Source organism: Oryzias latipes, chromosome 13, assembly GCF_002234675.1.
Source record: "Oryzias latipes chromosome 13, ASM223467v1".
In the NCBI taxonomy this organism is placed as follows: Eukaryota; Metazoa; Chordata; class Actinopteri; order Beloniformes; family Adrianichthyidae; genus Oryzias; species Oryzias latipes.
The window spans coordinates 22,375,928-22,520,106 of record NC_019871.2 but is presented as its reverse complement, the minus strand read 5'-3'; the positions used below and the strand labels follow the sequence as shown (position 1 = coordinate 22,520,106).

Below are 144,179 nucleotides of genomic sequence, written 5' to 3'. Positions count from 1 at the left end.
TGAATTTAATTGTTCTGCCCTGCTGTTTTGTTGATAATGATTTGATAACATGACACTACACACACTTACATGCACAGGAATGCATCCGGGGAATGTAGCGTGTGGAATATCAGCAACTGCTCCCTCTTGCCAAATGCATAATCAGGTTGTTTTGGTATTTCCAGCTATCTAAAGCAGCCATCTTTCAGCTATCTTAAGCAGCTATCTTATGTCTCTGTCCTGTCCGCCATCAGTCGGAAAGAGAAGAGTGAAAGGCAGACAACACTGGATGCAGTGATAGTGGCGGGGTCTTGTTTTCCCATGTGCACTGCCGGGATGCGGTGTATAAATAGGCTCTCCGAGCTGTTTGTGTGTGAGGAGGCCTGAGTTATGTGACTATAGCTCGATAGGGGCCGTATGTGGCTGCAAGGCGGTGGCCAGTAAAGTTATGGTGGGTCAGGCCTGTCGGTGTCTTCTCATGTCCTGAGATCTGAGAAGCCTCACCCAGGAGGTGGTGACGGGTGGCAGAAGGGCATGGATTCAGAGTATTTTGGTGTTAATTGAGCTTATTGGTCTGCTATTCACAGGCTTGACATGTGATTGATTTACAGACCAGTGTGGGCGCATGACTGAACTGACCTCTATGGCGGTGGCTCCTTAGATACAACCCCATGATCACACAGCTGTAACCAATGATCTTCTCCCTTTTTATAACTGAGCACTCTGTTTACCGTGTTTTTACTCTTTCTGTGTTTTTGTTTCCCTGAAGATAAGGAAAATATGAGGTCCTGTCAGGGGCGACAGGGGACTCAAACATGAGCATTTCAATAAGTATTCAAAAAATCTTTATTTACAAGCTAAAGATTTGGACTCCACAGTTAAATAAAATGATTGGACCGGGTTTACCTCTGCATAACAAACTGCGAAGCAGCGAAACATTTCTGTGCCCTCAGCTCTGCAGTTTTGTCATGTTCACACAGTAACTTTGAAGCTACAACCTGGATCTTGTTATCACAAAGATGTGAAATGAGGATAGGGGGGTAGGACATGTTTTGCTCTGCCTGGAAGCTGTAGTTCGCCCAACAAATAATCCTTCCATGAAAGTACGACGTTTATTTATCTGTGTTTTAACCCCAGAGGTAGGAGGATCAGGGAAAAGCCAGAGGGCTGTGCCACAAAACAAGATTAGAGGCTTAGCAAGCCAACTTTCATGCTAAACTGGATTTTTAGTGTTTAAAAGCTGCTTTACCGTTTTACAAAGATGGTGAGTGCATGAAAAAAATTGTTCTTTTTTATTTTATTTTATTTTTTTGAAGGAACATTTCACACAGTGTTGTGTGTGACGAAATACAACTGTGTAATTTTATTGACCTCATTAGACTGAACAGAAACATAGTCACTCGCGATCACTTGTCTGTTTTTGCTGTAGAAGTGTTGACAGTGATGTTGACAAACCCAGTGATTGACACAGTAGTTTAAGTCTATTTGAGTTAAGGAAAATGGAGTGACTCTTAACTGTTGATCCAGCACATCAGAAAGATTAGCTTTGTTGAAGTCGGACTGCCGATTTAGTTACATCTACAAAGTGTGAAGACGGTGGGATCATTGGCCCACTTACAGACTCTCAGCAGACCCTTTCATAGGTGCACCTTGCTAGAACCGCGTTCGACCTCATTTTGCCTTCAGAACTGCTTCAACCCTTGGTTGTATAGATTCAACAAGGTACTGGAAACATTCCTCAGAGAGTTTGGAACATGTTGACATGATAGCATCACACAGTTGCTGCAGATTTTTCGGATGCACATCCATGATGCCAATCTCCCGTTCCACATCCCAAAGGTGATCTATTGGGGTGAGATCTGGTGACTGTGGAGGCAATTTGAGTCCAGTGAACTCATAGTCATGTTCAAGGAACCAGTCTGACATGATTCCAGCTTTATGACACGGCGCCTTATCCTGCTGGAAGTAGCCATCAGTAGATGGGGATACTATGGTCATAAAGGGATGGACATGGTCAGCAACACACTTAGTTAGGCTGTGGCAGTGTAACCATGCTCAGCTAAGTGGGCAAAGAAAATATCCCATAAGAAGTATCTGTCCAGTGTCTAAATATCTATGTGTTTCAAAGATACCAAAGCTCTTTTAGTTCCTTTAAAGCCCTTTGCATTGGCTCTGTGGAGTCTTGCCTAAAGCCAGCATTATTGAGCCTCAGGCCCAACAGGTTCTGACCAACAAAGATATTCAATTAAACCCAAAAATTCATTTAGGGTTCAAAAAATCTCAAAATCACATTTAAAAACATTTAAAGTCCAATGTACAGTAAGTCTATAAAACATTCAGAATCAGTCCTACTACTACTGATTCTGAATGTTTTCAATCTTCTCTATCTGCTGCAGATAGAGAAGATCATAAACAGCAGAGCTACTACGTTGCTCTGCTGTTTATGATCTTCTCTATCTGCAGCAGAATGTTGGGCACCCCGGTGACCCCCATTAGCTTTCTCAGAAGACTTTTAAAAGCTTCGTCACCGGCCTTAACAGAATAAACAGCAACTGCAAGTGTTATTTCCAGTCAGATATGCTGCTTGTTCCTTTAACCTTGCTTGGTCCAACACCCCTCAGTCCATTTTTAGTTTTTCCATGTGGGTCTGGCCTACAGCCTGAAGTTGGTCACTTGCTTCAACCCACAGTGAAACTCAATCGATTCCAACTTTTATTGGTGCAGGAGGATTTCTTTTCATCAGCGAAGAAGGATTTCAACATCTCCAGCATACAACCTTAGCTAATGATAATCGGCCCTTATTTTGACCTCTGACAGAAACAACAGAAAAAAGTAAAATTTTATCTTTAAACTTATCATCCTGCAAACGTATCCTGAACTTACATCTAAATCCTTTGACCTCCCCTTTTCCCCTCATGCAAAGTCTTGATAATTCAAAACAGCCCCCACCCCTCCTGACTAAGACTGTATGACTAAACACTTCTGCTGCTTCAGAAATGCCGTTCTGAGGACATTTGATCATGGAGGTGTGTGTGTGTGCAGAGACTTTAGTCTTTAAAAACAAAGGGGAGATGCTTAGCTGTTAGCAAAAGGAGCTATTCAGCGTGAGCTTCCATGAGCAAAAATACACAAACCCAAGGATTGCATGCAGCTCTGCGTAAACACACAAGCACCACTGTTTGCTGTCTGGAGCCCATAATCTACCTTTGCTGAAATAACCACATTCTGGACTTTATTTTTACAGCTAACACAAACTTTTGGACCCTTAACATCTGCAAAAATTCCTCCTTGTGAACACAATTTATATTAGAATGTCTCTGAAAAATATTATTCTCTTGTGGGCATTTTTTCTTCAGATTGGAATAAAAGATGAATGTGCAAAATCGGGAAGTCTTAATAATCTCAAAAATATGAACAAACATTCTGGAGCACCTAATGCCAAAGAAATATTGAACCTAAATTTATATTTTCATTCCAAAGACTTTCGTTTTTGCAGATAAGTCACAGTAAACTGGACATGGTGTTTAGGATTGGTTTGTTCTGGATGCCCCGCCTTCTCTTTCAGAAAACCCTTACAGAAGAACTTGAAGGTTTGAGATGGCAAAGGTCAAACTGCAAGAGGTAATTGTCAATGGAAATGCTTCCCACATTTTTTCCAATTGAGTCTTTCAATTACCACATTGTTTGCAAAGATAAGATTAGACCATTGCAGAGGGCTTTCTCTGCACTAAATAGGAAGTATGCTGTGTGTGTTTTTTTGAACAAATAAAAGCACATTGTTTGAAGGCAAAATCCAAAATAAATCCACATTTTCTGGATTTCTATAACCCTCCAATTCAACACGATGGAGATGTTTTGGGACTCCTTCAGCTCAAATCTAATTTCAAGCTTTTTGTGCTGCAACTATAAAAAGAAATGCAGTTTAGATCCTTGAGTGCATCATTTACACAGACTAGGAGTTTCTTTTTTTGTTTTTACATTTTTGTTTTCTGGTGTGCCCCTTGATTTTTGTTTTTGGGAAAAGTTTATCTTGGCTTAAAAAAGGTGGAAAAACAATGCCTTAAACAACCAAACCAAGGCTCTAATTAATGTAATTTCCATTAAACAGAACAAACTTTGCAGTTGCTTGCAGGAAAAAACGACAGATTTTCCACCAGCTGTTTAAATGCAGGTTCCTAACAAATTTGTACTGTTCAAAGGTGAAATAAAACAGCTTCTGCACAGTGGTGTAGTGGTTAGCACTCTCTTCTCACAGCAAGAAGGCCCCAGTTTGAATCCTGGCAGGTTCCTTTCTGTGTTCTCCTCTTACATGTGTGGGTTTTCTCCTGGCACTCAAGTTTCCCCTTAAAGTCCACAATTTTCCTTAAAATTAATTGGACATCAATAACGTGAGTTAACCATTAGAAATGAAGATGGATGAGCAGCAAAATGTCAGCTTTTAAAGTCCACTTGCCCTGAAGAAATCCTGCAATCCACATCACAGAGAATCTCCAGACATATTTTAAAATTGGTATTAAGAGCATTTGTTTTGGAAGAAAGTACCCACGTCAACTTTTTAAAAACTTCACTCAGGTAGTGATAATTGTCTCCATAGTTCTGAGTGCACTACATCTCCCAGCAACCCTAGCACATAGTTTCTGGATCACACTCAACTGACTTTTATTAGCAACCACTCACAGCATACTTAAGCACTGAGCCACACTCAGTGCAAAGTATTGTTTGTGCTACTCTGCCTGCATTACTGAGCGTTATATCCAGACCTGCTCTGATTGAAATTGCATTTCTGAGTATTTCTTTATTCAAATAGTGGTGAATCAGGAGCAGAACAAAAAATGCTGTTTGAAAAAGCTCTTAGTTGTATCATAGAAATTGTGATGGGAGGGGCAAAGTTCCACTACTCCACTCCATTCCAATGCATCCACTTATAGACAAATAGACTCATGTACATCTTCATTTTCCTCATCCTCGTTGGTATCTGACCCAGTACTGTTGGTGTAAGAAACTGATCTGGTGGATCCAAGTAGCAGATAGAAGGCAGACAAAAGTTCAGACATTTTATAATGACTAGAAGACAAAAACAGGAGAAGAGGCTGAACTGAGCTGGGGCTGGCTGCCTGGTTTTTCAGGAGCTGGAGATGAGACCTAGAGCTGGAGATCAGGCCTGGAACTGAGAGCGTGAGCAGCAAGACAGGCAGGCAGGCAGGCAGGCAGGAACAATGAATGCTCATTTGATGATCTGGCATTGGGTAAGGGAAGGAGCTTGGTATTTATCCTGCAAGAGTATGGGCGTCAGGTGAGTGGGAGGCGGTATCAGGGGAGGAGGCAACCCCAGCAACTCTCTGCCAAGCTCCTGCAGCGAGAAAGTGGGAGACAGATGGAAACGGCCAGTTTGCACGGCTGGATCGCTCGCCATTTTTGTTGCGATGCCAATGTTAGCTTGAATTTGTGAGGGGTTTTGAGCTGTAAACAAAGGGATCATGGGAAATAAGCAGAGGCTTACTTCCCCACCAACAGTCCCGCCCACAACTCAGAGGCAGGTTTCTAATGAACTGTTGTTGATCTGCAGAGACTATGGCCAAGCAAACGCTTTAAAAAATGGGGGGGGGGGGGGCTAAAAACAGCGTATTCATAATGATAAGACCACTGGGAATGCTTTAAGAATAGATGAAAAGATGATTGGAGTGGGACTTTATCAGAGATGTCATCATCCGCGGGATCAACATGAATCTGCTCATTTTGACGAGGACAAAAGTGGCTTTGGCTTCCAGCTTTACACTGACATGCAACACATTACTAGCACCGCAAAGCATCTTTTCTCCGCAACAGAATGAGCAGATTTTCACTGACTGCATAAACACTTCACTACTGTGAAGTATTGTATAGCTACTTTTCTCGCTTCAGAATCCGCTGGAATTACGTTAATTGCGTGAACGGTTGAAGAGTTACGGTAGTCGAAAGATGGAGCTAGTGCTTCTGTGTTGAAGGGTTAAACTAGAATAAAGCCGAAAAACTATCCTTCCTCCTCACAATCAGTACGATTAATGCTGCTTTGCAAATTCATTTTACAAGATCTTCTGGAAAACTTGCGTCTGAGAAAAGGCTGAACTGTCTATGGATTCATTTGCAGTAATGTAGACATTTTCACAAAGAGGCAGCAGGGATTTCTTACCTGCTCCAGACTGCAAAGAACATTATCTCATTTCATGACTGCAGGATGAGGAACACAGATGAACTGTTGTGATGAATCGATCCCATTCACTCAGCCACCTAATAGCACTACATAAAACTGCAGAGCAGGGAAACTGAGATATTTTGTGCACATTGTCCTGTCATTAAAGCTAATAACTTTTTCAAGCTGCAGACTTGGACCGAGAGAAGCACAGTTTCTTAAATGAACATCATTGCACAAAATGAAAAATGATAGTTAATTTCACCATTGGTCCGGGTCGGCGGCAGATTTCAATTCAAAGGACAATAAAGGAACTAATGATGTGATTCGAGCTTCAATAATTTCCTGTTATAGATCCCGTTAAAAGGCATGTTCTGGTCCAGATGCCCTGCTTTGTGAGTGATGTGTCTCCTGTTACACTCATAATAACCTGAAAAAACCTGTGCCTGTGGGATAGGAGAGCCATGCCAGCTTGTGGCGAGGTTCTCCCATTGTTCCACATGAAGTTTATGGCTGCGTTCCTGATATATGATAACCAGTAAGTAAGAGGCGGTCAGTGTACGACCCACACTCGAACCAACCGCCTGATAAATGTGTGAAATAAAAGATGGGGGGTTATTTGTAAAGGCTACTTATTACAGAGATGGAGACTTGACATGCAGCGGTACAACATACAGTGAGTGAGTTGTACCGAGTGAGTGGGAGAAATAAATAACACATATCCATTTTCTCCACAAATGTTAAAGTGAATAGCACTGACCTTCTAAAAAACACATCTGCTCCAAGCCAGAAACAATTGAACCTTCTCTATTTGCCCATATTCCTGCACCCGTGCGTGTTTCAGGTCAGGAAGAAATAACACGATTAGGTGAAATAAAAACACACCAAAAAAGTATAATGGTATCCTATTGTGGGGCCCAGGAATCACAGCAATACTGTGGTCAGACCTTGTGGCTCCTGGACCAATCAGGGACACAATGTTATTTGTTCTCCGTGGATGTTTTTCAGTGAAAAGGGGGAGAGTTATTGGTAGGATTTGTTTGTGTTTTTGTCCTTGATAGTTTTGCCAAAAGTAGATGAGAAGCAAAAGTTAAACTTTGTTTGGCGTCAGGTTTGCAAAGCATGTTGGCACAGAAATGTAAGACACTGAGCTTGAACATGCAGCTTTGTTGCCCCCGCATTCACACAGGGGAAAGTCTCACTGTGAAAACGTGGAATGATTTTTTTTCTTTATTTCTCTTCCGCAATCAGTGCAGGTGTTTACTTGGACTCTTTTTACATATTGTGTAAAAGGACAGTCCAACAGAGAAAGTCACAGAAAAGTTGATTAAATAGCACTTTTATTTTAAAAAACTATCAACTACCCAAAGTGCTGTACTGTAAGACAAAAAAATCAGTTGAATAAAAATAATAAAACAACATAAAAACAATTGAATGAGAAAAACTTATTTAAGCAACAATGGAAACAGACACAAAAATAAAACCATTCTTAATCCAAATAGAAGTAAAGCTCATCTGTGTATAAAGACCCACTCTGATCATCTTTTGATCTATTTTTAAAGTGTTCCCATTGTTCTTTTAATTAAGATTTGCTGTTTTTAGCCACAGTTATGACACAGTTTCTGCAGAGCAGTAGTTCATTAGTAAAATGTCTCTGTGTTGCGGAAAAGCTCGTTTTCTTCCTTTCCCTGTTGCTGAGAGCTCGTGGCCCGCCCAGCATGTTTTTTGTGTCACAAAAATGTTCTTTCTTCGTCTGCTCTTGATTCACAATGATTTAGATGAAGAAATACTCAGAAATGCTAAATTAAGCTTAATTTTCTTTATATACGTCTTCCATCATGAGAAAAATGCCACAAGAACATGTGAAAAACACCATTTTCACTGGAGCAGGTCTATAAAAACCAGTGAAAAGATTTTAAGGGAAGGTTTGAAACCTGAAACAGGTGTAGAAGTTCTGATGTAGAGATGAAAATAGTTCCTTACATTAGGTGCAACTCCTGCAAATGCTCTGTCACCCCAGGAAGGTCTGCAAGACAATCCATTAGTTACTCATCAAAGGGTGACAAGACCCACTTTTCTTTGTCTGACCAGATAATTTGGGTATGTAGGGAGGTGATTCCAGGCTAATTAAGACCTCTCCAGTGGTTTCTGAATCTCCCATTGACCATGTTTGGATGATAAAAATGATGTTCAAGCCAAATGTCAAAACCAACTCAGGCAGCTGCTCTAGATGAAGAGACATACTGTAGCAGCTCTATGAAGTTGTCATACTCCTCTCTTTTCTAACTCATGAACACATTTCCCAGATACTTACACTCCTTCAATTGTGACGTACTTGTAACCTGAAGGGGGTATTCCACCTTTTTGTGGAGGGTGCAGGCATGATTCTCTTCCCAGCTGGTTCACAGTTCTCAGCGATGACTCTAAGACAAAGCTTAAAGGTTGCAGAATATTTTCATGGCAGTATTGAAGACTTACCGGTAATGTGAGCTGGCCTGGAAATGAAATGCTATGTAAACACACAACGGACACATATCTGCCCACAGACCTAAAAAACAACAACAAAACTGTAGTTTTTAATAAAACACAGAGGACTGACATATTTTTCCTGTTTTAAAGAATGTTTTTAAAGGTTCCTACACCCAAAAAGTAAATGTAATGAGATAAATGTTGACTTTTCATCGCTGAACATTATTAATGACTTTAAATTTAAATTAATTTAATTTAAATGGATTTTTTTCATCTTATTTATTTTAAATGTATCCCACATTAAACAAACAAGTCTGGGCATATTTGTTTAGATGGATGAATTAAAAAGTAAAAGTAAAAGAAAACACTAACAGTTATGTATAGTTGCACAAAAAAGAAATGTGTTTTAGCGTTTTATTTGATCAAAGGTATCTTGTCATTGATACATCCATGTTTTCATTTAGTTCAGGTCCCAATAGAAGTAATCCTCTTTGACATTTTTCCCTAAATGATTGTAAAGGATATCTCTGCACCTAAGAACAGATCAAAAGGTCTCAATCTTTACTCCAGCTTTGATTCTTACATATAACTCCTGATAAAGATTGTGTTCCACTCATATCTTTAAAGACCCACACATGAAAATTGTGTTTTTAACACGTTCTTGTGGCATTTTTCTGATGATGGAGACCATATGTAAAGAAAATGAAGCTTAATGTTGCATTCAAAAGCAAACAAAAAACTCCTTTTTGAAAAAGAGCGTATTAATAGAAAATACACTGGGTGGGCCACAATCTCCCTTTACTCCCCACCTACAGCAGTCCCACCCTCAACTCAGAGGTGAATTTCTAATGAATTCCTGCCGCTCTGCAGAAACTATGCTCTTGAAAATGACACAAGTTTGTAGATTTTTGGCTAAAAATAGCATAATAATAATTAAAAGACCACTGTGAATGCTTTTTAGATGATTAAAGTAGGGCTTTAATAACAGTTGCAAGAAGGGTTGCCTACCTTCTTCAATGAGCCCCTTTATTTTAAAACCTAAAAGTTAGGGGCAACCGGACCACGATCAACTTCCCATCAAAGCACTTGTGTTTAATTCACTAATAGCTTCAGTGCTGTCACTTAGTAAGATATCATCTGAAAGCCTGGAATGTACTCCTTTCTTTGCTCGGGCTAAATTGAAGTTGGGGGCCTGACGCCAGAACTGATAAGGTTCCGGCACACAGCCCCCATCCAACTCAATTTATCATCTAGGGAGAGAATGAGAGTAAACTTCCTTTCAGAAAGCGGAAGTGAATTGGTCTGATCATGTAAAGTAGAAAATTTAAGATGTCGCAGAACAAGATTTTTAAAAAAAAAGTCTTCTGTTTCTGCAAAAAAAAATTGATTTATTTTCGGAAGCGTTTTCACAAAGTAAAGAGCTCGTCTCACAGTGTCATTGTGATGTGGTCTTGTACTTGAAAACGCTGCCAAAAATGGATCAAAGTGTTTCAAACAAGTAGCCATTCTCAGGCGAGACAGGTGCAAAGCTACCTTTAACAGACAGCCTAATAGAGACAGCATGCAGTTGACAAGCAATTCAGTCCTGCAGGGCAAGAGGCCAAAATCCTTGAGTTCCACCCCCATTTGAGGAAAGATCAAATGCTCGGCGTAACAGCTGTGGAGCTACAGGCTCTTCCCATTCAGCCACTAGATGGAAACAATAGCCTGCTCCCCGCTATCGCTCCGGCCCTCCTCTTTTGGATTTAGGACCCCTTTTTTCTACCGCACCGTTCTGTTTGTTCCACGTGTGTCTGAGTGTTTTTAAAGCGACCCCGTGAAGCACTTTGCACTGAAAGTCCCACCAGCTGCAAGACGGTTTTGTCTTCAGGGAAACCGACCTGCAGCGCTCAATAAAGTTTCACATTATACTGCGTGAAAACGTTAGCAGAAGCGGTGACTGGGTAATTTGGAGTCAGCAACAGTAAAACACCAGTGGGACTATCACTTTACCAGAGGAGTGGGTTATTTTCTAGAAACACAGTGGAGAAAAATAAACCTCACAGAGCATGAGTCAGAGCAGCAGTGGCAACGTTTTTATTGGGGATATGGAGTGGATAGGTATTGCCTAACAAGATTTTCTCTAAAGGCCTTTTAAAACTCTGCAACGATTGGTCAAAATGAGGGGAAACGGCCTGCTTTACGCCAACACAAAGATACCCTTTTCCATCATATGCCATTTTACATTTACCTTTTTTACTAAATTAACTGTAAGCACTTGTGTTGATCGATTAGTTTTACCCACCATAAAAAATATATGGTTAATCTATTGTCTGTTATAAAACCCATACACGCAAAGGGGTAGCCATGGTGTCAGAGGTAAGTTGGTCAACCTCTAAAGATTGCAGAGGGCTCTTCACTCACGTGTCGAAGTGTCTGGAATAATATGACACCAAGTCAGTAATATACCAGAATAGAGCTGAGAAAGAAAAAGCCTGGAGCAGAGCAAGAGAGTCGCGAGATTTTATACAAAGCATCCACCAACTCTGAGCACATGCGTGAGCATCGGGTAGCAACAGTCCAGTTTGAACACTGCATGCATTCAAGAACCCGCATTCAGCACGTTCTTAAATGTGCATCACATGCCCGGTGTGTATATAGTGTAATAGTTTGGTGCGCCTTATACATGACAAAAGTTCAAAAATAGACCATTCATTTACCGTGTGTGCCTTATGATAGGGTGCGCCCTGTAGCAGGGAAAATATGGTACTCAATAAATGTGATTTGGATTTTTTTTATAGCCCAAATTTGAGGTATTTTCCTTCTCTCTGATTGATGTAACAAGGCAAATGACCTCATCTCAAATTCCTAGTTAATTTCAAAGGCGTTATTTACCTGTTCAGCTCATTCTCAGCCAGAGTTCTTTTTGCCACGACCATAAGCAAACTCAGCCTTTGAACTGTCTGACAATTGGTAAAAGAGAAAAAGCTCCATCGAGTCACAAAACTTGTTTCCGCTGTTTGATGTGTGAATGAAAATCCTCTACTAACTAGAAGGCCTTTACCATCTAAACTCCCCAGAAGGATGTTTGATGAACTAGCCATATCTTCTTTGACCTAAAGTTGGTCTTCCAGTTGTTCTATTATGAATTAATTGAAACAAATTTGGACCAAAACTAAGAATTTTCCTGAAAGTCGCTGTAATAAAGCTGTGCTGTTGCAGCTAACCTAAGGGGGACAGTGGGGGCCCACCCTGATTATCAACCCAGAGGCCCTCTAATGTTTTGATGTGGCTCTGTCTTGATGGAGCATTGGAATAAATGCCTTAAAAATCTTTATTTCGTTTAGAAAAGAAAAAGGGTAGATTTTGAGATATGCTGATTTTTGTGTTGTTGTTTTTTTAAATAGTAATTTACTCAAAAATCAAAAGGTTAAGTAAGGTCAGGGGTTTAGCGTCTGAAACGGGTTTATCATGGCTGCTGTTTCCACATGACTGCTCAATTCCTCGGAGCAGAAATGTTGGAGGTTTTCGACCATTCTCCAACATCTGTCTGATCATTTTCCTTTGCGCGGTCCCCGCTTGAAACGCGAGCGTCACGGAGCGCCGTGCTCCTCCTCCTCCTTCTCCTCCTCCTGTCTGCCTGACTGAAGTCCCGCTGAGCTCCTCTCAAACTTTATTGTCGAGCCTGGAAGCGGAGCGCGAAGGTCTAGAGTTGACCGGCAGCCTCTCCCCGCCTTGCAGCCTCCTGACGCCGCAGGAGTCGACCGTATCGGTCGGAGGACGGATTCTCGGGTTATTTTTACGCGTTTTTCTGACCTTTTTAATCGAGCTTTCCGCGTATTTTCGGAGCTTCTGTGCGGATTTTATCTGCAGAATCCGGGAGCTGTCAGCCTAAAACAGAGACACGCTTTGTGTTTTCGGGGGTTCCTCTGCGGAGCGGAGCGTCCGGAGCTCCCGCGGACATGTGGCAGTAGCGGAGCTCCGTCTGCGCTCGGACCCTTTCATGGTGACTTCCAGAGGACAGCAGCGCGTTCGTTTCCGTGTGAAGCCATGAGCACGCAGCGCGGCTGTCCGGTGCAGGTGTGGACCTTCCTCTGGGCGCTGCTGCCCGTCTCCGCCTCCAGCCTGGAGATGAGCTTCTACGACCTGGAGCGGGACCGGCCGGCTAAGTGCGAGCCCATCGTGATCCCTATGTGCGTGGGGATCGGCTACAACCTGACCCGCATGCCCAACTTCATGGACCACGACGACCAGGCTGAGGCGGCCATCAAGCTGCAGGAGTTCGCCCCTCTGGTGGACTATGGCTGCGATGTGCACCTCCGCTTCTTCCTCTGCTCCCTCTACGCCCCCATGTGCACGGACAAGGTGTCCACCTCCATCCCCGCCTGCAGACCCATGTGCGAGCAGGCCAGGGACAAGTGTGCCCCCATCATGAAGAAGTTCAGCTATACTTGGCCCGACTCGCTGGACTGCTCCAAGCTGCCCACCAGGAATGACCCCAACGCCCTGTGCATGGAGGCCCCCGAGAATGAAACCCGGACGGAGGGGAAGAAAGACAAAAAGAAGGGGGAAGGCATGCTTCCGGTGCCCCCTCGTCCCAGGCAGCCGGACACCCCCAGCAGCCGCCTGCCAGGCAGTGGCAACTCCTGTGAGAACCCCGACAAGTTCCAGTTTGTAGAGAAGAGCCAGTCCTGCGCCCCGCGCTGCTCCCCAGCCGTGGACGTCTACTGGTCCAGGCAGGACAAGGACTTTGCCTTCATCTGGATGACGGTGTGGTCCATCCTGTGCTTCGTCTCCACCGCTTTCACCGTCCTGACCTTCCTCCTGGAGCCCCACCGCTTCCAGTACCCTGAGCGCCCCATCATCTTCCTCTCCATGTGCTACATGGTCTACTCTTTGGCCTTCATCATCCGCTCTGTCGCGGGCGCCGAGAACATCGCCTGCGACCGTGAGCACGGGGAGCTCTACATCATCCAGGAGGGGCTGGAGTCCACCGGCTGCACCATAGTCTTTCTGATCCTGTACTACTTTGGAATGGCGTCTTCCATCTGGTGGGTCATCCTGACCCTCACGTGGTTCCTGGCAGCGGGGAAGAAGTGGGGTCACGAGGCCATCGAAGCCCACAGCAACTACTTCCACATGGCTGCTTGGGGCATCCCTGCTCTAAAGACCATCGTCATCCTCACTATGAGGAAGGTGGCCGGAGATGAGCTGACGGGGCTGTGTTACGTGGGGAGCATGGACTCGGGGGCGCTGACGGGCTTCGTCCTCATCCCGCTGTCATGCTACCTGATCATCGGCACGTCCTTCATCCTCACCGGCTTTGTGGCCCTCTTTCACATTCGCAAAGTGATGAAGACGGAGGGCACCAACACGGAGAAGCTGGAGAAGCTGATGGTGAAGATTGGCATCTATTCCATCCTCTACACGGTGCCGGCCACCTGCGTCATCGTCTGCTACTTCTACGAGAGGCTCAACATGGACTACTGGAAGCTAAGGGGCCTGCAGGAGGAGTGCGACTCCTTCAGCAGCCACAACAGCAAGTGCTCCCTGGAGACGTCCGTGCCCACGGTCGCCGTGTTCATGCTGAAGATCTTCATGTCGCTGGTGGTCGGCATCACGAGTGGCGTGTGGGTGTGGAGCTCCAAAACCCTGCAGACCTGGCAGGGTCTGTGCAGCAGGAAGCTGAGCGACAGGACTAGCAGCAGGAAGCCCTGCAGCGGAGTGAGCTGCAGCAGCACCCACTGCCACTACAAATCCCCCACCGCAGTTCTGCACATGGCCAAGACGGACCTGCACTCAGAAAACCCCACGCACGTCTGAGAGGAAGCACGGGGGGACTCCGGGGGCCCCGCTGGAGGAGCGGCTCCCCTGAACTGACACATGGTTTCTCTGCTGCCCTGAGGGACACACAGGTACCGCTGAGACGAAACAGTATTGAGTTCAGAAAGGGAAGAGTTCAGTATTCACACTCATATGTTCCTGTTCAAAGTGTTCTGTAAAGTGTTGCCAGACAAAAGAAGTTAAGCTGTAAAAATCTGTATAAATGGTTTATTTATTGTAAATATATTTAATTTAAAGCCCTCCCTGGCTCTTACTTATTTTGATGTAAAGATGCGTTCATGAGAAGTGCCTTTTAGAGGAGCTGTGGTCTTTTGGAGGTGAATAAACTTGTGGAAGAACTGTGTGCCGCCTCCATGCTTTTTTTTTTTTCCCTGGCTTCCTTCTTTGGCGCGTCTCTTTCGGCGCCGGATACTGAGCGGTTGCGTCGTCTTCCCGGCTCATCATCCCAGAGGCGTCCTCGACAATAATCCTCAAAGAGAATCCTTGATGAATGGAGCGACAAACCGTGGCTGGCGTGAACGTTTGCATCAGGGGGCTTAAAAAATGCAGCAGTGCTTTGCCGGGGGGGGGTATATTTAAATAATGGCTGTTTTTAATCCCCCCCACATTCGGCGTTGTTGCCCTCTCACACAAACACTCAGCACTTTGATCTACGTATGCAAAGATCAAGTGGATTTTAGACTTATTGCATGGTTTCACTGACAGATTGAAGTTCGGTTCATCCACTTAAAACTGGAGGAGCTCCGGATTATCAGGGATTATTCCTGTAATGTTTAGGTGTTTGCTCCTGGAATATCTGATGTGAATTTAGGGACTTTTCCTACCCTAACGCATGTTCTTCCACTCAAACAATGTATCTTTAAGAGCTTGGAAGGTATAAATAATCACAGGCTGAGTCATGGCACAACTATGTCAGACATTATTTTCCTTAAATAAGAGCCTCAAATTGGTTCTCGCAATTAACTTCTGTCTAATAAAGGCTGTTTAACAATGAGCCCGAGCCTCCGCGTCCTCCGATGGTTCGTAAAAAGTGAAAGTAAATAGCTTTTACATGACGAGGCTGCAGCGGCGTGCCGGTGCCAACACAAATTGCAGCCTCACACAGCAGAGTGTTTGACAGCTGTGGAGCTGATTGTTTATTATGTCTGTGCGTAATTGTGCGCTGTGTCACCACCCCCAGCAGCAGAGTTGGGGAATGGGTGTTGGAAAAACAGCGGCGGGTAGGAGGAAGCAGGCGCTGGCTTCTGTGCAGGTCAGAGGTCGTTTTCTCTGCGTTTTTTTCCTCCCAGTCCAGCGTGAGATACTGCTGGTTCTGTGCAACTTGATTCTTAGATTCACTTTAAAACCCACTCAGATGAAAATGGTGTGACATTTTTTGCATGATAGATGACATATAATTAATCTTAAAATTACACTTCTTTTTGTTGGGAATCAGGAAAAAGCCTGTAGCTGCGACGTAGGTGCTAAAATCGGTGGGCCACAACCTCTCTGCTCCACTCTATTCTGATGCATCCAATTGTAGATGACCAGATCCATTTATGTCTCTGTTTTCCTCGCCTGATCTGGAATCTGGCTCCAAACTGTGCGGCTGAATAGCTCTGATATTTGGTTTACCATTTGTGTTGCAGCAAGAATTTGTGGTTGGAGTTGTAAGGGGCTGACAGCTAGCAGGATAGAGTTTAAATAGATGGATGATGGGAAGGAAGGTGTTCACATGATAAGTATGTGCTCCTTGCATGCTCCGTAAGAGGTTATCCAAATTTTGCTAGCAGATCGTCCGTATCTAGTCATAAGTCAGTGGTCAGTAATGCTTTACTAGGGACAGAGTGTAGTTTGTGGACATATTACAGGCCTCCTACCTGGACTTCGGCATCACCTGCACTCTGTGTGCATGCAGCATTTGAATGCAGTCTGTGAGGAGCCAATACCTGCACCTTACTAACGACTAAAGTAAGAACACCATACGACAGCATCACCTGTACGCCATAAGTGTGTGCAACTTAGCCTAACAAGTACTTCACAATACAGTTATCACCCGTGCGACAATGCTACGTTTCATTTTTAGGACGTCCCCAAGGCACAGCTGCGCTCCCCTTAAGATGCCGTCGATCCTCTCTATGACCTGGACAACCTGCAACTCCTGTACAGGTGCATGTGACCAAACAGCAACTGCAATTATACACAAGAACCATAAATGTACTAACTACTTTCCACCACTGATTGATTTCATGATTAATTAACTAACTTCCTGTAATGTACAAGTTAACCTAAAGGACACGTTTCTCCCTTCTTCAGGTTGAAATGCGGGCTAACTACCATCCTCCTCCTCTGTGTTTTCATTACATTGTAGTCCATGGCTTGGCAGGCGAGCGTTGCGAGTCCTGGACTCTGACACTGCGGATCACATTTTACCACCAAAAAAAAGGAAAAAGAGGGGGGCTGGGGGGGTGTTTTGCTTGGAGCGCGCTCGCAGCCAGAGCCTCGGCTGGTGGTGTTTCAGCCATATGTTCCAGTTCGTGGGCGCCTGAACGGGGGCGCGTGCTTCCTCCCCCGTTTACACGTCAGTGACATGACCCAGAGAGGCCAAACACTTGCTGTGTGAGACAGGGCAGCCTGTCCCACCTGAGCTGATTAGATAAGAAGGAGGTAGCTGCAGAGGGTGGTGGTGAGGGTGAGGGTGGTGGGAGAAAGTGCCAGGATTTGGAGATTTCTATTGAAACGCTTTCAGTCTGCATCACTGAATCCGACGAAAGAAAGCCTTTTGGAGTCACCGCAGAAATGAGAAGCAGCAACAGGATGTCTTTTCTCCGTATTTTCCTTTTCTGCAGAAATGCATTTCCAGGTCACTGACAGCTATTTTTAGCTGCGCTCTTTCCCGACAGCACAGCGCCTCCGATAGAGGCACCAAACAAAAGCAAGAGATTGTTTGAACTGTTGTTCTTTTGGCGCCAGAGATGTGGCTGCCGGGGGCGGGAGCACCTTCCTGTCACACACAAACACCTGATGTCTGCTGCGCCATAGCATCTCCAGCCAATCAGCATCAAGCTTTTTTTCTAAAAAAAAAAAAAAGAAAAGAAAAACCTCCACCCCATCTCCAGTAAAGTCCAATTTCAGGAGCACTAGAGCTGAGCCTCTCTTGGATGGTTTTGCTTGGCCGAGTCTCAGAGCTGTTTTTCTTCTGCTTTGGCTCAGGAGGTTAAATAGTGTCAGAGCCACTGAAGCAACTTTGTCTGGGTCGAGAAGAGGGAGGCTCCTCCCAGAAAAGGGACAGCTTTTCCTAAAGGTTTTCCCAGAAATACTGAAACTGTGAACTGGACCCTCTGTGTATTTATCAATTCTCCTTTACAGAACAGTCCTGTTTAGACAGGATTTGTGAAATTTGTTTTTGGTGAAAAGGCGTGAAAACACCTCTGCGATCATCCCGCCTCAGCCGCTGACACCGCGTTTTTGTCTGCAGAGGAGAAATCCCTCCATCTGGTCATGGGTCTGATTAAAGGCGATCATTATGGCATGAGTGCGCCTCCCTCCTGGACTTAAACCCCTGCCCACCCCTGAGGGTGAAAAAAGGAGAAAATAAAGCATCCTTCATTACACTGCCTTCCCTCCCCCCCCTCTTTCAGCACTATCCCTTTCCTGGGCTGTTTTGATGTGCAAATGAACGCATTGAAAACCCTGCAGGCCCCCAAAGAGATGCTTTCCATGAAAATGCTCCAGTCAGAGAGCAGCAGAGTTCACGCAGCTCACCCGCCTCACAATCAGACGCCTCAATACGCCACCGATGTCTCGCCTGTCAGGGCAAGACACGCTCTCCTGCACACAAAATACAAGCGACACACAACTCTGACTCATGTGATCGCTTACACAGTGATAGAGGCAGTGAGGCCCACCCTCAAGGTGAAGATGAGTCGGGAGAATTCAGGTTTCACCAAATACAAAATACCACTGAAATAATCCAACAGTGGGCTGCACAGTTAGCACCTTGGCCTCACAGCGAAAAGGCCCTGGTTGAAATCCTGGCTGGGTCCTGTCTGTGTGGAGTTTGCATGTACTCTGGCATGTGGGGGTTTTCTCCAGGCACTCCAGCTTCCTTCCACGGTTCAAAAACACGCTTCATAGCTCCCTGGCCCTGCAACATACTGGCAACATGGTCACACCTTCAACCAACAGTATCTGAGTTGGCTCCAGCAGCCCCATGACCCCAAAAGCAATACCTACAGTTTATGAAGATGGATAAAAAGATGGATAATCCTGCAGCAAAGCAGAACTTCCATCTATAACATGCTCACTACTGTGGTTATGATGACATGAAACAAACATGGGAAGAAATGAAAACACAAGAAGAACTGCTGTTCACGACGGCTGTGGGTCATAATTTAAGTCATGAGCAGCGCTGGATGACCGAAAGCAATGTCCACCCCCACTCTCACCGTCCCACCTTGATCCAACGCCATTGGCTGCGCGGCCGCTGCACGCCCCACACTGTACCTCTCTGCCAGCCTGGTCAAAGCTGCATGGGACAAATTCAATAAAGAGAATCACTTTTTTCAAATGCTGGCTTTGTCTGTTGTGTTTATCTTCAGCCTTTTGCTGTGGTCATAGACTTAAACTCGTGGTGTGTGTGTGTGTGTGTGAAAATGAACAAATGCAGGTTTGTTTGTTTGGTTATTTTCCATATTACAAAAAAGTACAAAACTCACCAAATTTTCCACTTTGCTACAAAATGACCTGTGGCCATCCCATTATAATTATAAAACTTTACGGTTTTATGAGTGGATCTTGGACTATTTTTTGAGATACATAAATGGTTTTTCCTGCTGTGATGTCATCACTTTTTGGGGCAGGTGGGTCCTTATGTCAAAAGTTCATTTTTACCAGGTACTACATGTGTGCCAATCTTTGTGGCGGGGGCAAAAGTTTTGATCAAGAAAGAAGAATTGTTAGCAGAATCTGGTCCTAGCAGTGCAGGACTCCTATGATGCGGGGCATAATGAAATACTGTATTTTCTAAACTGTAGGGGCTTCGGATTATAAGGCGTACGGTCAATGAGTGGCCAATGTTCAAACATATGTCATATATAAGGCACACCAAGCTGAAAGACACATTAAGAGAGACAAAAGAGTCAGAAATAAGTCTGTCAGTCAGTCGGACTTTAGCTGCATTTGCAGTAATTTTAGGACTTGTTTGCAACACCTTACACATTACCCACTTTAAAGGTGTTGGCATATTTATAATAACACCTGATCTAGTTTGCAAATCGTAACGAAAAGAGATCGACATTTTGACAGAGTACCATGGACCTCTCAAAATCACTTCAACATCAGAATTAACAACCAGAATCCATATATAAACCCGGATTAGAAGCCATACGGTCATTTCTTATAAAGATTAAGGCCTTTAATTGTGCCTTAGAGTGTGAAAAACATGATGTTTGGCTTCAAAGAGCAGTGGGGCTTACTTATTTAATGCAAAAATATATATTTATATAAAAAACCTCTTCTGGCCGACGATCAGTTTTTTTTTTTAAAGGCTACATTGCTTTTAAAATGACATCTATTGTCATTCGATTTACAGGAATGAAGCCAAAGAGAGCACAGATTGACAAAAAGTATGTCAGGTGCATTAAAGAGTATTGTTCAGGAAGGGGGAAGCTGAAACAAGAAAGTTTGCAGCTTCTCGCTGATTCTTTTTTGTCTCTTTCTTCATGCGGGCTTTGATCAACAAGCGGATGACAGAGGAGCAAAGCTTCCTCGTCTCACTGCACTCATTCCTGAGCTCCGTCTGCCTGTGGCTGAAGGGGAGATGAATCGTCGAACAGAGGGAGGTTCTGCCGCTCACTGGCGCTCTCTGAAGCCAACAGCGCCGCTGTGATCACTGCTAATCTCCTTTGCCACTCTGCTGCCATCTCCTCAAATGCATTCATCTCATTTCCAAAACCATTCACAGCCTCTTCCTCCTTTCTAATTAGGCAAGATTTCCCCCCCATGTGGAGTTTCTGCAGCAGGAGAAATGATTCTTCCAGCTAAGGGGTCAGCAATGGCAAGTATTTGTTTAAGGGTTAAATCACAGTGGGGCCTTTCATCTTGCTGTTATGTTGCACGATCAGAGGCTTGGGATTATATAGGTCAGACGTTGGGTATTGAGAGCGTCTCTTTTGTAGCTGCCATTTTTATTCAGTTGCTAGGCAGCGCCTGCTCTAATCTCTTGTACCAAAGAGTCTTTCCCTGGAGAAAAGGAGTTACAATGGACGAAAAAAAAGTGAAAACAGCATCAACAAAGAGCACAAACCCATGCAAGGGCTGCTTTTAGAGACACTCTAAGAGGGAGAGAACTGGGAAGGATGGCGAGTGGGGGTCTAAGCCACTTAGGCCTGCTAGAGCCCCCCCTGAACATCCTAAAACCCTGGTAGTCTGATTATGCCAATGACAGGTAAATCAAAGGGCGGCTCCAAGTCAGCATCTGGACCTGCTAATGCTGGCGAACAAGAATCCAACTTTCCTGGGGCGTTGAGCTTAACTTGAAAAGAGGTGGAGCCGCCATCCTGATGGTGTCCGGCATCCGGGTTGCAGAGAAGGGGGTATCAGAACCGCTCAGATCTGCGGGTCGCTTAGTCTGGCAAAATGTGCTTGCTATCACAGAGCTGCTGCAACCCGTCCTAAATGTGCTCATGTCACGCTCCGCCATCAAAGGCTCCCCCCTTGGATCCGTGCTCGGAGAAAGGAGGCCCCCTCCACGCACTGCTCCTCCCCTCCCACCTCAGCCCCAAGCTAAGTAAGGATCGGTAGCTCTCCGTTGCGTTCACTCTTTGATTTGGAGTTTTGAAGTCTTGTCTACCCCCCTCCATCATTTTCTGTTTGTGTTTCCCATTGACTGTCTTGATCCGTCAAGTTCTTAGGAAAATGCCCCTCCCACTGAAAAGCAGTGCTGATGCTCTGATGCCGCCCTTCCCGTGTGCCTGCAAAGACTCAGCAAAGTAGCAGAAGACTTTTACTTTGAAAAACACAGATTATTCTGTGTTATCCCATAATCCCATTATCCCACAATCTCCTAAAAGACAAAACGTGTTTTATTATGTGATTCAAAGGAATAGAGCTCACTTCCAACTCAAAATTTAGATCTGTTCAATCACTTTTTCAATCAGATTCAATAAATATCTCACATTTTCAGAGTTCAGAAATTAATTTACAGTTTTTTTTGTTTTGTTAAATACACTGTGAAGAATGTCCTTCTTAAAACAACTAAAAAATAAAAAATACAAGATGTTTTCTTATGTTATAAGTGAAACAAATCTGCCGATAGGACAAGTAATACTTTTCTTAATGAGATTTTTTAGAATAATATACAATGTTCTGCCCTTTTAAATCAAAATATAACCTTTAAACTGCCAATAAAAACTCATATTTAGGTATATTGCTCTGGTGATTCATCTTAAAATCAGCATGCTTTGATCAAACATTTTTCTTACTTTAAAGCAAATATATAATATCTTAAATTTTACAATTTCTTACTCTTATAAATGAATTAAGACTAGACTTTTGACATTGGAGGGCATATATGAAGAAAGTTTATCCTAAAATGTTTCTCTGAGCATTTCTTTATTCAAAAATTTGTGAAAGATTTGAAAAGATTGAATTTATTTTGTACATAAGCTCTATGCTCTGCTCCATATGCTGATATCTGCTGATATCTGGCTCAAAATTCTACAAAATGGATACATTAGTACTGTTAACTGTAAAAAAAAACTATCAAGTTTCCCTAAATCCACCAAATCAATTTTCTTAAAACTGTTCACAAATAAATTCACATCAAATCTTTTGTAAAGTAAGAAAAAACGCATTTGTGTCAGCATATTTATAACTTCTTTCTTGTTTACAGATCCTAGCTCTTTATGAAACAATACATGTTGTCATCTGTGCTGATCTTGAGAAAAGTTTGGAAAGGTGTAGAGCAAAGAGAAGTTAGAACAACTAAAAACCTGGTAAAATATCTTGAATGTGTTAATCCTTGTGCCATCCTTGGCACTTTAACATTGGGAGTTGGGTCATCTAGACCCCACAAGACAATGCGCTGAACCTTTGTTGGTAGGGATAACACGTCAATGTGAGGGTGGGGTCATAGGATAGCACAAGGGGTTAAAATAAGATGTTTTCAAGATCAAACGGCCTAACAAAATGTATTGACTTTTCATCCCACTAAAAAGTTACTAGTGGCTTAGTTTTGTCTCATATCAAGTGATAGAAGATACTTAAACAAGAAACTAGACACAAATAATTGCTGAGATGATGTGTTTGCAGAGCAAACACTGCAAAAAGAGGTGGCTAGAAAAACAACACCAAACTGTAGAGAAAAATCCCTAAAACAAAATAAAGGACATGTCCATGCAGCAAGTATTTTTTACTGAACAATAAATCTTATAATAAGAAATTAGTATCTAGAAATAAAGAATTCCACACACGCATTCAAAAAAAGGAAAAACAAGATTAAAAAAAGCTAACTGTTTGATAGAATTACTTCATATTCATTGTTATGCATCCCAATTAAAAGGAATTTCTGCTAGTTTTAAGAAAATTGTTTGTATTTTTTTAGTTTTTATTAACCTGATTGTAGTTCACTTTGATTACAGTGACAAAAACTAGTGTAATAAGTGGAAATGACTCCTTTTAGAACAAAATGGGAACAAAATGCAAAAACAATGTCAGTAAAAGTTGGCCCATCTTGATATATTTTTCTCATCAAATATGAAACTAGCTTTTATTAGAAAACAAGTGTAAATTTTTGTTTCCAAAATAATGACAATGACTTGTTTTTTTTTGTTTGTTTGTTTTTTAGGCTTAAATCGAGTTTTTTTTATTGTCAAGAGTATGGAGCAAATGGATTTTGACTGATTTTAATAATAATTTTCTTATTTATAGATCCTAGCTCTTAATGAAACAATACATGTTCTCATCTGTGCTGATTTTGAGAACAGTTTGGAAAGGTGTAGAGCAAAGAGAAGTTAGAACAACTAAAAACCTGGTAAAATATCTTGAATGTGTTAATCCTTGTGCCATCCTTGGCACTTTAACATTGGGAGTTGGGTCATCTAGACCCCACAAGACAATGCGCTGAACCTTTTTTCTTCAATGATTTGTGAACCTCACTGGTGTCCATGGATTACATGAAATCTTTCCACCTTTATCCACCTTTGTCATGGTAGGAATAACACGTCAATGTAAGGGTGGGGTCATCTAAGATAGCACAAGGGTTAAATTTTTGTAAATATCACATAGCTTGCAGTGTTTTTCTGTTGTCCTCTGTAGATGGGACAGAAACTCAACTGGACCTCAGGCACATTTTGCCAGAAAAGTTTGCCTTCATCAATTAAGCCTCTTTTTCAGCCAGCACTGTTGACTCAGGCTGATCACTGTGCATAAGTCAGTCTGTGTAGTAAAGGAAACCAGCTGGGACCACACTCTCTTCAACACTGGACCTTTTGTAAAAGTCTCAGCCCCTTACAACTTTAAATTTAAAAAAATCTTGTTGCATGACAAAAACTCTTTGTGTGGAAGCAGACGCTGTTCCTATTGTGGCGTGTCAGAGCCGCAATGCCAGGTCCAACACGGTGCTGAATAAACGGCGGTTTGTGTACCTACTGTAACTGTAGGCTGTGGAACTGGAGTGAGGCAACGGTCTGTGATGATCTTGGCGGCCGGTGAGAATTTGGCATGCTGAGCGAGCGCTAGAGCAGCAATACCACATGCAGCACTTTCCCTCCGGGTAATAAGTGCCTGCGGAGCTTAGTGGGAGCAAACCTGCACAGATCAGCCTTCCCCTTCGCACCCATGGTGCTTAAGCTGGCTGGATCTGTGTGTTGTTGTGGTCCTCAGACATTTCCTGTGTGTGTTTTTGGGTTTGCATCTGGGCTTGTTTACAGCCCAGGGTGGGGCTTCATTAAGTGGAACATGGTGCTAAGCGGATGTGGGGGAGGCTCAAGTGCCTATTAGTGGGGCCGCTATATAGCCCCAAACCAGAACCCAACTGGGCCAGGTGCTCCGTCCTGCGGCCTGTTTCCAAAGCCCAGCATTAAACAAGCCTGACTCAGTGCATAAGCTCGAAACAGAAACCCCGCAGCAGAACAATGTGCTATTAAATATATCATATTGTCAAGTACAGATTTCAATTTTCTACTTTAATTTTAGAATTACAGTAGGGTACAGATTTCTATTCCAGCACAAAGTTGGTTGCAAATTGCAACTATTCTACTAGGTGTCGCACGTTTTTGAAAGCTTCAACTTCGGTTATTAACTTTGTCAGTTTTCTTTGTTTTCTTACCAGATTCTGCAAGCTTAAAAGGAATCCGTAATGTAATAAAAAATAATATTTTACAAGAGCGTGCCCCAAATCTTGATCCGGATCCAAATGACATTTTACTGAACTGTGCAAATTCCACAGAAAGGCCAAAAGCAGCAAAGCTTCGGTCTATTTCTCACTAAATCAGCGTTAAGCTCACATATTTTTTTTTCCAATATCTTAGTAGGATTAACAGTCAATATAACATAGACACCATTTTAGAAACCATTCAACCACTGTCTGCTTCTTTCTTAAAGACCCTGATGAAACAGTTGTTTTGGGGGTTTTAACATGCTCTTTTTGCATTTTACTCATGATGGAGGACATTTTGTAAAGAAAATTAAGCCCAAATTGCAATTTTAAGTATTTCTTTTTTAACTTGTTGTGAATCAGGAGCAGACAAAAAAATGCAGTTTTTAAAAAGAGCTTATTTGTGACTTAGAAAAATACGTTTGGTGGGCCCCAAGCTCCTTGCTCCGCTCCATTCTGATGCATTCACTTGTAGATGAATAGATTAATGTATTTCTTTGTTTTTTTTCGTCTGATCTGACATCTGGCTCATCTGGCTGGATGGCTCTGATATTGCTCACCATTTTTGTTACACTGCTAATGTTAGGTTTGGGGTGTAAGGAGCTGTAAGCTAGCAGGAGCGCATGTGAACCAGGCATGTGCAAACTCCGGCCAAATTTCCACTGGCATGTAAAATCAATAACATGCGGCCCCCAGCATGTTCTATAAACTATGTACATTTTCTTGATTGTGATTGGCTAAATTACGTTTGAAGTCGTTCTAAAGCTGTGGCAACACTGTTGTGCAATCCTTCTGTGACACTTTCTAGCTCATTTCTAAAATGAGGGCCACCACTTCCAGGAAAAGTGGAAATTTGCAGATTCTTTTAGTGAAATATGAAACAACTGTGTTTGTCTAATATGCCAAGAGACTGTGTCTGACTTTATAGAGTTCAATGTAAAAAGGGACAATCACACAAGGGAATCTAAAGGGGAGTTAACGGTGCATAAAACTTAGAAGAAAATAAGTATGTCACTGCCATGACATGTTCATTAAACAGTTAATTTGCATGTAATGTTATTAAAATATTTCAACGAATGTCATGCTGAATGGTTGGCCCTCAAAAATGTTCCCCTCAACAAATCTGGCCTTCTTTGCAAAAAGCTTGGACACCCCTGGTGTAAAAAGATGGTTCTTTAGAAAACTATACAGATTTTTAGATTTTAAATTATGGCAAGAAACCGCATCATACCATCTTGTATAAAAAGAACACTTTGAAAATACATCATAAGATGATCAGAGTGGGACTTTAAAGGTGACGAACTAAAAAGAAACTAAAACTCATAAATAGACTAAGAGGTCATTAACGAACAGAAAACAGATGAGCTGATTGAAAACTGAAACCAGATGTGAAGATGAATCAGAGAACATGAGTGAACACAACATGAAAGAAAGTAGAAACATGAATAAAAAAGTCCTGGTCAATAAAACTAATCAAACAAATCTGTTTTGTAAAATCCTTTAAATTTTAAGTGTAAATTTTTTAGGGTAATTTGTTTATGAATTGTGAACATAAATCATTTTGGTCCCTTTGGTTAATTTGATTCCTGTCATCCGTTTTACTGGGCTTTTTGTGGATTCTCTGACAGAGGAGAAGGAATGATTTATGTGTTCATCATCATCAGGTTATTCCTGCTTTTACAAATGAAAAACACACCAACATCCCCCCTCCTCGGGTCAGCACTGCTACCACAACCAAGAAACACACAAACACCATCTGGTAAATGTCGTATACGTACATAGCCGTTTTCTACCTTCCTCGAAGGCCCAAGTTGCTTTAAAGTCACAGTCCTATTCAAACACACATTCACACACTGATGGAACACTGGCACTAACCTATAACCACCACAGGCAAGGTGGGGTTCAGGGCTAGCCTAAGGACACATTGACACATCGGCGGGTGAGGCAGGAATCGAACCTGCAATATTCTGATTATAGGCTGGCCGCCCTACCACTGCACCACAGCCGGTAATATCACTTAGACATTAAAAAGCAAAAGGTTTTCTTTTGAATTTTTTTTTCAAAATTTGTACAAATTTATGACATTTATGACTTTAAAGTCTACATGATTTAAAAAGTATTTGCACAGTTTGTATCAGAAAAGCACATTATTTCCCCGAATGCAGTTCAGTTTCCAGTTCAAATCGGCTCTTTTTCACGATTGCTCCAGGCTTTTTCTTTCACAGATCTATTCCGACATATGAAAGACTTGGTGTCATAGAATTCCGAATGGGCACAATCCGCAATTATTCATTTCTCTTCCATGGTCAAGTTTTATAGGATTGGTATTTCTGTGAATTCAAGGGGACGCAACCAAACGTCACCACCAAATCTGAGTCCCTGATTGGTCAAAGTTTAACCTTGTTTAATGTGCATTTAATTGTGCATTCAAGGGCTGGACATTTTGTCGTAGAGCCTAAAAGCAGTCATAGATTCGAGTGTGGCTATGCGTGAATGTGAGAGTTTTGAACACAAAAGTCCAAAACGCGCATTTACACAAGCATATATATAGACTTGTCATTGAAAATGGATGCTTGAATGTTGCAGAGGGCGGTGTGAACGTAGCTTTAACCCTTGTGGTATCTTAGATGACCCCACCCTTACATTGACGTGTTCTCCCTACCATGACAAAGGTGGATAAAGGTGGAAAGATTTCATGTAATCCATGGACACCAGTGAAGATCACAAATCATTGAAGAAAAAAGGTTCAGAGCACTGTCTAGTGGGTCTAGATGACCCAACTCTAAATGTTAAAGTGCCTAGAATAGCACAAGGGTTACAAGCAGGTCTGATCATTGAAAAGCCTGAAATAGTTTTTTCTGGTGACGGTTTGATCTTGTGTTGGGAATCCCTCTGACTGCCTCATCTTCAGGGAGTTTATGAATTCTTGCAGAGCTTTGCTGTGAAGGGTCCTGCAAACATCAAGCTCCTCTGCAGAGGAGGACAAAGCAGAGAGGGATTAGCATCCCCAGGCTCTCTGCTGGTGCTCGCTCACACGGCGTGTAACCCTCAGCATAATTAAACACTCTCGCAGCGTGACACCCAACACAACCAAACACTCTTTTGGGGCTGCGCTACTAAAAACAAACCAAAAACCTGGGACCCCAAGGACAGAGGAAGGTGGTGGAGGAGCTGGAATGACGGCTGCGAGGGACGCCATATAAACTTGTGATGTTTATGTAGAACAGTTAGCGAGAGGGAAACACAGGAAACATGATCCCCGTGTTTTTCTTACCCCAGCTAATCTGACAAAGCGACAGCAGGAGCAGATTCCCTTACAGAGAAAGCTGCCACTTAGATGTGTATCCTCACTGAGGCAAACATGTGGTCCTAGCAGGCTCTTTTCATTGGGAGACATGAGTGGGTGTGATGCTCAGCTACATTGATTTAAGGTGTGAATTCTTGATTGGAAATAAAAGAAAAGCCTGCAGGCCACCCCAGCTGTTCTATCCCACAAAGTTCACCACAGAATGAAGGAAATAACAAGTGGATTTGAGGAAAACAAGTGCAGTTGACTTTAAAAAGAGAGTGACTAAACTATGTGTGCTACGGTGGACGACAGGGTGTTGCATTTCTCCTCGTGCTGTTTGCTTTCAGCTTCAGTCAGATGGAACAGTCTCAAGCTACATTCAGGAACACACATTTGGCTCATGGTGTTCACACTGGACAAGCAGGGAGGGGCTTCTTCTTCTTTCTCTACTGTTTATTAGCACATGTTCAGCACCTACAGTTGGAGTAGGCTTGGTGTGAAACGTTGAGGCAGTGCAAATCTTCCATTTTGGGCACAGAAAGGGAAACAGATATGGATATAGATTATGATTATGTCAGTAGAAGGGCCTTGGTTTATCTTTATTTGAAATACAAACAAAGACATCAGGCTCGTCACTGTGTGTGGGTTCACCAGGTGAACCAAATCCATACGTCACTACTAAATTCGAGTCTCTGATTGGTCAAAGTTCAACCAGATTTAACTGGCAACGTACGTTTGATGGCCACTCGTAAGGCTGAAAACGGCCATTAAAACTTGCAAAGCTACGAGTGAACGCAAGAGTTTTGAACGTGGAAGCCAGAAACACGCATTTACATAAACCTTTTATCAGAAGTGAGCGAGTGTTGCTGAGGGTGGTGTGTATGTAGCTGCTCTGACATGCACAGAAGGTGTCATGCTAACAGAGAAATCTGTTTTGGCTCTGGAGTCCAGTTTTTCAAAAGCGCCTCTGTATGCAAGAACATAACACCTCCCCCTTCGTTACCAAAGACCTCGCCATTTCAGAATCCTTGACTGATATGAATACTGGACTGAGTGACCCCTACTCCCTGGCATTCCAAACAGGAAGTACCTGCTGGCTCCAAAAATGCCAAAATCCCATAGACTCATATAGAGAAATAAACAGTCATTCTATTTGTCAGAATAACCATTCTTGTTCTGATACCTTTTTTTTAACCATGTTCTAGATAATCCTCTTTTTTTCATTATATTTTTAATGTAGTTCAAATTATTCAAGTTCAAATCTGACCAGTCTGCCTCAATGAAAGTAGGTGGAGCCATGTCCAAAGAAGGAGGGATCCTCCCCCAGGACAGACAGGGGATGTACCGAAACTCTTAGAGAAGAATTAGCTTATCTAACTCCACAACTACATGTTTGAATAGTGATACTTTTTTTCTGTAGTGCAAGTTATAAATTAACCAATCAGATGACTAAATAAAAGTAAGTTAGGCCAGCATTTGTTTGACAAATTTTGTGTAGCCTGCCTTCAAGTGGTAGAGGTGAGGACTTCCAAGTTCACTCCTAATTGGCAAGACTGGTTGCTATAGAAACTTTAACTCAGACCAACTCAGACGAATCCCTGTTATCTGACGTCGTCTGGCTCTGATGTTGCTCATCGCAAACAAATGGTGACCAAATTGACTTCCTTTGGCTGGAGCTTTAGGTGAGCCATCAGTTGGTCCACTTCTCACATCTATTCAATGTCCAGGCTGGAGGCAAATGCCTGCGAAACCCCAAAGTGACTCTATGTTGTAGTCGTTCCTGAGTGAGTTCACACTGGAAGCAACAGCCTGAGATGCGGCTCTCGCTGTGTTTACCAGTCCCCTCTGGATGCCAGAAACCCGGGGCCTCATTTATGAGCTGGCTCACAGACTTCCTTGTCACGTTAAACTGAAAAAAAAAACGTGTTTGTTGTGCTTACACCTTGTTTATAGCAACACAGGGAAAAAATCCAAACCTGCTTTACAAGCCTGCAGACAGGAGACACTGTGGGAAGGAGCTTCAAGAGCTTCAGTAGATAAATGCTCCAGAAAACTCCTAACAAGAGGTTGAGCTGGTTCTGCTTATGCAGCACAAAACATCCTGCACCCCCCAAAATGATTTAGTTATTAAAAAAAAACCTGCAGCTTAAATATTCACCGTAGATTTTACTGCGAAATGTCGGTAAAGGTTCTCATTCATCCAGGTGATGCTTTGAGGCAAAATGTTTTAAGGAAGAAGATTTTAAATCCAGTTCCAATGACCAGTGATAATTTCTTTTTTACACTTATATTCCATTTATGAAAGGATTGCTCACCTTTAAGCGCTTTTAACATGACTTATGGTCATTTATTTCCCATTCATAAATATGTTTGCTATGTTACCATAAAATTACATAAATGATTTAATTCATAGCCATGAATTGAGGTGAATGAGTGGGAGCCCCCACCTGATTCCATGTGGAGCCCCCTGCTGAACAGGTTCAGACCCGTCGTGTGTGACCTGGCTGTGCGTTCAGCGTGAGCGCATGTTAATTGGTGGTGAGGCGCCAGTCTCCTCTCAGCCCTCCTCCGGCGTCGGAGGGAGCCAGGAAAGGTGGCATGGAGCCTGGCCTCGGAGCGCTCCAGCCCCTGTGAGTCCAGGGGGAATCGCAGGGCTCCGTTCAACAACTGCAGAAAACTGCTAATACACAAAAACAAACAAAAAAAACAATAAACACGAGACAGAGAACCCTGGAAAGGAAAAAAACGTTTTTGGGTTCAAAAGCCGAGCAGTTGAAAGAATATCCTTGCTTCCAGCTTGAAGCCTTTCACACTTCACGATTGGCTGATTGGTGTGTGTTAGTGTGTGTTTGTGTGTGTCCTCTGGCTCCCGTCTGCCATCCGTCTGCCTCCCCTGGATTGGACTCCTGTCGCCTTCACAGAGCAGGGCCACTCAACCTGGGTGGATATTCTTTCCTTCACATCTGCTACAAATTTACCCGAGTGAAGCCATTCAAAGGCTCCTTTATGGAGCCGTCAGCAGCCCTCTGCCCGCTTCCTATGAGCCGCACTTGGCACACATGCACGGCCTTGATGAACACATAAACATGCGCATTGACACTGCACTCATGCCTTACTGTACATTTGAAAACTCCAGTTTAGCAAGAGTTATTTTGCCTTCTTTCTTTCCACCGTAAATATGCGGATGAAGACCAAACTGTACGTGCCGAATCCACCACCACAAAACGTAAACACAAGTCAGACCCAGTCATTTCTATAACAGATTTAAGGCTGAAATCTTTCTGGACGTTTGCACACTCCAGAAGCATACCATGTGACAGCAGCCAGACCATCATGCAACGGGAGACGGCTCCAATCTGAGAGCAGGAGAAGAAAACTGCTTATAAACAGAATTCAGTCATTCAGAGGAAACTGTGGGAGCAGAGCTTTCCTGGTAATTCTCAATGATATTGTTCACATAGAGTTAGTTCTTTAAACAATGATTTACTTTCTACCAGAAGAATCCACTGAGTGAGTGCTCAAACACAAAACACCCAAAATGATCCTACCTGAACAATGTACTATAACATTCTTTTCCTTACTTCCAAAACTCTAAATATCACAAGTATGTGGTCTAGTTTCTAACTTAAATATCTTCTTACACTTGATATAAGACAAAACAACCTTACTAGAAAAATTCCAGCAAGGCTCATTTTAAGACAGTAAATCTTGACTACCAGTGTCGTGTGCAGTCATTAGATCTTGAAAACCTCTTATTATATGTAAAACCTTTAATAAAACTAGTTTTGACTTAACTTTTATCTAATTTTGACAACTTTATCTTATAATGTGTAATTCTAATCTTATTTTAAGTAATTCCAGAAATTCCAGAAATTAAGATAGTTTGAGTGTTGTAGTGCTTAAAAGAGGATATTTTCAAGGGAAAAGTATATAAATGTATATACTTTAAAGATGTGCTTTCTTTTTACAATGTACTCTTTATATTAAGGCATAAGATTTATAAATATCTGAGCGATATGAGAATGTTTATTCTAATGTCAAGATTTCATTTTGTCTTAAAAGGACAGAACGTCACTTATTTGATTTAAATCTCACCAAGACAAATTCAGCTAGTTGCCTGGTGGATTTTTTCACCCATAGAAAGAGAATAACAACGATATTTTTAACTTGTTTTGAGAAGTACATTCTTTTCAGTGCACTCTAAGAAATGCATCAGAAACATAAAATCTATTTTAACATTTAAAATTTCTGGTCAAATTACAAATTTCAAAAACAAAAAAGTGTCTAAACTCCTGAGACAACTATGCAAAGTTACAAAAAATCTCTGCAGTGGAAAAGATATTCAATAAAAACGTATAATCACTAGGCTGTATTCAATTTTATGTATTTCCCTGGTTTTTCTTCTTCTTCTTAAGCTGTTTTGATACGTTTTGACACACTTTTGCTAAGAAAGTTTGTTCCAAATAAATATGCCAAAGCGCTAAATTTTACATACAGTAGTCTCCATTACCTTTTTTCTCCAAAGTTCATTTCTGTTGAAGCTGCAAAGGTCAACAGTAAGAGCTGGTGAGGAGGAATAAAACAAAGATTGGATTAAAACCTTTATTAACACCAAAAGAATCATGGAAATCACATCTCCTCCTCCATTTATTAAAGTAAAAGAGGAGAAAACGGCAACAAGTCGGTCTTGGACCACAAGCTCAGAGTGCACAAAGTAAGTCTTAGAATGAAGGTATTGTGCTTTGTGAGGAGGGTAGTATTATTTAACATCTGCCAACACTTTATGCAGATGTTGTACGACTGGGTGTTGAAAAGGCTCTGCTTAGTGTCGTAATCGTCCGCGGGAGGGACATACCAAGAAAATAGACTCATTGCCTGGAGAGGGATTTCAGGATGCCTACCCGCTGCTTGGTCTTGAGATGATGGTGGAGAACGCCAGCATCAGCACCCATCCTCTTGTCTTCAGCCGGCACACCGGCGCTTTTGGAGGCAGACTGCTGTTGCTGATTTTATCGACAGGAAGTCCACCGCTCTTCAGGCCATCAGGCAGCTTCTAAAACCTGAGGAGGTGAACAGGTGGAAGGGGAGTGTAACATTAAAGCTAAAAGTAGATTCCACATACTTTGAATTAGGGATTTAACCCCCTCTAATACAGCCCCTCAATGCTGAGTGTCAAGGGAGGCAATAAATCCCATTTTAGAGTCTTTGTGGATTTGAACCCTCAGTCTAACAGGTCAGACACTCCACCACAAGGCCACTGAGTTGGCTTAGAAAACATCTAATGTTTTTGACAGTTCGATCATTTGTGTTTCAGTGAGGATATTAAAGAAATTCTAATGCTAGCCTTTTACTTCTGGATTGAAGCTCATTAAAAATGAAAGTTAGTCAGAAACCAGATGGGTGTAACTTCAGAGAGATTTTTATGCAAACAAGTGAGTTCTTTTCCCTGTAATGTAAAATGACCCAACTATAAAATAAAAGCCAACATTCTTCCAAAAATGTTTATATTAGTTTTGGTAGATTGTGGTCATTTTTGCATCATTTTATTTATTTTTTTTAGCGATAATGCCCGATGAAGTGTCTATTTTCAGAGATTAATGGAGGACATGAAGGCCTTGTCCATCATATCTCATTTTGAGACTTTGAAGGGCATCATCCTGATTATACCATGGTAACTTACAATAACAATAAATATTAAATGAATTATTGGCACTTTAGTTTTGTTATTTTTAATGTTTAAATCACTTAATGTTGAAACTGAATATTCACTCCAACTATAGAATAATAAGGAATTATCCTGTTAATTTTTTATCACAGTGTTGTAGCTCACATCCTCCATCTTCAGGCTTCTCCTGCAGTGAGCTCATCCAGTTGCTGCTGCCGCCATGTTTGGATTTCTGAGTGGAATGATTCTGATGTTATTCTCTTTGAATGGCCTCAGACAGCTTCAAACCTTTCTCCGTGTTTGTGTGTAAAGTGAAACACTCGCAGGAATGTGCGAGATCTTACCTGTTTGATGAGCGTTCACCTAGAGGATTTAGCCGAGCATCTTGGCACTGGGATGTTTGTGGTTGCGTTTATCACAGAAGAGGCAGCGTGAGTGATATGTAAATCCCGCTGCCGTTTGGAGCCGGGTCTACAGGAAGATTCAAACTGTTTCAGAAAAGATCCCCTTTGGGATGAGAGCTCAGCGTTCCCAGGAGAGAAGCAGTCCTCTGAACTCCTCCGATATGACCCCCCCTCGCTTTTCTCCCCTCCACTTTGGTTTTATCATCAAAGGGTTAGAACACACATCAGTGGAGAAAATTGAGGCAGAAGGCTCTGTTTTGTGAATAATGCATTAATAATCATTTGTACTTGCACTTAAAGCAGAAGGCAGAGAGAAATTTGGGGCATGTCGCTCCTAAGATGGCAGGAATTTGCTTTTGCAGGTTTCATGTTGGAAACACCTTTACATTTCCTTATGATTTTCCCTTCTCTCACTTCTGTCAGAGCTTTTTTTCTGCCTGTCTTCTCCACTTCCATTCCTGCTGCTCCCTGCATGATAGATTATTGACCGCGTTCATTTTGAAGTTTGCTGTGACACAACACCAATCAGGTTTAGCAGCAGACACCACCCCAACAAGGGAGCTGGAATCACCGTGACATTTTGTCTGACGGCACTGGTGGGAAAATGTCAAACCTGCAGAAAGGAGGCCTGGATATCGCCTTAACCTTAAGATCTAGAAAGGCAAGCAGAAAGATCTTTTTTGGCATTCCTTAAGAAGGAGATGACAACTTTTTCCCACTCCAGGAATTCTCTTTGGACCCAGAGGAGGAAGAACGACGCAGAAATCCCAGTTGGTCAATACAAATACTGAACCTTCACGCAAGCGGGTGTCACTTACTTTCTGGAGACGCGTTGTCAGCATCCCAGAATAATGTTTCATCCCAACAAATGACAGAGATTTTAAAGAATCCTGAGATAAACTCCATTGAGCTCATGAACAGTTCATTCAGATGTTCCCTCAACTGTTTCTGATTTCTGAACAGAAATCCAAAATCAGGAAAAGATCTTTGTTTCAAACCTTCACCCCTGGTTCCCAAATGTCACAGTTTCTCAAGATACCACTGGAGGGGGGGGGGGGTCTCAGAAGAGAGTCTGCATCAAAAAGTCTGATTTTACACCCAAAATAAACATGCTTGTACGTGTTTGATTGAATCTGACTGCTTCACAATAATCAAAAAAGCAACAATGAGATGAAGCAAATAACTGGACATTGTTTATTATTCATTATCGAAGACCATTCACCTCTTCTCAAAGATGCTCTCAGTGCTGTGGTGAAGTAGCTGGTTTATTTCTCCTACTAGGAAGGAATTTATGGCCCCTCATTGTATTGGCTTGGAGATTACTGTCATTTATTTTATTTTTTTTACCATAAAGGGTCATACCATTGAAAAAATATACATGAGTGGCGCTGGATTATAGGGTGAATTAAAAGAGGAAGTCAGGAAATGAAAAATGAGCACATTACCCAGAATGCCTATAGGGGGCAAAAGGCAGCAGGGGGTTGGTCAGAGGCTACTGTGGAAAGTTTTCTAGTGAACTGTGTTGTTTGCCTCTTTTATCTGCAATGATAATCAGCCTTTGCGGAGAGAGTAACACAACAGATAAGCCCAACTGTATTCACATTAACAACTAAAAAACACAAAACAATACTTTTTCATTTTATTAATGTACCAGCACAGTGACTACATTACCCATATTGCTCCAATCCATTCAGCAGAGCAGCTACGTAAATTACCACTTTAATCCTTACAAATGAGGAACAAAACCAGAAAAAGTGCAGCTCCGGGTAACACATAAAGCCACTTTTATAAGGTTTCATGTTGGTCTACCACCGTTGATTGGTTTTACCAGCATCTTAACTGTTTCAGGCTTCACTGCACTGGATGGAAAACACTTCATGACTCTGACTGCAGGTCAGGATTTCGTCTTTGTCATGATCCTTGGGCTCATTCTTTGTCTATGTCAACAATGAGCTTGAATTAAAAAATGAAAGAATCAGCACAACGGCCAAAACCCGTCAATGGTCAGAAAATAAGAGCTAAAAAAGTCTGAAAAAACATCGAAGCTATTGGATTTAAAAAAACTCCAGACATAAAAAAGTCTCATGCCAGTTTTTGTTTTAATTTTTCCTACCTTGCCTTTGATTCATACTAACTTTGTTGTTGCTTTTAAGCTACGACACACCAGACATGCGACAAGCGTTCAAGAACTCGCTACACATTTAGCCATTTAGTCCATTGAGTTCACACTCCAAACAGGGAGAGGCTTCTTCTTAGTATTCTTTTTCCACTGTTTATAAGCCGCTGTTTGCCACAGTTGGAAGAGAGTTGGTGTGAAATGCCGACACGGACTAAATCTTGTGAATCTTGCTCCAGGCTGTTTCTTTCACAGCTCTTTTCTGAAATATGAAAGACTTGGTGTGATAAAATTCCAGCCAGGCATAAACTGCAATTATCAATTTCTCCTACATGATCAATTTTCAAAGGGTTGGTACTTCCATGAATTTAAAGTGACACATGCCATCCATACATCACTACCAAATCCGAGGCGCTGATTGGACAAAGTTTGACCTGGTTTAACTTTCAGCCCCACATTTTGTGCGCAGAGCCTGAAAAATGTCTTAAAAATGTGTGTAGCGATGCACGAGCGTGAGTTTTGAACGCAGAAGTGCAAAATGCTCATTAACAGGCGTTTACATAGAACCTTCATGGAAAGTGGCCTTTGAACAATGTAGCTTTGAAGTTTCTCACTAGTCCCCTCCTGTATTGATCTGACAACACTAGATACTGAATCGATAAAAAATGGGATATAAAGGTTTATCAGTCATAAAAGTCACCATTATTCATAAATACTTTATTTCTTGTACTGAAGGTATTTCATCACTGTCATTTATTGCCTGACAGGGTCAGTGAAGAGTTAAAGAAGTGCCAAAGCTCAAAGATCTGTTGGTCATTATATGACTTCTAGGAAGAGTTTCTCTGAATCTTTGAAGATCTGTTACCTTGTGGTATTTTGGATGGTGTGTGAAGGACAAGAACAGCCTGAACAGCAGTCTGCCCTTATGGCATTAGAGTTCAGCAGACTTAAGCTCCCTTTGGGAGAAACAGGTGGCTGAGAAGGGAAAAAAACACCAGCCGCCCGGATCATATTCTCGCCTTCAGGCAGACGTTTTAAAGTTCCCCCTTAAGGATGGTTACATACAAACACCTTCATTCTGATGGTTAACTGAAAGAAAAATCTGCTTTTATTTTGAAATTTCAGTCATCGTGACATGGATTTTTACATCATATTTACATCTCTATCAGCTCCCTGAATCCTTTACGGATCACTTGTCCTGATGTTTTCTGCATATGACGTTTCTATGTGTGGATGTGAATTAAAACACTAGGTTGTGTGTTCACAGGGGTCTCCGGGTGGATCTATTAAATATTTGAGAATGGCACACACCTTTATTCAAAATGTAGTTCAGGCTATGACTGTGTTTTGCAAATTCAGTTGACAAGTTGGATTAACACAAACATTTCAGATGTGAGCTTCACTTTTTGTTGCTCCGTCAATACTTTGGCTGAAATACCATGAAAAGAAACTTTACAGTGTAACAAATATTCCATAATTAAACAAATGCCGGTCGGTCATTCTTGTGTGTTCACGTTGTTGCAAGCCCAAACCAAAAATGTTCTAGTTTATTTATTAGCTTTGTATTAATTTATTTTTATTTTTAGATTTCTGTGTCTTGATTGGTGTTTCTCAAGTTAGTTTTGACTGAACTGAAAAATATCCAACATCTATTGAATAGTTGAAATTCTGCAAATGCTGCCACGTAGGAGGGTCTAAGGGCAGGGATGTCCGGTTTAGTTTATCCCTTGTGCCATCCTATGGGGTCAAGATGACCATTGACGTGTTCTCCCTACCATGACAAAGGTGGATAAAGGTGAAAAGATTTCATGTGATCCATGGACACCAGTGAAGATCACAAATTATTGAAGAAAAAGGTTCAGCACACTGTCTAGTGGGTCTAGATGACCCAACTCCCAATGTCAAAGTGCCTAGGATAGCACAAGGGTTAATTAGTTCAGTTTAGAATTTTTATCCGCACAAAGCCCAACTGTTGTTGTGATTTTGGGCTAGACAAATAAAATTGAAGTGAATTGAATTGAATTGAATTGCAAAGTTTCCCACCATTCTTTTGTACGTTTCACTTTGACAATGCACTTTCAAGAGTGGATCAAAGGTTAAGGAGGACCAGGTGTCCAGAAAAAGTCATGCAGTTTCTACCATTCCACCCCGAATTTTTCTAGGACAACCACTGACCTAAACAAATAAACTGCCGTTGCTGCTTGTATTGTTGATTAATCAGTATTTTCACATCCTTACTGCTGACAAGATAATTCTTACTTTTTTTAACTTCTTCATGGCATCTTTTCTATAGAATGGTGCTTACAGGTAGTTTTTTTCCTGTTATAAAACAAAAAAAAATTCTTCTCTTTAGCTTTATAGTCTGCTTCGTCGTTCTTGTGGAGGAGCCGCTCCGTTGTGGCTATCTAATAAAAAAAGAAAGAACGTCTTTTACTTTCAAAAATAACTTCTTAGTAAATAGTAAGAACTAAAGTAAAAATAAGTAAAGTAAACTAACTCAAACTTTATTCAACTAATTCACAAGAACAGTACGTGTTACTCCGCGATGCTCCTGACCACAGTACCCATAATCCTCCAACAATCCGTCAAGTGATGCGGCTCCATAGGTCAACAAAATCAAACAAATGGACAGATTTTTGAGCGCCGTGTACTACTAAAATCCCTTTGAGGTCAGTAAGCACAACCAGAATTCACACTTAATGCGCACCGATACATGGTAGATTTTCTATTTTTAAATACATTTAAGGATGTTGAGTGCACCTTGTGGTCACTGAACTAGTTCTGATTTAATTTTAGTTGGTAAGATTTTTCACATTTCTTAAAGATTTGCACCACAAACCGTAAAATAATTTTTTTTTAAATGACTGCTGATATTAGACCAGCTACTACTACATTTATTGCATTAACAGGATCCTTTGTGACACAGGGTGTCTTTTATTTTGAAGGGAAGTCATGTCAACCTCTGTCAAAAGTTTTAAATTATTTTATATTTTGAATAAGACTCTTTTCTCTTGATACTTTAATCATGCCAAATAAATAGTTCATTTACATTTATCATAATTGTAACAATACCATAAATGCTAATCAGTAGCTGTGGTTACATGGACAAAAGTAATCGGAATAAACGCCTGATCCGAATAAAAATGGGTCATGTAAATACACCGTTCAGAATACCCCGATCAGACTCATTCGGATTAAAATTTCTTTCCGATCGAGATAGGTGGGTTATGCCGATTATGGATCCGATCATGGTACATATTAACAGTTCATTCCGATCGTGGGTCACTACTACGCTGGGTTTTACGTCATGCATAGACGGTGTGGCGCTCCAGAGAAGGCTTTGGAGCGCGAACAGGACCAGCCGCCAGCTCCACCAATGCAAAGCATGTCTCTGAGCAGAGCAGCCGGACTCAACATTTCTTCTTCTACGGTCGTTTCTGGTATTTTAGAGAGTTCTGCACATGTCCAACCGAAATTGTGGCGTATGTAAACATTTGTTACAATAGGATAAAGTTTTTCTGGGCCCATGTACACAGTTCAATTCTAATCCGATCTTTGATCCGATCAAAGATATTTTTCTTATTTTTCTAAAGGGTGAAGTAGCACAGACCAGTAGCACTCACTACGATCATTATGAAGTGCTTTGAGAGAGATATGCTGACCCACATCCAGAGCAGCATTCCAGACACACTAGACCCCCTGCAGTACGCATACCGGCCCAACAGGTCCACCTCAGATGCCATTGCTGCAGCACTGCACACCTCCCTCTCACACCTGGAGAATAAAGACTCCTGCATCAAGATGCTCTTTATCGACTACAGTTCTGCATTCAACACGGTCGTTCCCAACAAGCTCACCCACAAATTTTCCTCCCTTGGAATACACCCCATCATCTGTGACTGGCTCCTGGACGTTTTGACTGGCAGGCCTCAGTTTGTCAAAATAGAGAACGGGGCTTCAGCCAGCATCATCTCTAACATCGGCACACCACAGGGCTGTGTTCTCAGCCTCATCCTCTACACCTTGTTCACCCACGACTGTGTGGCCTCTCATAAGGACAACATCATCCTGAAGTTCGCTGATGACACCGCTGTGATAGGACGCATCACTGGCGGGGACAAAGCAGCCTACAAGAGGGAGGTGGCCAGTCTGGTGACATGGTGTGAGGACAACAACCTCACCCTCAACACAGACAAGACAAAGGAGATGATGGTGGACATGAGGAAGAAGAGGAGGAACCCTCATCAGCCGCTGCTTATCCGGGGTCTGGAAGTGGAGAAAGCGTCAGCGGCTGTAATTCCTGAGGAGGCTGAGAAAGTTCAGCATGTCCCTAAAGATCCTCAGCAACTTCTACAGCTGCATTGTTGAGTCCATCCTGACCAGCTGCATCACAGTGTGGTACAGCAGCTCTGTGGCCATGGACCGCTAACACCTGCAGAGAGTGGTGAAGAATGCGTCCAAGATCACCAGGACTCCTCTTCCCTCGCTGCAGAGCATCTACAAACGCAGGGTCCGCAGGAGAGCTACTTCCATTATCAAGGACCCCACCCACCCGCAACGAGGTCTGTTCACTCTCCTCCCCTCGGGACGGAGGTACAGGAGTGTGAAGTTCAGGACCACCAGACTCAGGAACTCTTTCTTCCCCTCTGCCATCAGACTCCTTAACAGCTGACAGGAGTCTGGAACAACAAACAGCACATTGCACACCCTTGCACATCCTCATTGTTCATTAATGTTTATTATACTATGGTCCGGGTGAATACTCGATTCTGATTGGCTGCTGGGTGTGCATTAAAACCTGATAACCGCAACGGTGAAAAAAGAAGTTCCGGTCACCTAGCTTAAATGTTTCGTATCACTGCTCTGGCTTCTTTGGGTGAACTTACTCTCTGAACTGATGCTTTGTTCAACCCATCGGAAAGATCAGCATATATATATCACCGAATCTTGACTGCAGCGGTGGTGCGGCGCGACGCGGACTGAGAAAAGCTATCAAAATAGGGAAAAAAACAAGAATTAAGGACTAAAAACTGGTTAATATGTGTTGCGTCTTTAAGTGACCATGGTGTGAGCGGGTTAATGGCCTTCGTTATTACTTCATTATTACTTTTTAACGCACTTCGGGTCGGACGGTTCAGGCTTCCACGGCGTCATTAAAAAGTAATAACGCACACTTCGTCGGCCATTAACCCTTACTTATTACTGTTCTTGCACATTTAGAATTTGCACGACATCCTTTTTTTTGCACTGTTGTGTTTTTATTTATGTTATGTGCGAATTTTCAGTTTCCTGTATATATCCTACTCCTATCTTTATTTTGTTTTTATTTTATTTTAACTTAACCTTGGCATTCGGAGCAGACAGCAATGTAAGAATTTCACTTTGCAGGGAAACCCGTTTCTTACTGTCCATATGACAATAAACCCTTTGAATCTTGAATCTTTCAAAGTGAGAATTTGTGGCTCCTGATAGGTCATAGAAAATAAGAAATTGACCTGAATGGCTCTTGCACGATCCAGTCCAAACCAGTCTGGTATTTTGAGTGTTTCCATTATAAAATTGACCCATTAAGTTGAACCAAATCGAACCATTTTTGGGCTCTCGTTGGTTGTAGGTCCATAGAAAAATTGAACAGAGGCTGGATTCCTCTTCGTCCCCTGCAATCTTCTCTCAATTAACATTAAATGACTTGTATATACAAAATACTGCTTCCTGTGCTTTGAATCTTATAAAAAACCTTTGAAACATATTTAATTATGATTTGCAGAAGGTCATAAACCACCAAAGGAATATCATACAGACACAGTTATCTTCAAGTCCTGTTTTATGTGCAGAGTTGGGGTGTTTTTAGAACATTGACAAAGATTTGTGCTCCTTATTTCTGTAATGCTGAAACCCTTTATAAGGTTTTTGACTTCATAAATCTCATTTGATGCACAAAAATACCCTAAATACTTCATAAAAAAATGAAATTTAAGAGAATAAAATCAGACTGCATGAGTAATACCGCTAAATTAATATAAAGGATAAAATGTGCACGCATTCAGACATGCCAGAGGAATGAAAAACAAAAGGTTTGGCCCAATCAGAGTCTGTTCTGTCCTGCAGGTTGGTCACATTTCCCCTCCCGACATAACTGTGCTCTGACCTGAACCAGTCAGAGGTAAATATTTGCAGTGCATGACGTTGGCGCGGTGCACATGTGTGGACGAAGCTCCTGTCAGTTTGTTCTGGGGTCAAGGATCAGCCTGCACATGGCCTCTATTTGCCTGTTCCAGATCCCGCCGCTCCAGAACAATGTGCAGGGCAGCATTAATCAGAATAATAACTGTGTGATACGGCTGAAGCAGTGTCCTGCCTGCCAAACCACACAGCACTGCAGCGGCCTGCTGTGAAAAACACTGCGAATTACACTGATTCATGGCACTGGTTTGTCACGAAACCCTATAACATATCATCAAATGATCTTCCAGTTGTAATACAGCGAGAGAAAAACCCATAACGTTTAACATTTCTGCAGCATCAGGCAAGGAACTGCTGGAATTCATGTGGACACAAACTGACTAGACTCCCGCAGCTCCAAGGAGAATATTTATGAACGCTATTAATAACCTCAATTATTTTTGTGCCGTGGCACGAGAGGAAACTTCATCCAAAACCAAAACAAATGTCACAGCATTCCACTCGTTACTTCTCATAAGGAATTCCTCCACTTTGTGTTTTCCTGATTAAACTTTCCGTGGAGCTGGATCCTGTGCAAACACTGTGACAGCGTGTGTCATTGCTGACCTCAGAGAGGAAGAGAGGCTCCTGTGGTTGGAGGAGCTGAATTAGGGTGACGTGTCGGATTCAGTTATTTTGTTGCGTTTTTAATAAAAAAAATGTTTTTTCTTCTGTTTTAAAGAAGTTCTTAAATGCTGAGTCATAAGAAAACATCACTTTTCAGAAAGTTTAGATGAGGTTCCTCCATGAGTTCCTCCAAAGCAGGCAGGGTTGGTTCAGGTTTAAAGCAACATTTAGATGAGGCAGAGAAACTGGACACCGAAACAAACGGAAACTTCAACTGCAATGAAATTCTCATTATAAGAAACTCTGTTACCTGATTTCCAAGGAGGAGACGATTTTAGAGCTTCTCTTTTATGAATGATGTGAGAATCTGTTGACTCTAAGAGACGATAACATTTTTGCAGCATTAAGAAATGCTTTCAGTAGAGATTTAAGTTTAAAAAGGTTTTTAGCTTAAAAACGTTTTGTTTAAAACAACACTTGTGACAAATTATTGTGATTCCCTTGGAATAATTCCTTGGAACTTTGAGTGCAGATTCATCTGTGTTTTTAGACGTTTTTCTTTTGTTTTGACCTTGCCTTTCCTTTTTTTATATCTATTCATTTTTATGTTGTGCCCACACGTTTGGTCTTTTGCTATAAATCATAAATTGTTTGATCTCAATTTTGTTTGATAAAGAAGCTTTGGCTGGAATTAAAAGCTTGGTATCAAACATTGCCACAAAAACACACAGTTTTTAAGATATAACAATAGCGCAAATTGTAAAGTAGAAAAAAAAAACACCATAAAAGGCACCAGTCTGTCCATCCACCATCCATCCCTTTATATGGAAATTTGTTACATCATGTTAAAAATGAGTGAATCAACTTAAGACGGTGGAAAAATAAGGAGCTTGTTGCATTTTTGCATCTTCAACTAACATTGTTGTCAGCAAAAACGTTTTGAATCACCCAACATATAACGGATACTGTCTTTATATGACAAAAAATGACATTGCAAGCTTTTGGTGTGGATTTCATCAAAGGTTTTGAAAACATCTTTCTTCCAAAACAGTTGAACTTGAACTGTCAGTGATGGGATCAGTGTGGATGAAAGAGCCTGGATCAATTCCTTTTGTGATATTTTCAATTCTTTAGAATCCCGAAAAAAAAAACCTTCCTCTGCATTTCATTGCTGTCATTGAAGGACCTGCTGAGATCATTTCAGGAATCGTCTTGTCAACTCAGGTGAGAATGTTGACGTGCACAAGGCTGGAGATCATTATGTCGCGCTGATTGGGTTAGAATGGCCGACTTGACGTGTTAAAATGAGGGTGATGCTTGAAATCATTGTTCTTCCCTTGTTAACTATGGTGACCTGCAAAGAAACATGTGCAGACATCATTGTGTTGCATAAAAATGGCTTCACAGGCAAGAATATTGTGGTTACCAAGATTCCATCTAAGTCAACAATTTATAAGATCATCAAGAACTGTAACCCTTGTGCTATCTTAGATGACCCCCCCCCTTACATTGACGTGTTCTCCCTACTATGACAAAGGTGGAAAGATTTCATGTAATCCATGGACACCAGTAAAGATCACAAATCATTGGAAAAAAAGGTTCAGCGCACTGTCTAGTGGGTCTAGATGATCCAACTCCCAACGTTAAAGTGCCAAGGATAGCACAAGGGTTAAGGAAAAATGTTCAGTTCTTGTTAAGAGTCTCCTTCCGATTGTTTGGGGCATCTGGAAAAAAGCTTGTCCAGAGAAGAAAGGGTGAAAGCTACCATCCGTCCTGTGTTATGCCAACAATAAAGCCTCCTGAGACCATTCATGTGTGGGGATGCATCTCATCCAAGGGATGTCCAAAAACACAGCTATGAATTTGCATGGTACCGAAACACCCAACAGCAATTTCTTCCAACAACAGTTTGGTGACAAACAATGCCTTTTCCAGCACGATGGAGCACCGTGCCATAAGGCAAAAGTGATAACTAAGTGACTCGGGAACCAAAATTGAAATTTTGGGTCCATGTCCTGGAAACTCCCCAGATATTTATCCCATTCTGGTCAATCCTCAAGAGGCAAGTGGACAAACAAAAACCCACTCATACTGACAAACTCCAAGAAGTCATTGTGAAAGAATGGGTTGCTATCAGTCAGGATTTGGCCCAGACGTTCATGGCCAGTTGAATTGCAGAGGTCCTGAAAAACAAGGGCCAACACTGCAAATACTGATTCTTTGCATAAATGTCATGTAATTGTTGATAAAAGCCTTTGAAACGTATGAAGCGCTTGTAATTATATCTCAGTTCATAACAGAAACAAAGATCTAAAAGCAGTTTAGCAGCAAACTATGTGAAAACTAATATTTGTGTCAAAACATTTGGCCATAACTGTTTAGGTTAGCATCAGCCGTCCTATGGGAAATTCCATTATATGTTTGCATCAAGGTAGCAGACTTTGGTTTACTGCGTTGGGTTGTCGGAAAAGGAAAGGCATAAAAGACCGATTTCTACTTTTATGGATCATTACTGATTTAGAAAGCTTGGATCCATAAATCGATTTGATCAACCCAGCCGTAGACATGACATATCTTTAATTTAGGACTTTTTTAACTGTGTCGTTTGTGGGTTTTTCCAGTTTTTCCACCGACATTTTTCTGCAATAAAACAGAGAGGCTTGCTTTGAATCTGTAGTCTTTATTTGAAAGTTTTTACATGTGAATCCTCCATCCAACCCAAACCCAGCTTTAGACTATAAATATATATATAAAAAAGAAGTGTAAAAGAATTTTGCAGTTCCTCCCAGAACAAAGAAAGCATTTACAGTGGGATCTCACTCGGAGAAGGGCAGTCACCTCAGCTATGTTTAACAGAAATGATTGAACGGGGGATTTGTGGATCAACAACGTAAGTGTAGCGCGTCAGAATTTAAAAACACCAGCGGCCGGGCAGAACCAAGGGTTCTGGATGAGAACGGCACGAATGAAACACATTGGAGCACGGCACAGTCCAGACAGGGGTCGGATCAGTATACACAAATATATGTACATATACACACACACCGCTGGAAAAAAAACTATGTTTACTCAACTTTTCTTGTTTTTTATTTAGTGGGGAAGGGGGGGGTTGCTACCAAGCTGAGCGTCAGAGCCAAACACTCCTGAAAAAACGCCTGTCAGAGCAGACTGAGGATCTGGAAGTGCCAGGACCAGGCCACTCAAAGTGCAACGCTAGGGCGCCACCTGGTGACCGGAGCGGACCACTTGCAAATCCCTCCAAGGAGTTGCGTGGTTTGGCGTGAAAACGTAGGGGGTGATGTTTGAGCTGGAAACGTTTGTGCTGACCGGGAGAGCCGTCTGCTATCAGCCGGATGTGATTCAAGATCCACAAACAAGTCACAACTTTACAATACCAAACAATATGTGCAAAAATATCAAATATTCCCCCCAAAATGCCCTTTTTTTTTTAAACAAACATCACGCTGGCTGATTCCAACACTGTTTACAAAGTTTGTATGCACATCATATTAAAGTGTGGTCCTGCAGTTGCTGGCGTATTGGGTGCACTTCACAGCAGAGGAGTGCAAACAGACGGATGGATCGGTTGAGGTACTGGGGTGTTTTATAGTGACAGGGCACTGCAGAGCAGGAAAGGCTGCACAGCTCTAGGAGCCACAGGCGAGTTTCCTGAAAGATCTTGACACTAAGAGCTGACGTTTAAAATCGCTGACGTCGTTTCAACACGTTTACTCACATTAGAAAAAAGTCTGGTCTGGAAATTAGTAGCACTGCTGTGAAGCAGGAAGGAGGTGAAAAAGGAGAAGTGATGCTCCTGGTGATGCTGCACTACCAGGTGGGGATAAGAGCTATGGGAGCCACTCACTTTTACAAATGTGATGGTGGGGAAATAAGAAACGATCACCAGTATTAAACATTTTACAAATATAAATCCGTTTTTTTTTCTTCCAAAAATGAACTAAAGTTCAGAAAAATTCCCTGTGAGGATGGAGTCCTGCTGGCGGAGGAGGTGGAGGATAGTCGGAGCCGGGTCAGCACCCTGGATTTCAGGAACGTTTTTGTCTCTTGGAATGTCGCGGCCGGCTGGACTGCTCTTCGTCGCTGCTGGCGAGGTCGCCGCGGCCCCCCTGCTGGCGGGCCCTTCGCGTTTCCTGCTCGCCGTCACTATCCTGCTCCCTGTAGTTCTTCCTGCTGGAGGTGGCAGTCGCCCGTTTACTTCTCCTTCTGCTGTCGTCCTCGTCTTCCTCCTCGCTTTCACTTTCCTCCACCTTTTGCCTCCGACTTCTGCTGGCTTTCTTCTTCTTGGACTTCCCGTTCTGCATTTGCTTCTTTGGCTCCTCCTCCTGCGCTTCATCGTCCTCCTCGTCTTCCTCCTCCTCCTCCTCCGATGAAGCAGCGGGTCGGCTGGCGCGTTTGCGGGAACGTCGGCGAAGGTAGCCGAGCCCAGGCAGCAGCTTTTGGAGCAGCTCGGTGAAGGCTTGCTCCGTCTTGACCATGCAGGAGAGCACAGTGCTGCCCTGCTGGTTGTACTCCTCGGCGTTGGAAAAGACCAGCTTCAGGTCCTCCAGGAAGTCCTGCCCGTGGCGGTACGAGCCCTGGCCGAACTTCCCCAGCATGGTCTGGAAGTCCATGGGCTGGGAGATGATGTCCAGGTAGTCCTCGGCCTCATCGGGGGAAACCGGCTCCCTGAAAGCAGAACATTTACAGTCTGGTCACATAAATCATAAAACGAGATGTTTACCTGGTCTGGAGAAAGGGTGTGGGTGTTTGCTCTCACGGGGGTGGCTTGATTTGCTCACCTGAAAGGCCAGCTGTAACGGAACTTCATCAACTTTTTGAGGATTTCCTCACACTTCTCCAGCTCCAGCGCCTGCCTCCTCGGCCCAGTCTGGGAGGTCTGTCGCACCTGCAGACACAGACGTCATGAGTGTGGATGAAGGAGGGACGGATGCCGCTAAGGGTTCTGGGCCTGCGTCTCGGTTTCTGTACCAGCTCGTCGATGTCCGCCGGGCTGCTGGGGACCGTCCTTGGCTTGCTGCTCTGACTGCTGGAGGAGCTCTGCTTCTTGGATTTGCTTTTAGAGCTTTTTTGGCGAGATGATGACTGCTTGTTTTTTTTCCTTGGTCTTACTGCAACCACAAAAACAAAAGAACTGCCTTGATTTGACATGTACAAACAAGAAGTGGGCGTGTCTAGAATACAGAGTATGGACCAGCATCCTGACAGCACTCGTGTGATGCAGCACAGAGGATCATCCTGCCACATACTCTGAGTGAAGCCAGAGGGAGACGCTCCAGCTTCAAAGCAACGTTCAGCTGGGACTGTTGTTAAACCACGACAAGCAGACAATGGAGGCAGAATGAGGAGCCAGGCTGGAACTCGCTGTTAGCATTCCTCCCAGTCCCAAACCAAACAAACCTTGTTCAGAGAGACACCGCAGTTCTGGACAGACGGACTTCAAATGCACCATCAGGTTGATCTCCGTGCTCTAAATCAAACCACGTTTAACTACTTAATCTGGCCCACCAAACTGAGATAAATTACATGGATGATCCTTATTACAGCTTTATTTTCCCTGATATTCTGCTGTTTCTCTAGAAATAGTGCACTACATTGTGTTCAAGTGCAGAAAGTTATTTTGCGTTCATGTGGTGTTGAAAGGTGTGGTTCTTTTTTTTTTTGTTAACGTTAATGAGTGTTTTCTGTGTTGGACGGTCACTTTTCCAAACATTCCAACACCACATGAATGCAGCATTTCTCCAAATTTGCTTTTTTCCCTGATGGACATCAACGTGTTGCTGCAACTGGCACTAAAATGAGAAGAAAAGCCACAGTCTATATATAAAAACATTAAAAAAAAGTTCTGTTTTGAAATAAATACAATATTTTTCAATCAGCATGTTTATGTCCAGATTCCAAGTGATTTCTGTCTCTGATGAGTTGGTGTTACCAGATCTGCTCGGTTCAGTCCTCTTGTCAGATTTTAGAATGAATATCAGAATGACCTGTCAAAAAACATCTTCATACTCACAGCTGTGGCCCATGGCTTTGTAGTAATTGTCTTCCTCTTCATCCTCCTCGTCCTCAGAGTCCTCCTCTTCAGACTCCTCCTCGTTCTCTTCTTCATCGGAGTCTTCATTGTAGTTTCTAAACAGAAGAGTCAAAGTAAACTTTATTTAAACAGCACAGATCACCAAAGTGAAACATGCAGAGTGAATCAAAATGAATCAAAAACGAAAACAAATATTAAGCAAACACATTCCCCCCCTGCTGGCTGTGCTGTATAGCTGGTCTGTGATTGTGATTTATGTTTTTATATCTCTACAAGCCTCTTGGAAAGGTCCTGTTTGCGAGTGAAAACTGGATTCTAAACATGTGGACCTGGATAAATAAAGGTTCTACTGCTACTTATTCCAACGGACTAAACACACTTGATCCAGGTAATCGGCAGCAAGAAGTGCTGGGAGATCTGGAATACAGGCGGTGTGTTTGATCCTGAGGACCAGGACCAGGACCAGGACCAGGACCAGGACCAGGACCAGGACCAGGACCAGGACCAGGACTTTACGGCTGTGGCTGCATTGGTTTCCTTTTCCTTCTGTGTTGTGTGTGCTTTATTCCTTTGTCAGAGTGGAACCTCGCTGTTTTGTGTGTGTCTCTGTGTGTTGATGGACTTGGGGTGTGGTGCTGGACAGGTGTGGTGCTGGACAGGTGTGGTGCTGGACAGGTGTGGTGCTGGACAGGTGTGGTGCTGGACAGGTGTGGTGCTGGACAGGTGTGGTGCTGGACAGGTGTGCCTGCCGATGCAGGGCAGATGCAGACAGCCTTCAAATCACCATGTGAACCATGAGTCCTGGAGAATGGCCTTCTGCTAAGCTCTCTTCTCACCTTTGGGAGACTTTTAAAGACCAACTCCAATGAAAATAATGTTTCTGGGGATTTTAACATGTTCTTGTGGGATTTTTTTTGATGATGGAGGACTTTGATAAAGAAAATTAATCCTTAAAATTGCATTTCTGAACATTTTTTTTAATTCAAATTCTTGTGAATCAGGAGGAAACAAAAAAGTGTTACACTAAACCAATAAACCCCTGGACTTAGAAAAGGCATAAACAAGAGTACAAACCGACACTTGACTCTTCCTGATCTTATCGGGTTCAGTAGTTCTTAAAGGAGCTGTTTCCTCATTTTGTTGAATAATGAATTTGATCTTGTTGTTTCAGAGCTTTTTGCCATTAAAAAAATGCCGACAATCGCGTGGATGCTTGTTTTAAAACATCCAAAAACTTCCCAGGGTTTTTATGTAGGGAGGATAGTTTAGCTTTGTTGCCTTCATTAAAAACAGAGGAAGAAACATGCAGATAAACCCTAAGTACACGCGCTTTTAAATTCCCAGAAAGCAGTTCTAAACATCTGCACGCTGGAACCTTAGAGAATTACTTGCTCTTGGAAATAACCTGTAAATGTCCTTTTCTAATATTTAGATTAATCGTAGCAAACGTTTTCAAAGCCAGTTTGTTTAGACCCGAGGTAACGTTGCTGTAGAACGTGGATTTGGTTTCCGTTTTTCCAAAACAGACACAGCTCCACAGCGGCTTCTTCCCCATTATAGTTTTAAAGGTACAATGAGCAGAGGACGTGACATGGAGGGCGGGGTTACCTTAAGCGTGAGCCTCGTCTGGCAACAGTGGGCTGGCAGGCAGGACAGAGCCACTCCCCAGTGGGGATGCGGTAGAGGGCCGGTCGCAGGCAGAACAGATGGAAGGCCTTGTTGCACTCATCACAGAGGATCAGCTTCTCATCGTCGCCTTGAAGAGATCAAGACAACCGTTAGGGCAGAGTAACACAATTCAGTCCCCGCACCTGTTTGAACAAGTTCCACCATTTACGTCAGTCTAACCGATCAGACGTGACGCCATATGGCAATTTCAACATCCACACTTATTGAGAGGGATAACGTCTCTAAATGAGGCCAAAAAGCACAGCTGAAGGTTCTGATAAGACAGTTTGTGTGGAGAAGAACTATTTTGTTTTCCTAATAATTTAGAGGATTAACTAAAGACGCTAATAAACAAGAACTTATCATGCATATGAATTTACCAACCGCACACGTACGTTTACTAATCATACGTGTGAATTTATCAATTTTGTACGTGAATTTAAAACAATACATGTGGATTTAACAACTGCACATGAAAATGTACCAACAGGGAGTTTAAATTTACCATATGTGTACATTTTGCGCGTGTGCAATTTTCAACCGTGTGTGACTTCACAGCATGTCTAACTTTACATGTGTGTTAATATACAGTGCATATGGATTTACCAATCACTGCTGCTTTAATATAATTGTTTGAGTTTTAGAGATGCTTCAACATGAATAACTTTAGTTTTAATTTGAGATAAATTCCTCAATTTAATAAGAATTCCATCAATCTGGCTCACTTCTTGAGGATTACATAAAGTGCACTTCCATAAACTAGGAGTTAAATGTGTGCGTCCTCCTGCAGCCTTTATCAAACTTTCAAACTTATTATTGAAAAATAGCAGATCTTGTTTTAGCATCTTTCTAGAAAAACAGTCAAACTGAAGAATCCTATAATGGCAGCAGAATCCTGGAGGGTCTGATGCTTTACAGCAGGTTTTACCTGATCCTCACGTTTCACACATCCTCATCATCATTCTCAGATAGAACCTCAAGCTTGCGTCAGATCTGGTTCACCTGTGGGCCGCCGCAGCGCTCGCCTCTGAACGTAGACCTGCCTGACACAACTAGTCTGATCTGCTCTGTGCTTCCTGCTGCCCTGTCTGGATCTGGTCTCCCTCAACTTCAGCGCAGCGTTCAGCCTGAGCACTGGACAGGAGAAACGTGGGGTGATGGACCTCTGCTCACACAAATCTGACTTCACCTTTCAAACAGTACAATTGGGAATCATTTGCAGAGAAAAAGTTCCACAGAAATATTGAAAATGTCTTTTATAACAAACACAATCTTTTTTAAGGGCGCTGTCTTGAAGTTGAGTCACAAGGACTGGACAAAAACCTTCCTTTTGCCGCTCAGGAGCTGCTATGTCTCCAGCCTTCACAGACTCTAAAGGGTGTTTTGGGAGTTCTGTCATTCCTCAGCTGAAACTTAAAAAGATGAACTTTTTTTCCCTCAGATGTTCGTACAGACGTCAAAGTGTCTCCTTACCTTTCCTGCGACACACTTTGCAGCGAGCGTTTTCCGCAGACATGTCCCACTTTATGCAGGCGTCCAGCATTCCCAGCAGCACGTGCATGCGGGAAAAGGTCTGCGCCTCCCTGATGGCCGTCTTCCACTTCTCCACCGCCGTAGCCACCTAGGAAACGAGTCCAGCCACACTCAGCTCAAGGGACGGCCTCAAAGCGCTCGACATTTACCGACTGTAGCTAGACGTCCACTCTTATAAGAAAGAGGCGGGTTTGTTAGCTGGATTCCGTACCCTGGCCTCCTCTGCCAGCCTTTTCTCCTCATCCACCTCCTCTGCTTTGCTGCTGTCCTCTCCGCCTTGCTTTTTCTTCTTCTTCTGCTTCGGGGCCATGAAGCCCTGCAGGAACTTTTTGATGACACAGGCCTGGAGAGTGATGATGGACTCCCCAAAGTTTTTCAAGCTGTCCATTTCTTTTAGCTGTGAGCAGAAATGAAAACAGAAATGTAAAAACTGACAACAAGAGAGTCAAGACTTGAGAGAGAGAAAAATTCATTTTGAAATGTGTGTTTGCATTAAGTCCAAAAAAGAGAAACAGGTTGATACAGACAAAGAATAATCCAACATCTGAAATATTTCTCATCAATTTTTTTTTCTAATTTCATAGCCGGACCATCGACAGTATCTTACAACTGGACCGGTGTGTTTCTGGACACAGAAAAAGGTTGGATTCTTGCTCAAATCAAGTGAAGTTAATTCAGTCGTCATTTTTATCGTTTGACGTGTGGATGCTGCCATGCTGGAGGCAGAAAACGCCAGTAAGCAGAAGTGTTGAGTATCTTTCCCTCTCACATGAGTCAATGTGCATCTCAATACATGTTCCAAACCTAAACCTAAACAGATTCAGTCTAGATATTATCATTCATTTGGCATTTAAAACTATGAATGAAAATGCTTTTTTAACACAGACAATATTTCTTACTGGAACAAAATCTCTTCAAACATCAAAAACCTGTCATTTTTAGTCCTTTAGACTGTTTTCTTCTTTGTGGCTTAATAAATAAAAGTGCGCCATATTCATTTATTTGGGCATTTTTTGAAGTGCTGTGAAAAAAAAAGGTTATCGTATGTTTAGTGTGCACAGCTAGAGCTCCAGAGATTACTGCCAACAATATTTGCTATCTTGATGTATATCTGATCTGCCTTTTTTAATCCGACGGGCCGGTGTTGAACCGGTTATTTTGACTGAGAAAGTGTCCCAGCTGCTCTGTGGGTGGGTATAACTGTGGCCCCTCCCTCCTCGGCTAAGTGTCAATATTAAGAGGCCTTCAAGTGACTTGCAAGAAAGTTTCTTTGTGGACCCCCCTGATCAGTACTGAGTGAGCACGTCTGCAGCAAGGACTCTGCCAATGACAGATCAGCTGTCCTTAGAAACACAGAATCTGTCAATTGTGGACATGGGGGCCAGCAGGCATCCCCTACTTGAATAACGTGGACTACAGGAAGATTTATCATGAACAAAACGAGGATTGTCAAGAACATGAAGAAAAAATTAAGAAAAGGAAAAGCTCTCGTATGCAGGCAAGTTTAGCATCAGGGGGACTCACCTCCTCCTCAATATCAGCGTTTTTATCCAGGTATCCCAGACCCCCCTTCTGCAGTCTGGAGGCGATTTCCTGAATGTCACTGCGCATATATTTCAGCAGCTCCTCGTAACCATCACAGGTCCTCAGGCCCAGTTTGCTCTTCCGGGTCAAATGGATGGAGTGCAAAATGTCCTGGTACCTGAAACAGGAGACCCTCTGCTTTATAATCTGCTTTGGCCAAACCAGATCTGCTGAGTCACAGCCTGACTGGCGTTGGCTCATGCTGCATCATAAAGTCTTCAGTATGTCGAGCTGTAAGAACGGATGCTCGTAAGGATACTTCATCTAATTCACCTGCTTTGGATCTTTGCTTTGAGCGCGCTCTCTCTGACCCCCTGGGGATGAAGACTTTCCACCAGCTCCTCCAGCTCTGCGGGGCTATCGACGACGAACCTGGACTCAGGGGTAGAAAGCCCGAATGTGAGGAAGAGGGAGTTCAGTCCAAACAAACGCATCATCTGGAGGATCTTCTTACCAGAGGTTCTGTCCCTGCTTGGGGGTGGTGGTTTCAATACAGACGTCTAGTGGAGCCTCCTGCTGGACACCTTCCATAACTGCACCGTCAATGCTTCCGTCATCTTTTTCAGCTCCTACAGCAAACATTTACTCAGCATTTATACAACCATTCTCATATTTAAAATATCAGTTAAAGAACACATCTGGAGTAGTAAAAAACATTCAGAGCTTAAATCAAAGACTTTAAATCTTTGATTAAATCCTGATTGCTCGGTTTCTCTAGGATTTGTTTGTACGATGGTCTTTCAACAGGTTTGTTGATAATAGGGCTTTGCTTAATAATGCGTTTGCTTCAAAAGAACAATAACTTTCTCACACACCCTGTGAATCAGGAGCAGAGGTTGATTCCCCATCCTCCTCTTCCTCCACCTCTGGCTCTGCTGCCCTCTCCTCAGGTGGAGGGGTGAAGCTATAGTCGATGCTTTCGTGCACCCACCCTTTCTCGATGTACAAACCAGGGACCACGTCAGAGAAGAGCCAGTACCTTTACAAAGAGACAACAGGGGGGCCGTTAGGAGCGTCTGGGGACATCATGATAAATGCCGAGGATCAGAAGTCCACTCAGACTCAGTCCACTACCCCACCTGTTGTGGTTTCTGTCAGTGCCCAGGGGAGTCCTCCGCATCACCAGCCTGGCTTTCGTGATCCCTTCCTGAAAGGCCCTCTCTGCTGAAGCCTTCTGCTTACGCATCCGCTCCTCCTCCGCCTCCTTCTCCATCCGCTCTGGAGGGAAAACAACTTTTAGCAGCTGCAGATTTCACAAAATGAACAAATGTGCGTCGCATGTTTTCCATATTTCACCTCCTCACATGAAACTCACACACGTGTATTTACCTTTGTTCTGTCGGTCCAGCTCCTCTTTTTCTTTCTTGGCCTGCATGGCCATCAGTCTCCGGCTCTTCACTAAGCTGATCAAATCCTCCGGCTCCACCTTAACTTCCTTCTTGATCTCTTTTTTGATGTTCCCTTCTTTTTTCTTTTCACCTTTAATGCATGCAGATAAGAAAAACATCGTTTAAGAACATGTGGAGAAAATAACCCCAAAGAATGATAGAGACGTTGTGAAGTTGAGCCACAGTGTTTAAAGGAAGAAGATTTTTGTTTTCAAACAGAGCCAGACGCTTACCTTTGCTCTCCATCTCCTTTCGCTTCTTCTTCTCCTCCTTCTTGCGGTCGTTGACCTCCTTAAGCATGGCCAGACGCTCCTTCCACAGCTCGGCGGATCGTTGCTGCATCGCATCGACGTGGTCTTCCACAGAGTACGTCATTAGGATGCGGTGGCACAGCGCCACCAGCAGGTTGACCTTGTCCTCCGGGCTCAGCTCAAACACCTCAGACGTTTCGAGCTTCTCTAGGAACTCGCTTGTCACCACGTCGTCAAAGCCCCCCAAGGCTCCCGAGTCCTCCGACCCCTGGGCGCTCTCCTCGCCGTGGGCGTCGCACGGGCGCAGGCACAGCCGAGCCAGCTCTGACGCAGAGTGCATGGTTAGGGGGATCTCAGATAGGGGCATGTCCAGCTCGCTGTAGCCTTCCGCCAGCTCGTCCTGCAGCAGCGTCTGGAGCAGCACCACCAGCACCCGGTTCAAGTAGAGGAAGCCCGACCGATCTCCTGCCAGAGCCTCCATCAGGGCCATAGCTGTGATGGGATACTGGTCGTTCGGCATCAGCAGGCCAGCATAGCAGTGAAGGAAGTCCACAACCATTGCAACACTGCCAAAGAGCGTGTTGGGCAGCCCTTCAGGTATGTCCACCAGCTTAAATGCTGGAAGGGTCTTGCCACCTTCTATCTCCTGGTCTTCGTATCTTCGAGACTGTTCTCGGCGAACAAGCATCTCCTTTTCCCGTCTCTCCTTGGCCTTTTCGCGTAACTTCTCTTTGAGTTCTGCGCGTTTCTTTTGGATCTCCTCCTTCTTTTCTTCTTCACTCATGGCTGCCCATCGTTTCTTCTGCTCCAGCAGCTCCCACCGTTTCTGGACCAGCTCCTTAAGCTCCTCGGGCAGCCGGTCGCGGTCATCTGGGGTCAAGGCCTTTGCAGCTTTGGTGAGGAGGTAAGAAAGCGAGTTCTTCTTGTCCTCTTTGTCTTTGTTTTCCTTATAGTAACGCAGAAGGTGCAGAGCCATGGGGTGCAGGGGCTTCCCCAGTTTGGGTGTACCTATGCTGGAACTACGGGCTCTCTTCTTGGGACTCCCTGACGGCGTTCCTTTAGCCAAATGAAGCAGGGTCATCTGCTTCATCTTTGGGGTCTTAGTACCAGCTTTGCCCTCTTTTTTAGAGACATGAAGTTTCTTATCTCCGTTCTTTCCGCTTTTCTTGCCTTCCTTCTTGTCCGTGCTCTTCTTGCCAGATTTTGGAGTGGAGGGAGCCGAGCCTTTTTCTTCCCCTTTCGTCCCAGAGTTCTTCACTTTGAGTGGGGAACCGTTCATTTTGATTTTCTGAAACACAGATAGGAGAAGCCACGATGCACACACATGGCATTAAATTATACGTCCTCCATGTTGGTTAGTAGGAATGTATAAATCCGATCACGCGATTGGAAAACGGGCCGGATCACAAAGATTTAGACTCGATCTGAATTAAATGCTTAGTCCTGATCAGGCATCTGATATTTATTTTATTCCTTTTTTGATCAGGGCTATATATTTCAAAGTCGTTCTTACAGATAAATACATCAGTAGAAGTCTGTTTATCATGAACATATCACAACATTTGATTGCCGTAAAGCACTAGTTAGAGCAGGAAGCGCTCAAAAACTGTCCAGTACATTTTGTGATGAACCGGACAGATCTGGACTTACAGCTTTTATTAAATGCCTAAAACTGACAGAAAATGTCTCTATTGGTTTGTCTCAACTCAAACAATGACCCAGACAAACATTTTTAACAGAAAAAAACGGGTTTCTGTTTCGTTTGAATGAGAATGACTCTCTCCGTGGTGCTGACACAGAGACAGCAGGGAGGCTGCTAAGGGACCGTGTACAAAGTGCAAGCTCCGGGAAAAGGTGATAATAGAAAGAAAAAAATCCAGAATCTCCCCAAAAAACTCCAACTAATAAAGGATTACATTGATATGATCTAGCCATGAATACTCTTTATCATATTCATGTAAGGATTTCCGAATTTGTAATATCTAAGAATTTCTAATGGAAATATGAATCACGTGATCAAAAGTGTTCAATAGTTCTGAAGATACTAAAGCTACAGTCTTTCTCCATATAACTAATTATTAGCTGATATAGTAACACTATTCTTAATTGATTGAACCTGAATCTGTTTCTTAAATTTGTTCGTTTTTTAAAATGTATTAAACAAGTGTAAGATGTGCTGCCAGATATTTAAAATCAAACGACCCCTAGTTATGAGGTTAAGAGAAACAAATCAATCGACCAACCTGCATGTGGCCCCAGATGGTGGGACTCAGTGGCATGCCCAAAGAATCCTTCTTATTCTTTTTCTTCTCCCCCTTCTCATTTCCAGAATCTTCTCCTGAAGCGTCGCTCTTCAGTTTCTTACTTGCTTTACCTTCTGAGGACCCCAATCTCTTTCGCTTTGTGGAGGGATTCTCAGCCAAAAACTTTAGGGAAAGATGCAAACCAAAGATTTAATGCGATTTAAATGACACCGTGTGCATATAAACATGTTAAGCACTTGTGTTACCTTGTGTGGATCGAGGAGAAAGTCACTGAATTTACTAGGAAGGTTGAACTTTTTCACAAGCTCATCCTCAACTACCCACGGAGCACTTTCTCCTTTGCCCAGCCTAAGAGCATTGTGCCTGATGAAGTAGCGCATGATCTCCTTGGTTGGAGGACGCTCTGTTCTAAAGAGGCTGTCAGCTGGGACGTCACAGATCACCTGCAATTCAAATGAATTGAAGAGTTTAGTCTCAAAAAAAGAAATGCCACAAAGAAAGACTCCCCCGGCCCATAGGCAAGGCTTGAGAAGCACGTGCATCAAGACGACATTGCTGCATGGGTGGGCTTAGATCCCTCGGAGTGGACTGCCGACCTGTGGCAGAATGGCTAGCTCAGACAATGAACTCTCCTGTGGAACAGGTGTCCTCTGCCAGGGACTCTGCATGCAGCTAGGCCGGCAGGGGCTCTTCACAGCGAACACATCAGCCGCTCCGTGTAATTAAACACACATGTGCAGTGACATATGCCTCATGGGATGTTGGATTGGCCGCTCTGCATGTCAATCGAGTGATGTACTTCCACTTTGAGGAAGGCAATTTTTTTCTTTAAATATATCTTTCTCGTTGTTTATTCCTTTTTGATGGCCAGCAATCTACCCACATATCAATCGCACTCGATCGCTGATTGTGATGGAATTTTGGGCCCCCGTGCTCTAGCGGTTAGGAAGGTGTGTGAACTTTGATGACCACAAACAAGTGCCACACACACAGGGTCTGCATGTGATACACAAGTGCATGCAGGATGTCCACCCAAACTACACTCTCACTCTGAATGTCCAATTTCCTCATGTCCAACAATCAGGGTGTTAGCATTAGCGCTAACGGGCTTCTTGTGCAGTCCAGAGGATTTGGGGGGGGAGGGGGGGGGGCTGTACAATGGTCCTACATTTCACCTATATCACTCTCACTTACCGAGAGAACACCTTAAGTGTTCACTATAAATTGTCGCCAGTAGAAAAAATGTGCATGACCAAGCGGTCTCCGACCTTGATTTTCTGTGCGGGCCACCTCCAGGTTAGACTATTTGTGACTAAGGCATAAACAAATGCAACAAAAGCTATTGTCCATCTAAAACCTGAATAATAATGGTTCACACACCTTGTCCTCATTGATGAGCTTCACGTCGTATTTATGAGGCAGGAACTTTGGCATCACCCACTTCTTCTTCTCTTCTTTCAGGGCAGTGGTAAGTTTCCGTGGGGACCGTCGTGCTCGATCACCTGAAACATTAGCTGCTGTTAGCCACATGCAGACGGGATCAGTGTCACAAATATGACAAATCCTAGCATTTACTCAGACTCTCTCTTCTGCTTTCCGCCTCGCGTGGCGGCGCCTCTTTCCTCTGGTTCTCCTGGCTGGCGTTCTCTTTGTCGCTGGACGGTGAGTCACAAGCACCTTCAAGCTTCTTCTCTGCCGGCTCTCCTTCAAGGTTTTCCAACGGGTGAATCTTCACCACCTTTACCCGCAAACTTTTGTCCTTCCCCACCTAAAGTGGAAACGGCCAGTGAAAGTCACCTCACGGCATTACAGGATGCTGACCATCTTTGACGAGATCGCACATTTAACAGAAATCAGACCTACAAGAAAGTCACACTCTTCGTCCACTGCGTATTTGGTGAGGACCTCCAGCCACGACATCTCAACCAGCTTATCCAAAGACACCGTGTTGTGGTGGACCATCTCCAGGACTGGCTTCTCAAACCACTGGGGATACTCTTCTTGGAGCCTGCACAAAAGAGCACGATAAAAGAAAAGATGAAGCAAATGATGAATAGATTGATTCCATATTATTTTTCCACCAGACTGTACTTCTGAATTACTACAAAAAGACATAAAAATAGTTCTGCTGCTTTTGAATCCAGAGTGGTACTAGATAATAAGATGAAAACAATCAGTAGTGGGTTTGAAATCTCAAGATAAAATGTAAAAGTTAATAATCCAGAATGGCTTTGGCATTGTGCTGTGCTGTTAATTGTGATTCATTCATTATTTACAGACAAATTGGAGCTTTATAAATGTTTTAATTACGTTAATCTAATTTTTAATCTATAACTTTATCTCTTATGTAACGAATGCTTGTCAAGGCGTGTTTGTTATCAGGAATACAATATTGACACTGATTGCATCGACAGTTGTTTCTCCTAAGTCCACTCTTTTTTGCTAATGCACGCCTCATTATCCTGCTTATAGCATGGTCACTTTCAAAAAAATATATATCAGTTAGTACTTTCTTCTTATTGTTTTGTTTTTTTTTTAGGTGTAAATCCTTTTTCCACAAAAAAGCAGAATTTATGATATACCGTGCGATGCGTTGTCATGGTAATAGACACAGACCTGCACTGACCTTGCTTTGCCACATTGGACGAAAGTGGTATATATGATGAACGCTATATGTGAAACAAAGCAGCATTTCAGAGGGAAAGTTCATCTCTTCCCGCTTGTTTTTCTCATGCCACAACTAAAGAAACAAAGTCTAAATTGTTTGATTGCTCTGCTGTCACCTCCTCGTCTCTCATCTCTTCCCCTCTTCTCTTTTGCTGCATCCCAATCTTCAAAGTTATCAAATTCACCAAACGGGTGCAAGGAAACCACAAAATCACTCGTCTTTCCCTGCTGGCGCAATAAACTGTGGAATAAGCAACGTCTACATGCGTCTTGTGGTATTAATTAGACGTTGTGTGGTGAAGATTTTTGGGATTGTTCAGAAAAGTGTTCCTACTGTTTATTGATGTGTTAAATTAGAGCAGTCTGGACCGAATGTTTTGGTTTTTTCTCTATTGTTTGAGTTAAAAAAAACAATCCTGGTGACATAAAAGCAAAGGTTTGAAGTCTGTTATCATAAAAGATTTCAGAAAGCCATTTTTTATTCACCTCAAACTGAGGCTTTTTGGCAGCAATTATCTGAGAACAAAATTAGATAATTTTTATTAACTAATTACAGACAAAATAAATTACCGGTACTCAAAAAAACAAATGACACGACCTTTTACTTTAAGTGAATGCGCATCGCTTGCAGTGACATCCAAGCGGAGGAATAAAGTCAAAGGTTGCTACAAGTTAGACCTCGGTTTCTCAATACCAGGATACAGGAACTACCATCAAACTATTGCAGAAACGAGTGATGACTCACTCATCTGTCAAGGGAGGTGTAGCAGGCTTTTGAACTGCCACAAAGCCAGATCTTTCAGGGAAAGTCTCTTCTTTGACATGCTTTTATCAGAGATAATTCCCAGAGTGAGTAAAAATATGACTTGACATTTCTTTGTCAAATGCAAAGCCATCTTTTAAAAAAAAAAATACTTTCTCCATCTAAGTACAGGCTGTTTTACAAACTTGATAGACCGGGGGAAAAACAATAAACCAAGGTTTCGGCGGTGGTTCTGATACTAACAGTTCTGTGACTTCTTGCTCCTCCTCCCACGCCTCCTTGTGCGTGAGCTGCAGGCTTCCTGTGCTCTTGCATGTCCAGATGCGCTCGCCATACTTCTGCAATCGGGCTTCGTACTCTCTGTGCACACTTGGTCAAGGCAATTAGGATTTACAGTTCCACTTTTAGAGCAAAACAAACATGAAGAGTGAAATAAACATACAAAATTAATTAATTAACCAGTTAAACAGGAAAAAATTAATAGGCAAAAGCATAAAACAATGAATCTTTGCTGACAGAATTCACCCTAAACGTCAGTTTATCTTTTTATTTTATCTAAAGTTAGATTTTAGGATGAATAGATGCTTCAACGAGTTTCAGAATAATGCATAAGAACCCAGCATAATCCCATTATATCATTGGATTAAGGTGACATTTAAAAAAAAAACTGTTCTATCTATGGGACCACATTTTGTCAGGTGTAGTTAAAGGAGCCGCTCAAAAGTCCCCTTCACGGTGTTATCAGGAGAAGACCAGTGAGGTTCGCTGAACACCTTAGTTGTTAACATCAAACACTTTCGAGATTTTCCCCCAAACGAAAGCGAAATATAATGAGCTTTAAGACATTTCGACAATAAAAATCTGCCTCCGTTCACTCAGAGCGTCCGATTAACCTTGCTAGCTTTAGCGGACCAAATAATACACAGTCTAATCATGACCCAACAGGCAAAACAAGCAGTTACACAACAACTGCACTTGGCCTACTTGATTCAAAATAAACCTAAAAATATATATATTTTTTTAAAATACTTACAACTAATGCGTACTAGGCTAAGCAGGAGCTTAAGATGTTTGTGCTCACAGCAACGGCTAGCAGCGGTGACATAATGGGACACCTACCGTTAGCATGCCAGCCGCGTTAGCATCGATGACAGAAAGCTATCCAATTTAAAAGCAAAACCATGATTTTCACAAATGTTTATAGATTAGTCTATGTGTGTGTGAATAAAACTATTAAATGCGACAAGTAGCATCCTATTAACTATAATTTTTGGTTTAAATAAACTGTTAACTACTAGCTAAAACGTGACTTTTAGCACCACTGTTAGCTCGTCCCCCAGTGTTAACTCTACATGCGGTGAAACATTTAGGGGGGAAAAAGTCAGCGTGAGTCAAAATCTTTAACTACATAAACGTCTCTTAGAGCACGAATTTGTCACTTTTAGGACAGACGATTTATTAAAACTATTACTTTGAAATAACCCCTGGCTCGCTAAGGCTGTCCCAAAACAGCATCACGGTGAAGCAGGATACTCTTTGTTCCTGAAGGCCTCCTTGGTGTGCTCGATGATGTAGACCTCGTCTCCCGGGCCTGGAGCCTCGGCTAAAGGCTTAGCCAGTGGGTACGGTTTCCGGCCCAAAAGCGGTGCCATAGGAAATCCAGAGGTGGCAGGGTTGCCGGAGGTGTAACTGTATTTCCCAGCAACAATTTACGAATGTCGGGTTCGCCGATGTGTCCTTATCATGTATCCGAGAGCGCGTAGGGTCTATTCCGAGCGATGAAGCCTTTCACGTTACCGCCGGCAGGCCCGGCTCTCACTGTGCAGCAGCTAGCCGATCAGCTAACAGGCTGGACTGCTATCTCGTTACAAAACAATAACAGTGCACTTCTCAGCTCCGGCCTCATCGCACCATTATAGGACTTCCCTCACCACGACGGGTTGCTGGTTCAAATTCAATGTCTTAATATGTAATAAACCCGGAGTTACCCCTCTTGACAGTTTATAAACTTTCAGCTCCACGAATCGAAAACAAACTCGCGGCAACAGTCGAGGTAGCTGTACGACGGTAAAGTGTTATGAAATAGAAGCTTCTCGGTTCTTTAAAAGTGACCTTGTTGCTTAACGATCAGACTTTCCAAACATACGAGTTCCGAATCAGCAAGTGTTACGCGAAAGTAACCTGAATCAAACAAGAGGTTAATTCCTTGTCGAAATGGCGGGAGTTTCTAGTCCACCGGCACAGTTGTGTAAAACCTCAGCACCCCGTTTCCCCGGCAGCAAGCGGCGCCTCAGTTATTCCCCGCCCACTCTCGACTCCTATTGGTCCTCCCAGTGTAGCGGCCTTGTTGAATTACTTTAGCGGTCTGCGATTGGTCGAAACAACCTGTCTATTATAAGAGTCGGGAAGCCACTTAAAAATAAACCGTTTTTTTTCCCAAGGAGCAATAATAAATTGTTATTCTTTTTATTATTATTTTTTATCGAAGGCACTTTGCTTTTAGGAGAAACAAAATTAATTTAGTTTGAAACAAATCAAGAAATAAAAAAACAACTTTTTTTCCCCCCAAGTTTTACACAAAATGGTTTTTACAGTGAACTGAAAAGAACGTATCCACTGCAGCCTAGGGTGTGCCTCTTTTTTATAGCCTTGTTAAAAAAATAAAAAATAAAATAAAATCTGGGTTGTGATCACATACAGTTAGATAATTTGGCTCACCAAGCGTTGTTGTCTTTGGCAGCCCCTGACGGTGAGACAGGATTGTACAGCAAAAACACCAAATTTCACCAAGGATTTCAAGAATTTCATTACACTGACTGGATAATAGACTGGATAAACCCCTTAGTAACTTCTCAGTAAGATGTGAAGACTTGTTGTGACGCAGTAAATCTTGAATATTTTATTGCGTTCTAAAAGAGTTTTTACACAGTATTTTTAAGGTTTAATTTACTTTACACTATACTTTAAGCTTCTTTTTTTTTACTTTATTTTGGTCTATTTTTACCTTTATATAGTTAATTATCTTACTTTTTTTTCAAACCTAACATGTTTTTGTTACTTTATTTCGTTTTTTCTACTTTACATAGTATTTTTTTACACTTTTAACACATGGCATTTTTAATTGTGAACAGTGAGGGGTCTTGTTACGAGAAACAGACTTGCTTGATTTAAGAAAACTGAAACTATCTATTTGACTGTTTTAACAAATATACATTTAATCTTTAAGACAAACTTGTTTTAAAATGTTTAATTCCAGTCTTTCTCTAAGAGGAATATATGGTCTAAAAAGAATTGGACTGTTTATTAGAACAATGGGGGTAGGACGGTTGTGTCAATGAACCATTTTATTTTTGCAAGCAAAACATACATTTTTAGATATATTTCCAATAACCAGATTAATTTACCTAAATATTAGTGCTTATATTTTCAAGACCTGTTTTTTTCTTAAAAGGGCAGAACATTACAACTTCTCTTAAGAAAGTTTCATTTGTTCCATCACCCAATTGGTTTCACTCATATCAAGAATTAAAAACATTTTGTATTCAATATTTTTTAACTTGTTTTTGAGAAGATTATTTCTTTCAGTGAGTATTAATGTGTAAATCACTTTAGTTAGTTTCTCTGAAGTTATAATTTCTCTCATCATCCTTCAAAAAGGAAACAATTCAGGAACTGCAGAAAAAAACCTAAATAAAAACCTAACATGGGACTGTTTGTTCATGTAACATGCATCTCAAAATTGGAATGTTATATTAATTTTTAAAAATCAACATTTTTATCATAGCCAAATTATTACTCAACAGACATCCATTACTTTTAATGGGCCACAATGACAAATCATTCACTTGCAAAGATGTTAGAATCATATTTTAAAAATGATTTTATTCTCAAATGTGTCAAGCCAAAAGGTTTTCTGCAGAAAGCATTTTATATTGAAAGCATAAATGGCACATCTAAACTTCAATCTGCTTTAAGCTGCACATTGGGCATTTATTCCCTAGTAAACCTTACATAATAAAAACAACGTATGAAAACATGCTAACGTAAAAAACTGATGTCAGAAATGTGTTTGCAGCAAACAGAACAGAAATCTACAGTGTGGCCAGGTACATTCAAAGATTGAAAACGCTTCTGCTTTGCACTTTAAGCTTCATAACAGTTTAAAAAGTCTCAGCTGAACTGTAATGAGTAATACTTGCATAAACATGTAAAAAGAAACCCATCATAATTCTGAAAATGTTGTTAATTTCCCAACATCCAAGCAGGTTTCTTATGCATTACGGACAAAAAGGTGGTACAAAAGCTATCTCAGCGCTGCATTTTCCCCTTTGCAAATCCTCTTCAAAGGCGGTGCCCCCGATTCATCTACCGGTAGGTCCTCCTGCTGGACAAGAGTACAAGTTAGACATGTCAGCTTCTATTTACACCTCAAAACTTATCAGGACATAACTAACTCGACGTGAAATGGGATACAGTGTCCCCTCGTTTATCGCTGCGATAGATGAAATCCACAGAGTAGCATTACAGATGTTTCAAGGCTGGAATGCCTACTATACCACTTTACTATACCAAAGACTTTAAAAATGGGACCCAATGCCTCCCTGCTTGACACTCAACATTAAGGGGTTGGCTTGGACCACCCGAGCGCGGCTCGTCGGCAGCTCACCGCTCCCCCAGGGGATGGGTCAAATGCGGAAAACAAATTTCCCACACCTAGGTGTGTGACAGATAGTGGGACTTTATCTTTATTTTACACTTTATACTATTTTCTCAGACAGAAATGAACATTTTCCCAGTTTTTTTCTCTTGCTTAAACTCTCAAAGTTCAAACCTTCCCAGAAAAGTATGTAAAGGATCATAGACGGAAAGCAAACATCTGATCACAATTGAAGATTTGTGCCCATTTTTCAAACAGACTGCTTAGGAGATAGTGCATGGAGGAGATTGATTGACCGTTGTCAAGAGCCAATGAGGGGGCAGAACACGATACGCTGTTAGAAAGAACAACACGCAGAATTACACTCTTTTATTCCAAGCGCAATATACTAAGGGGACCACTGTATTTCATGAAGATGTGCTTGAGTTTGTCTTGGAAGCTGTCGAAGAGAAACCTGTATATCTGAAGCTCCCCGTTTGATGGCTCCAGATGAGAGAGGGTCCTCTTTAATAAGAGTAGGTGGCTCATCTGCACCTTCCTGTCCCAAATGGACTGGTTCTGCATCAAGAGAGAGAAGACACTGTGTCATTAAGTTAGGAAGAGATTTTGTTTTTATTCATTTAAAGTCATCTTCTGATCTATTTTCAGTGTTCCCAGTGGTCTTTTAATTATTATTATGCTATTTTTAGCCACACACACAAAAAAAAAAACTTGTATTGTTTCTTAGGAGAGTTTCTGCAGAGCAGCAGCAGTTCATTAGGAATTCTTCTGAGTTGTGGGCGGGACCACTGGCGCAGAGTAATTTCCCATCATCTCCTTTGTTTACACTCACTCCCAGTAGCTTACAGCCCCCTACAACCCCAACAAAACATTACAGGTGAAACTGGTGAGCAACATTGGAGCATCCAGCCAGCTTGGACAAGGAGAACAAAGGCGAACATGGATATGATTGTGGATGCATCGAAATGGAGCAGAGCAGGGAGCTTTATCCTCCACCACTTTTTTTTTTTTTATCTGCTCCTGATTCACAGTTTGAATAAAAAAATACTCAGAAATGCAGTTTTAAGCTATAATTGTTTATACATGGCCATCATCAGAAAAATGCAACAAGAACATGTTAGAAACACCAAAAACAGGATTTTAATGACAGTTCTGGACATGGTTTTATTTACATACCATCCACACTCTCCTGGCCCAGCATGGGCGGCTGGGAGTCCTCCGCTCGGAGGCTGAAGGTATGCGGGGGGCTGACCTGCTGGGAGCTGGAGTTGCTGCTGCTGTTGTCCATTTTTGGTTGATAAACGTCTGACATGAAGCTTTGATTGCTGTTGTCATCTAAGAGCAGACGTTTGGAACAATCATGAAACCCTTGGAATGGAGGATCACTTTGATCTGGTTAAATCAAACCCAATTGATCCAAGATATGAATGATAAAGAAAATGTTCTTTAGGAATCCTCAGGCTACCTGTGAAATCCAGCAAAGAGTTGGTGTTTTCCAGAACCACATCCTTCAGTCCCCTAACGTCTCCACCCGTAGATTTGGTCCGAAAGATCTGGAAAGAGGATGAAACCCATCAGGAGGATGCAGGTCGTGACACAGGTCTCTGTGTGTTTTATTGACTGAGGCTCACACCTGTTTCGTTTCAGTGACTGGAACCCACTTGAATATGCGCAGGGACGTGTCTCCAACCGTCACCCATTTCTTCTCCCTGAGGAGAAATGTACGTTGGATCATGGGGAAATCTCCTAGCAGCTGCTAGATTTCAGGGCGTCGTAATAATAATAGAGAAATGAACGCATTTATTAGTCACGCGTGTTTTCATAGTCCGGTGCAGCGGAGCTAATATCTGATCAAAACCCTCTACTTCTCCGTGCACAGCAGAATGGAGGAAATTCAATGTAACGCGTTAGTGTCTGATTTCCACAGCAATGCAGCTCTCAGGAGGCTCGCCGACTTCTCAAGCCGCCGCATGTGAAGCTGCTGGAGCCATATTGACAGCTGTCGGCGGAAAAACTCAACTAGCCCCGCCTCCTCTGTCAAACGGGCGCGCTGGTTGGTCGAAAGCCTTGTCAATCATCCAACTTTCCCGACTGAAGTTTGTTGAGCTACGCAGCAAGATATCGCGCCGCGGTCTCGATTTTCATGCCCTTTTTGCGCCGCGCAGTTTACATACCATTTGCGCACTTTCTCGATGGCCGCCAGGACCTTTTTGATGTCGTCTTTGGCCCGACTTCGGGTCTCAGCGCGGCCTGATCGTCCAGACATCTTGATCCCGTTATGATTCATCTACCGATGCATCTGAAACTTCAAGCCCCGATCCTCCCAGAGGGATAAATCTCGCGATACTTGGACCTCCTCGTTTTCTGTAATCTTGAGGTTTTGTGCTCAGTCATGTACCGATAATGTAAGTTATAGTGTGTTCGAAGTGCGTGGGATAGTTTTGAACGTTTCAGGAAATAATAAAATATGTACGAAGCCCTGTACATGGCACAAAAAAGACCAATGGTTCCCTCAAATTAATAATTTGTGGCCTCGGATTAGCTAATTAGAAATTTGTGCACACAACACCAATTTGTGCATGTAGATGTGCGTACATCATGATGTTATTTTGTAAACACAAAATGTTAATTTGTGTGTAATAAATGCTCATTTGCGCACACAAACTAGGCCTACTCATTTACGCCCACCGAGTGTTGTAAAAATACCAACTTGTGCCCACAAAATATAAATTTGTGTCCACAAATTGTGAAGACAAAATACTATTTGTGTCCACAAAGTGCGAATTTGTGCACACAAAGTAGCAGTTTATGCCCACAAATTCTCATTTGTGGGCACAAAATGCTAATAAATTGCAACTTGTGCACACAAAATACGAATTTTGAGAAGATAAGAACATGTTCATACAGAATGCTAATATGTGACCACCAAATGCCAATTTAATGCCAATTTGTTTGCTCAAAATACTCATTTGTGTCCAAAAAATTCTAATTTGTGTGCACTAAATACTAATTTTGTGTACACAGCAAACTTGTATGCACAAAATACAAATTTGGTGCAAACCAAATGCATACATTGCCCATAAAATCCTTTTTCGTGCCCACAAAATGCTAATGAAATGCTAATTTGTTTGCACAAAACTAATTTGTTCTCATAAAATGCTAAGTTGTTATAACGGAAGGCTAATTTGTGGCCACAAAACGCTACTGTCCGACTACAATTTGCCAGTTTGTACATTTGTGCAAATGCTAATTTGTGTGCAAAAAATAGTAATAAAATGCTTATTTGTACACACAAAATGCTACCTTCAAACTTGTGTACTAACCTTTTTCCTATTAATGCTACTTTGTGCCCACAACAAATGTTTAGAAAATGCTGATTTGTGGCCATGAATTACCAAAATGTGGCTTCAAAATGCTAATTTGTGCACACAAAATACAAATTCATGGCCACAAATGATTATTTTGAGGGAAGATGTTTTCTAACATGTCCAGAGCTACGTAAATATGACCCTGTTAGAAAATACACGAGGACGCGTGTTATAAATATAAATAAATATGTGTTTGTCTGTGTTCAAATATTTAAATCTACAATTAAACCTCACAGAAAACATGTCAGGTGTTTTCCCTATGACAACATGTGAGTGGCAGTCAACATGGTCACATGATAAATAAAAAGCAAGGCAGGTGGCATAATTCCAAAGGTAAGGGGTGGGGGGGTGATGTGTTTTTCTATGACTTCCTATATAGATATTCACATGTAACCCAACCCTTTATAGATGTTATTTTATTCATTTTTTTACTTTTTTATTTTGTTATGTACAAATGGCAAATAATAAAACCATTGTGGTTTCATTGGTTACAAACTTACAAATAATATGAAGAAAGACAAGAAGAGGAAAACAATGTATTTCTCCCTTCTCACCAGCAGGGGGCAGCATTGACTTAAAACCAACAATCATGACTTTGACAACAGCAACAAGTTTTTGCTTCAAAACAATTAAGTGCACTAAATCACAGGGTTTGCTTTGCCTAATCACTGTTTACCGGTTGGGGTGTTATTGTGAGGTTTATGGGAGTATTTTGTGGTAAACTAAAATAGGTGCCAAAGGAGTCTTTGTTTAGTTTGATTAAGTTTTTTATTTATTTTTATTTTTTTACAAAAGTGGAGGAGGAATTCTAAGGAAAACTGAGTTACATGACTTCAAAGTTCACAAGTTGGAGGTCTGAGGGTAATTTGTTTTCTTAAGTAAAAATGTCAAGAAATTCTTGTTAACTCCTAAAATAAAAAAACAAAAAAAGCTTTCATATCAAAGCATTTCAAGGCACAGTACGATTACTTGTATAGCACATTTCAAGGCACATTACAAAGTACTTTATAAGAAATATCAAAAGTAATAATAAAGTGATTATAATATAAAACTGTAAAGAAAGCTCAAAAGAACTGAATTTAAAGCTTAAAGTAACAGAGCGGATGTAATAAGAACTAAAGATGAAAGCATGAACTAGTTTTTCCAGGTTTTGCTTTCCTTAGACATCAGATCTCAGATTCTTGAAATATTTTCAAGAGCTGATTTTGCCTAAACGTGTTAATGAAAGCTGATGTGTGTGTGTCTCACTACACCCAAGTCTCTGGCCTGGTTGGTAGCTTTTGGGTGAATAGATTGAAGCTCCAACCACTTCTCTTTAGCCTTAAAGTTAACCCTCGAATCTGAATCCGAATACTTTATTTATTTTGAGGGGAAATTGCATTTTCATCAGAGCTCCCATCATAAAAAGTCAACATGCAACAAACAAAGAAAAAGCTTTAGCAGAGACAGCGCAGTGTAAATGAGCAGAGTGCAAAAGGAATATGAAATGCTGTCAGGTGGTTTTGTGCCATCATTCCAAGCCCAACACCCACTGTTTTAAGCAGAAAACGTTTTTGTGTTAAAAAAAAGAAAAGAAAAAAAAAGATTTTGCACTTGAAATAGAAAAATCCACTTAAAAATTCGAAAAAAAACTCTGATCCAGTCAACGAGCTGATTAGAAAAACTTTTGACCAAACGGCAGCAACCTTCATTTCCTTCTCTGTGATTGGCTGGCTCTGTTTTGTGTGCAGAAAAGACAGAATTTCTCTCAAACTGTTTTGTTGGCACGTCGTATTGCGTTTCAAATGTAGATTCTGTTTCAAGCACAAAATCCTTTTTTTGAACACAAGTTTTCCATCAAAAGCAGTGAGTGTTGCGCTTGGAACAACACCACAAAAATCACTAAGTAGTTTGATGAAATACACAAGTTTTCATGAAGGAGTTTTATTACCACAGGAAGGAAGAACCTTCTGTGGTGTTAGATTGGCTTACAAACAATAAATTCACGCAATGATCTGGAAATCTCATGAGATTTCAGTGGGTTTTCAATAGTTTTTGCTCATTTTTAAAACTTTTTCTAAGTCCTTCACTTTGTCAGATACTTTTTTTCTGCAAAGCTGTGTTTATCCTCCATATCATTGCCAGATGTAGTGGAGTAAATACATAAGATCAAATTGCACGAGTGGACTCAACCAAACAGTTCAACATTTGTGCTGCTTGAAACACGTTTTATTTTCCTTTAATGATTAGGGCCCCATGAGGGAGCCTGAAGCATGAAATGCTGCAAACAGGCTTTGAATAGTTCAGCTGCTTATTTTGCATAATGTTGATTTTTACATTATGTTTATTAAAATAACACATTTTCAATTCAATTATGAAGATAAGAAGAAACTCAACTCTGTCCAGTCACCACGGTCCCAGCTTGGCAGAAACTGTCAAACTGCTCCCAACAAGCTCAACTGTCCAAACAGAAGTTTCTGTGTGATGAAAACAGTTTCTGCACTCCCACATGCATACGTCAATCACATCTGTTGTTTCCAATGTCGTAAGAATGATGCCGGCCAGCCACTAGGAACGTTTTTATTTCAAATTTAGCGTGAAGGTTTCGAAAAAGGTTTGACATTTTTAGTTTAAGGCAAAAATAGCAAGAGTTAGGATGTGTTTCCTCCTTAAATAAATCATTTCACTGGACGAACGTCTGTTTTTTAAATTCATTTTTCACATTTTTGAACTTGCTGTTTCATCGTTTTTAGATGTGTACATTTTTATTTGGTCTGTTTAAATTTGATTTTTATTACAAAACATAAAAAACAGTTTGATCTCAATTTTTGTCATTTTTGCTATGTATATATTTAGGAGTTAATGTGTAATATAATGAAAATATATCTGATACAAAAGGAACTAGGGTTGCACTAAAAACATTTTTAAACTCCAAAAAGCCCAAATACTTCCTTTGTTGTTTTTTTTTTTACATAAATCAATCGTTTGGGTCTTTTTGTTCTGAGATTGTTGTTCTCTTTACCCCAGCCTGTCAGTCACACGTGTTTTCCGGGGTCATTTTTCCTAAAGCACTTGACCAAACAGATCCAGTTTCAATTTATTCTAGACAGATATGTAGAAACTTTATTCATCTCTGAAGGAAATGTCTTCAATGACAGCCGTTGCCAGTCAGGGAGGGGGGCTGAGGAAGCAGCAGTGACCAAAAAAAACAAACATTCATGTGCAGCCGGAACATATCAGGAGCAGAATGCATGCAAAGAAATAAAAAAACCAAATGGAGAATCATCCTGTAGTAGCTACTAATGTGAACTACTACTGTCTGTGGTCACGTCACATACTGGTTTATAGGGAGTTTATTTGGAACCAGTTTTTCAGTTATTATTGTTATTCTTACAGTTTTGCATAAACTTGATCCTAAATGTTGGGCTGAAGTGAAGTTCTGAGAAAGTCATTGACGTCTGATTTAATGAGGACACTCCGTGGTTAATTAATACTCCCACAAAGACGTAAAGAAAGCTCACTTTTCAGCGACATTGTGCTCATTCCTGATGCAAAGTTGAAGTATTTTACAGTAAAGTAAATAATAACAAGCCCCTAGTGGTTCCATAAGGAAACCGACTAGTTTTACTTCAACAGAAACCCCAACAGAGCTCCTTTGTGGAACAGAAAGTCACAATCTGGTTTTGAATAACGTTCTCATCCCTTCATTACAGGATGTAAAGATGACAACTGTGTGCGTGTGGGGAATTACCTTATAAACGTCATCTGGTCTCTGATGGGGTTTCTGGGTCTGTTTCTGCTTTTGAATCTAGTTTATTCTACCTCTTTGCTGATTTTTTTAAAATGTATTTTGGTTCTGGGATGTCTTTTTTTGTTGTTTTTATTGTCAATGTTCAAATATACATTAACAAATCAAACAAACAAACGTTAGTGCTAGAGATAGCGGCAATATACCAAACAAATATTCTCAAACAAAACAGAAAAAAAGCATCAAATTATAGATCAACAAGCCCAACAAACTCCAAAGCATCAGGAGTCACAGATCCGACGCAGTTTTAAATTTGAATGAATAAAGGATTTAGCGGTTTGAAAACGTGCATTTGTGGATATGAAATTTTGCTAGTAGTATAAATAGATTAATCATAACATATGAAATATAATATAAAATGTGAGAGCTGTTGTAAAAACCAAGCTATATATCTCTAAATATAAAATATTCCAATTTTCAAAAATGTTACGTTACACAAAAAAAGAAGGAAAATGATGCTGATCCATGGCGATGGGTGACATGACAACAGCTTTCATCCATCTTTTCTTCAGACATGAAGGGTGGAGTCAAAACAGTAAAAAGGGACATGAGTGTGTTGTATAAGAAAATGAGAAGCAATACAAAAGTAATGTATAGCTCTGAAAATCAGTCATTTATTTTGTTCCACAAGCCATAACGTTTTCAATGTGTCCCTAAACTGCAAGAAACCCTCCAGCAAATTGTTAGTTTAATGAGTTTTTTTCGAGTGTCAGTTATGCTACACCTCACCAAAGGTGTGGGCGGAGCCTCCACAGCTTCAGCCAATAGCGGAGGACAGCGGGGGGAGTCAGGGAGCGTTGCCAGAGAAAATATCGCCCTGCTCAAGCATCCTGGGAGTGTCAATGCAGCAGGAACAAGATGGGACTTCCTGTTTCAAAGTAAAAGCCTTTCACACACGTTTGGGGTTTTCATCAGCAATTCAGCATCATTTATGGATTTTTTTTAAATCATCGATTAAGTTTATTTTTTACGAAAGATTATTCAGACCAACATAACAGAAACAGGCCAAATAAACAAATATTTGAGATCAAGGTTGTAAAATTATAAGAACGAAGTCGTAAAATTTTGAAAAGAAAATCATAAATAAAGTAAATAGTGAATAAAGTCATGAAAAATAATTTCAAAACCTGTAAACTACAAGAAAAAGTTCAAATTAAAATGATAAGAAAAACATTGTAAATTTAATCTGTAAAAAGTCATACAATTATTAAAATAAAGTTGTAAAAATTCTAAGAATACATTAGTAAAGTTATATGAATAAGGTTGTGAACCAAAAGAAAATGTTCAGAATTATGAGAATAAAGGAATTAAAATATTGGAATCAATTAAAAAAACTATGAGTAAAAAATTTGTAAAATAAAAATATAAATATAAAAAAATGTAAAGTATAAACAATTTTTGAGAACAAACTCATAAATTAATTCTTTAATAAGTCGTAATTAGCCTACTAGCAAAAATCATAATTTTTCCAAATTGAAATGTTACATTTAACTTTTAAGATGCTTCAACAAAATTAGTCAAACTTGACCCGTTTAATTAATGTTGCAGACAATTCCGAGAAATGGGTTGGACATGGACATGCTTAAGAATCTCACTAAATCCACTTCCCTTTTTAGACTCACATCTTTATAAACGCACAGCTTTGTTATAATAAAAGTACAACTTTTTTTTAAATGGCCCTTTCTTTGTAAAATGATTGCACTTACCTTTTTATTCCCATTCATTTTTAGAAGATTTTACCTCTTTTTACTCTAAACGTTTTTTTATGGTGTCATTTCAAGGAATATTATCAAATAAAACAAATGAAAAAGACAATAAAAATAAAATAAATAAATGTATGAAATCTTTTTACAATATTAAGTCATAAAATTATTTTATTTGTACATTGTAGTTGCCCCAAATCATAAATAGACATATTTTTACCAATATATAGAAACACATCACACATGGACCCAATCAAATATTATGGTTAAATTTAATAAATGGAGTTAGTAAAATCAATTGAAAAGGAATGGGAAGAAGCAGTTATACATTCCCATACCTGCTTTGTCTTACCTTTTTTTTTACATGATTAACATAATCTGCTTCTTAACATTTTTTACATTTATCAGGCTACTTTTTCTGTCCGTGCAGATTATTTATTGAGGAACAAAAATGGAGTGCCCTTTGATTCAAAAAGCAATGAAAACTAGACAAGCCCGAAGTTTTCATATTGATTTGAAAACAACGCTTACAGACCCACTCCAATCGTCTTTTTATGTATTTTGAAATAATTTCCAGTGATCTTTTAATTATGTTTATGAACAAAACTGTTGTTTTCTAGGACATAGTTTCTGCAGAGTGACAATAGTTCATAAGAAATTTACTTCTGATTTGTGGCGGCACCGTTGGCATGGAACAACCCCGTCCCCCTTCCCCTCTGTATTGCTGAGAGCTTTCTGTTTACATTCTCTCCTGCTAGATTACAGCCCCTCACACCCCCAACCAAGCATTACCAGTGCAAAAAAAAGGGCAAGCATTATTCATCTTTTGAGTCAGACGTCAACTCGGATAAGGAAAACAAAGTTGTACATGGATTTATTTGTCGTCCACAAGTGGATGCATCAGAATGGAGCAGATCAGGGAGTTTGTTGCCCTCCCAGCCTATTTTCTACATCGCAAATAGGCCAACAATCTTTTTCAAACAGTACTTTTCCGCCTGCATCTGATTCAACATAATTTAAACAAAGAAACACTTAGAAAAAATGTAAGCTGAGTTTTCTCTATGTATGTCCTCCATCATGACCATTTTCATCAGGTCTTTTGTTGTGGTTGTTTCTTTTCTCGGAACGTTTATTTTGAAAGTAAAAGCGGAAGTGGAGTGTCCTTATAACCGGTAGCGGCGTCCACCCTTCCCCTCCAGTCATTAACGGGCACTACGACAAAATGCTCCGGTGAACGAAGCGACCATAGCGGCATGGACGGCTGCCCGCCATAGTAGAAACTTCCTGGGTTTCTTTTTTTTAATTATTTCCTTTTTTAAATTTTTATACAAACTTACAGATTTTATTTCTCTAGTCGACATTTTCCGCGTAGCGTCCCTGCTCTTCTTCTGCTGCCCCAAATGGATCGAGTGAAAAGCTCCATGCAGCAAGTTCCCAACGCCATCCCCAAAGTGATCCGGCGGACCGGGGGGGCCAACAGCCTGGAGACGGAGAGGGAAAACTTCGAGAGGGTCCAGGTAGGAGGGAGGGGGGCACAGCTGGAGCCGCGGTGGGGGTGGGATCGGGTCCGCTCGGACGGCTGGGAGGGTTCACGGGCCACGTCTGGTGGATCATAAACACACCAGACTTCCCCGTCACGTTGGATCAAATAGCCACGCACGCACGTGCTGGGATTTTTTTTTAGCGGCATAGTAGTTCTCGACCCACGGCCACCGCCGTTCTCCACCCCGCATGTTGGCGCGGGAGACATGAAAAAACAAAGGAGGCTGGGAAATGTGGGCCACGGCTTCCGTGGACATCCGTGGAAGTGTGCTGTCACTGATCTGCTGTCTGAGGCAGACTCATCCTACTGGACCGAACCCGACGATCCAGACAGGACCTCCGGTTCTGAGGCTCAGGTCTCTGAAGCCTAGACAGGAGCATGGAGGAGGGGACTGACTGAGCGTCATCCTCCTCACGGATGCAGACATGGCAGGTAGCTTCATGGATGTGGGATGTTTCTGCACTTCTAGCCTGGTGGTCTCCTCCACCCCCCACCCCCCTCTCCAGACCAGGCAGAGGGGAGGGAAGAGCGTGGAGAAAGTAGGTCAGATGAATGCATGGCTGCAGCCATGCTGCTGCTGGATCAACACACTGCATGGCATGCACCAACTGCAACACTGGCCTGCATGGGTTGTGTGTGAGGAGACGACCTTTACTCAGGAGGTCATGGGGAAAATGCATCACAGCGGGATTAAGTTTCATTCTTTCAAAAAAAGCAGTAGATATCTATTATGATCAATTATCTATTGGCAGGAACTGCTCTGCTAATTTGACCTTTGCAGTGTTTTTTGTCTTTTTAGTTTTATTTTGGGTTCTCTCTTTTTTTGTGTGTGTGGTTATCTTTAAATTGGGTTGATGTTTGAATAAAGATCTAGAGCTGTTCCAGGAGGCGCAGGAATCAATGAATCTACTGTCTGCTTCACAGGGGATCAGCAGAACGTAATCTCATCTGATCTGTTGTGCTCTAAAGCTGCCTAAATCTGCTGGGTGACGGACTGGCTTTCACCTCTTGTGAAGAATAACCCGTCTGCTGCTCCCTCCCTTCATTTATTTATTTATTTGAGATTTGCAGTCATCGCTGGCTCTTTTATGATATCAAAACTCTAGCTCCCAAATATATCGTCTTCAATAAAGACCCACTCCAATGACAATTGTATTTTTTGTTTTACATATTCTTGTGCCATTATCTCATAAGGGCCATGTATGAAGAAAATGAAGCTTAATTAATTAAGCACTCCCAAAGCCCTTAATTGGAACCAGGTGTGGAAGCAGGTGAGGACAATGTGCAATCAGGCGGGCTCCACTGCCACAAGGTCTAAAAGGGCATCTGTGTCCTGTGCGGGAAACGAGCACGCCAGCTTCCAGACAGTAAGGTCGTGGCATTTGTTGACGGGGAACTTGTGTGTGTATTTTATGTGATTATTATGAATTTTTTTACTTGTAAATATGATTATTTCAAAGCCTTTGTGTTCGTGTTGACATGAGGTTTTGTAAAGTGATGCCGCTGCTTTGCCACTGAAGCAAACACGAGATGTGGAGAAAGCAAAGTAAGGTTGAGGGAATTCCTTCATGAGTCTGGGGGGCGGGGGCCACCCAAGTCGGGTAAACTGGGGTCCGAGGGTCCCAACTTCAGCGGTGCAACAAAAATGGCGAGCAGTATTGGAGTTATCCCGCCGTACAGTTCTGAGCCTGATGTCCGCTCAGACGATGAAAACGAAGACCAACATGGATTTAGTCATCTGCAAGCAGATGAATCAGAATATAACGGAACCTGAATATCTTATTACGTCATAAATAATCTCTTTTTCCAACTTTTATTTTCATCTGTTCCTGATTCACAACAGATTGAATGAAACACAGTTTGGAGCTTATTTTCTTTTTTGCACGTCCTCCATGAGAAAAGTGTTAAAAACCATCTACCACAAACTGGATTTTCATTGGAGTGGGTCTTTAAACTTGTGCGAAAGGCCCGTTCTGAGAACTGCATGCCTGTCCTACAGTTGAGTTGTGTAAACAACCACAGAGTGTCCCAAAATCCTCTGTCACGCTGTCATAAGGTTATAAAAAGCTCGTACCAGAGCGTCCTGATAACAGACAGGCTTTCTAATGGCACGTTTGGGCTCATAATAGCAGCAGAGTCTCTCATTTAACGGCTTCAGGGGCCGCTCGGCCCTGAATTAGTGTGTTAGTTTGTAACCTCGTTGCATGTCTCGGTTTCACGCAGGAACTGTCACAGTAAAGCTAAATAACAAGCTGGCGCTGAACCCTTTTTATAATCTTTTATCTCCAAACTTGGAGAGATAGCCACTTCCTGGAAGCCATCAGAGGTCCCAGGAGGCTTTGCATTGGCCTACACAAGAATCTCTGGGCTGATATGGACCAGAAATAGTTCTTGTGGGGAGAAAGATTCTGAAGCACCATTTGGGACACACAGTGAGCCGCCGACTGCCACCACATTGTATGTTATGTAACGGAGGCTTTAAATTTAGACGTCGTGCCAGTTGTTCATGCTGAGGGGGCTCTGTGAGCGTGGACATGATTCCTCGTCATTGAACCTTCACTCAGGGTTTCAACCACAATGCATTTAAAGTGGCTGTAAGTTACATTTTCAATAGAGTTCTCCATATTTGTTTCCCAGTTGGTGCTCCAGACAGACGCCTGTCTTTTTCTTTATTGTTGGTTGATTCCATTGACTGTATATCAAAACTGGAGCGAGTGAGTGTGACATCACCCCTACAAATTGCTTGCTTGGTGGCTGTGGTGCAGAGGCAAAGTAGTTGACCTCTACTGCCTTACCTGGCAATGTTTCAAAGTGCTCTTCGGCAACCCTACATTGTTCCTGGTGGTTATCGGTTGGCGCCAGTGTAAGGCAGCTGAGCCATCATCAGAATATGAGTGTGTGTGTATGTGGGTGACTGTAAAGTGCTTTGGGTCTTAAAACAAAGTAGAAGCTTAATGAAGTCAGTTGCCTGTTTTTGCAATAAGGATGCCGCCACATTGGTGCCAGGCATCGTCAGTAACCAGTGATTGTTCCAACTTGGTCTAAGTCGACATTTCTATTGCAACCATACTGGCCAATCAGAAGTGATCTTATTGGAAATCCACACCCCTACCGTTTGAAAGCGGGCTACACGGAACTTGTCAAACGTATTGAACGTCGGATGTGGGGGGCAAGCAGGCTCCGCCTACTTTTAATTGAGGTATCTGGTCAGTTTATGACTTGAATAACTTGCACTACGGAAAAAATATGAAAAAATGTAGGATTATCAAGAACATATATCAGATTAAGAATGGTCTTTCTGATCAATAAAATGACTAAGTGATAGCTGTTATTTCTTTATAGAAGTCTATGGTATTTTGGCTTCTTGGAGCCAGTGGGTACTTCCTGTTTGGAACGCCGGGGGGGGGGTTCACTCAGTCCATTTTTCAAATACAGTGAATGGGTTATTCCTAATCTGCAGGTTCTTACACTTATAGTGGGACTCAGCAAGCAGAACGTAATTTGTTTATCTTGATGTTCTTTCCTTGGTAGGTTGCTCATTTGGAAAAACTGTCTAATTTTTTTTACTTTCAGTTTTGTGATGCCGACACACCCACAAACACGATCTGCCTCCATGCTAACATGAGCATGAAGGGAAGTCCTGTGAAAAACACTGATTCAGCAGAAATGGTGAGCGGCGGTTTGTGGCCTCATTGCTCTGACCCTGTGGGGAATAATGAAGCTGGATGTGACTGACAGGCCTATAAGTGGAACAAAGTGCGCTGATGAGTTCCTGGCGGCATTAACAATAACTGTTTTGGAATTTCTCCCCTGTGTAAAGCGGCTCTAGAAAGGGGAAGAGGGTTCGGAGGAGATGCGCTGTTGCCTTTTGTTTCGGCTGAGGCAAAGGTCAAACGCTGGAATGAAGCCCACATCTCTGTTGTATGTTAATACAGTCGGTTAAATGCAGGGGGCCCCAGTTAAAAATAAATGAGCTGACAATCCCAAAAGCGAGAATACTGTATATAATGTACAACTCCTGCTGTAGGTGAACTCTTCACATCATCCAGATGACTGTCACATTTTACTGAATTGTTCATCAAAAACCATATATAAAAAAAAAAAAATTCTAGATGGGCAGTTGTCATTTTAAATGTTATGGTTTCAATCAAATTATTTGGACTTTTGCTTGGCATATTGGAAAAGAAACCAGTCTTCAAATAAGGTTTATTTTTGCAAAGCAGTAACTCGCAGTATGGTCTATTGAGTCTCCTCATAAAAATAAGTCAAATTCACAACGGGCCTGCCAATTTCTGCACATAGTTTGGCTCTGCAGCTTTAAATTTTTCACCCAAACTGTCATTTTATTCAAAAATACCTGCAAAACACACACAATCTCAGGAAGCCACCGGGTAGTGCTGTGCTGAATAACTAATATAAACTAGATAAAAAAATCATATGTATAAACAGTACTTAACCTTAAACTGAAAGGTAGCTTAAAGTAAAAATGCATCTGAAACCAAAAATTACTCAAAACGTTTACGCTAATTAGCATTAAGTAGAAAGCTTAAAATAAAACAAATGGCTTTGTTTTTAACTATTTTACTAAGCTGAAGTAAAAATGCCTGCAGTTTTCATGTTTAGTTGATGATTAACAGAATGTTTTCAGTTCTTATGCTTTGATTTTTCTCCCTGCTTGATTTTAAATAATTTATTTCTATTTTGTTGGCCACTAAAAAGTTATCCTCTGAAATAAAAGATCCATGCCTTTTGGCTTTAAAGTCTGATTTTTTAAAAAAAAATCATGTTTAAATTGTGTGGATACCAACTTTTGCTTTGCTTAATTTACAAAACATTACATAAAAAAACACCTGATGTACGGTACTTCCCGTCACAGAACAGCAGCTCCTGAGCCTTAAATGCATGCAAAGTGACAGTTGACGTACCTTAAAGGCTGGCATGCCTCGTTTTTGAGGTTGTTGGAATTTCTGAGGAGGAAATGTGGGTTTTTGAATGAAAAGCCCGACAGTCGGACAGCTGCATGGGTGGCTGGTACCGAAAACCCACGCCGTACCAGGAAGAGAAGAGACTCTGCAGAAAACAGTTGACATTGTTCAGAGACAGACTGAAGGCTCTGAGGTGCAACAGGCTGATCCGGGGGGCTAATGAGACACAGATGGATTGTTTGGGCTGCCTTTGGCTCAGATGGTCAGTTGATGGTCTGACAGGAGAGACCAGCCCAGACTTTGGACCGATAGAAAACTCCATTATGTTTGAAGATCTTTGTTAAATTCCAAGGGGATTCTAGTCTCCTTTGTGTTGGAAGTGGGTTAACAAATCAGTATGAAGGTGCTTAAGGAGGCTTTTCTATTGGATTGGACTGGATTCTTCAGGTGAACCTGATGTAGCATCCTGTTAATTTACTACCCCTGATGACACACATTCATGGACACTAGATTCTATAACTTTCACAGGTCTTGTAGTTATCTTAAGAAAGTAGACATATTAAAGGATCCTTTCAATCAAGTCCAATATAGTGGTTCCAGGCTTGTAGACAACAAGCTGAATGAGGTCAAGTACTTAAAATACTCTGAGAATTGAAGTAAATCTAATGAGTTCTTTATAGGACAGAAGAATGAACCAGTTTGAGCTAATTGCAGGAATCTGAAGACCTTAAACATTAAACTTAGAAGCCAATGAGTCTCAGCAGCAAAATATCCCCCCTGGTGGGTGTCAAAGGACAAGAGAAAATTACAATGGTCTCGGGTTAATGACCGTATGCCACCGGCCTGGAGAAATCTGTGAAATTTAGCGGGATTTGTTGCACTTGGTGATTCTTTTGATATTAAGGGTATTCAGAAGTATTCAGTGGATTAAGAGTTGTATGCTACTGAGTTGCAAAATGTGCAACAAGTTAAAAACTGAACCAATAAATGGTTTATAGATTTGATATAATTTGGAGTTAAAATTGCACTAGGAGATTTTTTTTCAGCAATCGCACATCAGTTGCTGTCCAGGTTGTACCCCGCATTCACCCAAAAGTTGATGGGGTAGCCTCCAGCAACCTCTTGACCCTGCTGGATTTTTCTTCTTAAAAAGTAAGGGTAACTGGAAGCTTAGAAACATCGGATGCCAAATTCAGCCTCTTTAAGGCCAATTTGGGAAAATGTTGTTTGACATTAAACCAGTCTGTGGCCCAAAAAATGACTGGAAACCACTGATTTTAATGACTTCAGATGATTAATAAAACCCATCTCTTTTTCTTGGTGTAGATTCTGGGCCCTAAATAAATTTTCAGAACTTGGACTTGCTTCTCGTGTCAATCACTTCGGGAACTGCCTGTACTTTCCCTCCAGCAATGTCATTACCATAATTGGATCAGCCTCTTTTTAGGGAAAGGTGGTCTGGCAGCCACAACAGACCCTAACCAAGCTTGAGTTGTTGTAACCTCAGTAGAACCAAACCCCTCTCAACTCCTTTGACAGGAAGAGTCAGCGTTTGATGGCAATACATTGGACAGAATTGGAGACTGAGAACCACAAGTGTCTCTTAACAAAACTGTCCTCCTTGCCCTGTTAGAGATACAACACAATCTGAGATAAAAAGTACAAACCAATGTGGGACAGATTCTTCACTTTGGAGGTCAGCTGGAGCCTGGGAAGTTTTTACTTGTCCACCCTGCTTTTGCTTATTGTTGGGTATGCTTCACACACTTGCTCTAATGTTGGACAGTCTGTAACAACATGATTATTTTTATGTAGTTAAACATTTTCTTAAGACTTTGGAGCATCTGTGGGAGAGGAGGGCCTTCCTTCTGAGATGTCCTTCTGTCTGTTGCTTAGCTTTTTAACAAACATTCAGCTATCACAGCTGCTGTTTTTATTTTAATTTTTTTTAAGAATATCCTTTTTATTTATTAAAACAGACCATCATGCAATCTTATGCTGGCTCTACATCGTTTTGTCAAAGAACAGTTTTTTTCTCTGGTTCCTAAACTGTTGTCTGTAACCTTCAGGACTGAGTTTATAAGTAGCAGCAATAGCAGATTTAACCTTGTCATATTGTAAGCTATAAAGATGGCTGAACATTCTCTGTAGCTGCTACATGTCTGTTCCAATAAACATGTTCCGCTGTGAGGAAACGAGGGGTAATTGCCATTGATGACACGTATTCGTATGTTTTAAGGTGACTTTGTTTTTTTTTTTGCGTACTTTTCTCATTTGTGACTATTGGCATTTAACGTTAACGTAAAAAGCAATGAGAAAGCTTTGCCCAAAGTGAAGTTGAAGTGTTACCTTTAATAAAGGGGTCAACAAAGCATCAAGTGTCACAGTGCTCAAGAAAAGGTGGACATCTCCTGCTTACCTACTCCAACGGACGTTCATTCCACCTGAGTGAACAGGTGAACTTAATTTATGTAATCACCACTATCTTCCCAAGTGACACGCCCACCTCACCAGTGTTAACGGGAAGTCACCTGCCTTCATATTTCCACACCTCTTTACACTGGAGTTGCAGAGGCCAGAGCTCTTAGAACAGGTCTCAACTTTGGATTCATGAAATAGAGGCACAAGTGCATTTTCGTGACTTTCATCAATAGTGTATTGGCTTGTACAACCAGCTGGTGCAGCTAAAGAACGTGGAGGTGCTTGAGACGAGAGCTGGATTGACGCCAGAGAGCTGGATTGATGCCAGCAGCAGCAGATCTGTTGTGAGCGTGTGGAGAAGTGGCGCCATGTGCTCACAGTTCAAGTTGGCTCAGCTGAAGTTCCTTTCAGTCTGTAGTTGTTTGTGTCAAACAGACACTGATTGGAATACTATGATGATACAGATAATATTAAAGGATAAGGATAGCTGAATAAATGTAAAGATTACATAGCTGTTTTTTGAGATATGAAATAGTTTCTAACTTGACAGATATTCTTATTTCTTTTCAAAATAAAAGAGCCCCCTGTTCCACATAGGATCGTCTCTATGCAGCTTATTCAGTTATTGTGTAATGTCAGCAGTGATTAATAATTAAAAAAGCACTATTTGTTTTACTGCTGTTTGTGTAGCTTGGCCAGAAATTTGTAAATATGAACTAATTGAGATGTACCCTCACCATATTTTTTGAACCATGAGGCCCGTTTAATCCAGAAGAACCCAGGCCCATTTTCTTTAAAGGGAAACACATGTCTGATGTTTTTCTGTCTCACTAGTGTCACCATAAGTTCTTTTGGGTTAAGTTCATGAATTTTTGTTCTTTTTCTTTCAAAAATAGCAAATCTGCTTTACAATTTGGCACGCTTTGGATATAAATTCTGGCTTTGCTTATTGATCTCCAATTGATTTTGTGGTACACGGCGCTTTAAAATCTGTTACACCAGTTTAGTGACCTCGGTAAACTACAACGCCACACAGCCTGATGGATTGTTGGAGCATTTTGAGTACTGTAGTCAGCTGCCTCGTGGAGTGAAACATACTACTGCTTCAGCTATTTGTGAATGAGTTGAATGAGGTTTGGCTTATTTGACTGCTTTGTTTCTCTTGATGTGTTATGTAGCTCTAAAAGTACTAATGACCAAAGACCAGAGATTTTCTATCGTCAAACATGAGCATCACCAGAGTATCTGTACAAAATAACTGCTGCTCCAGTTGACACGGCTTCCTTTGTGTGGTCAGGTTCAGGGTAGAAAGGCTTGGCCCTCCTCCAATGTCTCTTCTTGGAGTTTGATCTATCTTGGTGCTTTGTTCTGATCCATTGAGGAAATGGCCTGTCCTGTTTCTGCTTCTTGGTGAGGAAAATCTTGATCCTGAATGTCTTTTTTTATTTTTATTTTTTAACCTGAGCGCCAAAATGGAGTGATCGTAAAGACACATGTGGCTCCGGACCCCCATGTTGCAGACCCTTGGGTGTAGCTCAGGCAAACCCAATCATAATGGTCTGCCTCAGACAGACCAGATGGGGGCATCAGTGACCCAAAAGTGCTGAAAGTGGAGCTCCTACACCCCCCCTCCTGCTTTCACCTTTGGAAGTTGCTTTAACTTCTGTCCTCCATCATTACGCCCATCTCCAAAGGATTGGATAGAAAGTTTGTAGGAGTTTGTCCCTGAGCAGGCGTTCGTTCGTGCCTCCGGCACCTTAGAGGAGGTGAAGGAGCAAACCTCCTCCTCTTCCTCAGCCTCAGAGGAAGCGTTTCTTTCTGGGGTTTTTTGTTGCTCCTGCTGCATCTCTTAGCTCCACGGCTTTGGTGGAGGTTGTGCTGTTTTGCCCGGACCCCGGTCCCCTCCTGGGAGGGTGGGTCCCCGTCGGCTCCATGCTGCTTTTGTCTCCCAGACTGAAGCCGGCCTGCTATCCGCGCGTTAGCCAGCGCGGGGGGGCTGGTCAGCCTGCAGCGGGGAGGGTTGGCCTGCAGCCGTGATCGCTCGGTCAGCTGCACGTCTGCTTTCTGTGAGCTCGAAGGAAAAAGGAATCGGAAGCTCCCCCCCATTTTTATTTCATTTTTTTGTTGCTCCGCTCGCGCTCCTGACGCTAATTACTCCGCGTTCTGACCCCCCCTCCTCGGAAGGACCCCGGATCGCCGCGCGGAGGGACGATCATGGATCTAAGTAAAATTGTGAGTCAAAAGGGACCGAAAAACGCATAAAGTAACGGGTTGCCGCGGGGTTCCGTGGTGTGTTTTGGAGGTGGGGGGCGGCAGTGTTTGCAGGAACGCATGGATGGATGAATGAATGAATGGATGGATGGACGGACCTGTCTGTCTGCTGATGAATTGGATCTGAATTCCTTCTGTCTGTGCTGCTGCTTTCCACCTGTGTGGAGAACCGGATCCTGATGTGGCGCATGAGGGGGGTCACAGCTGAAGGGGGGGCATTCCATTGTAGTATATTTCATATTGTTGTGCATATATATATGTTTTTCTACTTGTTTTAAACACAGTCCTTAGATGCTAAGGTGGGAATTCAAAGACCGCTCAGAAGACGTGTTGTCTGGGTCACAAGTGCACCGGTGGAAGCTCCTCAACAATGACAACTTTATGCCACATTTCCAGACTTTAGTGAAGGAGGTGATGGAGGAGCACAGAGCGGCTGAGTGTCTGGGGAGCCACGGGAGCAACAACACCAGCCTTTGACTGCTGGCTTGCATGGATGGGTGATGCTGTGCAAAGGTGTGGGGAGGGTGAACGATGAAAGACACCCCCCCAGTCTGTCCTGTAGAGTAACTTTTTTTTGTTGTTGCTTTTTTTGTTTATTAAGCACATTGGGAAAGCTGTGTAGAAATAGAATGAATTGATATCTGGAAATGCAAAATGTCTCTAGGATCTGTTGGAAACTAGAACTGCTCCCCAAGAACCATTGGGTCATGTGGTTCAGACATGGTGGTGATCGGGTCAGTGGCTTTATTCAGAGCAAACTAGTTGATATGCAGTAAACTGTTTAACCTTTTAACACCCGAGATGTTGTCGGCTACACATGAATAACGAATAACACTCTGACATACTGGAACTCTAAGACCGTTTACGCAACTGACGTAAATCGGCTGATTCCGACGCAGTAAAAAAGCGGTTTTGCACCAATGTGCAACACATCAAGTATTGTGTGTCGGTCCAAAGCCGCTTTTCTCGGCATCTGAATTCGATGGAATTACGTTAAATGCGTAAAGAGTTCCGGTAGTCTGAAGTAAACACTGGAGCTAAAGCCCTGCAGTTACAGGGTTAATATTGTAGGTCCTGGAATTTTCTTTCATGTTGCTCAATTTCATGGCATCTTCCTTGGTTTTGGGCTGTTGGAGTTTTGTGGGACTATAAGAAGACGATGCAGGTGGGGGGGTGGGGGGCACCAATAAATATTTCTCCTTTCAACACGATGGAGATGAGACAAAATGGTGGAAGAAACACAGAAAAAAATAGTTTATCATTAATAGTTTGAGGAAATTCCGATGATAGTTTTGTCTCGTTTCCTTCAGTGTGGCGTAAAGAAACAGTTTTTTTTTCTCCTGACATGGATATCATACATCTGATTGGCTGGTCCAAGCAGCACACGGATTGGGCAACAGTGAAGGGTCACTAATTGGTTCATTGATTGACATTGTAGATCAATGCGCGTGCTCATATATTCACGTGACATTTACCACACACACAAACCACTTTTACAGACCAACACTATTTTCCTACTGCACAAGTTTCATATTATAGTTGCAAAACTTTTTTCTGGATGGGCAATTTTTTTCAACAAGTACAAAATCTTTTTACAGACAATTTTGTTTTCTCTACAAATACAAAATGGGCTGTTCTTTTTTTAGTTAAGCTGCTTAACAAACTTTACATTTTATCATTTTAAAATGTGAAGTTGAGTAATTGTCAAGGTGTTTCTGAAGGTAGTGCAGCACTTTAGCCTGTACCTAAACCTCTTCTATTTCTGTGTGTCTGTGCATGATGCCATTCCAGCGTACACACGTGCAGCTCGCTAATAGCAGATGTGGGAGAAAGTTCTTACACTTTTAGGCTTGAGGTGAATTTTTAGCATGAGAATATTTATTACAGGAAGCAGCTTGATGTAGTCTCTAAAAATAAAATTTAAAAAAAGATGCATTTAGAAGTGACACCACTAGATATGAGTCAAGTCTACTACTTGTGTAAAACATCCAGGACATCCAAGTCAAAAAACTATCAGAGCTGGTATCTGACTAAAGTTATTGATTTATGAAAAGCGTCTGATCAGTGACATGTCACTCCAGAGCAAAGCTTTTACCTTAACTTACATTTCTGACTTACAACTGCCCCAACTGAAACTCTATTCTGACATTTCCCAACAGTAAAACGAAGTCTTATCCTTCACTAACGGCTAGTTGTCTGTTGGAGTCCTGGTTAAACTTCATTACGCTGTTGTCCAGCTGTCATGTGCCGGTTCTCACGATATGCACACAAACGCGCTAAGTCTGGTGCCTTTTAAAGTGGTTGTTTTAGGAAATTGTTAGCAAGTGGGTGGAAGCGAGCTGCCTCTATGTTCCTTTATGGTGAGTCTTCATCAAATCTCCAGGAAGAGGAGCGTTCCAGCTCCCTTCCTTCACACGGGGCTGCTCTGTTTTTCAATGCACATAAATCGCTCAGCCTCCAGCATACATGTACGTATGTGTGTGAGTCTACACCCAGCTGTTCCCCTCCACCTCTGCCCCCAGCAACAGAGGGTCTGCTGCACTCAAGTTGCAGACTCCAAAGAGCTGAAAGCTGTGTGTGTGTGTGTGTGTGCGTGCGTTTTCTCCGGGCTCTTAAGAGTCTCCATCATCCCTCTGGGCTCATCTGCATCACCAAATGCTCTGGTATTAATGGACTTGCAGATGGTTCATTCAGTCTGTTAAAAACAAGCCACCACTGATGTGGTTTGGAGGCGGCACCGCTCTTGCTAAGAGATGCTTTTCTACGTGATGATGGAAAGAAGAAAATATAATTCAGACTATTTTCCTTTTTATTGGTGGATGTAAGCAGATGTGGTCTTTCTCTTTTCGATGACAGCCATGCAGCTCCTGCAGTAATGTGCAGCGGCTGTCGTCTCAAGCAGCATGTCGAATGGTACCCAAAGCCCAACACAGAGCGCTCTGTTCAGAGCCGCTGACCTTTTGAGTCGGGTGGAGCTCATGCCTGGAAAAATGTTTGGACTTGTTATTATGAACAGATTTTTTTCAATGCAGTCACAGAGTTTTATTTTGTGCTGCTGGAACCTGTGAGGCTGAGAGCATTGATGGCAATCTTGCTTCCACAAATGCATTCACCATTTTTGGTATTGCTTGTAGTTTGAGGTTGTACAAAACCACACTGATTTAAAAAAAAAAAAAAAAAAAAAAAGTGTCGTTGGTGTAAAACATGTTTTTGAGGTATTTTCTGATGATGGAGGACATACTTCATCAAATTTAAGCTTAAAATTGCATTTGTGTGTTTTTCTTTATTCAAATCACTGTGAATCAGGAGCAGACGGAAAAGTATTGTTTAAAAAATTGTATTTGTGACGTAGAAAACACGCTTGGCGGGTCACAAATTCCCTGCTCTGGTCCATTCTAAATGGATCCATGTACGTCTTGGTTTTCCTCGTCTGAGCTGGCATCTGGCTCCAAACTGAGAGCGCCTAAGCAGAGAGCTCTCGGTAACGGGAAGGGTGGTGCGGTTGCTCTATTAAAACAGAGGTAAAATTTCTAATGAACTCCTACAGCTCTGCCCAAACTGTGTCCTTAAAAAAAACACAGGTTTTTTAACATTTTTGGATAAAAGTAGCCTAAAAATAATGAAAAGAGCCCTGGGAACGCCTTGAAAATGGATCAAAAGATGATCAGAGTGGGACTTTAAGGCAGTGTGTTTGTGTTTTTTAAATGGGAGAAGTCGTTTGAAATCTAGACAATTTGAAGTGAATTTGGTTTAACTGCTGTTTTGATATGAACTCTGGATCTTTAAATGGAGATAAATGAATTAGATGCTGTGTATTTTATTTGGTGCCAATCAAATGGTGTGAGTTTTCTGCCTCAGACACCTGGGCGAGTCCAGAAGAAGTATGTCAGAATGATGTGTTTAGTCTAAGCTTTTGCCTGTTTAGGTTGATTATGGTAGCTTACAATGGTTTTTAATGAAACTGGCATTTCAGCTGGTACACAGGCAGGAAATGAGCGATGGAGGGTGAGCCAACACAGGAAACCTGACTGACCACCTCCCGCCTCAGAAAACTGGACTGTGTCAAAACATGTAAAAAAAAAAAATCCTTCCATTTTTCTTCTGCTTTCCCCCCCCAATTTACTTTGCACAGTTCAGCAACTGGACAAATTTAAATTTGAGTATCCAAATTAGCATTATTTATAAAGTTACATTATATTATCAAATTGGTGGGATTCCAACAAGTTCCATCATAAAATTTCCATGATTGCTAAATATTTCACTGCCAGCTGTTTAAGTGAATCTGATGGAGAACAACAGCTGAGCTGCAGAGGGCATAGAGATGGCTAACTTTCTGTCCAGTCCATCGCTACAGATCTCTGATCTTCATGCGGCCTTTAAATGAGCTCAAGAACCTCTAAGATAGAGTTTAATCATTAAGAAACTCCTACTTTTCATCCATACATCACCGAACGTGATGCAGATGTGTCTTGTGATTTGAAGCATGATGTCCCTGAAATATAAGTTTGGTTTGGGGATATACCATTCGTCTCCCTTCATGACTGCACACCAGCGCCCAAAAAAAGGAAGTCCGTAAAGATAAAAGAGAGAGTTTGTTATGGAGGAGCTTGACTGCCGTGCACACAACACCTTCGGTGTGAATCAGAGGGAAGACGGGCATCATGAATGATGAAGCGATGGTCTTAAGGACTGTTGGCTTCCTGTCACGACCGTGATTAAATGACTTGCCTGATGGGCGAAATATCATTTAGGAGTTCACTCTTGTTAGAGGATGAGAGGAATAAGTTGAAGGCCTTTGAGGAAATGAGTGAAAGGGTGGAGGCTGCTTCATTTAGCAGGCAGAGCAGCGCTGTGCCGTCGCTCTTCAGTGGACCCCTTCGAGTGACCATCAGCATATAAATGTGGGCCTTTCTACAAAAGACTTGATTGGGGATTGCCAGGCTGCACTTTTTCAATCTAATACCAATGTTTGGTTTGAAAGCAGGCTTTAAAATGAATATTTCTTAACAAATAAGGAGAAACTATAACTGGTTAGCAGTCATTTTAAAGCTTAATTAAACTGTTTTTGTACAGGGTTGATGCAGGAAGCACAAGAAAAAGTCAAATATGTCCGTTCAGATTTGGCCGCCAATGCTTCTTCCCAATGGAACTGATTTTCCCATAATTATTTGTTCTCACCTCTGATTTGTTTTAGGGTAATTTGACTTTTATAGCCTGACATATGAGGCTGTGCCTGGAGAAGCTGAGAGGCTCCTTATTTATTGATGCCAGCAAACTGTCCTGCCAATGCCAGGAGTGCAGGACAGCTGGCACTCCCATTCAGTCCAAACACTAAGTGCTCATTGTGGGCTAATTGGGTCATCTTCATGTGGGAACCAGTTGCACTGGCGTTTTGTTTCAGTCAGATTGGAAATAATTGTAAAAAAATAGTAGAGATTGAAAAGAGATTGTAAGATTGAAAAAAGAATTGACACAGATTGTGTCACCCCTCAAATCTTACCTGGTTTGTCATTAGTTCTTTGGTTATTTGATCAGCTGTTTTGTGGGACAGTCGACATTCGTCATTCAGAATGTGGCTCTTGTCTAGTCAAAGACAAGAGCAGGTGAGGGCTTTTTCCCAACTGCCCTCATGGCATGGGTGGCTGAAAAATGGGCAAACCTGTATGGGGCACACAGGTGGCCTAGATGAGCTGTCAAGGTCTTGGACCGCTCGATAAGCCAGTGGAGCCAAAATGTTAAAGCACGTTTTATTTCCTTGGCAGAGGCGTGTCATACTGGTTTTCAATTTTTTTCCCCTCCCAAACCCAATGGACAGCACAAGGGGACCCATAAGTTCTGTTCATGTCATCAATAGTAAATGTTAAATGGTGTCTTTTTATAAAGTGGTTTACTACATTCTTAGAAGCCCCAAAACGCTTTACAGTCCCAGTCCCATTCACCCACACACATTCACTCACTTACCACACTTGCCAAACAATGGAAGCAATTTTGGGTTTACCGTCTTGCCCAAGGATACTTCGACTCATGGGGCCGGCAGGGTGGGAACCGAACCTACAATCTTCCGATCAGAGGTCAACCCCTCTACCTCTGCAGTACGGCCGCCCACCGATAAGTGTGGGCTCCTTTTGTGCCCTGTGCAGGTTTGCTTATTTTTGTTTTGTTCTTGACAAAGAGCCAAAGGCAGCCTGGTGTGTCTTACAGGAGTATTACTTTCTGATTATATTGAATGTGTTGAAACTGAGACTAAAGCTGAAGTACTAAGTACCACAAAATACCCAGTCTCTTTTGCACCGTCAGTAAAATAACTGTGTAGGGTACGAATAGAAGGCTATAGGGATGCAAGCACTATTTTAAATCAGCCGATAAGTCTCACAGATGTAGTTCTGCTTTGACCAAACAGGCGAGCTGATCATGAAGGCAGCATTGAGCATGTAAGCTTTGAATGACAGTGAAGTTGTGACAAATTGTCAGCTTGCTTGCGCGTTTGCACAATAACGATTGTCTTTCAAAAGTCCCCGCTTTGACTATTTCTTCACTCCCCTGGTAGCTCACATGCAGACAGATACTACATCACACAAACGCTGGTTTGCACTCTTTTCTGAGATAAAACCATCCTTTCACAGCAGGTACCATAAGACAAACGGATTTGACCGTTTGATGGACTAGATCCTTGGGAAGGCACCAAAAAAGTCGCCTTTTTCCTTTGTTTTTTTTTTTTAAAGAAGCTGAGTTGAACTGCACTGCACATCAGCCAGCAAGTGTTTCAAAATATCTTCACATCTGCGTGGTGCATTCCTAAAACATTAAGAGCGCTTCTCTTGTGGTTAAATATTGACTCGGTGGTTTCTAACGAAATGGGAAAGAACCTGGGAACTGGTGGTTGGCTCTTTAAAAACAAACGTTCTAGAAATGAAAGAAAGTTTTGCCAAACTTAAAAATCCCACACAGCTTTAGTTAAGGAAAGTACCCAGCTTTAACTCATAATCTTTAAATGATGCTCCGCCCTAATGACCACTGGTGTGAGCGTGCACACAAAACGGCAGCGTCCTGCTTCAGCTTCTTCTGCTGGTGAAGCTGAGTCAGATGGAGTTAGCAAAGGTCAACTTTATCTTCTGCACGACATTCCGTTGCTTCCTTCTGTCAGTCGCAGGATGTGAAGACAGACTACGAAATCCAGTGATGTGGGGGCAACAGCTGTTGGCACAAAACTCTGAGCTCTGTTACTCTTTGGTTTCAGCTTAGGTGAAGGTGACAAATTCAGTTTGGTTCTGGAAGGAAAACAATACATTATTTCCAAGGTATTATTTGAATTTAGGTTTGTCAGTATAGAAATAAGGTACTGTAGTGGTATAAGGCTCCGTCGTCTTTGATCCAATTCTAACCATAGACTGTTTAACGCTTTAACACCAGTGATGTTGTTGGCGAATCCTGAATAGCACACGCTCATTGACGTACCCCAACTGTTTAACCGTTTATGCGATCAACATGAATCAGACGCGGAGAAAAGCTGCTTTTTATACCACCTATGAAACCCATCTCCAACACTTGCAACACATTAATACCGTAAAGTGTTTCATATCAACCCAAGGCTGCTTTTCTCTGCCTCAGAAGCCGCTGGAGTACATTAGGTGGGTAAATGGTTGAAGAGTTTTGGTAGTCGAAAGAATGTAAACAGTGGAGCTGAAGGGTTAACCCTTGTGCTATCCTAGGCACTTTACCATTGGGAGTTGGGTCATGTAGACCCACTAGACAGTGCTCTGAACCTTTTTTCTTCAATGATTTGTGATCTTCACTGGTTTCCATGAAATCTTTCCACCTTTATCCACCTTTGTCATGGTAGGGAGAACACGTCAATGTAAGGGTGGGGTCATCTAAGATAGCACAAGGGTTAAAGAAACATCCCACCACTCCTCCTGATGAGCTGATCCTCCAACAGTTCTTTGATTCTTCAACCAGCGACTAATGGTTGAGGAGAAAAAGAAAACTTGATGGAATTTGTAGGAAGGGAAACTGTGTAGGTTGACCTGCACTGTAACACTTCTTCCACTTTCGGCTTCTCCCATCAGGGGTCGCCACAGCGAACGAGTCGCATGGTAGATTTGGCAATGTTTTACGCCGGATGCCCTTCCTGACGCAACCTTCTCAAACCGGGCTTGGAACCGGCAGAGGTAGAGAAGGGAACAGGGAGTAGCCCGGAGTCGAACCCTGGTTTCACGGACGGCAGGCGCCGCAAACCAGCACGAGCTAAGTAAATAAACTACGCAAAAATGGTCATTTGACCGATTCGTTCGAAGCTGTTCTAATGAAGGGAGAGAGAAAGAATGAGTGTTCGTATGCATTTAGATTAGGGGCTGCATGATATGAGGAACACTTGCCATTTGCAATATTAATGATCAATATTGCGATGACGATAAAACTTGCCATATATGAAAAAAAGCAAAACAACCAAAAAAACAAGAGTCAACATACCTTAAATACTCCAAATGACCCTAGTCTACATAGAAGAGCTTCTAACATAAAATGGCTCCATCTGATTTGGTCAAATGCACAAAGGGATTAATTTGATTCGCTAAATACTCCAAGCTGCCATAAGATTGTTTTAGCACATTTAAGGTAACTATTTATTTTAATTTTGGGATTTATTGTTTAGGCCTGATTTAGATACACATTAAAACGCTTACCTATGAAACAGTTCAGGGCTGTGGGGGATCTGTTCTGTTTCTTCTGAACAAAAATCTCAGATGTTGCTTCTGCAATCTGGACTTCACAACAGAGATCTCGGTCTCTCCTTGAGCTTCTCCAGAATTCTCTCAAGCTTTTCATGTTGAATTTTTTTTTTTTTTTGGAGTCGCTTTAGTGCACTAAATTGATCTCTAAGATTTTTAGCTTTCTGTCCATCCCCCTTGATGTGCCATCAACATCATATCAGTTAGGATCTCACAAGATGACATGTCAGGACATTTCCCTACACCTTTTGGGGGTTCTTCCCACCTTCAGCTTGGGACCAACCTGTTCTGGAGTAAACTTGATTTTATCCTATAGGCTGCTTTTTCATGCTCTATTGTCTGATCTGTCACGCCCTGGGGTGGTAGATCCCAGCTTCTATTAACCCCTTTTATTTATATATTTCTTTCATTTGTCTTTAATTATTCAGAAGCAAGCAAGAAAAATGGAGGTTTCACTTTAGGCGATGTGTTTTCATTTTTATGGCTGTAAAAGTCTTCTGACAGGCAGTGAGTGGGGGCCTCTCAGCTGCTGCTCTGAATACAAACGCTGCAGAAAAGGGGTCAGCCTTTTCCGCAGCGTTTCCGCAGCAGGGTTTTTAAAAAAATAAAAACCCTGCTGCTTCCTATTCCCACGTGGGTCGGGAAGAAGAATCTGTACGAGAGGTGCAAGCGTTATCGTGGAATTCTTAGATAAAAAAGCAGTGGACTAACTTGTGCTCCTCTCTGTCTGTCCTCCTCTTTGCAGGCTGTCAGCATCAATAAGGCCATCAACACACAGGAGGTCGCCGTCAAAGAGAAACACGCCAGGAATATCCTTCCATTGTCTTATGTGTTTACGTTCACTGAGGGTTATGTTGGTTCAAAAGAAGAAACAACTGGATCTCACAGCCGGTTGGAGATTTCTCCCATATTTTTGAATGAATTGAAACTAAATAATATTTAAGACCCACTCGATTAACATGTCCTTGTGGTATTTTAATGATGATGATGGACATGTATAAAGAAATTTAAGCGCAAAGTCATATTTCAGAGTATTTTTATTTATTCAAATTGTTGTGATTCAGGGGAAGATGGACAAATACCATTCTAAAAAAGAGCTTATTTGTGACGGAAAATACGCTGGGTGGGCCACAAGCTGCTTGCTCTGAGCTCACAGCAATGGGGAGGAGAAGTTGGGGCTGGGATGCTCCATGCCAATAGACCCGCCCACAACTCAAAGGCGAATTTTGAATGAACTACTTCCGCTCTGCAGAAACTGTTCTAGAAAACATAATTTTTTAAAATTTTGGCTAAAAACTGCACAATAATAATTAAAAGACCACAGGAACACTTTTGCAATAGATCAAAAGATGATCGGAGTGGGACTTGGCCACTCTTCATCAGAAACCTGGATTTTGTGTAGCTTCCAGAAGCTCGTTTCTGTAGTTGAATTACTTGAAAATGTGTCTTAAAGGTTTCTGTGCTTGGATGGGTAAAAACACCCTTTAAGAAGCCTCTAGCAAGCACAGATGGAAGTAAACCCAACATTCTGGATCAACGAAGTATCCCCTTAACCCCCCCTGCCACCTTGCATTTTGGGGACCCATCATGAAAAAGGTGCCCACACGTTCTGGGCCGTGGTCCACCGCCTTCCTCTGTCCAGCAACGCGGTGCTCTGCTGGAAGTTCTGCCACGTCTTCCACAAGCTGCTGCGCGACGGACACCCCAACGTAAGCCGACGACTGGAGCTCGAGGCGGTAGATCTGTGCGGTCGGGTCGTTCTGGGTGTTTGGTGACGCTCTGTCTGTGCTCTCTGCTCTGTGCTGCCCTTTCAGGTGATAAAGGACTCCATGAGGAACAAAGCAGATCTGACTGATATGAGCAGGATGTGGGTAAGCAGGAGGACTGGAGTCCACGTCATCTAAGCTTTCTCCACCCTCAAAAACATGACTTAATGCTACAATATTTTTTTTGTGTGTTTTCCAAGGACGACTCTTTGGAAAGCAGTTATTAGAACTTCTTGTTTCCTTTAAAAATTGGTTCATGCAGACAAACCTCAAGATATTATTGCACATTTGGTCTTATTATATTAATTTCAATGACACTTAGAGCTGAAAACAATCAATAATATATTTTGCATATTTAATTATTTCCTTGAACTTTTAAGACGGTGACAGTTTTTTTTTCTATCCACACATCACTACCAAATCAGAGTCCCTGATAGGTCAAAGTTCAGCAGTTTGAGCTTTCAGCGCAGGTTCAGTAAACACCCAGTTTGAACGTAGAGCCAGAGAACTTAAAAACCTGCGTAGTGGCACGTGATCGCGGGGGTATTGAAGGCAAAAGTTGGAAGAGACTTGGTGTGAAATTTTGTGAATCTCACTCCAGGCCTTTTCTGGCACAGCTCTATTCCGATATATGAAAGACTTGGTATCTAAGAATTCCAGCTGGGCACAAACAACAATTATTCATTTCTCCTCCATGATCAATTTTCAAATAGTTGAAACTTCTGTGAATGAAAACAGGCGCTATCCATACTTCACTACCAAACCCAAGTCCCTGATTGGTCAAAGTTCAGCCTGGTTCAACTTTTAATGCATGTTCCATGGCCGGGCGTTTTGTACATGGAGGCTGAGAACAGCCTTAAGGATTTGCGTAGCTATGCATGAATGCGTGAGTTTTGAAGGTGGAAGCCGGAAATGTGCATATATGCGTGTTTACATAGACTTTTCATTGGAAGTGGAGGCTTAAACACGCGTTGCCGAGTCTGGCGTGAACATGGCATAAAGGTTTTCAGGTGGGCTGCTCTGACGTGACACTTTGCTGATGACTAGGTTTATATTTGTGCAGTTCTTTGCTGTTTTATAGCTTAAATATGACGACAAACAGCAGCACACTCGTGTTTTTTTTAAACCTGTTTTTACCTGTTTAATTAAAAAAAGATGTTTACCTACTGCACAGAATGAAGGTTGAAAGTGGCATTTTGAGGTTTGACAGAAAGCATCCTGAAAGGGTTCTGCAGCAGCAAAAACGGCACAAACTACTGAGGTCCTGCAGAGACATTAGCTTCACACTGAACGCAGAGAAGCTGCAGCTGCAGCCTCCAGCTAACAGAAAGACTTTTTAGTAACTGTTATTGGCAACCACAAAAAAGAAAAGGATGGCTTTCTCCAGCATTTTTTTATTAGGTTCGGAAGTTATGGAGAAATTCAAATAAAGAGGCAAATGTATGTCATTGTTGTATTCACAGGAACAGATTACATTCATGTTATCGTTATCAGCCTGATGCCTTCAGGGACGAGCAGCAGCCATCATGGAGCCAAAAATGAGCATTATCGCCACTGCGTGACTTTAAGAAGGCTAATTGTAACTTCTTTGGGTGAATTTCTGCATTAATAATTGAACTTTTTTCTCCCAGAGGAATTTGAAGGAATTTTTGCATGAATCTAAGTAGTAAGTATTTTCCTGTTAATAGAGCTAAAACGTAAACTTTGCGTTGATGAACTGAAGAGAATACGACTTATTTAGCCACCAAAGCAGGAGGAAAACTCGTGTGTCGTGTCTGAGGCGACTGTGAACTGGGCGGAGACCTTCATATCCCCTATTATGCTTTGTTTTTGCTGATGCAACCAGGCAAGCTGGGACAGGAAGCTTGGTGGCTGTGACCGGGGTTGTGGCTTATTGTTCTTGTTGTGTCATCACCAGTTGCCCTCCCACAGAAAAAGGACAATTTTTCTCACTTAAAGGCTCACTTTGAAGAAACAAGGTGTTTTTGGTGTTTTTAACATGTTCTCGTGGTATTTTTCTGATGATGGAGGTCATGTAGGAAGAAAATTGAGCTTAAAATTGCATTTCTGAATCAGGAGCAGACATGCTGACTGAAATGCTTAAAAGTGCATTTCCAAGTATTTCTTTGTTGAAATCGTTGTGAATCAGGAGCAGATGAAAAAATGTTGTTGGAAAAAGCTTATTTGTGATGAGGAAAATATGCTGGGCAGGCCACAAGCTCCCTGCTCTGCTCCATTCTGATGCATCCGCTAGTAGACAAATGGATTCATGTACGTCTTTGTTTTCCTCATCTAAGCTGGAATCTGGATCTGAACTGTACGGCTGGATAGAAACTCCAATATTGGTCACCATTTTTGTTGCACCAGTAATGTAAGGTTGGGGGAGTGAGGGGCTGTAAACTAGCAGGGAGAAGTATAAACCTAGAGCTCTCAGCAATGGGGAGGGGGGTTGGGGCATGGTTGCTCCCTCCCAACAGTCCCACCTACAACTCAAAGGCTGAATTTCTATTGAACTTCTTCCACTCTGCAGATACTATGTCCTAGAAAATGACACAAGCTTGCAGATTTTGGCTAAAAATAGCATATTCATAATTAAGACCACTGGGAACGCTTTTACAATTGACCAAAAGATGATTGGGGTTAGAATTCAAAATGCTCCCGGCTTCATTGTGGGTCACCAGCCGGCTCCACAGTTATCGGTGGTAATTTGTCTTTTCTTTTCTTTTCGCTCATGTCTTCATATCAGGTGGTATAACTAAATCTGTGAACCCTTCACCCTCTGTGTGGCTTCTCCTCTCTCCTTCAGGGTCACCTGAGTGAAGGCTATGGGAAGCTGTGCAGCATCTACCTCAAACTGCTCATCACCAAAATAGAATTTCACATCAAAGTGAGTCCGCCTGGCCTAGAAAAGTCTTCACCAACGCCCCTCGCCGTTTATTGTCTTTGTCTTAGCGTCTCTTTTTAGAGGCTTCCTACCTCTGTGTGTGTCTGGGGGCTCTGAGAAAGATCCCGCTCTTGGTGGCTTGTAAAGCATCTGCTGCAGCTTTTTTATGCAACAGCTGAGGAGAGCTGTGGAGGCTGATGTTATCACAGGAAATTGTGGTTTCTGCTGCTAAAAGGCTAAAAGTTGTATATGACCCCGTGGTAATGGCAGCCAGAGGCCCGTTTTTAGATGCGTGACAATCAAATATCATCTGGCATATTAATATGTTTTCCCCCTCTGTCCTTCCTGGTTGTTTTTTTTAACTGTGGGGACTTTAAAAAAATCCTTTTGAGCTTTAAACATTGTTCAAAAACATCTATTCTGGTAAAGATGTTTCCTGATTGGTTATTTAATATAGAAAGAATAATAAAGACATATTTTAAACAGAAATTTCAAAAATGAAAAGGGGTTACATTATGCAGCAGGACCACCTTTTTCAAACGGATTTCTAATTTACAGTTTGTTCTGCTTAATGGCTGAATAACTTTGGTGGCGCTTGTTAGCAGGTTGCTAACCGATAAAGACTGAGAGGCTTCAAAGATCGACAATGTGAGGATAAAAGTGTCTCCGTCATCAGTGGGTCACATGACTTACATTCATCAGATTTTCCCTAAAGGCTGAATCTCTGAATCAAAAGGATGTTGTCATATTGGTAGCTCAGATGCGTGTCAGAACGTCGGAACTCGGTGATCGGTGCCTAAAGCTGCATCCTCTTTCCTTTCAGAATCCCCGTTTCCCCGGCAACCTCCAGATGTCAAACAGGCAGCTGGACGAGGTGGGGGAGAACGACGTTAACAACTTGTGAGTCTGGTTTGCTTCGGCCTTTTCTGTTTTTCAGCACCGCTTTGCCTGGTCCAGGAACCAGCATCACTATGAAAACAGTTGAGGCAAATGAAAAGCTAGACACTTATTAAAAACGAAATTCTTGCTTTAAACTTACTGCACTACTGTTTCAAATGAATGACTTAAAGTCAATAATGCATTTCATTTATTTATGAAAAAACAATATTTAAGTAAAGAATAGATGTTTAACATAAAAGTCAAGAACTAAAAAATGCAGTGGATAAATGTGGCATACAAAATGTTTATTGAATCAAACAGTTTTGCTGAAATCATCCAATGATTGCTGTCCTTGCAGTTTTACTATCAAGCACTTTAAACTGTTACTTCAACTCTGCCTAAGTACACAACAAGTACCACGTAAATACCAGCAGATACAACAACAGTACTGAGTAATTACCACTTAAAAACTCTGTAGGTACTGCAATATAAAAGAAAGCCTTACCCATTTTTAAGAGATAACAACCTTATAACTTGTTATCTCAAAATCCGGACATATTAAGTCTCGCGAGTAAACGGAAAACAAAGTTCTCTTCTCAGTACGTTTTTAATCAAAACAACCTATGCACAACAGAGTTTGAGTACAACTAACGTTTTCAGGAACGCTAGAGTGAGATGCCTGTCACCATAGATGATCTTTGCACGTTTGACGGTGGTTGTATCGTTTCTGTTTAGGTAAAGAGCTGCACCTTTTTCCCAGTTGTAGGAACTGGGCGGTTACAAATGCGCTGGCTATAGAGCATTGGGTCTCGTGTCTCATCTTTAGGTCTAGGGGTGTGGGTGACGTGTCTACATCAACACACAATACATTCATGAATAAGTGATGATCCTGCGTTGGCCATTCTGGTTGACGTCCTTGCCGAACTGTAATGTTTTGCTACTGGTCTCCCAGTAAAAGTATGTTCTGTTACTTTGTTTACTCACAAGACATTGATTCATATCAAGAAAAAAAGCCAAAAATATAGTAGTGAACATGGCTGTTCTCATTTTCCATCACAAACATCTTATCAAACTGCATTCTTTTTTCTATCATGTCTTATTCTCCATATCTCTTACTGATTGTCTCGTTGCATACGTAACTATAGATATATAAATGTTGGTTCCTTTCTGATCTCCACACATCACTGATCCTCCAAAGTGTTTTGATAAACAGCTTGTAGACTACGCACATTTTTTAGGATAAAATTGCACGTCTTGACTTTTTTTGCTTTCTTCCTGGTTTTTGTAGGCAGTTGTGTTTGTGTTCTGCTTAAATCCATGCTAAACGCTGGTTTTGCTCTCCTCTTCCAGCTTCCAGTTGACTGTAGAGATGTTCGACTATTTGGAGTGCGAGCTCAACCTCTTTCTGGCTGGTAAGACGTCCTGCACCTGGCCTGACCCGACCGACCGATGCAGACAGGAAGTCTCGTTCAGAATCCACACAACCAGGCTCTGATGAGACTGAGCAGACGACCTGCTTCACTCACAAGCCCTTTTGTTGTCTGGCTGACTCATCTGAGGTTAATGTGTCTTGAAGGTTGGAGCAGGTTAAAAATAGAAAGACGTTCAGGAAAAGTGCAGGGAGAACCTGTGAGCTTCATAAAAGGAAGCATGAAGATAAAAAAAAAAAGTATCGTTATTAATCTGTACATTTAAAAACCCTTTTTAATCAAGTACTGTGCTCTTTTTAGCCTTAATCACAATTGCTTTTATGAGTTGATATGGGCACACAGGTGGCCCACATGACATACCACGTTTGTAGACTGGTGAGCCCGTAGAGCTAAAATACTTGTTTTTGGCTACGGGCATGCTGCATGACAGGTCATAGGGAACACTAAAACAACATGTAAGGGTAAGTAAGGGTGAAGTAGATGAGATGCAGGCATGCCGTACAAATGTTTCAATTTTCCAACTCCCCCAAATCCTGCGGACTGAGCAGGGAGCCCGGTAGTGCTGTTCATGTGAAGTGCTGTTTGCGGGCAGCCTGGTTGTTAGAAATTAGGCCCTTGAAGTGGCTTTACGACCATAAAGTGAACTGCGCTCCATTCTGATGCATCCACTTGCAGACAAATAGATTCATGTAGGTCTTTGTTTTCCTCGTCAGAGCTGGAATCTGGCTCAAACCTATACGGCTGGATAGCTTCAATATTGTTTGCCATTTTTGTGGCACCGATAATGTTAGGTTGGGGTTGTGAGGGGCTGTGAGGCATGGTTAGGTATGGGGTGCGTTTAACTCTGTCAACAGTTCCACCTACAACTCACAAGTGAAATTCGAATAAACTACTGCCGCTCTGCAGAAACTATGTCCTAGAAACAGAAACACAGGCTTTTTTGATTTTGGCAAAATATGGCATCATCATAAAATAAAAGACCACTAGAATTTTATTTTTTTAATTTTTTTTTTTTTACAATGGATCAAAAGATAATTGGAATGGGTCTTTAAGATGCAGTTGCTCCTCTCTAAGTCTGTCCACAAACAAACAAAAATATAAACCTTGCAGCACCCGTACAGGTCAGCCTCTGTATGAGTGCATGTGACTAAGCCTTATTATGAAGTTGGGGTTTTTGAAACACTTCCTTCTCTGTTCTGGTGTATTTTGAAATCATCACGTCAGACAGGGGTGTGTATGCGCTCTACATCATGCAGGAAACCACGCCTGCACTGCTGTGAGGCTGGTGTGAGCGTGGCCACAGGGAATTGGAAGCAGTGCTCAGTAGCCGAGGCAGAGTGAGTCAGTCTGTGTTCATGCTGCTGCCACTTTTTACAGTGAAATCTCTTGTTCAGTTTGAATGAGTGTGTGTGTTGTTTTCAGAAGATATCAGGTGACATCCACATCCAATTAGCCAGAAACAATGAATGACGGCGCTCTGTGAGTTCATGCATTGCTGTGTTTGGACGCCGGCTGATTGCTTGTCTGCAGTTTTCAGCTCCCTGGACATGTCGCGGTCGGTGTCGGTGACTGCAGCCGGACAGTGTCGCCTGGCCCCCCTCATCCAAGTCATCCTAGACTGCAGCCATCTGTACGATTACACCGTCAAGCTGCTGTTTAAGCTGCACTCCTGTGAGTCACGCGCCCCTGCTGGCCAAGCTGCACATCAATATTTACTGATGGTCTTTGTGGCCCAAAGCTTTGGCAGAAATTAGGGCGTCTTTGACTTCAAAAGCCCAGTTGAGCTTTGGAGCTTCAATACATGGAGGCGAAAAAGTATTTGTCAGTCTCTGGTTCTGCAAGTTGTCCTGCAAAAGCTGAGAAAAGTCTGTAATTATGACAAAAACTTTTGTTAAAAAAAAATAATTATAATTCAGGAAATTGTTTTGATTTTGAAGGAATTTATTTGTATAATTGTGTAGAAAAGAAGAATGAAAAGTACTTCCTACGGTCTGGTTTGCTGCAGCAGAAACCTGCCGGTCTTTGTTTTTTAAAATGTTATCAGTCTCTCACATCATTGCAAAAGAATTTGGGCTGAATCCTGTTTACAACATTGTTTCAGCCCATTAAGCTTTTTAGGCATTTGCTCATAGAAAGAGCAGCAAGTTGATAATGTTGGGGTCCAAAGTTTTAACTGAGCACATGAAAGCTCTGTGCGTTCTTTTTACTTTTAGCCTTTCTGTTGCTGCTGCTCTTCATTTTGCTGTCTTATTGTCTGACCCAAGTTTTGTCTAATATGAGGCACATTTCACTCTACAAGGCTCTGATTCAATGAGGAGTTTTCTTATTGGATTCATCAGGGGCTAGGTTTAAAAAGTAACACACGATGGGTGACATCCGTGAAGTAGGATTCTAGATGTTTTAAGGCTGTAACGCCTCTCTACACACTTTATACACATTTCTCAGACTGACCAACATCTTCACACTTTATTTTTTATTGTGTAAACTCTCAAACATTTGTAGAAAACTAAGCTCAGAAATACAGAATGAAACCAAAGCTCTGCTCACGAGTGAAGATTTATGTCGATTTGGCAAACTGAGCGCATTCTGCACACAAGATATAGCGCAGAAGAGATTGATTGACGGTGGTCCACAGCCAATCAGGATGCAGAACACTGTGTTGTAAAATAAGAAAAAGCATTAGTGCGAACGGTAAAATGTGCAAGGGAAATTTGTGGGGGTGAATTTGCAAGTGTTTTGTTGTTTTTATTTTTTCACAGTGCGTGGTATCTGCGTCCTGATTGGCTGTAGTCCATTGTCAATCAGTCTGTGCCGTGTCTCATCTACAGAATCCGTTTAGCTTGCAAAATTGACCTTTGGTTTCGTTCTATTATACCGGACTTATTTTTATTATATCATATTGCAGCTTTATAGCTTTGTAGATGTTTACCAAAATGGCTGGGAAACATAAGTTCCATATTATAAAATGAAACCAATGATCTCCTCAGACTCACTTTTAAAATCATTTTAAACGTTGAAAATGGGTGGATCATTTATAACAGTGGTTATACATTTTGGCCGAAAAAACTCTAGTGAGAAAACAGAAGAAAAGCCTTCAACTCGAAAAGAAAACTGCTTTTAACAGAAAAACCCCAAATATACTTACTCCAAATATGGATTTATTGTGACAGTTGTTCAAACAGTGGATTCACGTTTTTTTATTTTTAGAAAATACCAGTTTGTTCTTGACTTTTTCATGTATCTGCCTCAAAAGTCAGACGATGCTGAAGTTGGGGTCCAATTTTTTAGCTTCCACTTTGAGAGTTATGAGTGAAAATCTCTTTCACATTTTTAATGGTTCCTACACAAACTCTAGTGTTAAAATAAAGTTTAGAGCAGCTGCAGATATTTTACAGAGGATGAAGATAAACTTATCGTCAAAAGTTAATGGGAACCTGGAAGCTGAAAAACAAACAAATAAGAAATATTGGGCGTGCACTTCAGCCTTGTACATGCAGAACTAAAAGTATTGTCTCATGTTAAACTGTTCCATAGACTGAAAAAGGTTGGGGACCACTTATTTTTAGCACGAGCGCTAATTTGTTCCCGGTGTGTGTGTGTGTGTGCAGGCCTTCCAGCAGACACTCTCCAGGGCCACAGAGATCGCTTCCAGGAGCAGTTCAAGAAGTACGGAGTTCCCTCACAGTCAAACGCAAACAGAAAGAAAACCACCTGGATGCAGTTCCAGAGTACTTCCTGTCTGAGTGTGACCCAGAAGACTGAACTCTTTTTGCCCTCAGTGTTGCACACACACCCCCCCCCCCCCCCCCCCCCCCTGACTGCCACCGTCTCGTTTTTGTCCTCCTCTCGTCACGTTCTTTAAATCCATCTCTCCCTTTGGTTTCAGGCTAAAGAGTCTGTTCTATCGCTCCAGTAACCTGCAGTATTTCAAGAGGCTAATTCAGATCCCACAACTGCCTGAGGTGAGGGCCACTGATGGTCTTGACAGGCTGCACATTGATTACACATTTCCAGCTTGTTGCATAAAGCAACCACGGTGTCTTTTTCTCTTTTATCGACGACTCTTGGCTTATCATGTTTATTTTGGCACAATGACTAATGTCAACCTCTAAGAGAATTTACATTGATTAAGTATTTGTCATGACTAAATCTTCTCTAGGTTTTGATGATTACATGCACTGAGAAATGTGCTAAATGTGCTCTTCCTGATGCTTCCAGAACCCTCCAAACTTCCTGCGTGCTTCAGCTCTGTCGGAGCACATCAGCCCAGTGGTGGTGATCCCCGCTGAGTCGTCGTCGCCCGAGTCGGAGCACGTGGTGGAAACGGACGACCTGGTGGACACGGACATCCCCGTTCTGCCGGTCAGCCTCCACACTTGGTTCTGAGGGAAACTGGGGAAAATCTGATGACCAACACAAATCTGAGATCTAAATTCCCATAAATGAGGATAAATAAGCTACATTAAGATTGTCCAAAAATGATCACATTTCAATTTTTAGCACCTTAAGCACATGTAAAACTCTTGTTCACTTCTCATCAGTTTGGTGTTTTTACTTTCAGGCTCCCGCAGAGACCAAGTTTGACGACCTGTTTGGCACCTCAGCAGCTATCGATCCCTTCAACTTCACCAGCCAGAACGGCATGCGCAAGGACGACAAGTGAGATTCTTCAGATTTCTGTCCTTGTTCATCTTACTAACTCATAAATGTAATCCAAAGATCAAGAAAATCTATGTAGATTTCCACGTTTTCTCCTTTTTTTTTGATCAATTCACACCAAAGAGAATTTTGAAGACAAAAGAAACTAATAGCACAAAAAACAAAAGAGGAGAGTGCAGATAAAAGACTTGGAGCTGCCATGCAATGAGCTGAAAAGGATTTTTTTTTGTTGTGGGCCTTGTCAGAGTGAACGATTGCATAACATCATCAGGAATTCTCTTCCATATTTCAGTTGAACTGAAATACTACGCTCATTCCTGACGTTGGCCCCCAGCAGAAGGTCTTTCTCTGAGTTTCTCAGATACCAGCTCATTCATTAAGTAATATTTGTCCCACCACAATGAGAACAAAAGCCACAGATTTGAAATAAAAATGTCATTAATTGCGAACAAAGGGTTGTTTATTTAGGTAGAAAAAGAAAATATTAAATGCTTTCAAAATCTTTGTCTTTGGTTTCCAAAAACCTTCTTGGCGTTTGCGTCACAACAGTTTTTCAGACGTGTTCTCTTAAATCTTTGTTTTTTGCATTCTTAACTCCGAGCTCAGTGTAACATAAGTAAGGGTTAATTCCTGAAAGAAGGTGGGTGACATCATCAGACAGAAGGGGGAGGGGCTCACTCGGGAGGAGGATGTGATGCGTAAAATCATCATCCAAAATGTCTGTGACATCATAACTATGCAATATTGTGTTTGACATGAAATGTAGTTATACCACTAATGAGGACATAACATGTCATATGATGTCATTTTATATGACACACAGAGATCATATATAGAAGCAATTTCAAATTTAATCCTGATTAAAATTTTGGGAGTTGGAGAATTGAAGTACGTTTCCAGAGGTACATTCATGGCAGTTCAGATGAAAAGATTTGGAACTGACAATATCCAGATGGATCTAATGTTTACCAACAGCGAGGAAATCATGGATGGTGGTCCGAGGAAAGGGCAAGAATCATCTGGTCACAGGTCAGGAATAAATGAAGGACCTGAACCCAGATCACTGAGGACAAAGCACCAATTAACTAGAAGTCATTGTCAACTGGTTGACAAAATGATCAGAAAGTTAATTCATCGGGTGTTTAAAAGGTCCAAAGTGTCTTGCTTCCCGGAGAACTTGGACTTTTATAAAAAGTACCTCTTTAAAAAGCTGTGGCCTGAGGCAAAGAGGCTTCGACGCCACATCAATAAGGAAAATTTTAAAGGTCTCCACAAAAGGATCCACAAGGACATGAGACAAATTTTCCAATTTAACCTTGGTGTAGGCATCTCTGACATGGAGAAGACCATGTTTGAGGACTTACTGATAAGACTCTTCAAACTGCACCTGTCAAAGAAGCCCATAGTCTACACTGAGGTTGAAGACTGCTCAGACACGGACTCCCTTTATTTACAAAAGATGACTGTACCGGAGAGAACAGAACAAAAGAAGGTCTCCTTTACAGACTTCAGAGACACGTTCAGTGATGAGGAGTTCAATAAGAAACCGTTTGGCCTGACAGCTGCAGACACACAATTTTGGTCAGTTGGCATTCAGTCGGCTTTACAGTCGAGGGGGAGGCAAGAAAAATGCAACATGTTGATCAATCAGTTCTTGACGGAGCTGATCCCCCTCATGTTTGAAAAAGCCTACGTGGAATGCTCAAAAGCTAATTTTGACCATCTATTCAACCGGCTGTACAACAAATTGTGGGATTTGTGCGGGACTGCAGATTTCAGGTTGACAAAGGAAAACGTGAAAAACCTTGCCAAGGAGACGTACAAAAACCTCTTGAATTATAGCCAAAATAAAGACTGTTTGGCTTTAATGACATTGGACTTGTATGAACCTCCAAGTGACATCATTGTGGCAAAAACCTTTGAAAAACACATGTTGAAGGAAAAATCAATGGTGTCAAAGTTCTTCACGTCTTTGTCAAAAGTCTTCACAAGATCTGGAAGCAAGTAGAAAAAAAGGCATGTTGACCTGAAAACAGGGGTCAACAATTCAAGGAGCTTCATTTTATGAAGTAACAGCTTAGGACATTTGGGGGGGGAAATAGGGGGAGGAGAAATCAATTAGAACAATTTTGTAGGAATTGATAGGAGAAAAATTAGAAAAATTTTGTAGGAATTGATAGGAGAAAAAGAATTTAGCTTTTTGGTAGGAACAATAAAACAGCTTTATGTTAGGTAAAATGATAATGGAGACAACTTAAACTGAAGAACAAAATCCATCAAAATCAAGAATCACATTTAAAAAAAGAATTGTGCAGATAAATCATAAAAAACACTAAGATAAACGAGGAGTTGGGTACATTTATTTCTTTTTCTTCCTTTATTAAGTAAATGATCAAAGATTTAGAGGCCCAAAAGGTTAAAGGTTTGCTAATTAGCTGTTGCCAGCGGCAGCTGTGGTTTCAAAGGATTAAAAAGTTTGTTTTTGTTTTTTTCTTATTAGTTATTGTTAGCTTTTTAATATTTGAGACGCTTTTCTTTTTTTGACATTCTTCAAATGGGTTTTCCCCAAAAAACCTTTAACTGAAAATCTACTTAAAAGCCAATTTATCTTTAACAAAGCCAACATAAATGAAAAATCAATCCGCCAAACGTCTTTTTCTTTTTTCTTCTTCAGCACGGCTCATTCTGTCACTTCATTAAATTGATTTAAAAAATATTGAAGCGATTGTGTAGCATAAATAAAAAAAGAAAAGTCAAAACCAAAAATGCATTTTAATTTTCAAAATGAAGCTACATTTTTTGACTCAAAATTAAAATGAAAAAGCAATCCACCAAAATGCTTTTTCATTTTCTGCTTCAACATCATGGTTAAAGAAGACAGCAAAGTGTAAGTGTTCTTGTCAGTCAGTTTAAAAAAAAAAAGGGCGCTCAAGAAGCGTGCATTCATCACTTGAACACTACTAACAGGCTCTCTGCGCAGTCCAAAGGGTTTGGGGAGTTTGCAAAAATAAAAATTACCCTCACTTACCGTTACGTGTTAAGTGCTCCTCATGATCCGTCACCTGCTAAATAAACAGTCATGAACATTTTCTCTATACTGGCTCACCAAGGGGTGATTTTTTTTTTGAGCAGACAGAGAGGAACCCCAGATATCATAGAGGCCATCATACCCATCAACTGAAAAACCTTCTGGAACTACAGTTTGCATCCCGACTGAAACTGAGCAAGGCGGTGGACAAACACAGCCACTCTGAGCTCCAACAGGAGCATTCGCCTCTAACGGAGCAAATTTCCAGCCTCAGGAAAACTGGGGTGTAGGATACTTTTTTGAGAAATCCACCAAAAATCTCAAAGACTGACTGTAAAACAGAACCAGGGACAGATGCATCATCATCTGCTCTGGAGTTCAAGAGAACTATTTAGTCCAGAAAGGTCAGAATGCAAATTCCTCATTGTCTAAGAGGAGAGAGCGCTGTCTCAACACATTTCGTGAAGGTACAGGCGACAAGTGAGAGACTGAAAGGCAGCATCAAGCTAGTCAAAGAGAAGCTCTTTGGGTCTTGAGCCTTTTCTTCAAAGCAGCTATGCTCTCTGCAGCCCTCTGGCAGACTGTTCCATAAACGAGGGCCATAGTGCTGAAAAGCTGCCTCTCCATAAGTTTTGGTTTTCACTGCTGGAATGGTTAAAAGACCAGTGCCAGAGGATCTCAGGGTCTGCAAGGGTACATATTTGACTAAAAAATATGATATATAAGAAGGCACAAGACTATTACGACGTTAAAAAACTGTTAAAAGTATCTTAAAATCAATCCTGAAGCACATGAGGAGCCAGTGCAGGGTTTTTAAAATTGGAGTGATCTGAACCCGCCTCCTGGTCTTGGTGAGAACTCGTGCAGCAGAATTTTGGAGAAGCTGAAGGTTGTTTATGTTGTTTTTTGGAAGACCAGCAAGCAGGGCGTTCCAATAATCCATATAACTCATGATAAAAGCACGCATTAGCATCTCTTTATTAGCAAGAGAGAGTACCCTAGCCAGATTTCTAAGATGATAAAAACCAGTTTTAACCACCTTTTTTATATGGGGGATAAAAGTTAGCTTTGAGGCGAAGATAACACCCAGGTTTCTGACTGTTTCTGAATGCCTTAATGAAAGTTCTTTTAGCTTCTGGACCAATAACTAACATTTCAGTTTTTTCTTGGTTGAGCTGCAGAAAGTTATTTGCCATCCATGATTTCACATCTAAAATATAGTTAAAAAGTGCTTCTATTGGCCTTGTGTCATGAGGAGACATAGCTATGTACAGCTGGGTATCATCAGCATAGCTGATCAAATCAGAGTTTATTTGTATAGCACTTTTACAACACAAGGTACTCAAAGGGCTTAACATGATGAAATTTAAAAACAGAAGGACAAGACAAAACAAATATGTAATTAAAAACCGGCATAATGCAAACCCCCAAAACTTGACCAAGTGTTGCAGCTTCAACCAGGTCAATACTGTCCAGATATGAAAAATGGCAGAGTCGAAGAGTTGCAGTTTCTGTTGTGTTCCAGGCTGTTCGTCTTCCAACCAAAAACAGCCCTACCTTTCATTTCATTATTTTCCTGTGGATCCAAACCTGAAACCCAAATGGATACAGGCGATCCGAAGAGAGGAAGGGCATAGTTTTCATGTAAACACAGGTAGCACCGTCTGCTGCCGGCATTTCGCTCCGGATTGTGGTGCGGCTGCGTCGTTCGTCGCCTGAAGAGTGGTGTTGTCCCGAGCCTTTTCCCTTGGAACAACTTTACTGCTCCTTTGAGAAGGGAGTCAGTATATGACAGAACCTCAAACGTCAGGCTATGCAGCTATGCTGTGAAGATGGCGACATGGTGGCTAAGCTAAGGCAGTAAAGATGGATCACGACTATGTAACCCACCCACCTGCAGGTAAGGTTGTTCATAATGTGTTTGGTTAACGTTAGTCAACTATGTGTACCGTTATTGGATAAACGCATTTCTACCTGAACAAATGAATGTTTATAATAAAAGCTGTTCACGCTCTCACCTATTTTAAATTCATGTATTTAATTACTTTTGAGTATTTTGTCATTTGTATTTTCCTTAAAAGAAATAAATGAAATGTATTTGTAATTAAATACTTAAAATACTTTTCGAAACATGATTACTGTGTTGTGTTGAAAGGTAGCAAAAATATGTTAAGACTGGTTTTTAATTTCTTTATCTTCACAGGTGCTCTGGATGAGACTTTGGATTACATCCATGACTTAGAAGCCACGTTCCTTTGCTGGAGCCAGGAGACGGTCATGGCGGACAAAGAGTTCCTCGTTCAAGACCTCCTTACTGACATTGGATCTAAGCTCATCATTCCACCTTTTAAGCTTTCAGCTCAATTCAGCAAGGAGGAAACAGAACAAACCCAAGCCATTACCCGCCTCAAAATTATAGTGGAAAGAGTGATCGGTAGGATAAAGTCCTTTCACATCAGGGACTCTCCCGTGCCGCTCACACTGATGGGCGGTGTGAATCAGATCTGGCTTAACTGCCGTGTTTTGGCAAATTATCAAGGACTTTTTTGTTTTGAAGAGTGAATTAATGTTTGGTATGTAAATAATGTATAATGTGCAAAAAGTATGTAAATAATTTAGTGTTCCCACATATTCTTAAAATCTAATTAAACATAATTGTTATATTCCTTATATTTTTCTGTTGAAATATGACTTTGACTTCACAAAAAAATTAGATGAACAAATAAAACAATTTTGGTCAAAATTGTGCCTCATTTAATTTTTTGGTATGCGTAACATCAACTGATAACAACTCAAATAACAAACATTTACAATAAAAAATAACATTACAGATCATCAACAGTAAGACAGAAGCCTGAACTGATTGTTAAAGACAAGATAAGTGTAATTTAAGGTATGCATTCATGCATTTGCCATAATAATATATATATCCAAGTTCTCTTTCATTCCATCTCAGAAGCCCCATCCAACACAGCCATGAGAGGTTGGGGCTGCACCTGGCATAATCTGCTTCCAGATGCCATCATAGATGGATCTGGCTGTGGTCCTACACTAGACAAACACAAGATTATTGGTCACACAAAAAAGTTAGACATAAGTGCATAACTACATTTAAATTTTATTCATTATATCTGCAATAATCATAATTTGGTTAGTCATAAGATTAGAAAAAACGTAACTTGCTCTCACAAAGCAACAAAAAGTTAAATGAATCACCTGTATATGCCTTGGACAGTGTGGACCTCAGACCGTCCCTGCCAACTGTTTTGGGGCTTTTGCACCACCAGCTCACTAACCGGTTCAGGTAAAAGGCAAAAAGCAATTACAGTCTGTAGTCAGTCACTATGTTGAATGTTATTTTATTATATAGGTTTCAAAAAAGAGGACATGTCCAGGAAAAAGAGGACGTCTGGTCACCCTACTTTCAGAAAAATAATACAAATAGTAAGTGAAGAAAGTGCCGCACCCGCAGCAAAAAGAATGAACACGCAAACGGGCAACTTGAATGTTGGTAACATTTCTTACCTACTAGTACAGCTTCACAAAATTTTTTGGTTATGTTAATCTCATGCCTTTTCACTTAAACATACACACAACATATAATTCACTGCGATGTGTTATACCTTAAATTACAAATTAATAACACCAGGATTTACACTTGACATAAACAGAGTTATAACCGGTGATGCGGCTATGGCTAAAGCTAGCTAAAGCTTACCTTGGTGTCGTGATGTTGCTTTATCAAGAAGGCTCCGGGACGGGACGTGCTGTAGACTGCTTTATTCCACCACCGGAAAACAAACATACAGTCCTGAACTCCCGCTACTGCGCCGCCTAGTGGGCCCGCCTCTCATGACGTCTCCCTCACTAGGGTGGTACCCCCAACATGTATAATACCACATCTCCCTTTCTTAAAACAAAACAAAGGGCATTTATACATCTTTACTTATATGACAAAATCAATGACATTCTTTTCTTTCCAAACCATCCCATTCTAATAAACTCAAAAATCCTTATTTACTCTCTTTGTTTTGTTTTTTTAAATTTACAAGTTAAGTCTATCTGGTTTTCTGACCACTCTTCCCGACCTTGTACGGACAGTCTCTGTGATGTTTTCTCCGCTGTGTGGTGTCTGGTCTGTTGGAGCTGGAGTAGGTGTATCTTCTCCCATAGGATCATCAACAGGTTCGATTCCCTCACCGTCGGTCTGCATTGACACCAGGTGGTGTCGGTTTCTTCTCAGTGTGCCCTGGGGCACTTTGATGCGATACGAGCGAGGAGCCTCATGTGCAGAAATCACTGTACCTTGAGTTCTTGCATCTGTGATCCAGACCTCTTGCCCAGGAACCAGTGGTTCAAGGTTTCTTGCTTTGTGTCGCTTGTCAAAGGTTCTTGCATCTGTCCACCTCTTCTCCCTTTGTTTGGCTCCCAACGTGTCGTAGTCAGGCAGAGCTGGATCTAACAGGGACGGAAGAGCAGGAACAGTAGTGCGAAGTCGACGGCCCATTAACAGCTCAGCTGGACTGTAGCCGTTTTGTAGAGGTGTTGCCCTGTACGCAAGCAAAGCACGGTACGGATCAGATGACTTTTTCAGCAGTCTCTTAACAGTCTGTACAGCGCGTTCGGCCTCTCCATTACTTTGTGGAAACTTGGGGCTGCTTGTTACATGTTCAAAGCCGTAACATGCTGCAAAAGCCTGAAAATGGCTACCTGTGAACTGTGGCCCGTTATATGTCACAAGAACCTGAGGAATGCCATGACGTGCAAAAATCGACTTCAGGTGCACCACTACGTCCATGGACCGTGTATATGAGAGCTGTGCAATTTCCACAAAACGGGAAAAATAATCCACAATGAGCAGATATTCTTTGCTGTCCAGTGTGAACAGGTCAGCTCCGAGTCTTTGCCAAGGCCTGTCTGGCATCTGACTTGGCATCAGTGGCTCTTTAACATTGGTTCTCTCTTGGATGCAAGTTCTGCATCTTAACACCATGTCACTTAACTGATTACTGAGCCCCGGCCACCATACTGTTTGTTTGGCCCTTTCCCTGCACTTTGTCCTTCGTGCAATTTTTTTAACACATCATTACACAAAGCCGATGGGATGACCAGCCTTGTGCCCCGCAGCAGCAGTCCATCGTGCACTGTAAGTACCGCTCTTTCAGGCTAGTACTGTTTCAACACCCCCTGCAGTCTGTTTTTATCGGGCCACCCATCTCTGCAGAACTCCATCAGCGCAGCACATGCACTGTCTGCTTTCAGATGATCACGAAGGTTGCTCAGATAGTCTCCACTGACAGGAAGGTTGCTGATGACAGAGTCCACATAGATGTTAGTGTCCCCTAGCAGGCTTGCACCTGCGTGTGCTCCTGATGCTCTGAGGGGGGCGCGTGACAGGGTGTCTGCTGTCCATAAATTTTTGCCAGCAACATGTGTGATTTTGTAGTTGTAGCGCATGAGCCTCATTCTAAATCTTTGGATCCTAGGTGGAAGGTCGTCTAGCGCTTTGCCACCCAGCAGACTCACCAAAGGCTTATGGTCAGTTTCCAACTCAAATGATCGGCCCAGAACGAAGCAGCTGAACCTCTCACACGCCCATGTTGCAGCCAGCGCCTCTTTCTCCACCTGAGCATATCGCTGCTCAGTCACTGTCATCGCTCTGGATGCATAAACCACAGGCGCCCATTCAGCATTGCTTTTCTGCAGCAGAACCGCTCCCAGTCCAAAAGAGGATGCATCAGCTGAGATTTTCAACTCACTGTTTGGGTCATACAGTGTGAGCACTGGTGTTGATGAAAGTTCTGTTTTTAGTCTTTCAAAAGCTGTCTGCTGCTCTGGCCCCCAGTACCAGTGGTTCTTTTTCGACAGCAGATCCCGCAAAACTTTGTCTTTCTCTGCCAGATTTGGTATGAACCGCCCCAACTGTTTCACCATGCCCAGGAAACTCCTCAGTTCACTGAAATTGGTGGGTGCACTCATCTCCTGAACTGCACTTGTCTTTTCTGGGTCTGGCTGGACCCCTGCTGCTGAGATCACATGACCCAAAAATCTGACTGTGTGGCATGTGAACTCACATTTATCGATGTTTAGTGTGATGCCTGCCTTTTGTGCTTTCTCCAGCAGCGCATGCAGCCGCACATCGTGCTCTTCCTGGGTCTTGCCCCAAACCAGAATGTCGTCCATGTGACACAGCACACCTGCTAGGCCGCTGGTCACCTCAGTCACCATCATTTTCTGAAAATGTTCTGGGGCTGATGCAATGCCAAATGGCAGCTGATTAAAATAGTAGCGCCCAAAAGGTGTTATGAAAGTGGTGTACTTAGCAGACTCCTCCGTCAATGGCACCTGCCAGAAGCCCATGTTGGCATCAGGTTTGCTAAAAACTGTTGCACCAGCTAGCATCCCTAACGTGTGCTCAACGGAAGGCAGGATAAATTTTTCTCTACAAACTGCTTGGTTCATGTTAGTGAAGTCCACACAGATACGTACTGCACCTGATTTCTTAGGGACCACTACCATCCCTGCACACCATTCAGTGGGATCTTCAACTTTGGTGATGACGCCCATTTTTTCCATGTGGTCTATCTCCTCCTTCACTTTGCCCATGAGAGGTAGTGGGACCCTGCATGGAGTCTGCAGAGAGAAGGGCACAGCATCTGGTTGCAGTTTGATTGAATATGGCCTCTGCACAAGGCCTAGACCGCTACACAGAATGGGATATAACTGTTTCACAGTCTCCATGGTGATGTTGTTAATTCTGGACACAAGCTGAAGCTGTTTTATAGCTGGTAACCCCAGCAGGGCAGTATGAAGATCTTCCACTACATATATGTCCTCTGAGGCTGTCTTTTTGCCTCTGCGCAGTGTTTCTTTTGCAACCCCCAGGACGTGAAGCACGTTGCCACCTGGTCCAAACAGCAGACGCTTTGGCTTCACCAGATGCTTTGCAGCTTCTCCTCCTGTTATTTCCCGATAAACATCGGCGGGTAGGGCAGTAACATCAGCGCCAGTGTCTATTTTGAAGCACACTTTCTTGTGTCTTACTTGAAGCTGCACCGACCATGGGTCTGCACCAGCATCAACAGTTCCTAGAAAAAAGCCTTCTTCCTCTGCATTCACAGACTTAATATTGCTTCTGCAAACTTTGCCATAATGTCCTTTTTTTCCACACGTGTGACATGCAGCTTCTTTTGCAGGACATTCTGATTTTTTAAATCATCATCCAAAACATCTGTGACATCATAACTATGCAATATAGGGTTTGACACGACTGGGTTATACCACTAATGAGGACATAACATGACATCATATGTGACATCGTCGTCTGTCGTCTGTGACATCATAACTATGCAATATTGTGTTTGACATGAAATATAGTTATACCACTAATGAGGACATAACATGTCATATGATGTCATTTCATATGACACACAAAGATCATATACAGAAGCAATTTCAAATTTAATCCCGATTAAAATTTTGGGAGTTGGAGAATTGAACTACGTTTCCAGAGGTACATTCATGGCAGTTCAGATGGATCTAATGTTTACCAACAGCGAGGAAATCATGGATGGTGGTCCGAGGAAAGGGCAAGAATCATCTGGTCACAGGTCAGGAATAAATGAAGGACCTGAACCCAGATCACTGAGGACAAAGCACCAATTAACTAGAAGTCATTGTCAACTGGTTGACAAAATGATCAGAAAGTTAATTCATCGGGTGTTTAAAAGGTCCAAAGTGTCTTGCTTCCCGGAGAACTTGGACTTTTATAAAAAGTACCTCTTTAAAAAACTGTGGCCTGAGGCAAAGAGGCTTCGACGCCACATCAATAAGGAAAATTTTAAAGGTCTCCACAAAAGGATCCACAAGGACATGAGACAAATTTTCCAATTTAACCTTGGTGTAGGCATCTCTGACATGGAGAAGACCATGTTTGAGGACTTACTGATAAGACTCTTCAAACTGCACCTGTCAAAGAAGCCCATAGTCTACACTGAGGTTGAAGACTGCTCAGACACGGACTCCCTTTATTTACAAAAGATGACTGTACCGGAGAGAACAGAACAAAAGAAGGTCTCCTTTACAGACTTCAGAGACACGTTCAGTGATGAGGAGTTCAATAAGAAACCGTTTGGCCTGACAGCTGCAGACACACAATTTTGGTCAGTTGGCATTCAGTCGGCTTTACAGTCGAGGGGGAGGCAAGAAAAATGCAACATGTTGATCAATCAGTTCTTGACGGAGCTGATCCCCCTCATGTTTGAAAAAGCCTACGTGGAATGCTCAAAAGCTAATTTTGACCATCTATTCAACCGGCTGTACAACAAATTGTGGGATTTGTGCGGGACTGCAGATTTCAGGTTGACAAAGGAAAACGTGAAAAACCTTGCCAAGGAGACGTACAAAAACCTCTTGAATTATAGCCAAAATAAAGACTGTTTGGCTTTAATGACATTGGACTTGTATGAACCTCCAAGTGACATCATTGTGGCAAAAACCTTTGAAAAACACATGTTGAAGGAAAAATCAATGGTGTCAAAGTTCTTCACGTCTTTGTCAAAAGTCTTCACAAGATCTGGAAGCAAGTAGAAAAAAAGGCATGTTGACCTGAAAACAGGGGTCAACAATTCAAGGAGCTTCATTTTATGAAGTAACAGCTTAGGACATTTGGGGGGGGAAATAGGGGGAGGAGAAATCAATTAGAACAATTTTGTAGGAATTGATAGGAGAAAAATTAGAAAAATTTTGTAGGAATTGATAGGAGAAAAAGAATTTAGCTTTTTGGTAGGAACAATAAAATAGCTTTATGTTAGGTAAAATGATAATGGAGACAACTTAAACTGAAGAACAAAATCCATCAAAATCAAGAATCACATTTAAAAAAAGAATTGTGCAGATAAATCATAAAAAACACTAAGATAAACGAGGAGTTGGGTACATTTATTTCTTTTTCTTCTTTTTATTAAGTAAATGATCAAAGATTTAGAGGCCCAAAAGGTTAAAGGTTTGCTAATTAGCTGTTGCCAGCAGCAGCTGTGGTTTCAAAGGATTAAATAGTTTTTTTTTGTTTTTTTTTTCTTATTAGTTATTGTTAGTTTTTCCACATATTTGATTAAAAGATCTGATAAATAAGAAGGCACAAGACCATTAAGACATTAGAAAACTGTTAAAAGTATCTTCAAATCAATCCTGAAGCACATGAGGAGCCAGTGCAGGGTTTTTAAAATTGGAGTGATCTGAACCCGCCTCCTGGTCTTGGTGGGAACTTGTGCAGCAGAATTCTGGCGGAGCTGAAGGTTGTTTATGTTGTTTTTTGGAAGACCAGCAAGCAGGGCGTTCCAATAATCCATATAACTCATGATAAAAGCACGCATTAGCATCTCATTATTAGCAAGAGAGAGTACCCTAGCCAGATTTCTAAGATGATAAAAACCAGTTTTAACCACCTGTTTGATATGGGGGATAAAAGTTAGCTTTGAGGCGAAGATAACACCCAGGTTTCTGAATGTTTCTGAATGCCTTAATGAAAGTTCTTTTAGCTCATAGACTGATAACTAACATTTAAATTTTCTGCAGAAAATTATTTGCCATCCATAATTTCACATCTAAACACACTTAAAAAGTGCTTCTTTTTGCCTTGTGTCATGAAGAGGCATAGCTACAGCGAGGCCAATAAGTATTTGATCACCCAGTGATTTAGCAGGTTTCCCCACTTAGAAAACATGGAGGGGTCTAAAATTTTCATCATAGGTGCATTTCCACAGTGAGAGACAGAATCTGAAGAAACATTCAGAAATCACGTCGTACGATTTTTTGTAAACAATTTATTTGTATATTACTGTGACAAATAAGTATCTGATCACTTGAGTTAAACAACTTTAATATTTGGTACAGAAGTCTTTGTTAACAATTACAGAGGTCAAACGGTTCCTGTAGTTCTTCACTAGGTTTCTACACACTGCAGCATGGATTTTTTTGCCCCACTCCTACAGATCTTCTCTAGATCTGTCAGGGTTCGGGGCTTTCGCTGAGCAACACAGAGTTTCAGCTCCCTCCAAAGATTCTCTATTGGATTTAGGTCTGGAGACTGGCTGGGCCTCTCCAGAACCTTGATATGCTTCTTATGGAGCCACTCCTTGGTTTTCTTCTGTGTGCTTCGGGTCATTACCATGCTGAAAGACCCAGCCACGACCCATCTTCAACGCTCTGACAGCGGTATTTGCCCTAAATCTTACAATACAGAGCCCTGTTCATCCTCTCCTTAATACAGTGCAGTCGTCCTGTCCCCTGTGCAGAAAAACACCCCAGAGCATGATGCTTCCACCCCCGTGCTTCACTGTAGGTATGGTTTTCTTGGGATGATGCTCCTCCTTCTTCCTCCAAACACGGCAAATGAAGTTAAGGGCAGCCGTGGTGCAGCTGTAGGGCGGTCGACCCATGATTGTAAGATTGCAGGTTCGATTCCCGCCTTGCACGCCCATGAGTCGAAGTGTCCTTGGGCAAGACACTGAACCCCACCTTGCCTCTGGTGGTAGCCTGTGTTTGGCAGCGGAGCAGCCACCAGTGTGTGACTGTGTGTGTGACTGGGTCTGTGACTGTAAAGCGCTTTGTCCCTGTAGGTAGAAAAGTGCTATATAAGTATACGTCATTTACCATTACCATTTACCAAAAAGTTCTATTTTGGTCTCATCTGACCACAAGACTTTCTCCCAAGATGGTCATTGGCAAACTTCAGACGGGCCTTGACATGGGTTGACTTCAGCAGGGGAACCTTCCGTGCGATACATGATTTGAAACCATGACGTTTTAATGTATTACTTATAGTAGCCTTGGAAACGGTGGTCCCAGCTCTCTTCAGGTCATTGACCAGCTCCTCCCCTCTAGTCCTGGGCTGATTCTTCACCTTCCTTAGCATCATCGATACCCCATGAGGTGAGATCTTAAGAGAGGCCCCAGTTCGAGGGACATTGACAGTCATCATTAGCCTCTTCCATTTTCTGACAATTGCTCCAAAAGTTGTTCTTTTCTCACCAAGCTGCTTGGCAATTGCCCCATAGCCACTTCCAGCTTTGTGAAGGTCTACAATATTGTCACTTGTGTCTTTTGACAGCTCTTTGGTTTTTCCCATGTTGGTAGTTAGATTTCTGACTGATTGTGGGGGGCACAGGTGCCTTTATGCAAGCTAACGACCTCAAACAGGTGCCACTAATTTAGAATCATGTGCAGAGTGGAGTTGGACTATTTAAAAGCAGAAAAGCAGGTCTTTGCTGGTCGGGAATCTTTGATAACAAAGTGATCAAATACTTATTTGTCACAGTAATATACAAATAAATTGTTTTTAAAAATCGTACGACGTGATTTCTGAATGTTTCTTCAGATTCTGTCTCTCGCTGTGGAAATGCACCTGTGATGAAAATTGTAGACCCCTCCATGTTTTCTAAGTGGGAGAACTTGCTAAATCACAGGGTGATCAAATACTTATTGACCTCACTGTATGTACAGCTAGGTATCATCAGTATAGCCACGAAAGCTTATGTTGTGGCTTCTGATGACATTCCCCAGAGGAAGCATGTAAATGTTGAAAAGCAAGGGGCCAAGGATGGAACCTTGAGGCACACCACAATTAATTTCATGGACCCCAGAACAGTGTTTTTCCATGCTTACCATAAAGTTTCTCTCCATTAGATAAGATTTGAATCACTTGAGAACAGTCCCTGAAAGGCCAAGACTTTTAAGTCTGTTTACAAGAATCAGGTGATGAACAGTATCAAAAGCTGCACTTAGATCTAACAGAAATAGTACTGAGATCTGACCTGAATCCAAGGCACACCTGACATCATTAACGATTTTTAACAAGGCTGTCTCAGTACTGTGGTTCGTTCTAAAACCAGACTGGTTTATCTCAATGTTGTTTTGCAAGATAAACCCATTCAGCTGAATAAAAACAAGTCTTTCTACAAGCTTGAATAAAAATGGCAGGTTGGACACAGGTCTGTAGTTATTAAAAACTGAAGGGTCTGAATTAGTTTCCTTTAATAAGGGTTTCACCACTGCCGTTTTAAAAGCAGCAGGAAAAATAGCCGTCCGTAGAGGAGTTCATCGATAAAATCTCCCTCTCAAAAGACTTGTAAAATGATTTCAAAAGTTATGAGGGGATGGGATCTAAAAAACTGGTCGTGGGATTAACTAGGGAGAAAACTTGACCAAGTGTTGCAGCTTCAACCAGTTCAAAACTGTCCAGAGCTTCCTCTGGTAAAAGCCATAAATTCCCAATAAAAAGGCTTTTCTGCTCTTTTATGTTGTTAGATCTGACAAAAATCGATCTTGCTCCTAAAGTGGTTTGCAAAGTCCTCACACAATGAGACAGTAGCTGGCATAGTGTTTTTTTTTTTTATAACTTTCATTTTTATTAGTTTGTTACATGAACACAAAAAAGGTCAATCCTAGGTGCTTCCTATGTCTGTTATATAGTGTCCATTTTTCCCCACTTTGTAATTGTGCCTCTTGTAGTTTTAGTCCGTATGTCATTATTTCCATTGAGTACCGGTATCTGAAAAAAAAAAAAAAAATCCTGATTTTCAGTCAGACACTCTTGCAGTAAGAAATATTTATTTGACATTTTCCACATTCTTTAAGTTGGCATTCACATATTTTCGTTTGGCATAAGGCTCCGTTCAATTCCATGAGAAATGTCCATAACACTTTCGGGTAACAAAACCCCCCCTTTACGGAGCCCACAGGTGGAAGCCGGGGAGGAGGGTGGGGCGAAGAATGAGCGCTGAAGGTAAGAAAGAGAATGAACGACTGCGCACCTGGGCTTAAATAGGACGCTGAGCAGGTGAGTTAATTGACTGAACCGCCCTAGGGTATTTACCTGTAAAACACTGCAGCGAGTATCTGCCCGAAATACGATAAATCGTCATTTCAAGGTGAAATTGTTTAGTCAAGTTCTCAACTCTCCAGCTGGCCATCCTTTCATAACAAGCACCATGCTGTTATTCCTTTTGTAGTCCAATATTTATACGTTTGATCGCATTCTGCTGGTTTAAAATGCCTGTCATATGCTACCCATTTTACTTTTTTTGCACTATTTAAGATTTTGTATTTTCGAAGTAGTTTGAACCATATATTTAGTGTATGGTTTGTTATGGGATCTAAATGCCTTCTTTGTTTCATATAATTCTCTCTCTGTTACGTCCCTGGGGAGGGCGCAACAGCACAACCATGAAATAGGACAAGAAGTCAAGAATGAGATATATATATATCTATCTATATATCTATATATCTATATATCTATATATCTATATATCTATATATCTATAGTTTACAGTATTGAAAGATTCAGGCTGCTGCAAACCATTACCTGTGGGGGAGGTTGTGACGTTTGGGTTGTGCCAAATAAACAAACACAATATAACAAAACCAGGCCTAACTCCGCACCTAAACCTATAAATCAAAAGGAACAACAAAAGACTACCTAACTAGTCTAAATAAAAACATACAAAACATTACAAGAAATGGCACCAACCCCTTACTTGGCGTGTCTAACAAAGTTCAGCCTGCGTGTGAAAATGTACCCCAGACCCAGACCCCCAGACTTGCCTGATCACAACCTCCCACCACGTACCTGAGGAAAACGGCTTAGTCAGAAGCATGCAGCAGTTTGTTTGCCAAAGAGAGTCAGGATCATAGTGAGAGTCTCCCGGTCCCAGCTCCCAGGTGTGCTTTAATAGGCTCCAGCTTCCTGGTAGATGAGCACCACATGACCAGCAGGCGGCCAGTCACAGCTGAGGAAGCTGCAGTCCCAGGTGAACATCATCAGGAAATCAACTGAAGTGACAAGCAACAAGATGAGAGCAAAGCAGAGGGCTGTGCCCGTAACAATCTCCAATAATGTTTTGAATGGGTTCTTGTAATGTTTCACATTCAATACTTTTCCATTTTCCAATATAATGGGGGTTACACCAACAGCATAAGTACCGTAATTGTGAGGCGATGTAGTGTTCTCTCAGCTTTGGTAATGACATACCTCCTTTGTTCTTTGGAAGCTGGAGGGTGCCATCATTTATTCTGGATCTTTTATTGTCCCATATGAATCTGGTTATTGTCTTATCCCACCTTGTAAATTGGGTGTTAGCAACCTGTGCTGGTAGAGCTTGAAATAAAAATAAAAACCCAGGCAAAATGTTCCTTTTCACTATTTCAATTCTAGAGCTGAAATCTGGTGGAAGTGTTGACCATCTTTCTATGTCTTTTTTTTAAATCTTTTCTTGTACTTCTGAATAATTTTTAATGTTTATATTTTGAAAATCTTGTGTCATTTCCACACCTAGGTATTTAATACTTTTCATATTCTAGTATAATTTAAAGTTGTTTTTCTAATGTATTCAGAGGGAACATAGTTGAATGTTAGAGTCTGAGTTTTTAAAATATTTATTTTATATCCCGATAAATGTTCAAATGTTCCCAATAGTTTCATAAAATGTGGAATTGATGTTTCTGGTTGTTGAAGCTAAGCTATTAAGTCATCAGCAAACGATCTTATTTTATGTTCAACTCCATTCATTGAGACTCCTTTAACTTCTGGTTTTTCATGAATTGCCTGTGCCAGAGGCTCGATAAGGAGAGCAAATAGAGTCGGGGAGAGCCCCTCATCCCTGCCTTGTTGATCTTTCCAATTTAAATGTTTCTGTTAAATTCCCGTTTATTTTCATTCTAGCTGTTGGTTGTGAATATATTGTTTTTATTATTTCTACCGATTTGTTATTAAATCCCATTTTTTTCTAACGCTACGAACAAAAATTTCCAATTAACGCAGTCAAAAGCTTTTTCAGCGTCAATACTTAGAACTGTACTTCTATGTCCTCTTTGGGCTTTTTCAGTTAAATGCAAGGTTCTCCTAATGTTATCATGTGTCTGGCGACTTTTTATGAGTCCTGTCTGGTCCTGATCAATAAGGTCAGGTAGAAATGTGTTTATCCTGTTACAGATTATAGATGTATAGATTTTGTAATCTATATTTAGTACTGAAATCGGTGTATAATTAGCGCACGACTGCTTGTTTTTCCCTGGTTTCAATAGAATTGAAATAATTACTTCGGACCATGAAATAGGCATTTTATTCTTTTGTAGGGTCCAGTTTAGGGATCTGTGTAATATTGAAGTCAGCTCATGTTTAAATATTTTATACCATTCGGCTGGGAACCCGTCACTGCCTGGTGATTTATTGTTTTTCAAAGAGCTTATGGTTTTTATTATTTCCTCTTTAGTAATTTCAGCTGTAAGTAGTTTATTTTGATTTAATCTGATAAATGGCAGATCTATATTTTCCAAAAAATTTCTTTTATCTGGATCACAAGCTGAAGGAGGTTGGGAATATAGTTTTTTATACAGTAGTAGTTAATGAATATTCTTTCAACTTCCCCAGGATTATTTGTTACTTTATTGGTTTCGGGATCAATGGCTTCATAGATTGTATTTAGCGTTTGTTGTTTTTTCATTTTTTTGGCTAGTAATTTTGTTGATTTAGGCCCTACGTCCTGATAGCTTTGTTTGAAAATAAATCAGCTTTTTTTCTATTTCTTCCTCTAATGTGACGTTGATTTGTTTCTTAATATTTTGTATTTGTTATGTTTCTGTTGTATTTTTATTTATGAGCTGCTGTTCTAGTTCTTTTAATTTTACAGAGTATTCTTCATATTTTTTAATTCTCTTCTTCCACAGCCATGCTGTTTTCGCTATTAGTTTTCCTCTAATTACTGCTTTAAGAGTATCCCATAGCACTGTAGGGTCTACCGCTCCATTGTCATTGTCATCCATAGATCGTTCTATGTCAGTTTTTATGGCCTTTATAATTGCTTCATTATTCCCAACATTCAGTCTCCATGTTGTTTGTTTCTTCTTATTTGAAATATTTATTTTTTCAGGTGCAGAATATTACGGTTAGACACATCTGCACACTCAGTTTTTTTCTTCAACTCTACTAATATCAGATTTAAAAACAAAGACATCATCTATTCATGAATGTACTTTGTGACATGCAGAGTAATGTGTACAATCTTTCTTACGGGGATTTAAGCTTCTCCACACATCGATCAATCCCAATTCTTCCATGGATAATTTAACAAATTTGGCAATAGTCTTTTAGCTGGCATTGTGTTTAATTCATATTACAGTTGATCAAGGATTCAGTTGTAGTGAAGAGGACTCTGGGGTTATTTGACCCTTTCACTCTTTGATCTTTAACTTACGGAAGAAAAAGAAAAAATGTACCCAACTCTTTCTTTATTTAAGTGTTTTTATATGATTTATCTGCACAATTCTTTTTTTAAATGTGATTCTTGATTTTGATGGATTTTGTTCTTCAGTTTAAGTTGGCTCCATTATCATTTTACCTCATTATAACTCATTGTTCCTACCAAAAAGCTAAATTCTTTTTCTCCTATCAATTCCTACAAAATCTTTCTAATTGATTTCTCCTCCCCCTATTTCCCCCCCCAAATGTCCTAAGCTGTTACTTCATAAAATGAAGCTCCTTGAATTGTTGACCCCTGTTTTCAGGTCAACATGCCTTTTTTTCTACTTGCTTCCAGATCTTGTGAAGACTTTTGACAAAGACGTGAAGAACTTTGACACCATTGATTTTTCCTTCAACATGTGTTTTTCAAAGGTTTTTGCCACAATGATGTCACTTGGAGGTTCATACAAGTCCAATGTCATTAAAGCCAAACAGTCTTTATTTTGGCTATAATTCAAGAGGTTTTTGTACGTCTCCTTGGCAAGGTTTTTCACGTTTTCCTTTGTCAACCTGAAATCTGCAGTCCCGCACAAATCCCACAATTTGTTGTACAGCCGGTTGAATAGATGGTCAAAATTAGCTTTTGAGCATTCCACGTAGGCTTTTTCAAACATGAGGGGGATCAGCTCCGTCAAGAACTGATTGATCAACATGTTGCATTTTTCTTGCCTCCCCCTCGACTGTAAAGCCGACTGAATGCCAACTGACCAAAATTGTGTGTCTGCAGCTGTCAGGCCAAACGGTTTCTTATTGAACTCCTCATCACTGAACGTGTCTCTGAAGTCTGTAAAGGAGACCTTCTTTTGTTCTGTTCTATCCGGTACAGTCATCTTTTGTAAATAAAGGGAGTCCGTGTCTGAGCAGTCTTCAACCTCAGTGTAGACTATGGGCTTCTTTGACAGGTGCAGTTTGAAGAGTCTTATCAGTAAGTCCTCAAACATGGTCTTCTCCATGTCAGAGATGCCTACACCAAGGTTAAATTGGAAAATTTGTCTCATGTCCTTGTGGATCCTTTTGTGGAGACCTTTAAAATTTTCCTTATTGATGTGGCGTCGAAGCCTCTTTGCCTCAGGCCACAGTTTTTTAAAGAGGTACTTTTTATAAAAGTCCAAGTTCTCCGGGAAGCAAGACACTTTGGACCTTTTAAACACCCGATGAATTAACTTTCTGATCATTTTGTCAACCAGTTGACAATGACTTCTAGTTAATTGGTGCTTTGTCCTCAGTGATCTGGGTTCAGGTCCTTCATTTATTCCTGACCTGTGACCAGATGATTCTTGCCCTTTCCTCGGACCACCATCCATGATTTCCTGGCTGTTGGTAAACATTAGATCCATCTGAACTGCCATGAATGTACCTCTGGAAACGTAGTTCAATTCTCCAACTCCCAAAATTTTAATCAGGTTTAAATTTGAAATTGCTTCTGTATATGATCTCTGTGTGTCATATAAAATGACATCATATGACCACTTATGTCCTCATTAGTGGTATAATTATATTTCATGTCAAACACAATATTGCATAGTTATGATGTCACAGACGACATACGATGTCACATATGATGTCATGTTATGTCCTCATTAGTGGTATAACCCAGTCGCGTCAAACCTTATATTACATAGTTATGATGTCACAGACGACAGACGACGATGTCACATATGATGTCATGTTATGTCCTCATTAGTGGTATAACCCAGTCGCGTCAAACCTTAAATTACATAGTTATGATGTCACAGATGTTTTGGATGATGATTTTACGCATCACATCCTCCTCCCACCATTCCTGAAAGAAGGTGGGTGACATCATCAGACAGAAGGGGGGGGGGGGGGATCACTTAGTTACAATAGAATAGCTTTATGTTGGGTAAAATGATAATGGAAGACAACTTAAACTGAAGACCAAAATCCATCAAAAACAAGAATCGTATTTAAAAAAAAGGATTGTGCAGAAAAATCATAAAAAACACTAAGATAAAGTAGGAGTTGGGTACATTTTTTTTTCTTTCTCTTCCTTGATGGGGAAAATCAGCAAAACGAATAATGTTTTGAAAAAAAGTTGAGGGTTAAGCACATCGCTTGCAGATTTTATTTATTTTAAAGTGTGACGAGGGACCCAAAACAACAGTTTCTGACAAACGTTTTACAGTTGTGACCCAAAAGTTTGCAGTTTCAGTAAATTGTTGGTGTCTGTTTGTCTGCACACCAGAGACCGACTGATCGAGCAGCTGACCAGGGAGATCCAGGCTCTTAAGGAGGAGCTGGAGTCATTTCGGCTGGAGGCAAGTATGGGAGAAGGAACCTTTTTCAAACCTTCCTCCCAACGGCATCAACAAAGCAGCCTTTTTTGTGGGCCCTTCCACCAGAGCGGACGCCTTTGCCAAGCGCTAAGGGGGCGTGTCAGTGAGCTGGAGGCGGAGCTCGCCGAGCAGAGCCACCTGAGGATGCAAGCGGTTGGAGAGAGCGAGTTCCTGAAAGCAGAGCTGGACGACGTGCGTAGGGTCCGGGAGTACACGGAGAAGGAGCAGAGAAGTCTGACCGAGATTGAGAGTAAGGCTAGTGCTCATATGTTCGTTTTTATTCATTTTATTGACAAAGAGGGTAAAAGTCTTTGGTAAAAACGTAATAATTCAGATCAAACGGACTCAAAGAAAAGCTCCTAAAATGAGTTACAATCTCGTTTTTGTCTGTGTTTACCAGAAAAGGCTCAGGCCAACGAGCAGCGCTACACCAAACTGAAGGAGAAGTACACAGAGCTGGTTCAGAGTCACGCAGACCTGCTGAGGAAGGTCCGAGGAGCTCATCCCACCATTTCACCTTCAGGAGAGCCTTCTGCTCCTCAACATGAGGTCACATCCCCATCACAAGCTTTCTGTGTCCACTCTAGAACGCAGAGGTGACCCGACAGATGACTGTCGCTCGGGCCGCGCAGGATGAAGTGGAGGTGTTGAAGAAGGAGATGCAGGAGAAGGTGAAGGCTGTGCAGGATGTGGCAGACAGGCAGGTGAGGATGGGATGACTCTTTCGCCATGCTGTTGTCTGCCGTGGGGTCTGTGAACGCCATGCTGTCTCGCTCTTAGGAAAGGGAACAGCAACGACAGCTTGAAGACATCCAGAAAGAGCTGGTGTGCACCCGGGAAGAGCTGGATACCTTGAAATCCTCCGTGACCTCATCTCAGCAGGTCTCCTCAGAAATAAATACACTTAATGTAAAGGGAAAAACTAGCTTTGCTGTGTTCTTTGTGTCTTCAGTTCTTAAAAACCTCCCATTATTTTCATGAGGCTCCTTGAGGTGGCCGTATGAGCCTCGAGAGGAACTGCAAGACACCCCTAGTTCTTCTTCTTCCCAGATTAATCTTAGGTTCACCTGTTTTAACAGTGTTCTGTTCCCTGTGCAGTCCAGAGAGGCGCTTAGCTCCCAGATGGCAGCTCTGGAGTCGGAGAAAGCCGAGCTGGTGCAGTCAATGTCGAAGGTGGAGGCAGAGCTGGAGGCCCAGAGACAGGAGCTGCAGCGAGCCCAGAGCTCACTGGCGACTGAGAGAGAGAGTGGGGTGAAAGCCGCAGAGGCCCTCCAGAATCAGCTCAACGAGAAGGTTCGACAGTCTCCAGACCAGAGGAAGGCGCCGTTTAGCAAGGGCCTACGTTGGGCCTGATGGAGAATGTTCATGTCTACAGGAAAGCAGGGAGCAAGCGCTGGAGAGCCAGCTGGTGGCGGCTCGCTGGTCAAGCCTGCGAGGCGCAGTGGAGGAGGCAGAGAAGATCGTTCAGGACTCCCTGTCTCAGATAGACGACCCGGCTCACATCAGCTGCACCAGCTCTGCAGGTGGGAGGCAGAGACTGATCCATTCAAAACTGGAGCAATCTTCGGTGCACACTTTCATATGCTCATCCGTTCTGCAGACTACCTGGCATCCAGGTGTCAAGCCTCTTTGGATTCACTGGACCATTTGAATTCTTCCATAAAGACCTTCATGGATGACAACTCAGGTGAGAAACTAAACATCAAATGCCCAGGACAACCGCAAAAACAAGAGCTATGGCTCATTTCTGCTCTTTTCTCCGCCAGCCGTGTTGGAACTAGTGCGAGCAGTTACACGGAGTGGCCACCTGGTGGGCGAAACCATTGTCCAGGGCAGTGCCACCTCTCACATGGTGCCTGTGGAGAAATCTGATGGTGAGCGTTGCCGTCCTCTGTGGGCCATGCAAGTCTTTCTGTTGAAATCCCACGATGCATTTCTGTCAGTCAGCCAGTAACTTGGAATTTTCTGTTCCCACTCGTTGCTATTTCAGTTGAAAGTCTCTGCACCATTTCCACACAGTTTCCAGAACTCTATTTGAAAAAAACTGCCGCTTTCCCCCCGCTGACTGAACAGAAAAAGAAAAAAAAATCTCCTTGGAGAACGACAGGTCTTCCAGCTAAACAGGTCCACTGCTTTCTCCGCTGTTTTTTCTGGCTGCTGGGGGTTTGATGGGAGAGCCGCCAGGCTTCCACGTGCATCTGGCCTGCAGTAGAACTAGATTTCATGTCAACACTTTGAAGCATTTGCATGTAAACGTCTCTAAATGCCTCTATAAACAAGTCTACATAACCAGCCCAGTCTTTGCCCTTACATGGATAATCGCCCCGCTCCTCCATGGGAACCACAAAATGCTTCCATTCTTTCCCTCATTGCTGAATCTGAGCCAAAACAGGAGAAGCAGAGTCGTTGTTTTGTCCCCTCCCTCTGGATAAATTGAGACGAGTCGCAACATGTCCACATATGTGGCAGACAGACAAAAAAACAATTATGTCAGGCTGCATGGTTTGGGTGGAACTGCTCTTGGTTTGTGAGGCTCGGAGACCTCTGGACAGAGCTTTGATTTGACCCGAGAAACATCTGAAGGCGGAGCGTCCGCCTCCAGGTGGTGCCCAGTCGCTTCTGTGGCAGTCGTTTTTGGATTAGTCACCGCTGCCCTTACGGGGGGATACAGGCTATCTGCGGGCCAAAAAAGGGCAAATCTGTACGGGGCACTTGCAAACTTTGAAGATTGCCTGGTAGCCCGCAGAGTGAAATTGTTCGTGTACTTTTTTTTAACGGGCATGCTGTGGGCCACAGGTTGCAGCAAACAAAATCTAAGGATGACATTTTTGAGATGCAGGGGTGTCATATGGATTTGCTTCCTGCGCAAGGAACCCAAATAAGGAAATTGGAAAATCAGAGTGTAGTTTGTGTAGACAACTTACAGATGTCATACGGGCACTTACATGTCTTTCTCATAATATCATTAAGGGGCCAGTGCACGCACCGTACTAATGACTAGAGTTTGCCGTAAGGACACCATACAACAGCATCACCCATTTGTCATAAGTGAGCATAACTTCCATTATCCTACTGAATACAGTCAGGACCTTAAATATTTGGAGAGAGACACATCCTTATAATTTAGTTTCTGTACATAACCACTGAATTTTAAATAAAACAATTCAGATGCCATTGAAGTGCAGACTTTCAGCTTTTATTTCATGGGTTGAACAAAAATATTGCATAAACACATGAAAAACTAAAGCATTTTTTAAACACAATCCCTTCATTTCACGCCCATGAAATGAAGGGATTGGGTTTAAAAAGTTCACTGTGGTAATGTACAGAAACTAGATTAGAAAGATTATATCTCTGTCTAAATATTTAAGGTCCTGACTGTACATCACAATACACTTACCACACGCATGACGATGGTACGTTCCATTTTTATGACGTCCCTTAAGGTGGCTGCACGGGCCGCAAAGGCGTGACACGCCTACGCGTCCCTTGGTCTGGGTCGCACTGGTGGCAAGGCCATCAGAAGGATATCGCCCCAGTAGCTGCAAAAGGTGACACAAGCTGATGACAATATCTGCAGTTGGAATTTTACGCCCGTAGTACAATCGTGAGCGCCATGTAACCTGTAATGTTTAGAAGGATTAGAAGACGCGATGGGAGAGCAAACTCTGTCCAGAACTAAACCCAACGACTGTGGAAGAGAGGCAATGCAATGGCCGATTGCTTTGAGGCATAAAGCGGGGATTCAAATTTTGTGGACCTGACCTCCACTGGATGAACCGTTCAGGTGTTTTGGTGCATTTTATTTATCCTGCACATCCTCTGTCAGCCCTTTTGGAGACGGTGAAGACGTGCGGCGCAGAAGTTCTGCTCATGCTAGGACAGATGAAGCAGCAGGACCACCTGGCAGCAGCGGACAGCACCAAGCTAAGAGTTGCTCTGGAGGCCATCCTGGCCACAGCAGAGGTCTGTGCTTTTACCCTGAACATGTGCTCACCCCTCCTGCTTCATGATGTTGAGGCCCCCTCTCCTCGTCCATTGTTCCAGAAACTGCGCCCTCGGGGTTTGGAGCTGCAGCAGGGGGAGCTGGGAGATCTTGTAGAGCAGGAAATGGCTGCCACTTCCGCCGCGGTGGAGTCGGCGGCGTCCAGGATAGAGGTGAATAGCCGATCTCCGCCCAATGACGCTCTAAGAGCGTTTATCTCAACTTTGGGTTTGGTATCGGTTTGTTTCAAACAATCAAATGAGAAATTAAACTAAAGACAAACAATTGAAACGTGTACTTCCACATAGATTTAGTAGTTTGAGGATTATTAGTTATACTTACACATACACAAGTAAATAATTCAGTTACTGTTAATCACAAATAGACTTATTAGCACTTATACACACAGTACACAAAGTGAACTTCTACATTCCCACCCCTGTCATGTTTATGTACACCTCACAACGCCTCTGTGTCCCTCTTTCTCTGTGCCCCTTCCTCTGTGCCCCCCCTCTTCTATGTCCCTCTTCCTCTGTGTCCTAACAGGAAATGCTGAACAAATCTCGAGCCGTCGATACAGGAGTCAAGATGGAAGTCAACGAGAGGTAAACTTCAACTCAGAGCTGTTTGAAAGTCCAAATCCAGTTTTTTCCTAATATGGTAAACGGTAAATGGCGTACATACTTGCATAGCGGTTTTCTACCTTCCTCGAAGGCCCAAAGTGCTTTACAGTCAGTCCCATTCACACATTCACGCACTGATGGCGGCTCCGGTGCCGAACACTGGCACCAACCCTCCACCAGAGGCAAGATGGGGTTTACTGTCTTGTCCAAAGACACTTGGACATATAGGCGAGCAAGATGGGGATCGAACCTGCAACTTTGCAATCAGAGGTCAGCCGTCCTATATCATTAAGAAAACATTATTTTTTGGGGTTTTCTTTGCATTTGCTGCAGAGCATTTCATGTTTTTGAAATAAATATAAACTGTGAGCTGTCAGGGCTGCTGACAAACAGTGCACAGCAGCTCTCAAAACATCGAGTGTTGTTCACATCCATCTTTGATAAGCAGCGTGGGAAAATGCAACGTCAAGCACGACACTGTGAGAAGTCCTGCCTCGGAGCACGTCAGCCAAACAGAACCCCTCCTAAAAACCAGGGTTGAACAGAACCGAAGTCGAGCCGTTTGCCCCCGGTGTAATGCTCAGGATTATTGAGTTGATCATGAACAGAAGCAGGAAGAGACTGGAACTGTTTGTGCGGTCGGACGGACGCATACCGAGTGGGAAGAGTTTCAAGTCTCGCACAAACACGAGCAGAAAGGTTCGGGGTCAGGTTCTGCATGATAAAGTCCCGGGTAAATGAAAAGGTTCTGCTGCAGCAACATCAGTACTGAGAATGTAGGTCACTGATGCATCCGTCATGCATGGAACCCCCCCCTGTAGGGGGTGCTGGTTCCTCCGCTATCTTTCATAGCTTTGTAGCTCCACACTAAACAAACTTGCATCAAATAAACCTGCAGAATATTTGCGAGGAAATGACAGGACCACCTTCACTGGGCCTGACTCTTTGCATACTGTTGTTTGGCGCCCCCTGCAGGATTCTGGCCTCCTGCACTGAGCTGATGGAGGCGATTAAAGCTCTTGTTTTGTCCTCCAAAGATCTTCAGAGGGACATTGTGGAGAGTGGCAGGGTGAGCTCATCATTTTCTCCTGTGTTCAGCGTGAGATTAAAGAACATCACACATTTTTGTAGCTAAATCGATGGAAATGTTTTACTAATGGACCAAAAAGAAGTAAAAATGTCACTGAAAGTTGATTTGTTACAAACCCTGCAGTAATGAGATATAATTGTGGCCACCAGGGGGCAGCCTCTATGAAGGAATTTTATGCTAAGAACTCCCGCTGGACAGAGGGTCTGATCTCCGCCTCCAAAGCCGTAGGATGGGGCGCCACAGTCTTGGTGTGAGTATGAGAAAGCAAATAGCGTCCCTTAAAGCTTTCTTTATGAAAACCACATGACTTTTGAAGGAAGTGACAATATTCGAAAATCCCTACAACCGCTTCAAAACCCTCTTTTTGTCCACACGTCAGTGTGTTTAGCGTTGTGTTGTGTTGCAGCGATGCGGCTGACCTGGTGGTGCAGGGCAAAGGGAAGTTTGAGGAGCTGATGGTGTGCTCGCATGAGATAGCCGCCAGCACAGCGCAGCTTGTTGCTGCTTCCAAGGTGAGCCGAGAATGCCCCCATTTCAGACACACAAACATGTCTCACTTTTTCTGGTTACGATTTTATAGTTTCCCCCTCTTTTCTTTTCCAGGTAAAAGCCGACAAGGACAGCACCAACCTGCAGCGCCTGCAGCGAGCGTCCCGGGGCGTCACGCAGGCCACAGCAGTGGTGGTGGCTTCCACCAAGTCTGGGAAGTCCCAGATAGAGGATACAGGTGAGCACCCCAGGTCCACTGAAGGATGCTTTTTAATGTTTATGTTACTTTAGATTCATGTATTTGTAATTTGCAAATGTTCCAAATGAAGAAAAACAGTAAAAATATGGTGATTTTAAAAAAAGATCCTCGCAAAAGTATTTATTTTTCTTTTTTTGTGGTAGAAACGATGGATTTTTCCAGCATGACTCTTACCCAGATCAAACGACAAGAGATGGACGCTCAGGTAAGCAGCAGAAAATGACGGGTGATAAGAACCCACAGCTCTGCCTTCAGTTCAGGACTCTTTGCTTCCATGATTTTTCTCACATCTTGTGATCTTGAATTCCAAAGTTGGCTCGATTTTCTTAACTTTCAGTTCCAGGATTTAAACCAGACCATCGAGTTTTGTTTTAGGTCATTTCATCAACAACAGAATTGAAATAGTTGGAGCTGTTGGGCTTTTGCGAAACTAAAAATTTAGAATGAATTCATGCAAAAGCTAAAGGTTGTTGTATTTTCTTTAGACGCGTCCATGAAACCTCTGTCTCAAAATAAAAAAATAAATGATTGGTTTAGACTCTGTAGTGACTCAGTTTTCTGCTTTATTGAGCTAAAATCAGACATTGATGCTCTGGACCAGTCATTTCTTTATATGTATGTATGTTGGACCCTGAACAGTCTGAGGTTTATTGATGAGGTTTACCCCGCTCAACCCAACCATGTCCTGAAAAATAAGCATTTGGTGTCTCCAATTATGCATAAATGTAAGTTCTAATAAAATTAAGATAAGAAAAGAAAGCAACAAACTTTCAGAAATATAAAAAATATAAAAGATTTGTGCAAACCAGACTGTGAAGGAGCTGAGTTTTGGTTTAACCCCTTCATGGCGTATGTCACTAATTCACAACAACATTCAATCCAGAACTCCACTTAATTTAGCATCACCCTAAAGAAAAAAACAGAAGAACAATTCATGTGTATATCAGATCTTCTGCACTATAAGTAGCAGCAGCCAAGAAATGTATAATAAATAAGCAAAAGTCACATACCAGTCGCACTTTTGGGAGAAATCTATTTAACAAAATGCAGGATCAACAAAGAACATTTCATCTTGAAAGGCAAATGATGATAATGGTACAGATAACAAAAATAGACTGACTATCTGCACCGTATGTGCACCGTAACACATTAATGCTTATTTAGCTTCATGAAACAGGAGGAATGTAGCAAATTAGTGCAACATATGAACAATTATTCACATACCCGTGTGATTGTTTGGGAAAGAACACACCAACAATTATATATCTGTGAACACACAGTCAGGGGTGCAACTTATACTCAACTGCAGCTTACATGTTGTTCACTTTTCGGCATTCCCCCCCCCCGAAGATTTTTACGCAGGATGAGACCACCGTGGATTTCATCTGGGCTGGGGACCGGCACAGGGGACCCAGACTCGGCCCGCCTTATAAATGGCGTTTAGGTAGAAAAGCCCTATGCTCCTATTTCTACCTTCCTCATGAGAAAAAAAGCGCTTAACAGTCACAGTCCCATTCACACACTGATGGCTGCCAAACACTGGCACCAACCGGAGGCAAGGACACTTTGACATATGGGCGTGCAAGGCGGGAATCGAACCTACAATCCTCTGATCTACCACTTCACCACGGCTGCCCCTCAGGCAGTAAGACACAAGTGTCTTGCGTTAGGGGGAATTGATATTTCCCATGTGACAGTCCTGCGTTTAACCAACTGAGCTGTCTAGGCGCTGGTGTGTTATATGTGATTTTTTTAAACCACATATAAAATCCAAAAATTAAAATTAGGCCGATATTTTTGTCATTTTCCCACCAGAGGGCGCTGTATGTGTTTGTACCAGTACATCGATGCAGGAGAAGAAGCACCGCTCAGTCTTACTTGGGCTTGGTGGAGTTGTTCAGGAGGTTTGGGCTTTTCTCCCAAAAGTGCGACTTACATCAGTTTGTTTTTTTCTTCTTGAGCTCGTTTGGCTGCTGTCACTTATACTCTGGAGCAACTTGTTGTGTGAGAAGTACGTTACTACCCCTTGTATTTGTTCTGTTTTTGCAAAATCGACAAACGCAGTTAGCCGCAGGTAGAAGTCACTCAGCGGTCTTGATGTTAACTGGAAATCTGTCACACAGCTCCATGCTAGAGCCCAGAGGAAAAGTCTCCTTTCTGAAACCTGCCCCCAGTGGTCATTTAAGGAACTACTACATTTAGTGGTTCCTGGTTTGCTTGGGAATAGAACAGTCAAAATGCCTTTTAAAACAAAGGCAACACAAATATATTCCATTATCAGAAAAGTCTGCTCCCATTCATTGTTTGGTGGAAATCTGCTTCCTAAAGTTTGTGGGTAACAGCCTGCGTTTGCTCTGGGCAGGTTCTGGTTCTGGAGTTGGAGACGCGTCTGCAGAAGGAGCGTGAGCGTCTCGGCGAGTTGAGGAAGAAGCATTACGAGTTGGCGGGGGTCGCAGAGGGCTGGGGCGGAGACGACGAGGGTGCGGATGCAGGCGGTGCAATCCTCTTACCCCACAGTTCTGCAGCAGAAATGGTGGCAATGTCTTCTTCTTCTTCTTCTCCTCAGGTACAGGCTGAGACCCCTCAACGCCGTCGTCCCACCTCCCTCCACCACCGGAACCGGCTTCTGTCCGCCTTGAACTATTGATGGACGCACTATCTGTCTTTCTCCTCCTTTTGTTTGACCCTTTGTTTTCTAAGCCAAATGAAAAGGTGCTCTTTTTTAAAAAAAAATCTGCTTGTCCACACGAGAAAGACGGATGTGAAGTTCAGATGAAAGCTACAACCCATCTTCACTGGCTCACACCCCTCCAGGAAGAAAAAACGGGCCGCTTTGGTCTTGGTCTCAGCAGCACCGTCAAAAGCCTCCTCCCAGGATGCAGCTGAGACTGCTGCCCCTCCATGTCTCTGTGGAAGCCGAAGGTTTGGTTCCTCGGCTGACGTTTCTTCCTGTTCTCCTCTCACTGTGAGCGACCACCTCATGGAGTCCACGCCGCTTTACAGGCGGGGCTCCCTGCCTTTCACGTCCTCATCGTTGTAATGACCGGGACTGTTAACCAATCCATTTGTTCCTGAACTTCAACAGGCGGACTCTCCTCAGCTCCCTCCACACAGAGAACACTAATCATTTTTTAGAACTTCCCCTTTCTAAAGGTTTAATGATGAAGCGGAGCATCTTTTAATTTAAATGTTTTACGTTCTGCCGCCTTACTTTTCAGTACAAGTTGAAGTCTCACCTGCTTCCAGGGTCTTTAAAAAGGAGCACAAAAAGCAAACGTGCCCCAATTTTTAATAAAAATTTTTAGATCATATTTGACTGAGACTTAAAGAAAAAAAAGAAGTTTTCTCTGCACAAAAAAAAAGGTTGAGCTGTTTTGGTTTTTCACGGACTCTGACGTGTTTCTAGACCAAGTAGCTGTGTGTTCAACTCCAAGCCTTCTTTTGGTTTCTTATCATCTCAAAGTGAGGACACGACCCCCTTCCCCGCCCCAATGGGGAAGCCCACGGCTCCTCTCTACCTGTAGCGGGGAGGGGGCGGGGTTTAAACCGGAGCTGGAAACCCGCCGCAGTCCGGCGTTGTCTTTTCTGTCTCACATCACATTTCTGCTGCTCGAGTATTATCTACAGTTATTTGTTTTTTGTATTCAACGAAGATTTCTGCTGTTTTGGTGTCGACGGTTAACTCATTTCATCAGAAAGTTTTATATAAGAGAAAAGCTACTGGGAGTGGAGTTTCAAGTGTCTTTGAGTGAGGAAATGGACAAAGTTTGGTTTTATTTCTGCCTCTTTATTAACCTCTTTGTCTGTGTAGTGGTGTCAGCGCAGCCAGCCTTCCAAACTGCCTCACACTGTAGTCAAATGAATTACTCACATAGCCACATTGAACCATGTCTATGAATGATGTTCTACTAAAACCATGTCGGTGGGTTTGTTGGTTGTTTTTCCAGTTTTTTGAAATAAATATTTCCGCTCATTAATGCAGAATAAAGTTGTTTGTGTGCTGGTTGGTGATGGAGGAAAGGGGACAGCTTTAGGAACCTTCTTCTGTTTTCTCCTCAAGGACCAAGTAAAGACCTGAGCGGTGTTGAACGTCCCTGAGACATTAGCCGCCTCCGCTCTCGGCGCCACCTTTTGACCTGCCCTCACTGGTTGATTGACAGCTCACTTTTTGGTCAGAGCTGCACCTGACAAATTCATTAAAAAAAAAAACTTTTTTTTTTCAAAACCCTTTGGGTTTATCTCCATGGCAACCATTTTATTTTTTGGTCGCCTGGTGGTGCAGAACAGGTCTATGTAATTTTTAAAACAATTGGCAAAAGTGACGTTTTTAATTTTTCCTTGGCAACTGATGTTTTTTGCTGTCATACACTACGCCCAAAGTTCCTTGTCACCTGGTACCATATGTTTGCAAATTTTAGTGAGTTTTTGAAGTGTGGCAGGGATAACATTTTTGCTCAAATGCACAGTAAGAAAGAAAAATTGCAAAGACAATCTAGTCCTTGTGTGTGTATTTTTCTGTTGTGGGACAGAAAAGTCGTAGTTTTTTATTACTTTTATGACATATGAAAAAGAGTCCTTACGTATAACAAAGTTTTAAACGACTTTTCACTCTTATTACCCACAATTCTCTGTTTTTAATGAAACATGGGTGAAGGTTTTGGAAAACGTTCATGAACTTGTGGACAGTTTCCTCTTTCAGAGCATCTGAAATCATCACTTTTTAATGTAAATAGTCAGGAGAATTGTGGGTATAACAAACAAAAAAAACCTGAGGGTTATAATAATAATCATTTATCTGGAATCGGGGGTTCATAGGTTGAGTGGGTGACGTGGAATTTAAATTTCGTCTCACAGTGAACAAATCCATCATAGGTAAAGGTTTTATTCTTATCACCTCATGCTTAAAAAGGTGGGGAAAAAGAAAAGAGGCTCACATCAGATTTGACTTTCCTGTCTGTATTTTAACCCTGGAGAACCATAGAGTCAAATTTGGCCGCTGTTTGTTTTTGTATTTTACTTAGTTCTATTCTATTCTGTCATACTGTATTCTATTCTACTCTGTTCTTTATGTTTCTACTCTATTCTCTGTTCTGCTCTACTTTGTTTAACTCTATTCCACAGTTTTCTATTCTTTCATTCTATTCTACCCTATTATTTTTTTATTCTTTTCTGTTATTTTCTATTCTTAGTTCTATTCTCTTCTACTCTCTTTGATTCTATTAGGAAAATCCATTTATAGCTGAATTGTTTAACACTTTGTTTGTTTTTGTGATCACCTGCAGCTGAAGCTTCACCTTTTCTTTTTCTTTCTAAATTATTACTTCTTCTTAAACAACACATACATGAGGCGATAGTTGGGGCAGAGCAGGATTTATGAGTAAATGGATCAGTGTAATCTCCACCCACGTTTCTGAGATTACCGAAATCTCTAATCTGGGCAACAGTGTGTTTAGAAACGACTTCGGAGTCTTGTTTCCTCTCATCTTCAGGATACCAGAGTTCCACGCTTTGGAGGAAAACGCTCCTGGTGGAAGAAACTAGATTTTATCTTTTGTAGTTTGATCTTCTGTGGTCTGATGGGGAATTCTGTGCAGTGATTTAATCCCGGCAAGCTCTGGTTTGCTCCTGTGCAGTTTTATGTCACTGTCAGCAAAGTTTTGGATCGCAGGATATTGGTCCAGAGACAAAATTTGGTTAATTTTCCTTCTGATAAATTCTGGAAAGCAGTAAGAACCTTTCCAGCCCGATGGATGAAGGAAAACACCCACTTCAGAGAGGAAACACTTTTATTAGACATGAACCTGAATTTAACAATGTTATTGGAGGCACAGATCAGTTTGGACTCCATTTAGACAATAAAAATGCCATTCATTTAAATTCCTTTTAAAAATTTATTTATCTTTTTGCGATAGTGTGAAAAACTCTAAAAAGAGTAAACTTTTTTTCCATTTTTGGAAGGGATTTAAAACTGTTAATGTTTATTCCACTTGAAAAGTAAAATGGAAATCTGAGCCACAATTTTAATCTGTTTTTGCTTCATTATTATTATTAATTTAGTCATGTCAGCTTCAAACTGGGAAAGAAGGGGATGTGATTTTTTTTTTTTTAATAGCATCTTCAGAAATCGGCCTGATTTGACATAAAGGAAAAATGGCTGCAGACCATTATGGAGAATCTGTTTTCTAAAGCGTTTCATTATTCATTTTTCATGAAAGTTGGAACAAAAAGTCCCCCCATCCAGTCCTGAGCCTGCGTCTGCTGCTCTGCTTAGATGTTTTTCCTGATGCTGCTGTGCTGTCACATGGTTCCTGTGGTGGGTGTGGCCTGTGAGAAAGACAGTCTGACGAATTTATAGCCTCTGCAGTCCAAAGCCGAGCTGAGATCCAGCCGGTCTCCTGGCGGCAGCAGCAGACTTCCCTTAAATGCTTTCCAGTTTCAAAGATGGCTAGAAGCAAAGAACCCCAAAATGAATCGCTCAAACGCCTTAAGTACATTTTCAGTCAGAGAACAGAAACTTTAATAAATTGCCTTTTTTTTCTTTATTCCTGGGAGGAAAGACAAATATTTATCCACCCTCATGGACACAGATTCAGGATCTCCAGGTGTTGACTGTCTTTGCTGTGGGATTTATGGCTGCAGCTTCATATTTATTTTGTCCTTTAGTTCAATAAATCAGACCCAAACAAACAAAGTGATTCTGAAAATAGGGTTTCTGCCTGTGATGTGGAGGGACAGTGTTGTTTTTGAGGCCTTAGCAGTCCTGCTGAACCTCCAAAGCCTCCACAACTCCCATCCAGCCCTGATCAGACCTCACAGCAGTCTGATTCATCCTCTCTCCAAGTCTGTAATCAGTCTGTGGTCTAAGAAACAGCAGGATTTGTTGGAGGATGCTCTGAGCTGGATGCAGAATGGAGTGTTTTACATCCCACTCTTTAGGTTTTTTTAAGCACAGAGCCAAGACGCACAGAGATCATTCCACAAACAAATGAAATGTGTTTTCATGAAAGCAGTCTGTTGTCTGTCTCATTAGGACACGTGTCTGATCGAACCCCCACTTTCCAAAAGTCCACTCACTGCTATTCATTGGGACCAGAAGTAAACCATTTTCTACGGGTGACGTCACACGTCCAGTTTTCATACGGCCGAAGATTTTGGCACAAAGAAACGTTAGAAACCAATCGTGTTTATTTCAAATGTATAAAAATGTTGCTTTTTTCCACTCAAATGATTAAAAACACATGATCATCATGGCTTGCAGAAGCACAGTGAAGCTCAGGCTGTGAGGACACCTGAGCGGGCCGGCTCAGAGCCCCGTGGTTCTGCATGAAAGCCCCCACTGTTCGGGTTCTCCTCCTCTGACCGGCCGGCCTCTGAACAGCGTCCAGCCTGGCTCAAGCTCCTTGAAAGCATTGTTTTGTGCCGCCCGCGCTCAGTGTGCTCCAGCACGAGCCTGACACAGATACGAGGTCACAGCTGAGGAACAAAGCCCCTCCTTCTATTCCATGCCTTTCAGCCCTGAAAAACAGAAACCGGACGGCTTCATTGCCCCCATTGATTAGCTCAGCCTGTTATTGATCAGACTTCAGCTGACCCCTTTGGTCTGGAGGGTCATTGTTTTGTTTATCGCTGCTCTAATGTCCAATCATTTTGTGCAGCTGACAAAAGTAAATGGAAGTAATGAATCAGAGTCAGAGGCATCATAAGAGGTGCTTTTATTCAGAGTTTTCCCTCTTCAGAGCTTCAAATGCGTGAGTGTGAATGTCTGGTAAACTCTGCCTGATGGATGAGCCCTCTGTGAGCCATCAGAGCCTTTATGCTCCTTTATGTGAAAGTCATGAAAAAACATCTGCAGCTGCAGCTTCTTTTCCTTTCACTTCTGTTTCTTGAAGGTTCATGTAGGAAAATACAGAAGAGATTAAAGGAGATTTAGGATATTTCCGATTAAAATTAAATCGGATCAAAACATATTCCTTTTTTGTGGTTTGTGTTGTCTCCCTAATGAATACATGTATTTTCCTTTTTGTTTTTACTGAAATAATCTGAATTCAAAATGCTGTTTTGATTCAAACAATTGGACTTCAATCATTAATTGACTCCACATTACAAGTTAAAGTATCAATTAAATTAAAGCATCAATAGACAAATGCCTCTTTGATTCGGCCCTCCAGCAGTCCTGGACTCCAAAGACCAGATTGTTTTCACAATTCGTCTTTCTTACTGCCCCTTTGAGCAAAAATTTTAATCCCACCGCGTACGCAAAAACTCACCAAAATTAACACATAGCTAGTTCCTGGTGAAAATCAATTTTGGGCAAAAATAAATAAAAGATGACATCATAGCAGGATCCATCCCCTCCCCTAACTCCTCGAACATTACGGAGCTCCTTGAGAAAAAAATGTTGGTTTTAACAGTATGTTGATCTTAAACGGCGTTAGAGTGGCGAGCTTGCAAAAGTGGCGTTTCCCTGTTCCTCCCATGTCTTTTCTACCGGTACGTTGTGAACATTTAACACATGAATCATTGGCTCAAGCTGAAATAAATGATATGACATCTGATATTGAATGTTAGCAATGTGGACTTGGTGAACAAAAAAACCTCTGTGTCGAGGAAATCCAAAAATCAACTGACCAAAAAAAAAAAGATAAAACTAACAGAAAAGCTGCCATTTAGAAAAAAAGTGTTTTTTTTTTTTTTTAGAAATTTGGCTCATGCAGCTTTGACCAGAGTGGGAAAGAGGGGAAGAATAGGGTGCCGTCGCTCAGCCAGTGGGGATGGGTAGCATAAGCTGCTCACTGCTTTAATCTCTACTTTACTATTTTATCAAAATATTTTTTTTAAACTAAAAGAATTGTATTTCCTATCCAACATACAAGACAACTTAGGTGAGGTTCAGTCCTGACTAATAATTTGAGTTGACACATTTGAAAATAAAAGTTATTTTACTTGATTAAACTTGCAGAACTAGATAAATGCAGTGAAAATGTTGAAAAAAAGGGGATGACATTTGATTTTGATGCCAAAAGGTGCAATGTTAAATTATTTATAGGAATTTTATAGTAAAATGTGAATGTAATCCTTAGAGGGGGGAAATTAAATTAAATGTGCATTACTGTGTCCCTGGAAAAGATGTTTATTTTTTATTTTGCACTCACAAACATGGATGTGCATCCCTACAAACTGACTGTTAGAGGGGATGTGTGGAAACTGGCTGCTCTCCTGTTTTGCAATCATCAGACATGTAGGACCTCCAGACTATCAGCCGCTGCCCTACTTCTGCAGCGCAGAGGCGGATCTGCAGACAGACATAAACACTGTGAGGCAGGCGGGTCCGCCTGAGAGCCAGAGGAGGGGAAGCCACGGCGGTACCAGGCGGCGCAGGACACCTGCACCCGCTCTGCTTTAGGAGGCAGAGGATGGGGTTGCTAGGAGACCTGGTCCAATGCAAACACAGCACCATCTGCTGCCGTGAGATCCGGTTAGATTCGGGGGAGACATCGGCCAAGGGTGGGTTAGACAGAGGAAAGAGGAAAGAGGGGAGGACAGGAAGGCTGATAATGACCGACGGAAAGAGATTAGACAAAGAAGATATGCGTGTGTGAGGAAATGAGTAAAGGCAGAAGAGGTGGGGAGGAAAGGTGCTGACTAACAGGTGCCACTCTCAAATGTCCGCCCCCGACGTTTACACAAAAAAAAAAAAACATTTAAAAACTGATGTCAGGAGCAAAGGTTAGAATAATGACACGCTGTTGCTTTTTCTGGCCTCCTAGAAGTAAGTGATGATGCTCCTGTTGCCATGGGGACAGTAAAACGTCTCCTCCAGACAGCTCTCAGTTTTCAGTCACAGCAGGCTCTGTACCCACTC

General features: G+C 41.9%; 4 protein-coding genes across 8 annotated transcripts; 2 read left to right on the top strand and 2 right to left on the bottom strand.

Moving 5' to 3' along the window:
• Positions 1–12,206: 12,206 nt before the first annotated feature.
• fzd9 (frizzled class receptor 9) lies at positions 12,207–14,783 on the top strand. Its single transcript, XM_004075765.3, has one exon. The coding sequence runs from the start codon at positions 12,647–12,649 to the stop codon at positions 14,417–14,419; it is 1,773 nt and encodes a 590-aa protein (XP_004075813.1). The 5' UTR covers positions 12,207–12,646; the 3' UTR covers positions 14,420–14,783.
• Positions 14,784–45,720: 30,937 nt separating this feature from the next.
• Positions 45,721–63,524, bottom strand: baz1b (bromodomain adjacent to zinc finger domain 1B). Of its 2 annotated transcripts, XM_020708399.1 has the most exons (22): positions 62,764–63,524; positions 61,474–61,590; positions 59,664–59,808; positions 59,376–59,568; positions 59,181–59,302; positions 58,046–58,243; positions 57,780–57,962; positions 55,519–56,824; positions 55,227–55,376; positions 54,977–55,115; positions 54,713–54,876; positions 54,352–54,466; positions 54,171–54,269; positions 53,838–54,015; positions 52,525–52,710; positions 52,254–52,401; positions 51,783–51,914; positions 50,721–50,868; positions 49,092–49,207; positions 48,050–48,189; positions 47,860–47,966; positions 45,721–47,746 (listed from the first exon to the last, which is right to left on the bottom strand). In XM_020708399.1, exons 1-22 carry the CDS (start codon positions 62,880–62,882, stop codon positions 47,107–47,109), a joined length of 4,845 nt encoding a protein of 1,614 aa, XP_020564058.1. In that variant the 5' UTR covers positions 62,883–63,524; the 3' UTR covers positions 45,721–47,106. The 2 variants fall into 2 exon arrangements, with proteins under 2 accessions (XP_020564058.1, XP_011481101.1); XM_011482799.2 differs by lacking the exon at positions 51,783–51,914.
• A 1,562-nt stretch (positions 63,525–65,086) lies between these two features.
• bcl7b (BCL tumor suppressor 7B) lies at positions 65,087–68,223 on the bottom strand. 2 transcript variants are annotated; one of them, XM_011482798.3, is made up of 6 exons: positions 68,062–68,223; positions 67,521–67,596; positions 67,353–67,440; positions 67,064–67,222; positions 66,342–66,445; positions 65,087–65,614 (listed from the first exon to the last, which is right to left on the bottom strand). In XM_011482798.3, exons 1-6 carry the CDS (start codon positions 68,172–68,174, stop codon positions 65,534–65,536), a joined length of 621 nt encoding a protein of 206 aa, XP_011481100.1. In that variant the 5' UTR covers positions 68,175–68,223; the 3' UTR covers positions 65,087–65,533. The 2 variants fall into 2 exon arrangements, with proteins under 2 accessions (XP_011481100.1, XP_004075812.1); XM_004075764.4 differs by having other exon boundaries at positions 65,087–65,611; positions 68,062–68,222.
• A 7,702-nt stretch (positions 68,224–75,925) lies between these two features.
• Positions 75,926–138,301, top strand: hip1 (huntingtin interacting protein 1). Of its 3 annotated transcripts, none has more exons than XM_023961288.1 (31): positions 75,926–76,262; positions 95,377–95,440; positions 96,198–96,340; positions 96,446–96,502; positions 99,204–99,284; positions 100,105–100,181; positions 101,511–101,572; positions 103,121–103,261; positions 105,199–105,256; positions 105,477–105,552; positions 105,809–105,952; positions 106,152–106,249; positions 127,781–127,853; positions 127,938–128,121; positions 128,272–128,360; positions 128,459–128,575; positions 128,652–128,753; positions 128,970–129,164; positions 129,247–129,394; positions 129,472–129,558; positions 129,638–129,745; positions 131,701–131,837; positions 131,919–132,029; positions 132,403–132,461; positions 133,455–133,548; positions 133,719–133,819; positions 133,976–134,081; positions 134,173–134,296; positions 134,461–134,522; positions 136,680–136,797; positions 136,884–138,301. In XM_023961288.1, exons 1-31 carry the CDS (start codon positions 76,146–76,148, stop codon positions 136,892–136,894), a joined length of 3,144 nt encoding a protein of 1,047 aa, XP_023817056.1. In that variant the 5' UTR covers positions 75,926–76,145; the 3' UTR covers positions 136,895–138,301. The 3 variants fall into 3 exon arrangements, with proteins under 3 accessions (XP_023817056.1, XP_023817058.1, XP_023817057.1); XM_023961290.1 differs by lacking the exon at positions 75,926–76,262 and adding an exon at positions 76,405–76,720; XM_023961289.1 differs by lacking the exon at positions 75,926–76,262 and adding an exon at positions 85,325–85,866.
• The last annotated feature ends 5,878 nt before the right edge of the window (positions 138,302–144,179 follow it).

Bases quoted from the DNA above. Each gene is read 5' to 3' on its own strand.
- bcl7b (XM_011482798.3), bottom strand. From the start codon at position 68,174: ATGAATCATAACGGGATCAAGATGTCTGGACGATCAGGCCGCGCTGAG. The intron at 66,446-67,063 runs GTATGTAAATAA...CTCTTGATGCAG, and splicing joins GGGCCAGGAGAGTGTGGATG to AACCAGTCCATTTGGGACAG. The intron at 65,615-66,341 runs GTTTCTCTTCGA...ACTCTTGTCCAG, and splicing joins GGGGAGCTTCAGATATACAG to CAGGAGGACCTACCGGTAGA.
- baz1b (XM_020708399.1), bottom strand. From the start codon at position 62,882: ATGGCACCGCTTTTGGGCCGGAAACCGTACCCACTGGCTAAGCCTTTA. The intron at 57,963-58,045 runs GTAACACAAGTG...CTTTCCCTAAAG, and splicing joins TTCTCCTCGATCCACACAAG to TTTTTGGCTGAGAATCCCTC. The intron at 54,270-54,351 runs GTAAGAAGATCC...CCCTGAGTCCAG, and splicing joins AAGCAGGGACAGAACCTCTG to GTTCGTCGTCGATAGCCCCG.
- hip1 (XM_023961288.1), top strand. From the start codon at position 76,146: ATGGATCGAGTGAAAAGCTCCATGCAGCAAGTTCCCAACGCCATCCCC. The intron at 100,182-101,510 runs GTGAGTCTGGTT...CTCCTCTTCCAG, and splicing joins GAGAACGACGTTAACAACTT to CTTCCAGTTGACTGTAGAGA. The intron at 101,573-103,120 runs GTAAGACGTCCT...GCTTGTCTGCAG, and splicing joins GCTCAACCTCTTTCTGGCTG to TTTTCAGCTCCCTGGACATG.
- fzd9 (XM_004075765.3), top strand. From the start codon at position 12,647: ATGAGCACGCAGCGCGGCTGTCCGGTGCAGGTGTGGACCTTCCTCTGG.